This window comes from Lichenostomus cassidix, chromosome 5, assembly GCF_008360975.1.
Source record: "Lichenostomus cassidix isolate B80296 chromosome 5, HeHo_3.0, whole genome shotgun sequence".
Classification (NCBI taxonomy): domain Eukaryota; kingdom Metazoa; phylum Chordata; class Aves; order Passeriformes; family Meliphagidae; genus Lichenostomus; species Lichenostomus cassidix.
In genome coordinates this window covers 3578605-3706201 of record NC_139486.1, presented here as the reverse complement: position 1 = coordinate 3706201, position 127597 = coordinate 3578605, and the positions used below count along the sequence as shown (strand labels likewise).

Sequence of the window (127597 nt, the reverse complement as noted above, 5' to 3'; positions counted from 1 at the left end):
GGGTGGCACAAGATGCTGGGGAAGGGAAAGTCTGAGGGTGTGAGCGCACGGAATATTAAAAGCAGCGATTCCCGCTGCGGGAAGTAGTTAAGGAAGGCAAATAGCATCCCGAGACCTATCGATAGAGGAGTGAAACACATCCGTGGAAATCATTATGGGATTGTACGAGAGAGCGGCGAGGCCATACCTGGAGAATTGAGACAGATTAAAGAGAGGCTTTTGAATACAAATGGAAAAGGTGTAGAAGAGGGTAACAAGGATAATAAACAGCCTTGTGGATTAGATCTAAGTGGAGACGTTAGGAAATTAGGTTTGCATTTATTAAGGGAAGAAAGAACAGGATTAAGGGTTGACACAAGGAAACACACATGGTGTTCTGGAGAAGCTGCTGCCGAAGGGCTCTTGTGAAACAGCAGCACAAAACCCCTGCAAGATCAAACCGAGGAAGGCATTCAGGGAATTCTGGAGTCCCCAGCACAGGGGGGACACCGACCTGTTGGAGTGAGTCCAGAGGAGGTCACGGAAATGATTTGAGGGATGGAGAACCTCTGCTGTGGTGAGAGGCTTTGGGGTGACCTCATGGTGGCCTTGCAGGGCCTGGAGGGGACTCATTGCCAGAGCATGGAGTGACAGGACAAGGGGGAATGGCTTCAGACTAAAAGAGAGTAGGTTTAGATGGGATATTAGGAAGGAATTCTTGACTGTGAGGATGGTGAGGCCCTGGCACAGGGTGCCCAGAGAAGCTGTGGCTGCCCCTGGATCCCTGGAAGTGTCCAAGGCCAACCTGGACAACCTTGGAGCAGCCTGGGATAGTGGAAGGTGTCCCTGCACATGGCAGGGGTGGAACAAGATGGTCTTTAAGGTCCCATCCAACCCACACCATCTATAATCCCATGAATTTCGGGAAGCTCTGTGCACTCAGCCAGGCTGTACAGAAAAGCCAAAGTTCTGACCCCCTCAGAAGTCCCCAGGGCTGCCTGGAGGACCTGATGTTGGAGGTTGAGAATGGCTGTGCCTCCCATCCAAAGGGAACCTCCCAGCTCCGTGGTGACCAAGAACTTCCACACACCCAACTCCTTGGCAGGTTTCTGCCGTTGTTGGCTGAGGTTCATCGGGGAGAGGAAAAAGACATGTTCCAATCCTCCACCAGCCATTGTCACTATGGAAATGAGCGGGGTCATTGTTCCTGCACCCGTTGGGGCTCCTAAAATGTAATTTTAGCAGCAAAGTGCGCAGCCTGTGTGTGAAAGCAGGCTGGTGGCGAGGCTCTTTATCCGGAGTGTGGCTTTTTTCTTTGCCGTATTTTTCCTTCTTTGTGTTCCCCTTGGAAAAGGCATCCAAAGACAAATGTTAACCGTGGCTGATTACAATTATATTGATGGGGGAGGTAGCAATTTACAGGCAAATATCGAAACGTGGAAGAATGGCTGGTAATAATAGGGTGAGGACAAACTGTTCTTTAATTGTCCTGCAAGTTGTTTCATATCTTTGTCATGCAGAAACTGGAACTTTTAGGGTGCCAGTGACAAAGTACTTTGCTGTAATGTGGTAGAGCAGGCTCACAGCAGCCTTTATCTTACTGAATAACTACCACCATTTCAAAGGCTGGGATTACAGGCACACTCTATGTTGAAAAGGGGAATTTACATGTTTCTTCTGTAAGCAGAAATCTATTAATTCGTGAGATTTTTCTCCCCCTTTCTTCATCAGCCATGACCCAGGGGTCTGACCAAGTCAGGAAAGACATGCCAAGCTCCTTTTTTTTGTTTTTTTAGGGACAGGTAAGATATTTTTTTGCTGTTTTCACCCATGCTCTCGAAGCTGGGAGCTGTCCAAACCCAAGTTAGATTCATCTCAACACAGAGCAACCCTTCAGGCTTTCTCAAAGCTTTGACTTTGTGCTCAACGGCATTTAATAAAATAATAAAAAGAATTTAATAAAAAAATAAAAAGAATTACTTAGGAAAAAAAACCTCAACACTGGGGCAAGTGGAAAGCATTTGAAAGATGGCCTCGTGCTACATCGAGTGATTTATTTTTAAAAAATCCCTGGAACTTGTAGCACGAGAGCATACTCTAGTGGCAACCGAGCAAAGAAAGTGCTGTGGTTCGTGCAGAGTCTTGATGATGAAACACCTCCCACCTTTCCTCGGGAGGCTTTTTCCTCTCCTATCTCCTCCAGCTCCACGCTCAGTGCTCAGCCTGACAGGAAATACCCAAGGCAGGCAGAGAAAATAAACAGGAACTGCTAAAAGTAATTTTAAAAACACAGCTTGGGAACATATCTCCCCAAAATGACTGTGTACTTAGAGAGTTGTCTTTTTACCAGGCTCTGTTGCAGATTTTCTCCTGAGAGACACAGTTTAGAGGAGGCAGGAGATAGGAAAAGGGAGAATAATACTTAAAGCAAATTCTATTCACCCATGGCAGTGTCATTACAAACTTGAATGAGCACAGTTATTGCAAATAAATAAAAACAATAGACCAGAACCAGTTTTACATAAGAAAATACTGAAATACTGTTCAATTAGTCCTAAGCTTTAGTTAAACCTTTTCTTTTGCCCATCAGGTGATAAGGTTAATACAGAAAGCACTCAACTGCTGTACTTGTGTAACAACAGTCAGCACCCATTTAATGAACTTACACGTACACACGTTTAGCAAAGCTTCAATATTGTCAGCTCTGGGCTGGCACAGAATTTTAATGGCAAAGTAGCCAGCCTGGGCTTCATTCTGAACAATATCCATGTGCAAGGAGAGCAGGTCCTCATTGGGACCACCAACAATGCAAATAAGCACAGCTCCTGTATTTAAACAAGAAGTTTGGCAGAATTTCCACTGATTTTATATATATATATATATATATATATATATATATATATATATAGTGTATCTGTGTCTCTCTGTGTGTGTGTGTGTGTGTGTGTGTGTGTGTATGGCCATCTGCAAAGCACAAAAATGAGGTTATGCTGCTTTTATTTGCTCTTAAATTGCTTGAATAAGCTGCTTTTTATGACTTTCTTGTTGAGGCGGGCAAGACCAGTCTCCCATATCCCAGTTACAGCAACGTGGCTGCAGTAGGCAGAGGGAATTTCCAAGGGGAATAAAGTGAAATAAAAGCATACCTGGTTCTGGGAGCATCCAGCTGTCCCTGACACATCCAAAATGACATGTTGAGATTCCATCCAGGACACACTTGGGTGTGGCTGGTGCCCCAAAGTTCGTGGGGACCTCAGTGCTGGCTCCTTGTGTTCTCCCTGGCCATCCAAGGGACCCAGGTTCATGCACTCCACATCCTCCAGGACACTCCCAGTGCCTTGTGAACCCCTCAAAATTAAATAAAAAATGTAAAAGTCTCCCAGATGGGAAGGGGGCAGAGATCTGGGAGAGTACAGGGGCTCAGTTCTGTGGGAAAGCAGTCTTGGTTCCACTGCTGTGAGGACAACTTGTTCTTTATTTCAAAGCTCAGCTTCATTCTATTCCCCAAATAGGAAAATGGACTGAACTAATTTCCCCATGCAGACATTTCTCACAAGTTTGCACATTTACCAGACAGGCTTTATTGACTTGCAGAAGACTCCAGTCGCTTCCTCCACCAGTCTCAGTGGCCTCCCAGCTGATTTCCTGACACACTGAGCAGTCACAGATCCTATTCATCTCAGCTGGTTTTCCCAGAATTCTGACAATCACCTCTATGTTTTCACACCTGATCTCCTTAAACTAATATTATTTATTTATCCTCATGCCTTATTGGCAGATCAGGTCTGGTGTCTGATCTGCACAGTGACTCCACCACCATCCCACAGACCATCTTCTCTGGCTTGCTGCACCACCTGAGGGCTTTGTTCCCTTCATCCCTGGGCTGCTCCATTACTCCCTGATAAGTGTTTGCAAAAAGGGAACACTTTTTACTAATTTACACATTTTCATCCTTTTAATTACAGGTATAAGACATCAATTTCCAGCTCATACCTTGGTGGCCAAACTCACAGCCTGGCCCAAGAAATGCCCAAACACAGCACATGGCTGAAGAGCTGCACCAGCAGTTCAGGGGTTTCCAGGGTTTCAAACTCTCATTTCTTCACCTGTGTTCACAGCTCCAGCAAAACTCATCAAGGAACTCATTTAGGTAAGAATTTTTCACATTCCATCAGTCCTCTCTGTTTCATTCCCGGTTTTTTTACTTCAATCAGAACTGCAGATCTCAATTAAAATCTCAATCAAAACTCAGGCTGGGATGGTGAGCTTCATAAAACAAGACTTTGCCAAGCCTCATGCACATTTTCTTGGAATGCTAGTGGCTGACAGGAGTGTGTCCCAGCTCAGCAGCATCCCCAGAGCTCAGATGGAGTTTTACCCTCCACACATCCAGACAAATCTTCTGCAATGCTCCATCCCCTTGCTTCAAGGTCTGCACAGGTCCTGCAGGTGCTCTTCTTAGAGGTCAGGAAGCACAAAAACAGAATCAGGATGCTTTGGCTCTGTCTCCATTTCCTGTAGAAGGATGGGCTAGGAAACAGATTAAATGGATTATGTTAAATCCAGATTAAATCCTGGCGTATTCCCAGACCTGGCTTGCCTGTTCACATCACCAGTTGCTCAGCACCCATGAGGTCCATGCCCAAAGCAACTGCCTTGTGGGAGATGTTGTAGGAAGGACCTCAAAATCATCATGGAATGGTTTGGGTTGGAAGAGACCTTAAAGACCTTCCCATTCCACCCCCTGCCATGGTCAGGGACAACTTCCACTATGCCATGTTGCTCCAAGCTCCATCCCATTAAGACAGAAATCTTTCAATCTGGTGCTGCCCAACCATAGATTTGAGGTAGAATGAGCTTCCCCTGAGCATCTCTTTAACACCAAATGTTGACAATCACGAGAAAACAACATTTAACATAAAGCAAGAGGGTGAGGGCTTTGCAGTGTAATGATTTCACCAAGAATTATTATTTTAAACATAGATAAAAAGAAGCAATATGTACCTAAGGGAATTCTTGAGACCTTCCATGTTACATTAATTAGCAGCTTCTACAGGACAGTGCCTGAAGTTGCCACAGCTTCTAATTTAGGAGCCTCAGACTTCTCCCCCTCTGCTTTCTGTCACCTGACATTTGCAGGCTCCTCTCAAGCCACAATGAGAAAAATGCATCTCATTTCAAAAAGGCCAGAACTGCTGGTGCAGAAAATAGCAAAGTGCAAGGGGCTGAGCTCTGCTTCTGCCTTCCCTGGGATAAACCCAGCTTCCCTCACTGCCTTCAGCTGATTTACTCCCCTTTTGGTGTAACCCAAAGCAGAATTTGCCTCTTGATGTTTTTCCATGGCATTAAGGCCTTTAAGGAAAATCCTACAAAAAGATTTAGGCGCAAACAAAATCTCCTGCTTTCCACAAATCTGCCTGAACTTACACTGCAAAAGGAAGCGCAGGGGAACTGAAGCCTCTTGCAGGGGACGAGGGACTCTCCAGCAGGGTCAGCTGTGCATATATTTACACATGATATTAGCAGGGAAAAAAAAGGCAAAATGGGTGCGTGGTGACCCAAGGCAATCCAAAAGTTCTGTGCTATCATTCCTGCTGGGGTCAAAGGACTTGTGGGTTGGTGGCTTGATAAGCCTGGTGAGCTAATGAGCGACAGCTTAATCAGCACAGATAATTCTTCTGCAATATAGGAGGCAATTGCAGCCTTTTTTCCTGTTTTTCAGGAGCATTGTGGGTTTTTTCACTCATAAATATGAGATAATGCCGTACAACTTGACCTTCCCAACAAAGCTTTTGCAGAATAATGTCCATTGCTATTCATGAATATCAGTGTAACTGGGCTGATTCTTTTGTCCACTGTAGCTGACCAATTGGAAAGAACACCAGGAGCACTAAGAAAAACCTTTAAAATTAATTTAATTTTTGTACACATGGATAAAATCCATTGGCTGCTTATTTCAAGGAGTCACTCAGGTTATTTTCTGGGAGACACCAAGGATGGAGACATCTGTGGGGTCTCATCTCTTAGCCACCCAGAAATGACCCAGCTCTGCAGCACTTTTGGGGAAGGAAGTTTTCATCCACACACCACGAGCTTTGCATAATCCATCCTTTCACCTGGGGAAGGAAGTTTTCATCCAAACACCACGAGCTTTGCATAATCCATCCTTTCACCTGGGGAAGGAAGTTTTCATCCAAACACCACGAGCTTTGCATAATCCATCCTTTCACCTGGCACTTTCTTCCCCTGTGCTGATCAGAACTACACCTGCAAGAGGCTGCCAGGAAAGTCCCCTGAAGCAGCTGCTGTGTCTGGAAGCTCAGGGACAAAGAGGCTCTGCTCAGACACCCCCTCAGTGTCAGAAAAGGCCGTGGCAGAGCAGGGGGAAGGCAGGACAGTCTGCAGACCCCAGGGTGGCCTCCTCGCTCGCCCTGCACTCCAGACAAGATGTGTCACCAGTCCAGATTGGAGGGTGGGGGATATCCTGTCTCCCACCTCCTTTGGCTCACTCGAATTTCTCCTGAATTGAAATCAAGAGTCAGGACGGTGAGCTGCCAGATTCCCTCGGTGGTGGTCAAACAGGAGCTGCTGCCCATCCCCGCCCCTCGCTCGTTTGTTTGTGCCTCTAATCACTGCATTTCCCAGCTGGTGCCCCAGCCCAGGACCTGCTTAACTCCAGTGAGCAAACACGAGTAGGGGAATTCGGTCCAAGCAGGCAGGTGCAGTGGCTGGATAGCTTGTGGATTTCCCTTCTGCCACCAAACAACAGTTACTGCACATATGTTGCGAAGATAAAGCCTTGTTTGCCGTGGGAGGGGGAAAAACTCACTGCAATTCGGGAGTCCTGCTGTCCAAGGGATGCAAGGGAGAAAGGTGTGTGTGTCTGAAAATAAGGGAGGATGCTCTCCCAGCAGCTGAGGCATGGAAGTTCAAGCGTTTTGATCTCAAATTCTTGCCAAGAGGAAACAGCAGTTGTGGAGTTACATCTGTGCCCAGCGCTTTCTGGAGTGTTAGACTGAGTTAGGCTTCCCAAGGAGTCTTAAAACCTAGAGGTCTCAAATTTGCTGTGGGCACCAGTAGGGGTGCAAAAACCCCCTCTGTAATTCCATTTAGCAATCTGCAGCTTAGCAGAAAGGAGGGTGGGCAGCAATAGGGCCGTGGGCTGTGAGTGCCCCATGAGGAGAATATTTCTGACCCTGCAAGGATAATTAATTGGGCAGACGAAGCCAAAGTGAGCCTGAAGTGCTAAAAGCTGCAATTAGACAAACTACACCTAGAAGTAAGGTTGTGAGTGGAGGGAATTAACACTGGAGAAATGTGGCTGGGATGGCAGATCCTAGTCCACTCCTTTGCATGGTGATGGCCACACACATCATGTTCTTCTCTTGGTGTTCCCTGTTGCTTTCCAGCTCCCTTTTGTCCTTCCCAGGGGATGCAGGGGACACCCCGGGCTTGAGATGACTTAAATGTCCCTCCAACCATGAGTGAAGACAGAGAAAAGAGATCCAGCCTAGTAGGGTTCAGTGTTTACCCACCAAGATATCCCAATTCCCAGACCAGCTGGGAACACTTGGCTTTCCCCTAAAGAATTTAGTTTAGAGATAAAGACTCCAGATTTCTCCCCCTGTCCCATGCAATGTTTCCAAGGAATTAGGACAGGCAGAGAAGTCCAGCCCCATGCACAGATGAGCTGTGCATAAAACCAGTTGCCACCAGTGCCTCTGGCCTCATTCCACCCCTCAAAGCAGGAGCCACTCCTGAAGTCCATGGAGCTCCAGGAGGCCAAGGCTGGGAGGAGAGTAAGACCTCCTGCTCCTAACAGCCTCTAATCCCTGCCCTCCATAATCAGTTTTAAAATGGCCATCAAATCTTCCCTCTGCCTCTAATTGAAAAAGTGATGTCAGCAGTAATCTGCTGCCCCAATTTATCCCCATATATTTGGGGAGGTTTTGGGCTAATGCATTGTTTCATAAACATATGTTTTAGGCCAGCCATGAATGCACACACACAAAGAGAAAGCTCTGAACACACTGCACCAGTTATGGATCCTAATGCCTTAAATATTACTTTTAATACTAATGTCAGATTATTAAAAACATAATCCATTCTCCTGATTGGACCTAATGTAAGCAGGAGGATAAGAGGACTTCTATCCATGCATTAACACATTTCATGGAGTGTAAAGCCACTTTCTTCCTCTTAAAACATAAGGTCAGGAACTAATAGAATCTGTACTTGAAGTGGGTTTTTAAAACATATTACATAGAAAGTTTAGTGAAAGTTAATCTGTTGATAAGTGTCGGCTGGAGCCGTGTGGGTAAACAAGAAATAAATGTAATTCACATGCAATTTTTCCCCTGTTAAAAACCTATCTGTGCACTTTAAAACATTTATGTTTAAATAGAGCAGAGACCAGCACTAAGAAGCACTCAGCCCAAAGCAGCTTTATATAAATGTATTGCAAGGGACTAAAATAAAGTAAGCTACCCAAATCTCCCAAAGATAAAGGGAGAAGGGCTCTGACCCCGTGTGAATTCTCCCCTCATCCCAACCCTGTGCCATTCCTGGGCTTCATTCCCTGTTCTTGTGCACCTCTTTGTGGCAGCATTCCCTGTCCTCCCACATCTGCTCTGTCCCTGACCAGTGCTGGGGCTCAGGGGCAGCTTGGCAGCAGTGGGACAGCATTCCTGTCACCCTGGTCCCCACCAGCAGATCTGCCACCTCTCCATGGTGCCCAGCCTCTGCCAGCTCCTCCTTGCCAACTGCAGCACCACCTCAGCGACACATTCCCACTGCTGATGGCTCAGTTCTTTCCCAGACCAGCTCCCTTTGCCCATTTCCTTTGCCCAACCTCTCGAGAGCAATTTGGAAAGCCCAAACCGGGCGCTGAAGCAAAGGCAGTATCAACAATGGGCTGATTTTTGCCCACAAATTTGGCAAAGGCAGCATTTTTAAGCAGCCTCAGCTCTCCAAGGCTGGTGGAGGCCAGGCAGCTGATCCTGCTGCAGCTCATTTAATTGTTTATTTGGGGTTTGGGGGCTGGCAGGGGGCTCGGGAAGCAGACTTTGGAGCACTGGTGGTGTCCTCCCAGGGGAAAGCACTCAGCCATCTGCCCAGCTCTGCCTCCTCCTCGCTCCAACAGCACATCTGGGCTGCTCCACCACCAGCTTTCCCATTTGGTTCCCCTAAAATGTATCCAAGAGTCGCTGCAGGGGGTGCTGGCTGCCAAGGGAGGAGACGAGAGGGCAGCAGGAGAAGCAGGAGGTGGAAGCTTGTGCTGGCAGCTACCAGGACTTGGCCCTCACTCTCCCAGCCACATGCCAGAGATTTAAGCTTCATGAGCAGCTCCAGCCACCAGAAAGAGATTGATGACATATGGATTTCGTACATTCAGCAAATGGGAGAAAAGCTCTCCACGGCTGCATGGGATTAGCAGAATTTCCACACTGTTCCTTATAGGCAGAGTCCTGGAGGAGGGATGTAGTGCTGAGGGGACAGAGAGTGGGGGATGTTCAGAGCTTTCCACCATCACTGCAAGTGTGTCCTGGTCATGTTCATCTCAGTGGCATTGGAGAGGGCTGGCACCATCCCAGAGCCAGGCAGGAGGTGTGGGGAGGGCAGCAGGAAAGCCATAGGGATGGGCACCTGGAAAGAACTCAGGTCCAGGTGGGTTCAGACCCTCCCTGTAGTAAAGACCAGCAATTCCCCTCCTTCCCTGTCTTTCCATGGCTAAATGTTGTGACAGGTCTTTCAGGCAGGTGCCCAAGGGTGACTGGTGTGTGGCACAGGGCTGTGCCTGTGTGGTGTGGCCAAGATGAAGGTGGTGCCTTGTGAGGAAAGGCAAAGTGGAATGAAGGAACCAAAGGGGATGAAGGCTCTAAAGGGGATGAAGGTTCCAAAGGGATAAAGGTCCACCCAGTCTAGCACAGCCTCCTTCATTCAGGGCTTAAATCTGCTCTGTAAAGCCATGGGAAGAAAGAGTGGATAGATCAGAATAAGCGCCAAAAATCTGGGGTTTGTGCACTTGCAGGGAAATGAGGAACAAAGTGATTGCCCCATCTCTGGCAGTGCTCAAGGTCAGGTTGGATGGGGCTAGGATAGTGGAAGGTGTCCCTGCCCATGGCAAGGGGATGGAACAAGGTCATCTTTCAGGTCCCTTCCAGCCCAAACCATTCTAGAATTCTCTGATTCTCTGATTTTGCATTTCCCACCCTGTCACACAGTTTGGGGAGCACTTCCTGGTATGGATATAAATTGTGATGCTGCTTTCAACACAGCAGCCTCAGGCTGCTGCAAGTCCTTTGGCCAGCTACTCCAGGGTCACAAAAATCAAACAGCAGTGCCTTTCACTCAAGAGGCTCAGTTTTCAGAAAGAAAAAACCCTTTTGCCTTTAAATATCTTCAGGACGTGATTGTTAACCCTGGCAAGCATCATTCACCAGTCCATGAGCAAAGTCACCAAAGAAGGAAGAGAAAAATGAATTAAAAGGAAAATCTAGGATGCTGTAGTGAGCCCCAGACACCATGGTGCCATGTTGTTTTGAGAGAACAGTGGGAAACACTTTGAAATGAATGAAAATGAGTTGGTGAGTCTGATAAGGAGGAGGGATCTGCTATCTAAACCCCTTACATGGCTTGTGTCCTTGCAGAAGCTGAGCATGCCTCAGGGGATCAAAAATCCCTACAAATGGGAATTCCTTGGCCACCTATAAGGCTCTGATTTTGTCATGGCAGCCACAGGAGCCATGCATTCACATTAACTCCATGAAATCCTGCAAATGGATGGAGAAATACCTCTAATTCAGCAGGTCCTTTCTTTCGCTTCCAAAAGATGGTTTTGGCCACTGACAGCAATTCAAATCAGAGGAGATATCACTCAGCAGGGAATTATCTCCTGTAGCTGTGCCTGTGTCCAAGACATGGAGCCGAGTGGGGATGTGGAAAGAGTGAGGGAAGGTCAGGATGAGATGTGGAAAATTTGATCAAGAGCTGGCCTTGGGCAGAGCAGCCTTGCAGATCCATGACGGTGCTGGCTCTGAGCACCAATTAAAGAGGGAGCAGAAATGAGAGCTAATGAAGGGGCAGCTGCTCTGGCACTGCCAGCTGGGCAGTGTCCCTGCTCACACCTCTGCCTGCTTTTCTCTATGGGAAAATTTACTGTGTTTGGTCAAATTCGGAGACTTCAGGGCAATTTTAATTATAGTAATATTATTATTATAATAATTATAGTAAATAGGACTTCAGACAATTTAAATTGCAAATTCCAATTAAATATTTGATACCCTTTAGAACCTTGGTGCCACTGAGCCATGGCATCCTCACTGTGGCCACTGCCCTCCAGGATGTTGGCCAGTGGCCATCAGAGCCCTGGTGATGCACTGGTGGGTGTGAACTCGTGAATGGCAGGTCCAGCTCAGGGTCACACCTCCACCAGCTCTCTGCAGAGTGAATTAGCACCTCCTCAGGCTGCTAGTGAAAGATGGAGCTGTCTGTGTGCATGAAAATGCCCCAGGCAGGTGTTCAGTACAGATATTTTACTGGTTAAAAGCACCTCTAAGCCAAGTTCCTAATTTGGTATCAGTCCAGGGAGCTTCCCCCCTCCTCTAGTCTTCATGATTCACTTAAAAATTATTACTCTGAACCCATCATCTGCTGGAGACTCCCTTCTTCTTCATATTTAAGTGTCCCTTCAGCAGTGTCAGCAGCATAGCAAACACCGTGGGCTGCATTTGTAGCTTTCCTCTCCTTTGTCACCAATGTCAGTGACAATGTTCCTCTGACCCTTCAGCAAAACCCTACCGTGGTGGAGTGAGAAGAAGAGAAGCAAAGACCTCCCCACGAGAGGAGTCACTTTTGGGAGGCTGTCAGGTGAGGCAGAAGGTGGACATTGCATGAAGGAGTGGTGTCTGTGACCATGAAACACCTAAAATTATGGCAACACCTTTGCCTGTGGCATAGGGAAAATGTCAGCTCGTTCATCCAGGTTGGGAGCAGCACGCTGGACAGCACAGGAAGAAGAGGCTAAAAATCACATGAAAACACAGCCAGCTGAAGTTCGAAACATTAACAAATTTGGCAATGTCTCCTGTTCAGCAGATCAGTGAGTATTGAAACAAAATGGGGCCAGGAGCTAATTATATGGAAATATTTCTATTTGCACATTTCACTGGAAGGCAAAGCGGAGAGTATAGCTAATGTATCTCCACCACTGTCAGGAATATTAAGTTTTCTGTCATTTTGCTACCACAACTACCTTTCTCAGCATGCATTCTGTCCTAGTTCCTAGTAAGGTGAGAGCAGAATCAAACTCATTAATTGTCTGCATTTTAGATATGATAAGAATTTAGTGGTTGGTGTTAATTAAACTACAAAACAACTCCTCTTGCTGCGGTGTGCATTCCAAGTTGGAGCAATTAATTCACTCACTTAAACTGATCAAGATTTAATTACCATCACTCTGTGCAATTACTCCATAATTAAAGTAATTTGGTTCATTCCACTCGCTGACAGTGTCATTGAACAGCCATTCATAGTACCAAAAGAAGTGATAATTAACTTAAAGAACAGCTCAAGGCAGTTTTACACAGACTTTTTGTTATTCCTAAATATACCTATATGGGAGGAAGAAGCCTATCACATACTACAGGTGCTTCCCTTGTAAAGGGGTTCAGATCTTTTGTGTTCAATTTTTTTCAGCAAATGCGCTGTAACAAACCCAATTTTGGGCAAGGCTCTGTAGCTGTCACTAGATAACAGCGTTTCATACAGGCAAGCACAATAAAACCTGGATCCTTCCAGCAGTGCAGGCTTTCCCTGCCTGTTCCTGGAGACTCCTCATTAGGAAAGAAGAAAAATCCTCAATAAAAGCTTCTCTCCATCCAGATAATGCCGACGGATATTAGATCTTATTAAGTGTCTTGTGACAGAGCAAGTCCCCAGTTGATGGGACCAAGGGAAGGCAGAGAAACCTCAGGGTTTTTAATGATCAGTTTTCTCAGCCCCCAGGTTGTTGACAATCATTGAATCATAGAATTCAATGGGAAGGACCTTAAAGCTCATCTCATTCCAACCCCCTGCCATGGGCAGGGACACCTTCCACTATCCCAGGTTTTTCCCAAGCCCCATGCAACCTGGCTTGGAACACTGCCAAGGATCTATAAATAAATATCTGGCCTTGGTGTTCATGACACGCCTATTCGGATCTCAACTTTATGCTTATTTTATTCCAAAAAATTATTTTGCCAGTAGAATTATTCCTCAAGGATTGGAAGTGAATATTGCTGCCTGTTTTCAGAAAGGCTGTTTGTGCTCACAAGTAAAAGCTGATACTGGAAACCTCTGTGCTGAGGCCTTTTCTAAGAGGTCAAACTTACTAGACCAGTCTAACCTTTCTCCTGTAACCTTGTAAAATGCCCATGCCAAGCTCTCTGCAGGATGGGCAAAGAAAGAGACACATACATCCCTCTGTCCTTACTTCTGCAGGATGGAGTGGCAGTGAGGACCTTCAACACACTGTCCACCCATTTCAGAGTTAAGCCTTCTCAGCCCATGCAGAGAAATTCAACACATGACCTCTCACGACCATTTGGACAGGAAGTATGCAATATTTGTACTGATTTTATTTCCCCCACCATAAAAGCAATGTGAATCTAGAGAATCATGTCAAGCTAGGAGAAGCACACTTGCTATCCAGGAAGCTGTGCATGAGTTTCAAATCAGTGGCTGCATCCATCTGGATGATCCTGATCAGAGAAAACAAGGAAGTTTAAGATGAAGGTTATGGGTTTAAACTGAGAAATGGGAAATTTAGGTTAGATATACAGAAGAAATTCTTCCCTGTGAGGGTGGGGAGGCCCTGGCACAGAGAAGCTGTGGCTGCCTCATCCCTGGAAGTGTCCAAGGCCAAGTTGGACAGGGCTTGGAGCAACCTGGGACAGTGGAAGGTGTCCATGCCCATGGCAGGGGGTGGAACTGGATGGACTTTAATGTTCCTTCCAACCCAAACCATTCTGGGATTCTGTTATTCTAAGATGAACACAAAGTGGTTTAAGCAGCAGGTGAACAGCTCAAAAAGGGGACTGTGGTCCCTGGCTCCATGTGGCAGCAGATCCTGTGTGCCCCTGCACTCCTGGGACCCACTGTGGAGGTGGCAGGTTCCCGGCAGCTCCTCTCTTGGTGATCTTCCATCAGCCATTAAATCCACAATTCTCAGCCATGCCAGACCTGCCCGGAAAGCTGAGCTGTGCCATGAATTATTCCTACACCTGCAGCATCATAAATCAGAGCCTTTTGGTTGGGCTCCCAAATGCTTGTTAGCCTTCCGTGACTCAGCAGTGGCTAAGTTAATGTCAGCTCTGCCCAGGGGAAAATCTTCAATATTTCTTTTTACTTAAAAAGAAAGAGAGGGGAAAAAAAAAATCTCAAACATTATTTTTAAGCTCCTAAAAGAGCATTACAAAAGAATGAAGGGGAAGAAAAAAAAGAGGCTGTGTAAAGATTGCTTACCAGAGTCCTTTTACAATAGTCAGCCACACAACAGAAATAGGTGGACATTAATTCATGCTAACCTTGCACACCTAAATACCATTAATTCATCAAAACTAATAACATTAATTCCTTCAAAAATGAGATTAAACACAGGCACCCCTTGCAGTCATAATCTGTGGCTGATGACACTAAAATGAAACCTCCAGTATACAAAGCTACCAGCAGAGCTTGCAGAATCTCATAAATTGCAGCTGGCAACACATAAATCCTCGGGACAATGTACATTATTTTCTGGGGAGCAGGCGTTTGCACACCAATCACCAGGCAAAGAGCAAAGCAAAGCTGTAAAACTTCTCCCCCCAACCCAGGAGTTGTTGCCAGCAGTGGCAGCTGATGTCAGATGATGCTGCTCAGACCAATGCTCACCTAAATCCATCAGGATTCGGGGCACACATCCTGGAAAACAGTTTTGCTTTAAATTTGCAAGCCCAGGGAGCAGGAACAGAGTGTAACTCCGAGCTGGAGGTGCCCAGATCCTCTGGGAAGGTTTGCAAGGCTTTGGGTGCACGATCTACCCTTGCTGGGGGATATTGGAAGAGCTGGGAAAGGTCTTTGGCAGGACCTGCTGATGCCTCTGATGGGTGCTGAGATGGCTTTAGGGTGGATAAGGGCTCAGATGAGCATAGGCAGCTATAGGGAAGTTAAAAACCTTCCTTTTGCTTTCACTGGGTTTTGGCTGTGGGAATGGCAGGAAGTTGTGTCAGGGGAGGTTTAGGTTGGGTTTTAGGAAAAGGTTCTTCACTCAGAGGGTGGTTGAACACTGAACAGGCTCCCCAGGGAATGGTCACAGCACCAAGGCTGACAGAGCTCAAGGAGTTTTTGGATGACTCTCTCAGGGACAGGGTGGGATTGTTGGGGTGTCTGTGCAGGGCCAGGAGTTGGACTCTGATCCTTGTGGATCCCTTCCAGCTCAGGATATTTTATAATGGACTTTGGTGGTGGGAGAGCCTCTCATCTGCTCCTGAAACAACCTCCTGCTGCTTTTGCTCATGTTGGAAGTGCAAGAGTCTGATCCCAGAGCTGGGCTGAGCCCCACCAGGGTCCCACTGCACTTGGGCTGCCAGCATGACCCTGAGGTGTCACATATCCTTCCCATCCTCCCTGCTCCACCCATTGCATTTTCCTTTTCTTCCAGGTTCAGGTGAATCGTTTCACCTGCCTCCAGCAGGATGGGCAACCAAATGCACTGTAACAAAGCCAGTTTTGGGGAAGAAACGGCTGTGTGTCACCCACAACAGCACCTGCACTGCTTTAGGAGTTCCACTTGATGCCTAAAACAGAGTTTACCTGAGACAGAGGCCAAGACAAAGTTAAGAGAATAAAAAGCAGGTCAATTTATTAAAGGCCTTTAGGTACAATTAGGGCAGACAGAGCCTACTCGAGAGGCTAAAGCCAAAATGGACAGAGAGTCACAAGTTCTTCACATTTTATAAGTTCTGTCTAATTAACATATAGGGCCTCAATTCTCTAATTACACCTTCAGGTGATGATGTCAGTCACCCCAAGCTTGCTCCCCCCAGTTCACTGTTTTTTACATATTTTGGGGCTCTGAGGCAGTAAAGTGTCCTTGGATTTTCCACTGAGAGCAATTGTTTTGTCTAAAACACTGAGAACAGAGGTTTTTAGCACTTTATATGCAGCCTGGAGCTACACACCAAAACTACAGATACATAAAAGATAGAAGCTAAAAATCCTGAAGGCATCACACTGGCTCACACAGGGCAGGCCTGTGAGGGAGTTCACCAACCTACAAATTCACAAATTTCTGTCTTGCACTCGGTTTACAGAGGGTGGTCAGAATGAGGGCATGGTCAGCACTGCTGCTGGTGGCTACAGAGACCCAGAGATCATTTTGGGAGGCAGCAGGATGCTGCTGTCCCAGCCAGCTTGGCTGGCAGCACTGCCCAGGGCTTGTGAAGGACGGCTGCTGGTGCCGCCAGCCCTCTGCCGATACATCCAGAACACCGGAGGTATTATTTCAGATTAAGCCCAGATTAAGCCCATTTAATTTTAACTCAGATTAAGCCCCTATTTAGATCCTGGCCCTGTTTCCGATGCAGCTGGGCTGACCCCCCCCAGGGGGCTGTGAATCACCCTGGAGGGGTGTTGGTACCACCCAGCCTCTCCCCCATTCTCCTGACACAGAGCAGCTGAAACTCTGAGTTGCTAAAATAAGGCTTTGCTTGTGAACACTCATGTAAGAGCAGCATTTTGGGATGGGGTTTCACATTTTGTGGCTGCAGGAGGGACCCCAGTGCCTGCAGCCCACAGGGGTGTTGGGCAGACGTGAGCACTGAGGAGCTGAACTGGTTTAATCTCTAAATAACGATGGAAATGCAAGTGTGTGAATTACTCCAAATGAATGTATCACCCACACACGCTACGCTCGCTGCATATCTAATTACACAGCACTCACTCCTGCCCTGCTTTTGAAGAAACACTCCACAAGCCGTCAGTGCCTTTCAAACAAGTGATTACAATGAAATTTTGGGAAAGAAGAATTTTGGGCCCTTTCAGACCAGCTGAAAAAACAGCAGTGGGGAGAACACAATCAGTCTCACTGATTTTTTATTCCTAGTTGTGTGCACGAGCCACCCCAAAGGTTCAAATCTGAGAGGAGATACCCCCAAGACAAGCAGAAATCTCTGTTTTTCAAGATTTCTTGAGAACCAGGCACCACAGCAAAGACAGTTTTGGCAGCACTTATTTTTTTTTATTTGATAGATTTCTGGAGTAGCTGTTATACTGACTTTACCAACACATCCTTCATCCTCACCCTGTGCTGGGCTGCGATATTAGGTGACTGTGTGGTGTGTTTTCACTTCCTATTGACTGGTTGTGTACTTCCCTCCAGCTAATCCCTTGTTAATGGACACTTTCTTTGAGCCAGCTGAGATCTGAGTTATGTTGTCTTTGTGCTTCTCGCAGACTTTATTACTTGGATATCTTTGTTTTCATTATTTCGAGATTTGGGGATTTTGTCTCTTCCCTTCAGATGGATTCACGCAGTTAGGGACAGGCTGGCCTCCCACTGCTCCTGTTTGCATTTGATCCAGGAGTGGTGGGAGAGCAGCTCCTGCAATGGGAACAGCACAGTCCTGCACTTCAGCAGCCAAATCCAGGAGAAAACACACTTTTGGTGCTGGAAAAGCACCTCTTGCTTCTAAAGGTAAAAACAAAGCAATTCTGCCTCTTGATCACTGAACTGGGGGGCACTGGTTTTAACTGGGCTCTGCTGGAGGGTGACACCCAGCGAGATACAAACCATCCCCAGCAGCAGGGAGGTGGCAGGTGGAGCAGGAAAGGGGGGGACAGCCCTTCAAATCTGGTCCTGGGATGCCAAGGGACTTCTAAAAATGTGGAGTCTGAGGCTGACAGAGCATGGCTAAGTGCTGGCTATCATGGAGTCATGGAATCACAGAATGGCTTGGGTTGGAAGGGACCTTCAGAGGTCATCCAGTCCAGCCCTTCTGTCATGGGCAGGGACATCTTTCACTCATCAGGTTCTCATGGAGTGGGGAAGCCAGCAGTGCCATCCCTGGACACGTTGCCCATGGCAGGGAGGTGCACAGGAGGGTCAAGGACACCACTCTGGCCTTCAGAGGAGGGGAAAATCACAGTCCATGGTGCAGCAAGGATGGATGGAGAGCCCAGACAGAGTCCCCTGGCTGCAGGGTACCTCCTCCAGGAGGGACATGAGACCCACTGGGCAAATCCAGGGCTGCAGGGCAGGCTTGGTGGGAAAGCAGAGAGGTGGAGATCCTGCAAAGCCACCGTCAGAAGGGAGAAACAGACTTAAAGACATTCCTCCCGATCAACTTTTCTCCTTCTGCCACAGCTCAGGCAAGGAGCAGAGCTATGCAACCTTTTTATTTTTCTTTTTTCTATGTATTTTAGCCCCATCATCCTTATGATGGGCACTAAGCCAATCCAAAGAGGAAAGGCAGAGCAGTCAGTGCTGGATAAACCTGAGGAGTCCCTGAAGAGCCAAGGGTGCACACAGGGACCAGACAGGACACCAAGGGCAGGTGGGAACTGGAGTGATGCTGAATTGGGTTTTCCAGACCTGCAGGAAGATGTTTCCTTTCCAGAAATCAGAAGCTACCCCACGGTTTCAGGAAATCAGAGAAAAATAAAACCCCCCAGAGTTCACCCAAAGGAATATGGGTTGAGGGTGAGTTTCTCAGCTGGGACACAGAGCCTGGTGCTGGTCATGGCAGAGCTTTGGCCACGATGTCCCTGGAGCTGAGAGCCTGCTGTTTGCAGACCAGGGGCTGCTTCCAGCCAAATGCCACAACCCAGAAAAGTCCTGGCACGTTCAACATCCCCACTTTGTCTTCTTAGTGCCCTCTACTCAAAAAATCAAAACTAAATCTGATATTTTGACGCTTCCTGATAAAAGTTACCTCTGTCAAAATGACCTTTTGGTTAAACAGCACTAGCTGGCATTAATCCTATTATTTCATCACGATTATTACTTTTTTTTATCAATCCAACACAGCTGCCATTTCATCTGGCACTAAGTGAATTGAAGTTCTCAGCTGGGGCACACTGTGCTCTCAGATGTGTGAAACACTGATAGTCACGAAATGAATCAGCCACCCCTTCCCCTCCTGCCACCCCATGCTTGACTCCAGGTCTACATCGAGATGGCCAGAAAAGTCAGCTCAGCATCAAGAAAAATAATTCCTTTTCAATTTGTGGAGGCATCAGATGAAATTCACAGCTGTCTCTCATGGTGCCCTCAGCTCCTCTCAGCTGGGTGATGCCACAGCATCCCTTCACTTCTCCAAAAAGGAGGAAACGTGATGGAATTGTCGATGTCTCAAAAGGAATAACAAACACAAGACAGGCCTATTCCAAGATTGATTTTAAGGCAGATAAAGACGAGGGCTAAAGCATTTCAAATCCAATCCAACAAAGTCCTTAAGCGCCTGCTTTAAGGCAAGCAGAGGAATAATGCCATCGACTCAAAGGGGGTGTTTATCTGGTTATATTTGCGAGGGCGCTTAAGGGCTTTGCTGGATCAGGGTGTCAGGTGTGAGAGGAGAAACGCCCTGCTCGCCTGCCCGCCCTGACCTCGGCACACCCAGCCTTGGCTGCACACAGCTTCCCGGGAAATTGCATCCAACAGAGTCCACTGGAAGGGCAGCAAAGCCTGGATGGGTGCCCAGGGGGTGTGGTGAGGTCTCGTGAGCTAGTTGGAGAAACATCTCTCTAGTTTGGAAGTTGCTGATCTCACCTGAGAGCCAGGCATGGGTTTGGTGGCCTTTAAAGGTCCCTGTTTGTGTGTGAGGGAAGGGTTGGGATCCCAGGAGGGGTTAGGGTCAGCCTGACCATGGAGAGACCCATGAATATAACCATGGGTGCAGACATAAACATGGAGAGTGACTTTTTACGTGAACAGATAACAAGAGGAAAAAGGGAAAGAGTTTTAAATTGGCAGAAGGCAGGTTTAGGTTAGTAATTATGGAATTCTTGATGGGGAAAGACATTGGGAATGTTCAGCCTGGAAAAGAGAAGGCTTTGGAGTGACCTAATTGTGGCCTTCCAGTACCTGAAGGAAACCTTCAAGGGAGATAGAGAGGGAATTTTTACAAGAGCATGGAGTGACAGAATGAGGGAGGATGGCTTCAAACTAAAAGAGAGTAGCTTTAGATGAGCTATTAGGAAGAAATTGTTCCCTGTGTGGGTGGGGAGGCTCTGGCACAGGTTGTCCAGAGAAGCTGTGGCTGCCCCATCCCTGGAAGTGAATTCCAGGCCATGTTGGATGGGGCTTGGAGCAACCTGGGATAGTGGAAGGTGTCCCTGCACGTGGAAGTGGTTGGAATTAGGTGATCTTTAAGGTCCCTTCCAACCCAAACCATTCCATGATTCTGTGATGGATGTGCAATGAAATTAGGTCTGAATACCATAAGGACCCTCTGAGACCCACCTGAGAGCAGATTCCTGCTGGCAGTGGGAGCCTGGGAGTGAAGAAGGGACAATTCTTTACCAGAGCAGTTCCTTTCCTCAGGGCTTCCCAAGGACCTCATCTCCAATGAGTTCAGCTAACGCAGCAAATCCCTTCTCTTTCAGCCCTCCAGATGAGCCAAGGCTCAACCCTTCTCCCAGGATCACGTCAACAATCCCAGAAGAGAAGAAACCCTAGAAGATCCCTCTATTTTTAAGAGACAGTGTGGGACGGTGGCTGCTTCTTCTGCAACTCTTCATTTGTCCTTTACAAGGTTCTGTGATTTAAGAATGTGTGTTAAATCTTCTGCAACAATCAATTCAAATATACAAGTTTGGCTATTCAAATTACTTTTCCAAAAGTACTTTAAAATGCATTAAGTTATTAATTGCCTGCTGGCACTTTAATCAAACGGGAAAATTGACATAGCCAGAGGCATGTATTTTTGTGGAAAGGAAATTTATTTAAGAAGAAACAGCGGCTCTTACTGCTTAATTTAAACTGAGAAAACTGTGGAAAATCAACTGCTATGGAAAATTAATAAAACATTTCCAGCTGCAAACAGTGACTAATTGTACAAGATGAAGACTGCCTGGAATTAATAACTTGCAATCTTCTGTGTGAAGAACCCCCTACCAGTTCAATTTACTGGGAGATTAAATTACTTCTAAGTTTGCCATATTAAAACAGAACATGAATAAAATGTTAGTGAAAGCACATCTATTATTTACTGTCTGTGATATGGATATAATTATTTCCAAACAACCACAATGTGACGTGACTGGCAATATTTAAATTATTTGCTAGCGAATGTAGTTTTACGACCTCGCTTTCTATAAAAACAGCCCAAATGGGTTTTTACAGATGGCATATTCCTGCCAGGGGGAATTATCCCCTCATCCTCTGCCCCGTGGTGCCCAGCATCCCCACCTTACTGCTCTTTTAGCACCACCTCTCATCTTCCCCCACTGCCCCATGTCCTATGAACTCCACGCCTCCTTCGCTTTGCTCGATTTTTCTATTTTTTCCCCCTTTTTCAAGCTGACTGCACTGAGTACCCGGTGCCAACAACAGCTTTGGTGGTGGTAGAGCATAATCAGGCGAATGTTTTCCCCGTGTGTGAGGGCTCCTTGCTGATCCCAGCGCAGAAAGCTCACCTGTGGAGACGGAAAACTCACGCTTATCTTTTTCAGAGCGTGCCAAGCTCGTGAGGCGTGCGAGCCCCTTCCAAGGGAGCAGAAAATAAGGAGGAGAACAAGAAAACCCAGGCAAGAGGGTGTTTGCAAAAACCCAAACAAAACCCAGTGGGATTTCCAAGAATCCCGCAAAGGAGCAGGAGGAGGGAGAGCCGTGGAGGATGGAGGAGTTGGCAGCCCTCAGGGGCTCCTGCTGGGATGTGGTGTGGTGGCCCCGTGGGTGCTGAGATGATGTGAAGAAAGAGGTTGTGTGATGGTGTGACTTGGGAGGAAGGGGGTTTTCAAAGCCCCAAACAAGCTGGGATTGAAGAGAGACCACCTGGAACATGTTTGGGGCTGATGTGGTTGACCACATGCCCACGGCCCTGCCATGAGATGCAAAACTGGAAAGGAAGGACTGTGAGGAGGAGCTGAGGGAGCTGGGGGGACTCAGCCTGGAGAAAAGGAGGCTCAGGTGTGACTTTATCCCTCTTTACACCCCCCTGAAAGGAGGTTGGAGCCAGGCGGGGCTCAGGCTCTGCTCCCAGCAAACCAGCAGCAGAATGAGAGGAAATGGCCCCAAGCTGTACCAGGGAAGGTTCAGGTTGGACATCAGGAAGAATCTCTCCATGGAAAGGGTTGTCAAGCATTGGAATGGGCTGGCCAGAAGTCACCATCCCTGGAAGTGTTGCAGGAAAGACTGGGCATGGCACTCAGTGCTCTGGTCTGGTTGACAAGTTTGGACTTGATGATATTAGAGGCCTTTTCTAACATAAATGATTCTGTGATTTAGTGTGAAAGACTTCCAGGACCTCAATATAAAATTGAGACCCGTAAGAAGACCCCAAAATATAAAATGTTGCAGAGAGACAGCATGGGAGGAGATCCACAGCTCTATCATTTGTCCTCACCTCAGCAGGATCCATTTACACTTGTGTTTAAAAGGATTTGGTCGTGCTCTGTGGAAGTAACAGTGCTGCAGGAAAGGGAAAGGGGTTCTGTGGTAACTGTGAACACCTTTATTTGCTGTTTATCATATCTGTCCTCAAGTGTCCTTCCCAGCTAGAGGTGATCCCTGTCCCTCACAGACTCTGCTGGGAAGGTCTCCTGGGAAGGTGCTGAGCCCAGGCAGAAGGACCTGAGGAGATGAGTCAGCCCACCCGCAGCTTCTCAGCTTGACACTTTGGGAGAAGGAGCTCATGTTCACAGAATCCCAGAACAGTTTGGGTTGGGCCTTAAGCCCAACCTCCTGCCATGGGGAGGGACACCTTCCACTATTCCAGGTTGCTCCAAGGCCTATCCTTGGACAATTCCAGGCAAGGGGCAGCCACAGATTCTCTGGACAACGTGTGCCAGGGCCTCACCACCCTCACAGGGAAGAATTTCCTCCCGCTATCCAGTCTAGCCCTGCCCTGTGTCAGTCATTCTCCCTTGCCCTGTCACTCCAGGTCCTCGTTAAACCCTTCTCTGTCCACAAAGCAGTGAGTTGCAGCTCAGATCTGCTGGTTGTCACAGAGAATGTGGGTGGAGATGGAGTTTCCCGCAGACGCTTTCTCATGTCAATAATTGAGTGTGGCACATTTAATTGCCATAGTCCTGTTGCTGTGCAAACCTGGGGACCTCTCCTCTTGATGTCAGCTTAGACCCGATTGCCTAATTGCATTACCTGGGTAATTAGATAGAAATGGAGCAGCCCTGTGCTGCACCAGATCCACTTCCTAACAGAATTAACCTGGCTTTAGGATGGAAAACTTGTACACACACACAGGCACACAGACACATTCAACTTATCCTGGCTGTGATCACACAGATCAGACCGTGGGGCTTGCTCCCTTCAAGAAAGAGCTCAAAATGACACAGGTTTGTTTCCAAAGAGGCTGTAGTTTGAATTCCAGCATGTTCCCACCGTCCAGCACCTTTGCAGGATCACCCAGTCCTGCCCAGCTCCAGATTTGGGTGCGCTGGACACCAAGGAGCATTTTAGGCTTTGTGGAAGCACCATGCTAAGAAAGGCTTTGAGTGTTACAGGCTTCCTTGCTGAGTCCTGCAGATGTTGGGTGTCACAGCGTGTCCCCTGTGGCGGTGGCAGGACCTGGAGAAGATGGAGGGAACATTATTGCAGGCAGAAAGACTCCCTGCAGCCATGACTGGTTGCCACCATGCCCTGCTGTCACCATGCCTACTGCCACCGTGCCTTTTTCCAGCCAGGAAGGAGAATTAGCTTCACCCTGGAGTGGCTTCAAGAACGAGAAAGAAAAGAATAATCCCCCCACAGCAGGGTGCAAGTCCTGTAAAAACAAGTGGCTGTAATGCTCACCTGGAGACCTGGTGAGATTTGTTGGCCTGGTGAGGTTTGTTGGCCTGAAGGACCTGTCGCATTCCCTTGTGGTCCATGCAGATCTGGGGATGTGCCCACAGCTGCATTTCCAGTGGCCAGGGACAATCCACACCAACCTTGGCCATGGTGGGACCAGTGAAGAGTAGGAGGGAAAAGGCATCTTTGTGCAGAGGGTGGTTGGTATTTAAAGCAGGGCCAGCCCCTTTTCCACCCCTGTCTGGGACAACCTGGTCTTTCTTAGCTTTGAAACTCCCATTTCCCATCCCACCTCATCCCTGCCCACACTTGTCCCACCTGTCCCCACCACCCTCAGCCATCACATCTCCCTGACATGCCACCAACCCTCCCTTTCTCCCTCCTTTTGTCGTTTCCCCCCCGCCCCACCCTTCCTTTCTTTCTTTCTTCTTCTTTTTTTTTTTTTCCCTAAAGAGTGAACAAAACAAAACAAGAAAAAGCGATGCCAAGCCGATCCTCTTAACCCAGCGTTCTTACCCCGGGGAGGGCCCCGGCAGCGTCGAGGCGCACGGCGAAAACCCCCACGCATTTTGTCCTGTTCCTTCAGAGCAACTCGAGCAAATTGAAAGCCGCGGAGGGGTGTGTGCCCCCAGGCACTTGGTAAATCCACTTCCTTTGTCATAACAAGAACAAATCCCACCTTTGAAGTTTTTCCTTCTTGTTACAAGGGGAATGTCTTTTGTTTAATCCATTTTAGCCTTTAATGCCTGACCTGGATCAATCCTGTTGGGTAGATTACACACTACTCACGCCGACTTTAAACTACCCTACAGGGATTTTTATTCTTCCCCCCTTCTCCCCACCGCATTTGTGTGAGAATCTCGGCAATAATCGGCATTACGACTTTAGACCATCACTCACTTTGAAGGAGGAGACTGTCCTTTAACAAAGGGGAGGGAGGGGGAGGAAACCCGCAAATATCAAACAGATTTAATCAGCTTTGAGGCCTTTCAATCTCATATTCATACCGGATCTTTATTAGTTATGAAAATCAGTGCAGAACTTGGCTGGGCTCTGTGTCTCCATGTTCTCCTCCCCTCTTCCATGCTCTTTCAGGCCCTATTCAGGACTAAAATTGCTCTTGCAGCCTTCCTAGTGCTGGTCCCAAGAAAATCCAGAGAAATATCCACCCAGGACTGCAGCAAACAACCTACCAGGGTGTCCATCACCCACACCTCATCTGAACTGGGTGTTCTCCTCCATCTCATTGCTCACTCCAGTGGAAGAGGCTGGAAACTGCTGCCAGGAGGACCCAGGTGACCTCAGTGATGACCATGACATCCGTGGTGGATGGACATCAGCACAGAGGATAAATCTATACACAAACCCAGAACCTCCAGCTCATTAAACCTTTATATCAGGACTTGCTGTAGGAAGTGGTGACCCTCAGTTCTTGTCGTCTCCTTATTTTGCAAGACAACCTTTAGCAAGGGCTTCCTGTGCTCCCTGAGAGCTACTTAGAGCAGGAATGTGCTGTCCCAAAGTCTTCTCCTGCTAGCAGCTTCTCCCTTCTCCTGCAGCGCTGTGCCCCTGGGTGTGCTGGGGGTCTCCTTGGCAGATTAACATTGGCTTCACTGCTTTTCTCATGGTTTAAGGCAAATCACCAGCCTTGTGCAAAGCCACAGGGCTCAGGGACATGCAGAGCTGTAGGAGAGCTCCAGAGGGGATTGCAAGCAGCATTTCCCAGTCCTCTCTGGCACCCGGACAGAGCTAATGACATTCCCATCAGCCTTGCTTTGCTCCTGGTGGCTACCAAGTCCTTCCCCAGAAGCTTCCTGTCCTGGAAAGCTCCAACACAGAGGCTGCACATGGTTCCCTCATCACATCATTGCTCTTCCAGCTCAAACCCGTTTTTCCTTGAGTGTAGCTTTGACCTTTCCCCAAGGAACAGAAGGGCCAAATCCTGCTCCAGGAGGCTCATAGCCCATCTGGTCTCACCAGCTATGGCCCAGGATCACTTCTTCCCCTTGGACTCCCTACAAGTTGCTCACAATGTTTTGAAGCCCTGAGCTGGATGCAAGGTTTCCCCTCATGCCTGGTAGTTCCACACAAGGCAGGACCACTCCCTGCCAGGACTCACATATTACTGTCTTTATAATAAATCTCCCAAAACCATTTTTCTTTACTGTCCCATCAGTCCTAGGCTTTGATTTGTTCTGCCTTCACAACCCAGCCCCCAGTGCTGCTTTCCCATGTCTTCTCCATTTCATGTGTGTGTGCCTAATTTTGCTCCCCTTAATATACCCAGAAGCCCTGGGCTTTGGGAGCTTGTAACTGCTCATTTCTGATCTTAGTTCATCAGGTCTGTTTTGGATTCCTGCACAAAAGCTCTGGTGTGTTTCCATCTCCAAGTGTCACAGGTGCATCAGCTCGATGTTTCGTCCATCCAAGCATGGGAAGGCAAATGAAAGGGATTAAATTACCCAAATATGCCAGCAGCATATTGTAGTGCAGCCCTTAAATCCCCCATGCTTTTGAATGGCTGTTTCTGATGGGTTTCTGCTCCTGCCTCATGGGTAGATGCCCTGTTGGCATCTGGAAGCTGGGAAGACTGGGAATGTGAGGACATAGAGGAGGCAGATGAATGCCAAGACAAGATTTCATCAAGGCTGGGTGACTCAGACACATCTCCCATCCCTGCCCTTCAAGCAGCTCCTAGCCAGAAGCCAGCCAAGGTCACCCCAAGCACTCATTCCACAAAATGTGGGAGCCATCTGCTCCTGCCACCACCAGTGGCCACATTTGGGGCCAGGAAACACCCACCAGGACCCTGCTGCCTCACCCTGGGGGATAAAGCAGACAGTGAGATTGTTTTACAGCAAAAATACTCCCCTGGGTTCGAGTGGCTGTGGGTTAGAGTATCAGGATTAGGGTATCCTTTCCTGACAGCATCAGCCTGGGGGATAAAGTGGCTTTTCCTTGACTTCCATAGGCCAAGCCTTAGCAGTGGATACAACAGAGCATTTTGGCACTGTGGACAGCTCAGGAAGGGGCCAGGGAGCCCCCAGACATCCCTCAGGACAGCCGAGTGAGGAACCATCTCCTTTCACTTTTTATGAGATTGATATGCTTTGAAATTAGTAACCCTCCATTAGCTCTCCAAATAGCTCCGAATCATTAGGGTCAGTACGTCTGCACTCCTCGAAATGAGCTTTTACCTGAATTAGCATCTCAAAGAGGCAGGGCTCCCTTCCCCGGTTCGAATTCCAGCGTCGCGCCGCACATCAGGATGGTTTTGGCGGCCAATCCAAGCCCCGCATCCCAAATACATTCAGGGGAACCTGCTGGCTTGTTTAAAATGTTCTTTTTCCTTCCCATTCTTTACTAAATGCCTATTATATTAATGTTTAAAATCCATTTAAGTTCATCATGGGTGGCTTTGTGAAAGGACAGCGGCTCCATCACTGTAATTAGATGATTTATTGCCCTCTCGTGGTGACACGCGCTAACTAGAGAAGCTGTGATTTAAATTGGATGATCCTTCCAAGAGTGTTTGAGTGAGAAATAAAGGGAGAATTATTAATACTATTAGAGAGCAGCGGCGTGTTCGTGCAAGGGATATACTGTGCTAGGAGAGGGATTAGCCAAAACTTGCTGGTTTTGCAGCTGAGCGTGGCTTTCCCCTGGTGTGGGACCAACATTTCCCTCAGCCAGAGCTGAGAGCAGGGCAAGGTGCTGGCACAGCGATGGGAACAGAGTTAAAAACCAAGTGTTAGCCAAAATCACCGGGTTTAGAATTGGGAACTGTGGGGAAACCACACCCCCAACAGGAATTGCTGCTCCATCCCAGCCAGTTGTCCTGTCTGCCATATGAATGGGGACATCTCTGTCCTCCCTCCTTTTCTGAGGCTGATGGCTTCACACAGGAAGAAGTGAAGTGGGTTGATTTTTTTTTTTTTTTTAATTGAAATTTTGGTTCCTTTCTTCTCCCTGCTGCTTAAAACACTTTAAACACTACCTGGGTTGCCAGACCTTCTTCCCTCCAAGCATGCAGCCCTCCTCATTCCCCCTTTTGGGAGAGCTGGATCACACCCAGAGCTATCCCACTGCAAGACAATTCGCCATCAGTGTTAAGTGAATCCACATGAACATGTCTCACTGATTCAATTAAAACACCAGGCAGGCCTGAGCTGCAATAATTTGGTATAGAAACCAAGTATAGACCTAGCCTGGAGCTGTTATTTAAAAGCCTGGGTTAATACAGTGTAAACCCATGAGCACATCCTCTTACGATGGGGCTTAAATCTTTTAAGAGTGGCTTATATCAATCTAGTTTAAGTCAATTCCTCACCGAGTTAAGCTAAATTGAAAGAAGCACTCAGACCCCAAACACAGAGCTGGTGTTACCTAATCCCTCTGCACACAGCCTTGGCTTTGGCCAGTGCCTGCTGGGAGGGGACAAGAGACCAGGGAGCCTTGGCCAGGGCCTGGGGAGCACCAGTGTCACAATCTGATCCCCACAGCTCCCTGCAAACACGGCTGCCCACTCTCCAAGATCCCTTTTGCTGGAGAACCATGGTGTGAATGTGTTCTCACAAAGGACGGGGGTCTCCAGGTCATCATTCCTTCACAATGAGCTTCATCCAAAGAATAGGAACATTTACTTGTCAAGTTTAGGATAAAACCTCTTTTTATGTCGGGCTCATCCAAAAGCAAAGGTAAGGATAAAAATGGTTTCCTGGCAGGAGGTACGAAAGAAGTTTCAGGAACAGTGGGAGGATGTCCTGTGACCACCAAAGGTGTAAGTGCAGATGAGGGGTTTAGAGTGGTGAAGGAAAAATAAAGGAAAAAGCTTTTCTCCTGCATGGGACTAAGCCGGAAGGTCACAAACTACTTTGATGCCCAACTGCATGATTTTTGTGTGATTTTTGCTGGCACAAGGCCCAGGAGCTACCACCAGGAGCACTGTGACCTGCACAGAGGTAAAATTCTTTGTGGCAGCTAAAGGAGTTCAAGTATTGGATTTGGGCAATGTCGTTAGGAAGTTCCTTGGTTGGGTCCCATGTCACATCAGCCCCAGAAGTGTCAACATCCTTCATCCCTGCCCTCCTCATCTCCCAGGTGAGCTGCACCTCCGCAGAAGAGAGAGGCCACCTCAAATGTTGTGACTGCCAAACTCTGCATTTTGTGTCCAGCCACACAGACCTCATGCCCTCTGCATCCTTCATGGAGATGTGAAATCACCAAAATCCCTTGGAATGTCCTCAGGAGATTGGACCCCACTCTGAGGTTCTCTTTGGGAAGGAAGAGAGCAGTTTTTTAGTCGATTTCATATCCATCCATGTTCATTTTGGGGAGTGATGATTGTGAATATAAAAAAAATATGGGGAAAAAAATAACCCCACGCAGAAGTGGCACGATCGAAGGAGCCTGCCCTGAGCACTTCAGTGAGTAATAAATAAATAAAACGTTATAACAGGCAGCAACACTGCTCAGATACAAAGATTAATGAGGAAACTCCCTTCTCCATACTCAGATCTCCCATACAGCCCATCATGCCAGCCACCATCTAGGGCAAGGATGCCCATGGCAGGGTGTTGAAATGAGGTGGTCCTTAAGGTCCTTCCCACCAAATCATTCTAGGATTTTGTGACGATTTTATCCAAGAGATCAACCCTCCCTCCCTGACAGAAAAAGGCTGGGGGGGAGCAGCTGGAGGGTGTTTTTCCTGCAATTTTTAGGTGCGCTCAGCCGAAAGCACCATGTAGGCTTCTCTGCATCCCTGCTCTGATGCTCCCACGGCTCCCAGTTATCCCTAATGTTGGTACTCGGGAAAGGACCATCATTCACCCTCACAAACAGCACTCCTCAAGGAAAGGGAGCCATTCTTTTTGCCTCTTTTTGCCCAAATTCGCCGTTCTTTTTTGCGGCGGCTGCAGGCCTTGGCCGGCGTTAGGTGGCAGCAGCGCCCAGCCATGGAGGAGCTCCGGCAGCCGCTGAGGGCCGGAATGGCTCTGGGTCATCTGCAGGGCACAGGGAGCAGTGTTAAACACACCATCCCGAGATGGGATGGCGAAGAGAGTTTAGTTCAAAATTCCAGGGGTTTTAGGCTGTTAGTTTGTTATGAGTTTGCATACTTGTGAGGCACAACTAATGCGCTTGAGCAGCCACCATAGAGCACGATAGGAGCATCAGGTGTAACCAACCACAGCCCCATGGTGTGAGCACTTACTAGTTCTAATAATTGTTTTACAATTATGGAACTTGTTTTTTCACCCCTAGTTTAGCCGAGTCCTTCCCAGAATGCTTTTCTAGTTAGCCAAAGTACCAGAAGTGAGGAAAGATTTTACGAGGGCAGCAAGGGCCTCACTTTGCAAGGCCTTTCTGCTCCACAACAAGGGGCTGCTCTGGCTGGGCTGTACAGGGAAGGCTTTGGACAAGGAGAGGAAAGGGTTTTGGAAAGAGCTGTGGGGTGGCTGTGTCATCCTGGATGAGTTATCCCAAATGTGCTGCTGACCATGGCCTCTGGGGAAGGTTTTGTATCAGGAACAGTGTGGCAGCAGGACCAGGGTAGGGATTGTCCCCTGTGCTGGACATTGCTTGGGCTCCTCCAGGCTTGGGGTCAGTTTGGGGTTCCTCACTATAAGAGAGAAATTGAGGGGCTGGAACGTGTCTGGGGAAGGGAACAGAGCTGGGAAGGGTCTGGAGCACCAGGAGCGGCTGAGGGAGTTGGAAAAGGAGCTCAGCCTGGAGAAAAGGAGGTTCAGGGGGACTTTGTGGCTCTGCACAGCTGCTGACAGGAGGGGACAGCCAGGTATGGGGTCAGGCTGTGCTCCAGGCAACAGGGAGAGGAGGAGAGGAAATGGCCTAAAGTTGAACCAGGAGAGGCTTAAGTTGAATATTAGGGAAAAATTCTTCATTGGAAAGCTGGCCAAGCATTGTAACAGGGTGTCTAGGACAGTGGTGGAGTAAAAGAGGTAATTCCATGAGCCAACCAGCCAAAGAGGGATGCGCTGAGAAGTCCCAGCCCAAGTTAAGAAATCCCCTCAGCTTTTCAGCTTCAGTTCAGGAGATGCTGAAGGTCCTTTCCCCAGGCCCAGGTGTGCAGTGCATGGCAGGAGGATGTGACCCCCAGCTCAGGGTGGCAGCAGGATGTGCAGCCACTGCTCCATGGGATCGCTGGAGCACATTCCCAGTGCCAGGAGCTGGGATGCAGTGCAGTCCCAGCCAAGGAATGTCCTCAGCCCCACACCCAACCCCCTGGGCAGGAGCCAGAGAGCAGCTCTTGGATGGGTATTTTCACAAACAACCACGTTTTCACCCCCAGCACTCTGGTTTTGTTCCCATCAGGAACAGATCATTACTCTGTAAAAAAATTGGAGAAGGGAAAAAGGCATCTTGGCTGTTGCTGCAGCAAACTCATGGATGCGGGAGGAGACTTGCAGAGAACAATATTTATTTTTTTTTGTCTGACATATCCACTCTCTCAGCCTCACATCATCTTATCTGCCATCCTGATAAGGGCCCCAGAGAAAAAACCAGCAGAGAAATTAGCAATCATGGGCCATTTCATCAAGTCTGTGTGACAAACACAGGGACAGGGAGCAGTGTGTCCTTTGGCCCCTGGAAGATAGGGGTGCCTGGAAACCACATGGCTGTTTCCAAAACAGGTCAGAGAGATGACGTGACTCTCAGTTTTATTTTTCCTGGTACCACCTCTGCAAACAGCCTGCACACCCAGACTCCTGCAGGGAGCAGCAGGTCCCAGCCCTGGATGCCAGAGGGTGCTTGGCCATGAAGTGAATCTAGAAAGTCTTTGTTTCAGAGAAAAAAAAATAGAAGAAGAAGAAAAAAAATTACTTTTTTTTTTGAGCTGGTTTTGCTCCAGAGCCCAAGGAAAGATGAAGATGCTGATCCTCAGTGTCTGCTGTATTACCAGCAGAGAATCCCAGAATGTTTGGGTTGGAAGGGACCTTAAAGACCATCGAGTTCGAACCCCTGTCATGAGCAGAGACACCTTCCAAACCTCTTCTCTGCAAATGCAGAGCCCTTGTGGCAAAAAAAAACAAACCAAAAACCACAACAAACTGGAGATATGGCAGAGAAAACCCCAGATGAGCTGACCCAGCCACCAAACCTGGGAAGGAAGCAGCCCTTTCCCTTTCCCAGGCCAGGCTGGGGTCTGGCATCAGTACCCCCACCCAACACTGCACTTTGCAGAGGGAAAAGCCAGCAGGCTGCAGAGGAGTCAGCCAGATCAATACTAACCAAATTTATATTAATATTAAAAAAAATAGAGAGAGAAGTGTGCTTATAACCTTGGGCTGTGCCCTTTCTCTGTCTGGCTGATGAGATTCTGCAGCCAAGGAGGAGTGGCAGGATGTGCCAAGCTCCATCCAGCCCCGTGCCCTCCCAGCTCGGGGGGATTTCTTGCCTTATCACATCTGCACTGCAGCCATTCCCACCGTCAGCACGGGGAGCAGGAGGTCACAGCCACAAATGTTGGGGAAAAAAATCCTTAATTGCTCCCCCAAGGGCTGTTTCAGAGCTGCTGCCGGGCCAAAAGCGAGATTGAAAAGGTTCATTAAGGAAGTTGGCAGGCAGATGTGCCCGAATCATGGAGTCACAATATGGTCCCTGACCTTAAAACAGGGAACCTGAGCACCATGGAATGAAAGAGGGAGGTGGAAGGGCTTTAAACCAGCCCTTCTCAAGCAGGGAGGGAGCTGTAGCCAGCAAGATGCTGTCAAAAAACGTGGAATTTTTTTTCCAGTTGGGGATTTTGCTCAGTGCAACATTCAACAATGCCAAGAGAGGGCAGCCCAAGCCACCGCATCAGTGCCTGGCTTGTCCGAAGGCTGTGCAGTGAGGTGTTAGGATGCTGGGGGCAAACAGATTTAAAAAAAAAAAAAGGACTGGGGGGAAAAGGCAGAAAAGGATTTTTAAACAGGCAAGAAAAAAGAAAGTGGGGGGGGGCGGGGACGAGGGGGGAAAAAGGCAGTCAGAATAGCCAAAGAGAAAATGCAGAGGGGAAGCCAAAAGGAGACCCCAATTTTGGAGGGATGGAGAGGCTGACGCTGTAAAATTGCAAAATTGCCTTTGGGCAAGAAAATTGTAAAAGGTGTGAGATTAATCCATACTCCAATCCTCAGGACATGTGACAGGGAACCTGGGATGCTGGGGGTATTTCAGGGTTGCAGCATCTGCCTTTCACCCCCTGTGAGAGAAGGTGAGCCCGAGGTGCCCGAATGCTTTGTTTTCAAGATATTGAAAGGAAAAAAGAAGCTGGAGAAGTTTCCTACCCAGGCCATAAGTGTGCTCACAGGAGCAGTCTTGGCTACCTCAGAGAGAGACAAGAGTTATCCCTGCAGGTCATTGGGGTTTGGGTTTCCCCCAAGCCCTTCCTTGCAGGAAGAGGCAGATTTGCACATTTACAGAATTTTTAATAACGAGCACCCAGCTGTGGCACTGGATGTTTTCCTTTCTGAAAGGGAATAAAACCAAAAGTTCATTTGTTTTCCCTTCTCGCAGTTCCCAACACAATCTGGACACGGAGGATATTGAAGAAAGGCTGGAACTGGATTTTCTTTTAGATCAACCATTCCAACCCAAACCATTCCAAGATTCTACATCCAAGCAAGGGTTTGGAGCTGGCATTGGTGAAAATCCAGGGCACTGAGGTGAGGATCTACCCTGAACAAATCTGAATTTTACACGGACAAAGTAAATTAACCAGGAAGAAAAAGAATTTCCCGGCAAATTCCCTCACCGTGTCATGGCAATTTGAAGCGGTGTTAATGTTGATTTATTGATTAGGAAAGGTACTTACATTTATAAAACAGCAAGGGCTTGTCTGTAGTGCCAATAATGTAACACACACCTGATGGCTCCAGGCTGGCAAGTCCCTTATCAGCACCAAAAATTCATCATGAGGGAAGGATGCAAAAGGGAAAAAACATAGGAAACTTTATTTTTCCTGCAAAAAATATTGAGGCTAAACCTTCCAGCAAAGGCTGGGATGCTGTGTCATGAGCCAAGCATCCTGCAAAGAACCAAGGAGTTAACCAGGCTGGGAATCAAAGTGAGGATCAGATGGAGCAGCGAGGTCTCTGGCACATCTGAGGCTCAGGGATCAGCAGCAACACCATAAATCCCTCAAATATCCCCAGAAGCAAAGACAGTTCCCCCAGGGATCCAGCTGGAAGCAGTATTTCCCAGCAGGAAAGGTGGGAGCAAGGAGCAAATCGTGGGGGCAAGGGATGATTTTTTAGGGCTGCTGAGTAAAAGCACAGAAGATCTGTGAATAAACTTGGAATGACCTTCCCCAGATCCAGTGGGTTTATGGATGTGTTTAATGTAAAATTTGGTTTAGGTCAGAGTTGCTCAGTGAAAAAATGCTTTTCAGGGAGAAGAAGCAGGGTTTGCTTTGTGCAGCTCAAAATGTGAATCCAAGAGAAAAAAAGGGTCAGGAACAAAATGTTGAGAGGTGCCAAAAGCCCGGTACAGACATCCCATGGGACAGGGCCTGCCATAGCTTTTTCCCAGGTCACTGCAATTCCCTCTGCTTTGTGGCTTACCCAAGAGAGATTCATCCCTGGATCAGAGCAGGAGGAAAATCCCCTTACATGGCAAAGGCAAACCAATAACCTGCTCAAGGCTCGCTGTTAGGAGAGGTGTGGGAATAAAGATTTTTTTTGGAATAAAATGCAGAAAATAAATAATTTCTCATTAATCCAGCACAGCCCAGGTCAAATAGGCAGTGTAGAAAGGACATGCCTGTCCGAAGAAATCCATATAATCTCCCCACAGTTTGATCAAACTTCTCACCAGATTTTCAGAGTAAGGAGGAAATTCAGTGCACAAAATCCACCCCTGGGATTATTCCAGGCTGGACCAGCCCGGAGAGGAGACAAAAGCAAGAAGTCAGTTTTCTCAGCCTGGACCTCTGCCCTCTTCATCCTGTGGAGCTCCTGGATGGAGCCCTGGATGGAATCCCCATGTGCTCTCATCCCCAAATCCATCCCTGGAGGATGAGGTACCCTGTCTGCCCTGGAGACAAGGGATGTTATTGTGTCAGCAGACAAATCACCCACAGGTTGTACAAGCCACGGAGGTTGTTTCAGTTACTAAATGACTAAAACATTTGATCTCTGGAACGATGAGGATGAATATGGTTTGAAAAAGGGGATATGTGGGGAGGGGGAGAAGGCTCTTCCAGCATCTCTCTGGGGGTTGGGCCACAGGAGCCCTCCAGAGGAGCCCCAGATAAGTAAGACATCATTAATAAATCAATGACAGGGAAATGAAAATGGAAGTAGATGAATCAGCGAGCTGATGGGGTCACAGATGAAAAATAGCGCATCTGCTGCCGCTTTCAGTACATTAACAAATAAGGCCAGTGGCTCAGACACGCTAATGCTCGGAATAATGAAGCTTCAAGACCGATTAGAGCATAAATCACTTTTTTTAAAGCGTGGCCAGGCCCTCCCCAGCCATCGGGAGACAACATTCGCTGTATCCCGCGAGCTTCCCGGCAGTGCCACTGCTCCCGGTGGCTTTGGGGCTGCCTGCCACCAGCTGAATGCACGGAGCCACCCTAAATCCATGTGTTCCATCCACACCAGGGAATGTCTGTGTGCTTCACACTGATCCCATCGCCGACTGGAAGAGACCCAACACCTGCCTCTCTTCCTTCCCTGTTTGCACCCCTTTGGGGGTATATTTGGACCACAGAGGGCAGCAAAATAATCTGCTGTGTGTTACCAGCTTGGGTTTTGGGAAGGAAAACAAAGCAGCTTTTCCCTGGTGCTTGAAAACGCTGAGAGCTTGGAGCAGCTTGGTCCTTGGGGACCTTGGGGCTGGGTGCAGGGACACTGGGGTGGGACACAGCTGGATCCACAGCCCTCATCACACGTGGCAGGCTGGCACTGAGCAGCCACAGCTCGCAAATTCCTGCATTTGTTCTCCCTGTCCCCGTGTCCCCATCTCCCTGCCATCGATCACCGTGACGCAGCCCAGCGCGGCGCCCGCTCGGCTCCCGCTCATCCATCAGCTCCTAAACAAGCCAAAAACCACCCTCGGATGCTGTTTGGGGGACAAAAACCTGGGGTCACCGGCACCATCCAGTCACCCCACACACTACAACCCGTGGATGTGCTCGGGGCTGTCCCCTCTTGCCTTGTCCCCAGTTTCTCCTGCACATTCCCACCTCCTCCATCCCCTTCCCTGGACGCCGCGGTCATTCTCACACAAACGAGGAGATCCATAAGCTAATCAAGCTCCTTCCCCTCCGGGCTGTATAGAGAGACAGATCGTTATTGGCGTTGCTATTTTTAAATGCCTGAGAAGTGCCTGGATATTCCAGCACAAGGGTCATGTGCATCCCCCGCTTCCCTGAGCTGTGACCCTCGGGATGCACAGCCGGGGGGTAGAGAGAGGCACAGCCTGTCCGTGGAAATTCAGCACCCAAAATATCCACGGGAAGAGCCACTTCTTCAGCCCCCTTGGAGAGCTCACCTGGAAGGAAAAAGAGGGGTAAAAGAGAAAAAGAGAAGCCCCAGGCTCCTGGGATGGGGATTAGGGTGGGGAACACTGAGCTGCATCACTGCCCATCCCACCTGGAAATACTCTGGAGCTGACCATGGGGCTCATCCCGACACTGAACTCCTCCACTCAGCCCCAAAACATTCCCCCAAATTATTGTTATTAAATTATGGCCACAGCCCCTGCCTGCAAAACCCAGAGCAATCAGAGCTGCCTGTTCCAGCCTCGTTAAATCACACTTAAATGAGGGCAGGCCCCAGCTCGGGGCTCCACAGCCACGCTCTGGGATTATTGTAGGACAAGATTACGGAGCCATCACCATCCCATTCCCTGCAGCTTAAGCACAAATGCTCTGAATTGCAGCCCCTGGTCCTACCAGCAAACACGATCCCACGGGCTGATCGCTGCCTGTGGAAAGCAAACAGGAATTCTCAGATGGCAGCGAAGGCTGGAAGGGCCTCTGTCACTGCCAGATGGCGACAGGAGGATGCTGGGCTGGGGGCTGGCAAGGGGATGGTGTCAGATGAGGCAGAGGCCAAGAGCTGCTGGGGAATATCAGGGAGCCTCTGATCCCGAAGGAAGAGCTCTGCTCTGTCTGTTACACTCTCTGTTTATTCCAGCAGCAGCTCCCAGTGTTTGTATTCCCATTAAAAGGCAGAGGACCAGCCAGCTACACTGGTTCATTAGGAAGAACATCATGGAAGAGCCTGCTCGGGCTGTGATTACCTGTTTGCAAGTGATATTAATCACTGAATCAAAAACTAATTATGTGGTTCACCAGTTTTCCCTTTTCCTTCGACAGCTCCACTGTGAAAGCCCCGGACTTGACAAGCAGGGAGCCACAATCTGCCACTGCTGTGACACAAAATGCCTCCTCCTTCCAAAAAGGGAAGGACTAAGGGATTTAGGATGAGCCTGGAGGAGTTGTGAGAGCATTCCAGGGTTTGTGTGTCAAACACAGACCTCTCTGTGATGACTGGGATGTGATGGGAAGTGTTTAAAAATGCATATTCTGACCTAAAAAGAGCTCCTGGGGTGTGCTTTCTGAAAAATGCCCATCCTTGGAGTCCAAAGGACCCTTCTGCTTTCCTGCTGTGCTCCTGAAGGTGCTCCTGAAGGAGTCAGGGACTGCTAAAGTGGAGCCCTGGCAAAGCAACAGAAAGGGAAAAATGGGAGAGAAAAATGAGAAAAGGAAAAGGGGAAAATAAGAAGGAGGAGGAGGAGGAGGAGTAAAGGAGAAAAGAAGGGGAAGGGAAAGAAGAAAGGGAAGGAGAAAAGGAAAAGGAAAATGGGAAAAAAGGAAGGTTCAAACATTTTGCAATCCTGGAAGTAAGGCAAAGGTGGGAGCAGCCACTGGGGCCCAGCAGGGTCTGTGCACCTCAAGTCACCTCTGAGCACTCACCGAGGATCAAGCCAAGAGCGGCGCTGATTAAGTGGGTTAATTCCCATCCCTAAATGATTATTTTATCACAGCAGCAGCAGCAGCATTCCATAGCAAGGCACAGGCCCTTCCTCCACCGGCTGCTCCCCAGCCCTCCGACAGCCTTCCCCCAAAGAGCTCCAATCTAGGTCAGAGCCACGCTTTGTACGTCTTTCAATATTAAACAAAACTGAGGCGCTGCGAATAACTCATCTGCAGGGGGGTGGGGGTGGCTCCTCTCCCATCCATCAGCTCAGTGGGAAAGGCAACCTGGAAAAAATATGGAGAAAAGGCTGTAGTGCTAGCAGGGTCTCAAACCTGGCGGAACCTGGAGCAGTAATGATCTGCCCCGTGAGTATTTGATATATTAGCATCATTAAGGTTGGAAAAGACCTCTGAAATCAAGTCCAACCATTCCCCGAGCTCTGCCAAGCCCACCCCTAACCCATGTCCCCAAGTGCCACATCCACGTGGCTTTTAAATCCCTCCAGGGATGGTGATTCGATTTTGCTCAACCTGATGCCACAGGATGGTGGGTTTGTGGCTGGAAAAACCCAAGAGTTCCTTTTCTGCTTGAGCTCCACGGGCTGCACGAGGGGCAGAACCAGCTCCCCAGGCAAAACTTTTCCCACTGGCACAAGAGTGGTGATTCCAACAGTGCCAAACCTCCAGGGATCACAGGCAGGATGGAGCCCTGGAGCACACAGGACTTTGGGGGGAAAGCAGCAGCTCCCTGTCTCCACAAGCAATGGCTCTGGAATTGCCATGGAAGGCTGCTGGTGAGCATGGTTGGGGTCCCCAAGGTCTGGCTTTGCCACTCCATGCCCGTTCCCTCCCATCCAGCACCTGTCCAAAGGGGTTCTGGACCTGATAAATCCAGCCTCAATTTAGTGCCTGTTCCACTCTGCAGGGAGGACTCCTGTCCAGGAAAATGCACTGGCTGGTTTTCATTCTTTTGATTTATGGAGCTCGTGGTTTAAGAGATGTTCCTCTCCTCTCCGAACGGAGCGGGCGCTGACAGCTCCATCCATCACCCGGCCTGTCAGGAGCCCAGTGCTTTAAATAAGCTATTAAAGTGAGATCTAGCTGGTTAACAGTCATAACAGAGCAGGAATCGGAGAGTTTACTTACGTCAGTGCCTGGTGAAATTAATTTCCTTTTAATGGCCAGGCACTGGAGGGAAGATCACTCCAGGCTGGAGATGCAGAGATATCCCTGACGCGGCGGTGACTGCAGCATGGGCTGTAAAACACCTTCCCCTGCTTGCTCTGCAGGGAGACTCTGTTTTCATGCTCTGGTAAAGGTTAATTAACAGTCTCAAACACCCTCAGTGCTGGGCTGGGGGAGGGAAGTGGTGACAATTTCCCTGTCATCCCCTGGGGACCCTCTGTGACCTAGGGGGAGGAGACACAGGTACACACTGAAATGGGACAAGTGCAACTCATCAACTTTAAATAACTTCTGTGATGGATCAGCCTCACCTATTTGTCTTTCTTCCCCCCCCTAAAATAGATGTTCATTGCTTATAAAATAGTTGTTGCCACCAATGTTGAAGATTATTTTTTTTTGCTTTATTAACCCTTGAACTTGCCTCTGTAAGCCTTGAAATTCCAGTGTTAAAACAATTAGTGCTGTTATCCAAAGTTATTATGTAGATACAACTAAAGAAAGAAACATGATCTACATGTAGTTATCTAAGCCAGACTGAAGGTTAAAATTTAATGTAGGAACTGTAATTATCCAAAAGGAAGTCTATTACTCTAGGATAAAACTGTCAAAACAATGATGGGAGCTCCTACAAATCATGCAGAAGATCAATAAAGCTAATTCTACGTCATAGCTTGAGAGTTTAGAAATCTTATTTTGACCTCAATTTATTATGCAACCATTCAAAGTATATTTTTAAAAATGGGTTATGGTGCTTCTTAATTAAAAATTAAACTATTCCTGCAGGGTTGGGACCACAGGAGGGCCAAGTCCTGCTGTGCTCTGCCTGGCAAAGGCCATCCCATCCCAAAATGCCCACCAAAACAACCTGTTTTCCCTTTCTGGCATTTTTTACCCCAAAGTCTCTGCTCACCAGTGGTTCCTAGCCATTAAAACACTGTTTTTCAGCAGCAGAGATTCTCTGCTCAGTGAATATTTAATTCTTTCAGAGCATTATTGTTATAATAATAACAATCATAATAACCATAACAACAACAATAATAGCAACAATATAAATAATAATAATAATAATAGTAATAATAATGAAGGACACATCTTTTGGGCAAGGAGATGGGGCCAAGTGAGAGGTCATGTGCACCATGAGGAGCAGGTTGGGCACAGAGGGAAGCTCAGGCAGACAGTGATGAATGGGCAGGGGGATGAGAAGATACAGCCATATTTATTACCACTGGTCATTTCTGACAGCAGAATGTTAATAAGAATACTAATAGTCAATATTTCTTCGGGAGAGGCTCCATCCATTTTTAGCAGCTTGCTGCTCCCAGCAGATGAGCTCCTCACGGGCTGTTTTCTCGTGGCTGCCGACACGATGTGATGAAATCTGAGCTCCTCGAGCTACGGCACAACTTTATTGGGCTTTCAAAAATCCAATTTTACTGTGTCCAATATTGTGAGTTGATTAAACCTGATTTGAATCGACAAACGTCCGGGAGGGTGGGTGGTAGCTGTGAAAGAAGGGAGAGGGTTTAATAAACAGGCTTGGGAGATAAAAATCTGCTTTTATTCCAATAAAACCCCCGTGTCAGAAAGCTGATGGTAGCGTGAAGGGTATGAGAGAGAGAGAATAGGAAAAAAGACGTCTCCAAGCCAGTGAAGTCTCAAAGATACTGAGAGTACAGGAGATTAAAATGGAAAATCAGGAAGGCAGGATCTGGGTGCAGGACTTGTGGGCAGAGTCTGGGGAAAACATGCAAAGCTGGGGCTGCTGCAGGGAATCCCCACCAGCACCAAAGGCAGCACACCAGGATTCCAGGGTGCTTCAGGTTAATCCTGGCAGAGAACAGCCTCTGTGGAGCTCAAGATAAGCTCAGCCTGTCTCCCCACTTGCAAAACCGCAGCTGGGCTCACAAATGGGCTGCTGCTTTGGTTAAGGGGATGGAGCAGCAACCAGAGCACTGCCAGGAAGAGCCTGGCGTGGCCAGAGGGAATTTCAGGTGCCCTCTGCTCCTGTCCTGCTCCTCCAGCCAGCCTCACCCAGGGTTGGGATGCAGCTCCTGGCATGCTGGGCATCAAATCCCATCCCCAAAACTCAGTTCATCTCTCCTCTACTTCCCAATGAAGCTGTCTGGCATCAGAAAATTGGGCTTTTCCCCTGGATGTGCCTCCCTGGCCTCAGGAGGGGAGGAGGTGTCCAGCCATCCCTCATGGCATTCCCTGTGCCCCAACATCAGCCCTGAAATCCTTCAGGCCTGCAGGTTAAACTGCTTGATCCGGGAAAATCCCCAGCTGGCTCCTGCCTTCCATTTGTACTCCCTCTGCCATAAATCCAGAAATCCTTCACCGCTCAGAGCGCTGCTGGAATATTCCCTGGCAGCAGTCAGAGGGCAATAAATTCCCTCATCCCTCTCTGGCAGAGCCACCTATAAACCCTTCCTCCATGATTTAGGTGGAGGTGGGAGGGATTGAACACAAACTGAGCACCCTGTGTGGATCCTCTTTCAACAGCTCCCCAAAAACTGCCAGATCCAGGCTGAGCATCACAGCCCTGTGAGGATGGGATGGGAGGATATGGGATGTGGGCTGAACCCATGGAAAACTCTACCTGGAGATGAGGAGGGAGCAGAGCAGAGCTCCAGCTCCTGCCAGAGCCTGGCACTGAGCAGGTTTTATTGCCCTGCAAAAATATATTGTCCTGTTCTCTGCAGCTGCTGGAGTCCTTATTATTCCGCCAGCATCCCAGTGCTGATGGCTCTCTCTCCCAGGCAGCTCGAGATCACAGCCAGGGCTGCTCCAGACATTGCTGTGCCTTTCTTCATGAGAAGCGTGTTGTCAAAACTTACAGGCTTGTTGCAAAATGTTTAAAGGAGTTTTACAGGCGGGGATTGAAGGTGTGATCTGCTGTTCCCAGTCATCCCAGAGAGATGATGGGCAGGCACTGGGTCAGGTTCTGAGGGGATGCTCGTGGCTGTTGGGACAAACTGCAGCCATGGGACACCAAACTCTTGGCTTTGCCCACATTTCCCTGCCTTGGCACCTGGTTTGAACAAAGAGGAGGCATTTGGCTGTGGCCTGCCACAGGTCACCCCCAGATGTCACAGAATCACAGGGTTGGAACCACTAAGGTTGGAAAAGACCTCCAAGATCATCGAGTCCAACATTTTACTGAACAAATCTCCTGGATGCAGTGGCCCTGTCCCCTCAGTGCCAGGCTGATGGGCACATCTGCCCCACCCAGTGATCCCAGTCCACCCCAGGCTGGCTGCCTGCAGTTCCACCTCTGCCCAAATTTTGAATGGGAACACTAAGGACTTTGCATCAACGACAAAAATTCATCCCTGTGAGGGTGGTCAGGCCCTGGCACAGGTTGCCCAGAGAAGCTGTGGCTGCCCCTGGATCCCTGAAAGTGTCCAAGGCCAGGCTGGATGGGGCTTGGAGCAACCTGGGCTAGTGGAAGGTGTCCCTGCCCATGGCAGGAGGTAGAACTGGATGAACTTTCAGGTCCCTTCCAAACCCAGACCCTAAACTCTGAGTTTGGAGAGATGCAATCAGCACAAGCACATTTTATTTCCCCCTCCCCACCTTTCCCCTCAGCTGGACAGAGTCCAGGCCAGAGCCAGATGGATGCATCCACACCTGGGGAAGGAGATTTGTCACAGACTCCCTCCCAGCCTCACACTTGTTTTATTGCCCTCACGGTTATCATAACCTAAATGTCCCTCCTTTTCCATCCTCCCCCACCCATTTCCCTCAACATCATATTTTCCCTCCAGCACTTCCAGCTCTCTGCCCTTCTGCCACAAAGCCAGGAGTGTTTCCAAAGCCCTCAGCCCAGGAGTTTGTCCTGCCTGGGTTTGATGTGCACAGGATCCAGATGGATCTCACTGCAACACATCCAACCCCGCCAGGTACAAATCCACCCACATTCCAGGCACCCAGCCTAAAGGAAAACAGGAGAAATTATCCCCAGAAGCTTAAACCCACAGCCCTGCAGGGTTAAATATCCCTGTGCTAACCCTCGATGTCCCCTTGGTGCTGGAGGTCTCTGAGTTACAGGAAAACAGGGATGGACCAAAGGAAAATCCCACTTTATGCTTCACTAAAGCCCTGGGGCACTGGATGAGGGAATCCATCCCCAAAACCCAGCCCAGGGTGTAACAGCTCCAGATCTCAGTGTGGTTTTGAAGCACTTTCAAAATAAAAACTGTTTGCTGCCCATCTCCAGGGCAAACAATTAGCAAAGGACATTTTCAACCCCCAAACTTTCCACAGCTGAGGAATGTAAATCTCAAAACTTCCCTCTGCTATTTTCTATAAGATGAGGCTTGAGCAAAACTTCTGATTTCTCAGGGATAAAGCTGTATGTTGGAATCATTTTGTTGCTTTAAGTGTTGCATTTTGGAGGGTCCATAATCAAATCCCTGGCAGGGAAGGGGAAAATTAAATTAATCCCCCCAGATTTTGAGCACAAATGCTCCAGGGCTCAGATTTTTCACCTCATCTGAGAGCCAGGCCCTCTCCAAACTCTTTAGGTTTTCCTGGGAAAGCTGCATTGTTACACTCCCCAGTGAGCCAACAGCCCCTGGTCCATCACAGCAATCCCAAATCCCTGCAGAAAACACAGATTTTTGGGGGGGGTTTTGTTTGTTTGTTTGTTTTTTGATTTTTTGTTTGGGTTTTTTTCTGTCTGGCAGGGAGGATAAAGAGAGAAGTGACAGAATTAGCAGCTCTTCTGATGAGAAGGAGCTGTGCTTTTTTAAGGAACCAAACAGCACCCCTGACTCCAGCACAGCACAGGACACTCTTTGCCTTCAGCCAAAATCCCTGCCCTGATAAGCAGCATCCCCTAGCTCCCCCACATCCCTTTCCCCCCCTCTTTGCTGAGTCCCATCTGCACAGAAGGTCATTGAGTTCATTTGTTTTTCGTTTTTTATTCCCTTATTCTATTTTCCTGTCCCCAAATCCCTCAGCATTTCTGAGCCCAATCAAAGCCCTGCTATAGGTCGGGTTATTTTTTTTAATTACTCATAATTAAGTGATTCTTGGCAGGGAGCATCATGGAAAGAGCGTTATCCCACAGACAGGAATTCAGCTAGGAATTTCCTCTTAGCCTCCTAACCCTAAATACATCTGGAAAAACGTATAATCACTTTATTACAGCAGCATTTCCCTGGGAATAGAGCCCTGGTGCAGCACCACAGGACCTTTATCACAAAACCAACAGCAACACCTCGAGCTGCACCTTTGCCTCATTATTTGCTCAGCTCCACCTTTTCTCCTGCTAAAGTCACCAGGAAAAACCCTCCAGATCCTTTTTGGGAGGGGGATTTGAGCAACCTGGTCTGGGGGGAGGGGGTTGGGAAGGAGATGAGCTGTAAGGTCCCTTCCAACCCAAACCATCCTGTGATTCCATGGTATTTTCCAGCGTGTTGGATGGTGCCAGACAGCGAGAGCATCACCTGTGCCCACACAGTGCTAAATACTGCAGGACTGAGCATCTGCTGAGAGCTCTGTGGTTTTGGCCATTGTTTCCATCAAGCTGATGCTCTCCTGTGAGTTACAGCCTGGCTGGGGCAAAACCCTGGCTGGAGAAGCAAAGTGGCTTTGGAGAGGAGAGAAAAACAGGAAATCACTGGTGGAAATAACTGGGGCATCCCAGGGGATCTGCAGAGCTGGGACCCCAAATGCTGGGGCTGAAATCCTGGGGAAGACAAGGGTGCAGGAGGCGAAACCAGCCCTGAGTCTCTTTTCCAAGCTCAGGACCATAATCCAAAATGCTCAGAGGAGCAGATTTCCCAGGCTGGGCTGCTCCCCAAAACCTCAGTGCCTCTGGGTGGTGAGGCCCTGGCACATGCTGCCCAGGGAAATTATGGAGTTCCCATCCTTGGAAGTGTCCAAGGCCAGGCTGGACAGAGCTTGGTGCAACCTGGGAAAGTGAAATTCAATGATTTTAAGGTCACTTCCAACCCAAAGCCTTCCATGATTCCAAGATTCAAACATCAGCCCCAAAACGAAAGGAACTGAGTTCACACAACTCTGACACACTGAGCTGCTCTGAGCTCATCACACATTGGAGTTTAGCACCACTTTCCCAAATAAGCTCAAGGAAAATCCTGTAGCCAGGACTGTCAGCTCTAAATGTTCATAAGTCATGAGACTGCCTTCAAAGTCGGCAGATTTTTTAAAAATCTCACTCATACATTGCTATTATTCAAGATTGTCTTAATTTTTTTTCCTAATGTTCTATATTTGGCTTTCTTTTGATGTGTGTTCTCTTTGGGGTTGTGTTTCCCCCTGCAACCCTGTGGGCTTTAAAAAATGAAAAATAAACGATAGCTGCAAATCTGATACATTCACACAGCTCTAGATATTAATCCTTGAAACAAAGCAGACAGGAGAGGGGAAAAAAAAATCAGGATGATGCCACAATAGCTGGTGGGGAGCTCCAGGAATCTGCCCTCATATCCAAAATCCTGCCTGGAATCCAGGGTGCTTTGGGGGTGCTGTGCTCAAGAGCAGGGACAGGGACAGGGACAGGGACAGGGACAGGGACAGGGACAGGGACAGGGACCAGGTGTACGTTTTTGTTCTGCCAGAGAGGAGAGGGAGAGGGAGAGGGAGAGGGAGAGGGAGAGAGAGAAGAGAGAAGAGAGAAGAGAGAGAAGAGAGAAGAGAGAAGAGAGAAGAGAGAAGAGAGAAGAGAGAAGAGAGAAGAGAGAAGAGAGAAGAGAGAAGGGAGAAGGGAGAAGGGAGAAGGGAGAAGGGAGAAGGGAGAAGGGAGAAGGGAGAAGGGAGAGGAGAGGAGAGGAGAGGAGAGGAGAGGAGAGGAGAGGAGAGGAGAGGAAAGGAAATGTTGGGTGCAGAGTGAGAAGCGTCCCAGAACCAGCACAGTGTTATTAATGACATCTAATTAATTGTGGATAATGAGGAGGCTCTGGAAAAGTAGCAAGGTGGTTTCATGTGGATCCAGGAGCAAATAAAGCAAAAGGAATAACCCAGGCTGCTTCCCTGGGTTATTCAGATGTGTGTCCCAGGTGGAAAACTGCAGGTATTTGTGAAGGATTCAGCTCAAAGGATAAAGAGATGTAAAAACAACTGGTTCCACTGGGAGGATGTGCAGGAAATAAGCACTAAATGTGAGTGTTCTCCTTCTTCATGAACTAATGCTCAGCTTTACCAACAGCCCAGCATGCTGCAGGGAATTGCAGAGAGGAATTCCAGGAGGATTTTGAATTGAAAAGCCTTGACAGTGCAAAGCAGAGCTGCAAATTTGTTAGGACTCAACGGTCTTGGAGGTGTTTTCCATCCTTAGGGATTCTGTGAGGGAATGGGGCTGATGGCAGGAGGGGGAATTTGGGGTGTGAGGAGATTTCTAACCCCAAGGGGTGGGGATCTGCAGCCAGGGGAGCCTCAGTCCCACCAGGTACAGCTGGACCATCAGGATCTCATCCTGCTAAAGCTTCTGGGGAAGAAGATTGACAGTGGCTTGGCTGTGTCTGTCTGTACACCTTAAAGGGGAGGAAAGGGTGAGAACTGAAGGGCTTGGGGCTGTTTTGGAGGAGGATGGTTGAAAGGCAGGGCCAGAGTTAAACATTCACAGTGAGGGTAACAGCGCAACAGTCACCCAGGGAGGTCAGAGATATTCCTCTCCAAATGGCTCAAAAATGAAAAGAGACCCAATTTTGGCAGGGATAGATGGGATATTGGGAAGGAATTAGTGGTTGTGAGGGTGGGGAGGCCCTGGTACAGGTTGTCCAGAGGAGCTGTGGCTGTCCCTGGATCCCTGGAAGTGTCCAAGGCCAGGCTGGACAGGGTTTGGAGCAACCTGGGATAGTGAAAGGTGTCTCTGCCCATGGCTGGGGTTTGGAATTAAATGGGCTTTAAGGTCTCTTCCAACCCAAACCATTCTGCAAACTTCTGATTCCTCGTTTCCCTTCACCTCCCAGCACTAATTAACACACTCATCTACCCAGGGTAGTTAATAACACACACCAGCAACACACTCCTCAGGAGGGAGAAGCAGGAGCAACTCAAACCTGTGCATAATCCTCCAGTGATTCTGTCAACAGGAACAAAAACACAGCAGAAACTGCTGATTCCAGTGGAAAAAAACCTCACAGTGACACCTCAGCCTCAGAGAAACACAGAGCTGCCCCTGTTACAGCTTCACAAGCAGGTGAGGATCTGAGAGCTCAGCCCTCATCCCATCCCTCCTGAAAGGAGAGTTTCAATAAGCCCCAGGGCTGGGAGCTGCTCTTTGGTGCTGCTGGATGCTCTGCAGGTCAGGATCCCAAAGGAACCCTGGGCTGCAGCATCCATCAGAGGCTTTGCTCTCCCACTGTGGATTTATTTCCTTCAAACTCAAGATATTTTGGGGTTGTTTTCAGAGAAATCCAGCAGTGTGAGAGTGTCAGCAGTTCAGAAGGGCAAGACCTGGCTGCTTTGATCCTTCCTTATGGAGCACAGGAGCTGCTAGCAGTGACATTGTTGGTGCTTTTCCCCCCCAGGCTAAACACAGCCATGCTTCACACAACTGCCAAACCCCCAGTTCCCAAAAATTTCCCTTAGAAAAGGCAGGACCAGAGCAGTGAAGAGCAGCTCCATCCCAAATCCTCCCTATCTGCAGTGTCTGGATTCTGCTCCCAGCCAGTCTGGCACCCTGAGTCACTTGAAAAGACTTTGGGCTTTCGAGGGAATTTCTGCTGTGTTTGCTTGTGATGTCTCCAGTAACCAGAACCACTGTGGAGGCATGGAACCCCTGAATTTTTCTGTAAATGTCACCTTAAGGATGTTTTGGGTATTTTAATTGATTTCTTTATTGTTGTTGTTTGAAATAAAGTTGAAAATGCTGTGATTTTGCTGCAGAACCAACCACTGCCAACACTTGTGTTTGGAACCTGGTGGAGGAGAAATGATGCTCAGTGTGGAATTCACTCACACCAAACTGGTGGAAGTTTTCTGAGTTGGGAAAAACGTATCTAGATCTGAAGTTTTTTCTGTGTAAAGCAATCTGCAGCATTTGGAACACTGCATTTTTGAGCAAAGACCAAAAAAATTACCTTCCCTGGGAGCTGGATGGGATCATTTTCAGGATGCAGACAAGTTGCTCCTTTGAGTACAACACCCTGGCACTGAGGGTGCAGATCCTGCCTTTGACTGAGGGGCTGTTAATCATTTAAATTTAAATAAGAATCTCCTTTTCCTCTGCCTGAAAATCCTATCCAGGTGAAGAAAAAAAAGAGGTTTGGGTATTTGTGTGCTTCCTTATGCTGGAAATCTCAGGCTTGCAATGAGTCTAGGTAGGACAGAAAGGACCTGAGCTGGATCCTGCAGGGACAGACCAAACCTGGAGGCTCTCAAGTTCAGGTTCTTCTTCTCCACAAGCATCCAAGTCCTTCCTGCACTCACTGCACATGGGAATATCCCTGCCTGAGGAATGTCACAGTGGGAAGGAGAGGAGTTTGCTGTCCACAAGCTCAGGATCCTGTGGATCTCCAGTGAGCACCAACATTTGGCCCAGATGTGTGCTGGGGAGGGAAGATTTCTCCTGGCACCCCAGGGACAGCCTGGAAAACTCGCTGCTCCCTGCACTGGAGGCTCCTGGCTGGGTTTCAGGCACTCCCATCCCCAAACACTCCTGATCTGGCTCGGTGACCCTGCTGGCTCTGCTCCCGAGGAGGGCTTGGCTCTCCCTGCCAGCACAGCTCTCCCCAGCCAAGGAAAAGGCAGGGGGATGTTGATACCGAGGGCTCAGCCAGAGAACTCCAGGACTGGGGTGGTGTATCCTGATGGGAAGGGAGAAAACAGATCCTGCCAGAGGGACAACACTCCTGGGAGCACCCAGAGGGGGGAGGAAGAAGAGATATCTGAAGGAAGAAACTGGATTTTGGGAACAATCCCATTTTTAAAAAGGGACATGTTTATTATCTGTTTGTAGGGAGGGGATAAAACCCTTTAGCCAAGATTTTTTTCTAGTAAAACCTTGAATTGTTTCAGTTCTTGAAGCAGGGCTGGGTAGCCCTGCAGTTGCTATACTCTGGATATGAAAAGGGAAATGAAAGACAGCTAATCCAAGGGCTGAGCAGGGAAATGCCAGAAGTCAAACCTATCCTCCTGTTAGCTCCTGCCTTCCTCTGGAAAATGGTCATTTCTTTGGTTTCAAGTGCCCAAGCAGCTCCCATGACATAGGAGCATCTCTTGGTGCCTTTCTGCCACTGAGAGCTGGAGAGGGATTTTGGATAAAGGATGGAGAGACAGGACACAGGGAATGGCTTCCCACTGCCAGAGGGCAGGGAGAGATGGGATATTGGGAAGGAATTCTCCTCTGTGAGGGTGGGCAGGCCCTGGCACAGGGTGCCCACAGAAGCTGTGGCTGCTCCTGGATCCCTGGCAGTGTCCAAGGCCAGGCTGGACAGGGCTTGGAGCAGCCTGGGATAGTGGAAGGTGTCCATGTCCATGGCAGGGATTGGAAAGAAGTGATCCTTGAGGTCCTTTCCAACCCAAACCCTTCCATGACTCCTCCTGGCTCACTCAGGTAAGGTTTGCTAAGCCACATCCAAAACCAAAACAGGCTCCCTTTGCACACACACAGCTTGGGCAAAGCTCAGCTTAATCCTCAGCTGGATTCTGCCATCAGGGGAATTACTCAGGCCCATCCTCCCTTCCTCCACCTCTTCCTGGCTCCTCACTTCCATTTAATCAGGGAGAAATAAAGAGGGGAGGGGATGCTCCACACCCCCAGATGTGCCAGATGTTGCTCCCTGCTCTCCCTGCCCAGCTGAGCTGCATTTGTGGCCTTTGCTCCACAGGCACCTTGGCCCAAATCCTGTCCCCCTTGGGGCTGAGGCCAAGCCCTGACTCCTGTCCTTGCTGACACATCTGGCTGTGTGACAACATCTGTGCAGAGGCACAGCTGGATCCCAGCAGCTCCCTCCTGGAAGAGGCACAGAGAGACCTTCCTAAGGAAACTCACCAGCATGGGCAGCAGCACATCCCATTTCTGCTCCCTGGGTCTTTTCTGGTCCTCCTCTGTTCCTGCAGAGGACAATTCCTACCAGAATTAGCAGATTTTTGGCTCAGTTCAAACACCAGGCCTTGCAGTCTCCTTTAAGGGGCTTTAAGGGGCCCTTTAAAGGGCTTTAATGCTCGATTTAAAAATACTCCAATGCTCCCCAAAATGTGTTTCTTTGCATCCATAATTATTTAATTATTTACAGGCACGTCTGTGATTTTAAGCCCTGATGTAATTGGGGATCTACTGAATTCCTTTCTGCTGTGAAGTGTTTTCTCATCTCAAGCCTCTCTTCAGACAGGAGTTTTCAGCGAGTTGAAAAGAAAAGAAAAGAACTATCAGGCTCAGACTCCTCTGTCAAACTTCTGTCTGCCTCAGTTTTACATGAAAGATTTCTTAAGTTCCTCCTAAAAATATGCATCCATGCAGCCATGCCTTGAAAGGCAAAGAAAAGCAGGAGTCACAGACACCCTGGAAACCTCTCACAAAGATGATTTCCCAGCAGCACAAGCTGCAGTTAAGTAGTGAAATTTTACAGCCAGGTAACAGAGAGACAGAAATCGATGCTCCCTTCAGAAGGGAGTGAAAAAAAGACCAGAGCATCTTTCATCAGGGAGCTGGAAGGATGAGGAGAAAAGCAGCAAGGGAATGGGATCATTAGGATGATGTGTGGTCCTGTTGTCTTGCATAAAATGAATGGAGAATAGGCTGGAAGCTGAAGGTTTCAATTAAAAAACACTTGTGACAGAATTGATACAAAATCCACACGATTTGCATGACAAACTCCCAGAAGGTCAATCCTGAGAGGTACTGAGGGTTGCTCTAGGATATGAGCTGAGATATTTCTGCTGCTCTGGAGTCAGGCTGGGAGAGCTGGGGGTGTTCACCTGGAGAAGGGAAGGATCCAGGGAGAGCTCAGAGCTCCTGCCAGTGCCTAAAGGGGCTCCAGGAGAGCTGCAGAGGGACTGGGGACAAGGGATGGAGGGACAGGACACAGGGAATGGCTTCCCACTGCCAGAGGACAGGGAGAGATGGGATATTGGGAAGGAATTTCTCCCTGTGAGGGTGCTGAGGCCCTGGCACAGGGTGCCCAGAGAAGCTGTGGCTGCCCCTGGATTCCTGGAATTTTTCCAGGCCAGGTTGGACAGGGCTTGGAGCAACCTGGGACAGTGGAAGATATCCCTGTCCATGGCAGGGGTGGGATGGGATGAGCTTTACCATCCCTTCCAACCCAACCCACTGATCCTCTCCAGGCCTTTGGGGTTCAGCACCAGCACCTCAGCTCTGAACTCTCCTTCTTCCTCCTCCTCAGCCTTCATTCCTGCCTCGAGCTCTTCCTCTCCTCTAAGGAGCAGCAGAAACCTCTCCCTCACCCATGTTCCCAACAGAACTACAACTCCAAGGCTGCCCTGGAATCCTGGGATGGTTTGGGTTGAAAAGGACCTTAAGGAATCTCATCTCACCCCCAACCAACAGCCTTCAACCATCCTAAACCAGCCTGTCCTTGCTCCCCTGTGCACTGCCTTCCTCCAAGCACAGAACTCCCCTCCAGGAATCCACCAGGATCACATCCATGCCATCAGGAGTGCATTTACATGTCTGGAATGAAGCTGATCCCTACAGCAATCCCACAGGAAAAAGGGGTTATTCTCCTGTTGGGAGGAGATCACAGTTACACACAAACATCCCAAAGCTTCCCATTTGCCTGGGAGCATCTCCCCTGGAAAGGATTTAGCACTCTTGACTTCCATGGAAGCACAAGAGCCAGCTGGCAGATGACTACACCTAGAAAACACTGCAGATTTCCTTATTTCCCTTCCCTGTGCTCACGCCAACATTTTTTTTTCCAAGTCCTAAAAAAGGCTGACAATTCATTTTAGCTCCTTTTTAAAAAACGAAGCTCCTGTACTCACAGGGGCTGCCTACAAAAAAAGGGATACAGAATACACAGATGGAAAACAAAACACTGAATTCCCATTATGGAAATTAATTTTAAGAGGCGCAATGCATATTATTCCTGGAAATTGCTTTTATTTAGCAATTACGTGAACACTGCAAGAAGGCAGCTGGCATTGAAAACAAACAGTTCAATTTCAAAATCAGGGAAGGGAATTAACTGAAATTCCAGGGCACTCACACCTGAATACGCTCCACTGCCTCCAATATTTAACAATCCTCAATCAAAGCCTTCGGGTTTTGTTTGCTGAGTAGAAAGTGGATTTTAAAAAGTAAAAGAATCTGTTTGTTTTTGAAGTTATTTATATGTTTTTTTTTCAAATCAAAGTCAAGCCCTGACAACCAACCAGCAGGGAAAATAAACCAAAGGAGTCAGCGACAATACTGAGATAATATTTTAATTTGTTTCATAATTTTTTTTTTCCTGTAAAATGGCTTGTACTTCCACAGGTACAACAGCAAAGAAATTATTCCAGTCCATTTCACACGGTGTATAAAAAGACCAATTTTACAAATATACCCAGAAGTTGAACAGCTGCTAACACTGTTTTAAGGTAAACATCACTCCTCCATCGCCCAGGGAGAGGCTTTTCCCATGTCTGTGTGGCAGAGAGGAGCTTTCCAAGGTATCTCCATCGTGGATCTCATCCCAGAGGAGAGCCATTCCCATCCCTAATCCCCAGGACACAGCAGGAGGGACTTCAGGTGACTTGGGCACTTGGCTTGCCCACCAGGAAAGTGTAAATATGCCCCCAGTGAGGGAATCTTGACAGACGTTGGTTTTTTCTGGAGTTTGGGTGTCCAAGCAGCTCCTGGTTTTGTTCTGCTGCCAATAAATGAAAACTGAGCAGCACAGAAAGCAAAGCTCCACATTTACTGCCTGTCCAGGGTGATTCCACTGCTCTTCCAGGATCCAAGTGCCTGCTGCAGTCAGGGGAACAGAGTTTGCAGAGCCACTGCAATTCCATCCTAGAAACTACCCCTCTCCACCCCTCATCCCCCCAAAAAACACAGCCTTACCTTCCACATTTGTCCTTTTAACCCACAACACCGAGTGTGCAGAGTGAGGAGTGCTGAGAAAACTCAGAGTAATGAGAAAAATCTGTAAAAAGACACTTGCATCCCCAGGTTGTTTTCCTTCCAAGCTGTATTTGTTTGTTTACCTGCAACTGCATGGATGGATAGGAAATGAAGAGCCAAGGACTCACAAGAGGGTGAAAACAGAAAATGAGGAGGAAGAGCCAGGTCAGTCTTCCTACCATGCAAAAAAATGGATTTAAATGCCTGTCAGTCCTCACCAGGGCCAGATCCCTACCAATGGTTCTCCAACCTCAGGAAAAGTGTCAAGACTGTGGGATGGAGGAACAAAACCAGGATGGTCTTGGAGAAGTTTCCTTCCACTTCCACAAGAATGAAAAAATGGTGAGGAAGTGAGCAGCTACTGCAAGAGCACTAAAGGGAGAGTGACCACAGCTGAACCAGATTTCCTTTGAGTGGTGTGAGCACTAAAATACAATTAAGGTCTGTTCAGGTCCATTGCAGGTTCTCACTATGACAAACTCAGCATCTCGCTCCTTGCTCAGGCTCTGAAGCCAAACCATCAACATTCAGGAAGTGCCATTAAAACACCAAGGAGTGTTTCTCTGGGAAGATCACAGGCTTTCCATGGCATCCCAGAACTTCCTAACAAACTGAGGAGAATCCTTCTCAGAGCCTGGATGAGGTCTGAAAGTAACAACAGCTCCAATCCCATTTTTGACTGGCATGCCTTTGCTTCAAGGTGCATTCCCTGCTGGAATCAGCCCAACCATGGCTTTCATCTCTTCTGCATCTGATTCCCACCCTCACAGTGAAAAAAAATAAAATTCTTCTTTAATTACTCAGCCTGTACAGTACAATTGTACCTTGATCCACAAAATGACCACATTTGAAAAAAATTAATGAGAACACAGTCTCGTGTGAACTCTCCTGTACAACTGGACAACAATTCCCAGTAAGAACAGTGTTTGCACTCATTTTATTTAGATTTCAGCACTCTTCCAAAAAGCTGCCAGGAAAAAGGGAAGTGTTCCAGCTCCAGTGTGCATGGATATGACAGATGTACTTAAAAAAAAATAAAAAAATCATACTAGCAAAACACTTTTAGCTCAAAGTTATGCAGTCAAAACTGGTTTTGAAGCATCCAAATAGAATCAACAGTAACAGGTGATAAAAAAAATCTGGAATACATTGCCAGCATTGGAAATGGTATGCAAGGAACATTGTAGCACTGAAATAATGAATAAACTTTTAAAACAAAGTCTGAGGGTGGTTCTCATGTTTACTGACTCCAGTTTTATTTCTCCACAAACTCCTTTTTCTTGTTGAGGTACCAGAGCAGAGGAGGTGTTTATGGAGCTGAGGGAAGGCAAGGGCTAAGAGCTGAATGCTCCATCATTTCACCAGAGCAGCAGGATTTGACAAAAATCATATTATAAACTCTTCTGCTTCCCCACTAAATCCAGCTCTGCAGGTCTCACCCTGGATTGAACAGCAAAGTCCCTGGATTCTCTGCAAGATTGATTCCCAGAAAAGAATTCTGCCCCTCTGCTCAGCCCTGCTGAGGCACATCCAGGGTGCTATGTCCAGCTCTGGGCTCCTCAGGACAGGATGGACATGGAGATCCCAGAGTGGAACAGCAGAGGGCAAATCCTCCCCAGAGCACCAAGGGAGTGGAGAAAAGGCTGGGGGAGCTGAGCTTGATCAGCCTTGGGAAGAGACACTTTGAGGGGATCTCATCCATGTGTGTAAATACCTAAAGAGGTGCCAAGAGGATGGAGCAGGCCCTGCTCCGTGGGGCAGCAACGGCACAAGAGGAAGGGGAAAGAACTGATGGCCACAAGTTCCACCTGGACGTGAGGAAGAACTTCTTTCCTGTGCAGTGAACAGACTGACCAGAGAGGGAGTGGAGTCTCCACCACTGGGGATATTCCAGAGCCATCTAGACACAGTCCCATGCCATGTGCTCCTTGTGCCCTTCTTGAGCAGGGAGGTGAGACCAGATGAGCCCCCATGGTTGCTTCCAGCCTTGCCCATTCCGGGATCCTGGGAGATTTCCTTCCTGCAGTATTCCTTGTGTTAGACAGAACTGCCGACAGCGAAAGGAAAAAAAAACCAAACCCTTGTTTAAACAGTTTCAAACAGACACTTTTCCCTTGGATACAAACCATTATCCAGTGTTCTGCTTCACTCAAGCCAAACACAGCAAGCCTGACGGTGTGCTGGTGTTTCCAGCGAGGATTCTTCCAACACTGTACATTCACTTTCCACAGGGAACAGCAAGGGATATGAAGCCCTGAAGCAGCAATTAAACTGCACCAGCGAAGGAGAAGAGTAAAGCAGCCAGGGAAGGGAGCTGGGGTGTTTCCAATCCACTGGGGCTCAGAGCAGACATCAACAACTGCTCACCCTGCCCAGCCCAGCCCCAGGGCTGGCAGGCAGAGCTGGGAATGCCCCACACGGAGCTCCAGGGCTGAATCCACCCAGAACAGCTTCTGCAGGAGTGTCCAGAGTGTCCTTGGGAGGCAGGAGTGAAGCATTTCGGAGTGAAGCATTTCGGAGTGAAGCGTTCCAGAGTCCGGCAGGGAGGAGGTGGAGCAAGGCTGCCTCTCCCAGATGAGGTATCTGCTGAACAGGAATTTCACTGCAGTGTGGGACCTGAGGAACCTGACAGGATGAGGAGCGAGGAAGAGGCACCTTCACGTCCAGGATGAGCCACGACAAGGAACTGAAGGCCAAAGGTGTTTCTTCCCCGTCTGGCTGGGCTGCAACTCTCCGAGGAGATGAACCACAAGGCTGCCTTGTGGGAATAAGGGCTCAGAATATGGAATCACAAGAGGAACTCTTTGAAAAGGCACTAGGAAGAAGCATATAGTTTTAGGTTAATTTTCCAATCGCCGAGTGGGACAAAAGCTGTACAGTTTGGGGGTTTTAGAAAAAAAATGCTGCAGTTGTGTGGTTTTTTTAAAACAGCAAAAGCATAAAAAGGAAAGTAAAGCTATTTTCAGATTATTAAGATGCTGAACATGTATACAGCAAAATTAGATTAAAAACAGCAGCAGACAAAGTTCATCCCATCACCATTGGCGAGGGACATGTAAAATGTTTATAAGGTTAACTATAAAACAATTTTACAACCAAAATATGAACAGGCCAATTCAAGTATATATATATACAGAATATATTAAAATCATATAAATTATATATTTATACAAAGGGCACAAATATAGCAAAAAGCTATAGCTGATTAAACAGAACTGAGCTTGAATGATCAATTTCATCTAGAGATGTTATAAGATTTATCCCAAATTCTTTTTTTTTTTAACCTGGATAGATTGATACCTCAGATACCAAGAGTACAGAAAGCATAAGAAAAAAAAAATCCCACAAATCAAAGAGTAATCATTCTGCATGAAATGAGTCTAACAGTGGGCAGGGTACATCTCATATGAAATTCTGATTTAATTATTTCCATAGTAAACATTTATCAGCTCTCTTAAAAAGTCACGAATTTCAAGTGATCCACTTCAGATGTACCACCCTGGTGCATATATTTGATTACATTTGAATGTTGTTTGATTTGCAAACATTTGGGGAAAAAAAAAAAGAGATACAAACACAACTCAATCTGCAAAAGAAAAGGTGACAGATGGCAGCAAGTTGAAAAGTGAACAAAAATGCTCAGCTGAACTGGAAATGATACTCTCCCTTCTAGTCAAAATGCTTTAAAGTGAGCTTAAAAAATAACTTATTTTAAACTGCTTTTTTATTTCAAAATATAACAGCAAATAACCACAATGCACCGAAGCTCTTGAGAATCTAAACATTCCCAGCCATGGGCTTACATTTAAACACACCTAAGTGCTTTCCTGGATTCAGCTCCATGTAAATAAATTCTGGATCAGCTGTACCTAAACCTCGTGTCACACTGTGGCATCACCTCCCCTTCATCCCTGCAGTAAACCTGGACCCATCTTGGCTCCATCAGGCTGTCCAGAGAAGCTGTGGCTGCCCCTGGATCCCTGGGAGTGTCCAAGGACAGGGTTTGGAGCAGCCTGGGATAGTGGAAGGTGTCCCTGCCCATGGCAGGAGGTGGAACTGATGAGCTTTAAGGTCCTTTCCAACCCAAACCATCCTGGGATTCTGTGCTCTGCTCACCCGAAGGGTAAGGAGCAGTGAGGGAGAGTGATGTGAAGCAGAAACAAAAAGGCCACACCACACACAGACAGAACATCAGCTCAAACCCCAGAGCTGAGCATGGAAAAGAGTAAAGTGGTTTCACCAGATGCAGGTTAAATGGAAAAGTAAAAAAAAAATAAGAAGAAAATAATCAGCCATCTTCCATACCTAATAGCCAGTGGATATCTATTACACTGAAAGGAAATCAATGCAAACAGGATTTCCTCAGTTTCAAGTAATCTTTGATGCCTTTTTGGCCAGCTGTGTTATACCATAATAGATATTTTAATAGCTTTTATCCTCTACACTTTAGGCAGCTAATTTTTCTCTTACATATCCAATTATCTCTAGTGAACATTCACCTATGGTTGTCCACACATTCTGTATTTGCTCCTTGAGAAACTATTCAAGTTAAATTATATTGCAAATTAAAGACAGTTACATTCTGTATGTTCCTTCTAGATTTGAAAAATAGGTTTTAAAGGCTTGTCAAAGTTTAGAAGAAAAAACCTTTCCATTAAAAAATCTTAGCTTAAAAAAATCATTTAAGACACCTTTTTTTTTTTTGATCCAGGGTACTAATAAAAAGATTACAAATATACTACAATTTGACCAAGAAGACTCCATGAATATGCTGCTTTTGAGCATGCAACACCACTGATATCTGTCAAATTCCAGGTATCAATGTATCCCAATTCCACCGCAGTCCCTCCATTTCCTCATCGCTCCCCCATCCCCACCCCTACCACCCCTATTAATAACATTATAAAAAAAGGGGTAAAATCTAGAGTTAGTGGCAAAAATCTTCACAGTAAATCGTCAAAGGGAACTTTTATTGTGGTCACTGCAAAGCGGTTCCTCAGTCGATGGGGCCCTGAAAGATGAGCTTGACGCAGTTGTGCTCCCCGGAGAGCTGCGTGGCGCAGAACGGGCAGGCGGCGTGGAACGCGTGAGTCCCGTGGGGCAGAGGGATCTGCGACCAGTACTTGGCGGATTTCTCGGAGCACACGTGTCCGCAGGGGGTGAAGGCGTGGGTGGGAGGCCCTGCATCCACGTAGAAACCAGCCTCGCAGCCCAGCCACAGGGGCACGTAGGGGCCAACGGTTCTGCACATGGGGCACTCGCGCTCGTTGGCCTCCGTGTCGCTGCGGTGGCCCCAGTTGTGGTAGCCGTGCACGTGGCCGCAGCTGAGGTACGCCCAGGGCTGCTTCTCCTCCACCACGTCCTTGCGGTTGATGCTGGGGAAGGCCAGGGTGTTCAAGCCCACGGGGCACTGCGGCCGCGCGGCGTTGATCTCCTGCCGCAGCGCCTCGATGTGTTTCTGGGTCGGCGTGTGCAGCAGTCCGTCCGCCGTCCTCCACAGCAGCGTGGCTCCGCACAGGTCGATCAGCGAGCCGTCCTGAAGGATGTTGGTCTCGTTTTCTACCTGGTGGAAGGACGACAAGGGGAGGTGGTTTAGCCTCAGAGCTTTTATACAGCCAGGTTAGTTCTGTAACCTCATGCTCAGCATCACCCTCCTTAGATGCTACTTAGTTTCATCTCATTGTTGTCCTCTGGTCCCCTCAGCTGCCTGAATCCACCTCACCTCTTAACCTATATTTAGGATTATAACGAGCATCAGTCTCTTATTCTGTGCTTGTACAGGAGGATTTGCATTTCCAGTCACAATACAAATCATTATACACAGTCTTCAGGCCTGCAATTCTTTGGGAAAGGTATTAAATTACTAATCACTCCTTACCCCTGAGCATGCACTTTTTGCTCCAATATTGATTCTCTGTGTGTCTTTGTCATAATTCAGTAAGTCCTGATAGACTGAAGAAAAGACATGCCGTTCCCTAAGGGCTGCATTAGCAGATTCTCTCCTGGAATTCTTTGCCCACATAGACTGACAGAAGCTGCTCACACCACACAGTAAAAAAAATCCTTTTTGGACTAAAAACTGCTACCCAGGACAGACCAGCTGTCCTGCCTCTCAGATACCATTTTTTCTGGGGTTGTGGCATTCTGCAGAAGCATGAACTCCCGGAGTGTGCCTCAGCAGCACAGATACCTGCATGGCTTATCACTGCAGCAGACTGAATTACCAGTTGAATTTCTCAGGTGACAAATCCTGCAACTGAAGCCACACAGGCTCAGCCTGTGAACAATTACCCACCCCACTCGTTAGGCTTTTTATTTAATGAGGTATTCCAAGCAAACACAGCCCCAGTGTGCACTGCCTAAAGGCTTCTCTCTGATTAAAAGCAGGTACTTAAAACATTTTCAAGGGATTATGCCAAACACACATTGTACTTGGCTGAAATATTCTTTATTTTAATGTCACAAACACATAAGCAACCTGTGCTGCTGCTATCAGTTCATTAATGATGAATTTATATTAAAAAGGCTCTTTATAAAATTAAAGAGAACAGACCTATTGCCTGGCTTTGTACACAGAAAGTATGCAGAAAATACCAGTAAAGCAGAACAAATGGCCAAATACAAACAAATACATTAAGTAGGTCACATGAAATCATCACATCTGCCTAAGAATACTATGAATGACAACCAATTTGGCATTTACATTTTAATCCAGTTTAAATTCACAGATTAACTGTGGATCATCCTTGCACAAAACACCTCAGTGGTACAACACAAACTAGAGATAAGAGGTCACCAGTGCAAAGTAATTCCAGCAGAAAAAATTAGTGGTTCAAGTAGAGATGAGAGAAGCCTTGATTTGATGCTCTTTTCAGATAATTCCTTCACAAACAGCCAAGCAAAAAGCTCCCTCATACACAACGTGTTCAATTCATTATACAGCCTGCATTTGGTTTTATGAACCCAATCAACGACTACTGATCACATCAATACCAGTGTGCCATGTAATTTTATTTAAATGAGAATTCGAGTAATTTTGGATGCAGGGAGGGGGATTCATTTGTTTTGCTGTGCCTCTCTTCAGCAGCACTAAAAAGGTGTTTTGCTAACCACGTACAAAGGCTGCAATTGCCACATCATCTGTCCAGGTCCCCAGGCGACGTTCGCCTGCCACCATCAGTGTGACAAAGCAATTTATGTCCTGCAGGGTGTCTGCTGAAAGCAGAACAGCCCAACTCCGTTCCCCTAATTCTTTCAGCAGGCAGTTTTCTGCAAAGCCAACAGCAGAGTTGGGAAGTCAGTTCATGGAACTTTTCTCCTGGTTCCATGTGTCACAGGTGTCTGGCAGCTGAAATCCTTCACTTCTGGGAAAGGCAAAGGCCATCCTGCCTCACAGGAGAAAATAGGAATACACTTTCAGGGCTTCTCTTACCTTCCTAGTGGCAGGTAAATCAAACAGTAGGTGCCTTACCCAAACTGCTTTTGCAGGCAAATGGACTGTTCAAGCAGGACTGCAAAAGACAGCTCCCCATGCAGCAACTTCCAAACATCCCCATGTCCCAGGAGAACATCTCAGAGATGGAGATTCCAGAGCAGAGCTTATTTAGCTTTTATACTCTCTGCTATCCTCAGTTGGAAAAGTGGCATTAGCAGCAAGTTTTAAGTGTTTTCCCATATGATCACTAACAGAACAGCAACATGTGCTGGAACACAGAGATTTGGATGCTTGCAGTGCCCACGACTCAGGCACAGTCACCTTATAACTGCCTCCACTCCATGCCAGGAAAACAAGTGTCCCTTGTTTGGTTTCAGTCCCTTGCCACTTACCAGTTTGCCCCTCTGCTGAGCAGACCTGGTCTCCCGGAGTGTGTACACATCTCCACACACAGAGATCTCCCTCCACACTCCAGGCTTGGACTCTTCTGTGAAGCCTCCTTTGGGATGCATGACCAGCACCCCATTGGTTGTCAATCCATCCATGTGGCCATCAGGGTTTTTCCACTTGGCTGCTTTTTCCTACGTGTGACAGTCACAGTGACTATCAGAAACACATCAAACCAACCTAAAGAAAACCCACTAACAGTTACTAAAGCAGAGCTTGATTGTTAAAGACAATTAGGACCACGAGTCTCTGCTGGTGATAATTCAGGCACATAAAACTGCAGTTTCTACTTAACACTGCAGCTGGTGCATTGGAGTAATAAAAGTCTAATGACAGTACAAGTTATCAACCAGTGCAAGGAAATTTGGGGGCTTGAAAATAACAGAATATAAACCAGAGCTTGCTCGTAACATCATTATTAGCAGTACTTACACCAAGAAATATATTTTTAGATGAGTCAAAGCCAGCTGCAAAGATCCTTGCTGTGTATGGTGGGTTCCTGTCACAAACAATCCTGCAGGCAAATCTGGAGATGGTGCTCTGGGTAATCTGGCTTTCATCATTATTTTGACTTCCAGAAATAGTATCTGTTACTACAAAGTCTATGGGACTTTCTGTCGACCTCCCAACCTGCAAAAAAATTAAGATAATGGTGTAACTAGAAATGCCCACAGAAATGTGAAGCATTGAGGACAGAGCTTTGCCAGGTTAATATTGATGACATCAGTAAACTACTGCCTACTGAATTTTTGGATGGCAAGATCCAACCAGTGACTAACCTGTATTTACAGAAATACATCACAAATGTGGAATGACAAATTTTCACTTACCACAACTGATGCTCCTGCTTGCTTGAAACAACTCAACCCAGCTATTTGTTTGATAAGAGTATTGTTAAGAGAAAAGTATTATCAACTTGCTATTTCCTCATCCAACCACAGCAAATTCCTTGCCACTACATTCTGTCAGTTAAGAAAACACTGGCTTGGATTCACAAGTTTTATTCACATTTCCAGTTCCAAATCAATTTGCCATGAAAATAAAGGACTTTTTTTAGACCCAGAACTATTTTGATATGTCATAACAAAAAGCTACCTACCTTCATGTTTTCAGGATTTGTAGTCCCAGAAAGAGGAGTTTTCAGGCAAAACCCACCACATGATTAAATTCATTCCTAATCATGCACATGTGCAACTAACAGAATTTTTAAAATTCTCTTCCACAGAAATGAAACAGACTTGATCAATAGACAGGAATATTTTTCTATCCTGCCATGTGTAAGTTTTAATTCTAAACCTGAAAACATCTGGAACAGAAAACTTCACGACTACATGGATGGAAAGATCTATCTGCCAGACAGATAGTGAGGTTTTATCAATATTTCTACAGGCAAATTAGTGTTACACCAACTTTGAACTTAACTGGGAAAGTGGAGCTAAGGAACAAGAAGTGGAACAGAATAATAATTTTATAGACACCTTGTGATCAAACAGAATTAGGAATGCTCTTCACATGAAACTACCTTCAGTATCAGGTATCTACACTGATATAAAATAATCTCCTCACTAAACATGATCTCATTGTCCCCCAAGAAGTTACATTCTGCTCAGATCTTGCTATGGGGAGCCATGCATGTTTCCATCATTAACAAACATCTCTGCAAACTGAATTTGCTGTAAAGGAACATTGTTCAAGAGTCAAGGAAATTAATATTATTAACACCTAACCCTTGTCACAACTGAATTGACAGGAATAGTACAGGGATGTCTCCTGTACTTCCCTCCTGCTGCAAGTTCTGCTTTGCAGGATGACACTCTAACACATGTCAAAATTCACGTCTTCAGTGACACATCCAGTTACTGTCTCCATATCACAGGTCTGAGCCCAAGTAGAAAATGGGATGAGCTCTCTGCAGAGGAGATACTCAACAAGGCCTAATCAAAAGTGTACATTTCAATTTCTCACAGAAAGTGTCTACTAGAACACCCAAGAGACTGAGTTTAGAAACTATTTAATATGGGATATTTCTGATTTATAGAACTTGACAACTTGAAGCTAAATCTTACAAAGCAATATTCTCCTTCCTTTTACAGTATTATTTCTAACAGGTTTCCATTCCCCATCCAAAGCAATTCCTGCTAAGAATCAGCACTGAGAAGCAGCAGGAGCCTCATGAATAACTTTTGTCTGTTCTCTCTCTGTATGTGGAGTCTCTTAAAGGACAATCAATAACAAATATGAAATTAATTTGTTCATAACAAGTTTCTGCCTCTTGCAGTCTCTGAAATAGATCATTCTCTCAAGGCTTTTACATGCAATTAGAGAAAAGCCTGCCTCATTTTTCTTGAAGGATGACAAAGCACACAAGTGTGTGCTCCCAGCCTTTCTTACATCACACTAATCATTCACCATGAAATCCAAATATGTCTGGATATAACCATTAAAATCTACAAACAATGCTTCTGTGTGGTTTTTAAGTCTCTAAAATGGTATGTAACATTTTATATAAATACAGCAATTACTTATCTCATTTGTCTCACACGTATGTCTACACAAAATCAAATATTTTAAATATTTGGTTTTCTTCCCTTTTCCTGGTGAGAAAGCCTTCCAGAGGATCAGTCTTATGTATTGTGCTACTTCTCAGCATTACAATTTATTTGAAGAAGTAGCCTTCAAAACCTAGCAATTTCCTCATGCTCTGTATCAAGTAAGGAATTTGGGTTTGACACCACCTGAAAAGCACGTCCCTAGGGAATAAATGAAAGACTTGATATTATCAACATCCACCCTCCAAAACTTTTAACTCATCTGATGCTGCAGTCAGACTAGAGTCACTACAGACCTAGCTCCATTATTCAGAGCTGCTTTTATACACTTCACTACTCATTTTTCTCTCGTTTTCCTCCACAGTACAGAAGACTTCCTTCTTTCTAGCAACTTCAGGCTGTATTTTGGTACCCTTCTCCTTAACTGTGTCAGATTATTTCCCTAAGTTGCTTCCAACAAGAAATGATAACTCTCCCAAGTGCTGCAGAAGGCAGTGAGTGTTGTCTCCTCTGCAGGTGATTGTTCAAGGCTGTGTGAGAGGCAGCAGTGCTCGTGTCTGCTGTCAGTCACAGCAGTGCTGCTCAAACACTGCTCCTGACACAAGGCAAAACCTGCCAGCACAGAATTAGCAGCTGCAGCTTCTTGGGCTTCAAGAGGATTTCACTCTGATCAGAGCAGAATTGGACTCTGCATCTTCTGAAGGGCTGTTCTTCAGAAAAAAAATCAATGCTTCTTATTGAATGTACCTGCTGCTTGTATAAATGTGTAGTTATTCAGGGTAGGAGCTACACATTTTGGCTCTTTGTAGTGGCATGAAGAGGTATAATCAATCCATTCTCACCCCATCAAACAATGAAGGAATAGATTCAACTTCAGCTAATGCATCACCAACTGAATGGTTAAACTCTGAAGGAAATCTTCATTTACAGCAGCTCATGGATGCTGGAGCGTGCAGAGTCTGGGAGATGCCAGAGGAACACACTTGTACTTTCTTTTTGTAATTAAATGAAGAAATCTGATCTGGATGTCACTAAGACAAATGTGCAAAGTGGCATTTGCACACAGATTTCATTATATAATTGCATTTTAAAAACCCAAAAAACAAACTACAAACAACACAGCAGAACCACAGCTCAGGAAGCACAGTGGGAATAAAGAAAAAAAGCCCAGTGATTTGCCCAGGATAATACATGTTAACAGCACTCAAAGTGGGGCGTCAAGGCTCAGGATAATCCTGTGGTGCAGGCATTATCCCTCCCTTTTCAAATTCCACATCCTACACAAGCCAAGAACACACATTGGAAAAGAAACCAGCAAACTCCAAGCATTGTCTATTCAAGTGATGCTTGACCAACAATGAAACTACTCTGTGGCTCAACAGACATGAAATTTGTCACCATGTACCACAGGGCTGCACTAAACATCCTCAAGTAACTTTTCTCCAACAGATTCATGAGAATAATTAAAATCTAATGGCTCTACACCTCCTGAGACTGAAACAGTCTCTCATCCCCCCCAATAAAAGCTGAACCCACCATTAGGACATTATGCAACAGCTGTTTATAAAATATGCCCAGAAAAGCAGCTGTTCTGTAATTCTTTATTCATTTTTTTACCGCACTCAAGAAGGGAGAAAAAAAATCCAGCCTTCAAAAATGGTTTTTCAAAATTTAAATCCAGGGAAAAAACTTCACTGGAGCTACTCAAGAGCTAAACAAGTATCACACAGTAACCCCAATGGATTGGTTACATTTTTCTTTCCCTAGTCAACACAGAAAAACCCATTTCAGTTCACCCTGGCTGCTCAATCCTTCATTCTGCAGCAAATGAACAAGACTGGGTTTTAATCAATTCCTATTTGGACCTGATAGTTTCAGTTACACTGGGAAAATTTAATATAGAGCAAAACACAGAAGTCAAGAGAAGCAAAGGCATCTCCAAAGAGCTATTTCCTCCTCTGTCAACAGCACTCAACTGCTGACCCTTCTAAATATGAAAGGCTGAATGTGGAGGGATAACAATTCATGGTGAGATGCTCTAATTACAGGTCACAGACAAGACAGATCTGATAAGTCTAAAATGAAAAAGGTTGTCCCTGTTTGGGTTCCCCAAGTCTGAAGTCTAAGTTTGCACAGGATTTCTGCTCCCTCTTATTATACATAAAAATAACCATGGCATGAGCAAATCACTCAGGTTACCAAAATGTTAAATGATGCAGAAAACCACAAATGCATACAGGGGGCAGTGAGCATGTTTTGGATAATAGATGGGAGCTCAGAGAGACTCAGCCCAGTGCCTACACCACCTGAGAGATGTGCACACCCCACAGAACAGCTCATCATCCTATCACTGGCTTGTCTCCCCCACTGCACAGCTCCCACATTCCCCTCCTGACCTTCCCTTTTACCTTCCTCCTTGCCCATCCCATGTCCTACTCCTTCCACTTCCCTTTCACTCCAGTGATTAACTGGAGGCTGGTGGGTGCAATTCTGTGCTCATTCATGAATCCAAACAGAGCACACTTTTCTCTCCAGTACTGTTTGTCTTTGGAGAAAAAGCAGAGTACAGTTAAAAGCACTAAGTCACTAAGAATATTAACAGATGCTGGTGTGGGTTTGCAAAGAGCAGAATAATGCAAAATTTCCAAGTGCTCCCATTATTAATGCAGCTGGGTTAGACCATGGAAATCCCACAGATCCCAGAGAATACCCAGAGGATAATGCAGAACTGGGATTTCCATATGTTGCTTTTAAAAAACAATCCAAGTATTTCAGAGCCTTACCTGAAACATGTCTGTATCTTTGTCATGAATATATTCTACTATAACTGTCTGGCTTCTGGATAATGTGAAAGAGATACTGTGATGACCTTTCGAGCTGATTGCCTGGTGAATAAAAAAAAGAAAAAAAAAAGAGGTCTATTACAGACAAAAATATTGTAATCAAATTCATTTTGCTACACCTTTGCTATGATCAGGAAAGCAGTGTATCGTAACATGTTATTACAAGGATGGGTAAACACACACAATAGGATTTTTTGGTTTGTTTTTAATGGAAAACCCCAAGCTGCACTTCTTTGTTTCTAGTTCAGAAGTACCCAATGCTTACCATTTTTAGACTCCAAACACCCTTTTTTCTCTGACATTTTATTCAGTTCCTAACCCTTGCAGCAACTTGTACCCTAGCAAAGACCTGGAGTTCAGGGAGTTTTGGCTTGTTTGTTTTTGAAGCAAGTGACCAATAGAACTGATTTCCAGTTAAAAGCCAGGATTTCAGGGATATCATTACTGTTCAATACATTTCTGGTTATATCAGAAAAAGCCCAGCAATTTTATATAAGTGGTGACAAAACCCAAACACTTTCCATGTGTTTTTGCTCATTAAAGGGTATTTCTCAGTACCTGTCAAAGTAAACTGGTGTCTATAGATATGGATTTAGCATCAAAGACTAATCAGTATTTCAGTATTTAAAACAAGACAAGAAGAGGACAGCTCCTGTTTTCTGCTTTGTCTTACCAACATTGAGGGAAATGAGCTGAGAAGCTGAATCTCTTGGCTAACAGGGAAATAGATGTAAATATAAAGGTCCATATAACCACACACAATTCTGGAAGGTAATGACTGTTACGGCTCAGGAAACACTTTGCAGACACTTAAGCAATGAATTAATAGGTTAATTAAAGCTTTCTCCAGTTTTCAGCTAAGGGGATGATTTTCTCCAAGAGGTTCTCTCACTTGCTCCATTCCTTCATATTGCTTTTCACCTACAGAATTCACAGATAAGGATGATTAAACTAAACAACTAAATATATTCTACTCATCTGCCTGCCATCTCTCACAAAAGCCTAAATTATGCCAAAGCTACATCAATTATTGAACAAATCATTAAAAATCCTTCTGAATGCTGGAGGTATTAAAAACATCTATGTGCATACTAAAAGCCTACTAAGGGTTAGCAAGAGTATTTGACATTAAGAGAGAGAGAATTATTGAAAACACATAATGGAAGAATTGTTTTTTGCAAACCTCATGCATTTACAGCAGCAGAGACTGCTTTTACAACATGCCTCTTGCTGGAGGCTCTAGCACCTGATCTAGTGGAAAGTGTCCTTGCCCATGGCAGAGGGGTGGAACTGGATAATTTTTAAATTCCCTTCCCACCAAACCATTCCAGGATCAGCCAAGAGGACCTTTCCCAATACTTTTTTTCTGCAATAAAGCTTTTAACAAAACTTGGAAGATAAAGTCTAGGAGTTGTAACAGCTGAAAAGTGATGTAAACACACTTGGTAATCAGCAATAGGCAGATTCTGAATTTCCCAGATTATTTAGAGTGTTTTGTAGTAACCACTACACTGGCACACAGTATGTTGCAAGAATAAATGGCTCCAAGATGCAATTTGGATGAAGTCATGAACACTGTGACCTGCCAGGACACTGAGCTGCGGTTTGGTCTGAAAAGTTTTTCCTCTGTGCCTATTTGACAGCTAAGAAAGGGACCTCAAGCCCTGGGCAGGTCTCAGGTGTTCCTAGAATATAAAAGAAATTAAGGATAATCAGGAGACCCCTAACATCCTAAGTTTCAAACTTAATATAGCAATAATCAGCTTATAACCATATTATTATCACCATTTCAAACATCAGAAAGCAATAGCTTTTACACACAAGATTTCACTCATTTCCACAAAACTGTTGCAGCTGGGATACAACAGAGGACAAGCTGTCAAGGTGACAATCCTGGCTGCAGCTCCAGCCACTCTGGGCAGCACTGACCACCAGCAAGCAGGCAAAATTCCCAGGCAGGGATGTGTGCCCCAAGCTCATGCTCCTGACAGAGAAACTGCTGGATCAAGTGGAAGCTTTGGTGAGAACCCAAGCTGAAAGTTTTAAGGTCTGACGGAAAAAACAAGGAGGGAAATAGGAGGACTTCCTGAATTACTGAGTAAGGTCGTGCCCTACGCCTACAGAGTGCTTAGATATATTAATAATACTGACCAGGGTCAGTGTGTCCTCTCAAATTCCAGGGTAGGACATAACCTTCTTCTTTTCTCTGTGTTCTCCTTTCCCCTCCCAACTTTTTTCCTCATCTGCTTACCCTCCCTCTTTGTTTTCCACTATTTATACCCAGTTATTTTCAGTGAAGAAACGCTACACTTAATTTCCTGGAATTGTGTAATCGTTTTTGGAAAAAGCCAAGAACATGATGAGAAATGTTTCAAATTGTGTGCTTTCACAGCCTGTTGCTCCAATTCAAAAACACTCTGCAGGCATTTTAAGTGCTGGTTGCAAAGCAATTGGCCACTTCCAAGAAAAAAAAAACAAACAAAACCAAAAGTAACAGTATTTTAGGAACTACACAAAACAGTGGAATTATCCTAATAAAACACTATTGTGAGTGGAATGCAGACACAGCTGAAATCAGAAAGGATTTTGACTGCTTGAGGAACTATAGAACCACATTTCCACAAAAAGAAGCCTGAAGATTGATTGCACCAAACCCCTTAAATCTGGTTTGTAGCAACCAAAATAGTGAGTTTGCCTTTTTCCTGCTTCTAGCATTCCAATTTCCAGCCTGTTTTTCCTGTCAGCAGGATTTCCCCCTCAAACTCCTTGATGCTGTCACATAACTGCCCTGGTGGAGCAACTGAAGTCGTGAGAAAAGCCCTGACTCCCACAAGAATTACAGCTGCTTCACAAGTTCTGGTAGATAAATTCAGAGTTTCAGGCTGGACAACACCATGTCCACCTTCCAGGCAGGAAACAGGACAAGGAAGAATAAGAATCTTACACTGAACTTTCCCTCTGTCTCTTCACCTCAACCCCAAGGCTGCCAAGATCCACCAGAGTAATAATGGGTATTTTCAAAGCTTTTTCTTAGAATCCACTAAGCTTTTGAGTGAGTGGAATTGTAGAATCATTTTGGTTCTAAACCACCTTTAAGATCATCAAATCCAACCATAAATCCGAGGATTGTGGTTTCACCTGAGTGGCCATGGAAGAGAAATCTCCCTTCAGGCACTTCCAGCATTTTGGGCTCCTTTACACTTCCCTGAGCTTCCTTTGAGCAGTTTGCTCTTATCTTTCAGGTTCTTAAAGGTTTAATTCTTAAAATTATCAATTGAATAGGAAGAAAAAACAACCGGAATTAGCTTCCAACAGATAGAAATGCTGGAAAACCTTCCTAACATCCACAGCCTGAGCCTACCAAAGCCAACCCAAACCATGTGGCTCCAGGCTGACCACAGCACATCCCACCTCCTGCCCAGCAGGAATGCTGGGGGGGAAGATAAAGGCTGGATGACTTCAGCTGCCAAGATCAAGTAACTCCTTTTGGAGGAAACAGAGAGCAAAGTGGAGATGAACTGAGGAAAAATCCTGGAGAGGAACAGGGGGAGCAACTAACAGAAGCAAGAGGTTTTTCCAGAATAATTCCACTGTGAGTTTGGACATCCACAGTGGGGCTGAGGGATTTTAAAGAACACAAACACCAGACAAAAGCAATAAGGGAATCCTGATGTGCCAAATTCTACGTGGTATGAAGGGACAGATTTCCCCAGCACCTTTCCAAGACAGAGCTTGTGTTTGCACAGCAATCCACCCATCTCCATGGGGTTTTCCAGGTGGAGGCTCCAAGCCTCACTGTGTGTTGAGCCAATTAAGCTGAGCAGGAAGACTCCTCCCCATTGCTCAAGGCAAACCCCACAGCTCCCCCCATTATCTCAAGATTTGTGTTCCAGTGATTTTGGGTTAAAACTGCCCTATTTAATCAGAGAGTGAACATGACCTCACTCCCACAATAACACAGCCTAAGCAAATACTCTTTTTTTTTTTTATTTTTCAACTTTGCTAGAAGCTCAGATTTCCAGTTATATCCTTCCTGCTGGCTGGAATTACACTTGGCCTTGGTTTCTCCCCTGCCTCCTTACACACACTTTTTCATTCCTGCTCCTTTTCTCTCCGTTTTGAGAACAAAACGTCGTTCCAGCACTTTGCCCTCACAATCAAAGCAGCAGCTAAAGGCTACGACTTACAAATCTGTCAGGTCTCAGAGGAGCCAAGATCAAATAGAGATCAAACAGAGTCTGCTTTCCCAGCAGCAACATTGCAACTCTGCCAGCCCCTGAATATCTCAGTCCATCTGAATTCTTTGCTCTCCACTCACTCCCCTGGAAAGGTGGATGCTATCAGCTCTATAATCATTTCAAGAAATGAGAAAATAGAATTCCTTCACCCCACATAAAATCACCTCATAGATAAAGGGAATAAGAATATCTAAGGGTTACATTTAAAACCAGCGTTTCTTAGTGCAATGATACAGAAAAAGGAGGGAACAAAACTAAAACTTAACAGATCTTCAACAGATTATCCCCGAAAGCAGAGACAGCTCTTTAGTCAGATTTTCCACCTCTGTCTCCTACACTGAATTTGTCTTTCCTCAGCCAGATGTTCCTTATCTAGGATCATATCCTGGTGTGGCACAGCAAAGCCCTGCACACTGACAGGGCTGCTCATTCCCCTCAGTCACCTCCAGCCCCACAGTTCAAGAACAGGTCAGGAGCTCACGGCATGATTACATCAACTTAACACTATTAAGTCAAACCTTCCGTGTCAGGAGCGTGTCAATGAACTACAGAAGCAGATCCCAAAATTCTCAGAGCCTTTAGGCTGCTGCTTGCAAAGCTTGCGGGGAACAAGTCTAATCCACTTCTAGAAATACAGACTTTATTGCTTCCTCCTGGCTTGCAAACCATGTTTCCAAGGAATGAAACAAAAAAATCTCTGCATTTGGAAATTTAAAATTAGCCATTCCCTTGTGCCAGGTGAGCTCCCCAAAGATGGCAAGAGGGACTTAACGTTATTACGGTCACCAACTCTTGGGCACTACAGCAGAAATAAAAGCTCAAATCCATTAAGAAAGAGGCAGATGTCTCACAGGAAGGGCTGCTTCATCAGAACAGGAGTTTTAGTTTAGTTAATTAGGTTGGATTAGGACAATAAAATGATTTATGGGAACACTTTAGTTTTCTTTGTTGGTAGTCAGGCTGACCGACACCACAGTGACGTGTTTAAAATTAATGACAGCAGAGCCTTCATGAGTTAAATGCTTTCGGACTTGGCTGCAGGCCTTCCATTGCTTTTATAAAAAGAGAACACAAGAAACACTCAGGGATGTCAGACAAAAGATCTTGCAACTTAAAAGGAAGCTTCAGCCAGCAAGGAAGGAAGCCTTCAAAAGCGAAGAACACATCCCATTTCCAGTGGATTTTTGGACAGACTGACTGCCAGAGCCAGCAGACTCTGAGTTATCGTAAGAAAACATAACAAAAGCTCATCAGCATGAGCCACTGATATTTCACCCACATCAGAAAAGTGTGTCCACTTGGAAAGTTTCCCAGCAAATGAAGACAAATGCCAATTCATATAACATTAGCTAAAGACTGTTTGCAGTTTTACCCTGTCTCAACTTAAGCCTATCAGTAATTGCCCAGAATTACTGCTTCTCTAACACGACATTTCAATACATTTACACTGACCTCTGCCTACTGATACAGCTATTATATACATACTGTAATTTTCCTACAGCCTTCTGCAAAGACACATTATTATGGAAACCTTATGGGTTTCATGTAGGAGAGGCTGAAATATCTGTACCAACCAGAACCACTGCCCAGCTCTTTAACTCTGCATCTGCCTCCTGCACAGCTCCATACAAGCAAATTCTTCCATGTTTTTCCCTTTCCTTATAAACAATTGTCTACATTACAACTGCAACAACATCTATGCAGTCATTTCTGAAATACCAATCTTAACACCTTGTCTGTCTCTAATACTTCAGCTGTCAATATTCTCTTGACAGCTAAATGAGTGTTAGGAAATGGCCAAAAAAAGACTGAGAGCCAGGAACTGCATGCAGGGAAGGAAATGTGCCACCATAAAGAAATTAAATTTTGTCACTTTGAAATGACCTACATGTGGCAATGTCTGCAATCCCTGGCACAATGAAGGAGTTGACACATGCAAATGACAGGTCACCCACCCCATTTCAACTTACTGAATACAGATCACCCCCCAACCTCAAGGCTCAGTGACTACACAGAAACAAGTCAGCAGAGTGTGGTTTATTTACACTTCAAGATTTTATGGATTTTGAAGGACTCACAGGTTTGTTCTGTGCACCCTTTCCTGCTGAGGCTGGAGGTGGGAGGTGGCAGAAGGGACAGCACATTTGTCTCCAGCACACATCAAAGCCATCTGCTCCAAGTGCACATGTGGGGTTGTGTGCTGCCACTCGAGCAACTCCCCATTTATCAACTCAACAGGCAGATGTTAAACCATTTTCTCCATTTGCTGAATCTGTGTTGTTTCAGACAACCAGCCAATACCACACACAGCCTCCAGAGAGGCAGCTTCAAAACATGCTATTCCCTAATTCTCTGGTTGGGTATTGCAACAAGGAAGGAGGCAGAAATGAAAAAGTTTTCCTAGATAAGCTACTGTAAAGCTATGTCAGGCCTGATAAGACACTTGGCTGTACTCTGCTTTTCCAGAGAAGAATGTAGAGTAAGCTGCTCCTCAAACAAAAGCAACTACTCAAAACATCTTCAAAATGCACAGTGGTGTTGGTGAAATTGCACAGATTGAAGTTAGGGGTCCAAACCATCATTTTTGCAGATGCTGACTAGATCAGAGTCCTACCTCCTACCTAGAACTCCTGACCAGCTCTGGCAAAGCAATCCAAGTTGTTTCCCATAAGTAAAAGCAGCTCGAAGTAGACACCAGTTTATACCAACAGGCACCAACTTTATGATGCAGTAGCTCAGGACTTGCTTTGTAAATCACCAACTTTGGTGCTTGTGAACAAACACTTTACAGAATCAACCTATGAATCATCTTCCTTCCAATCTCACCTTTTCACTTCTCTAACCTTAAAATCTTTCTTCTCTCCTTCCATTTTCTTCTGTCCATAGTCAGTAACATTATATCACAACTGATCTCTCATCCATCTTTGAAATCATCTGTATTTTTCCTCCTTTAGTCAAATTTCCTCCCCCAAGCAGACCAGAGCTAGAGGCAGATCAGAGGCATCACATGAAGATGCAGCAGTGTCAGACACATCAACTACCCAAAGCATAAACCATCCTTCCCAAAATCCAGAATGCTCCTCTGGACACATTAGTGCCTGCACATTGCTGTGACACTTTCTATCACAGCTGCTCTGCAGTTCTCTGCTGGGAATCTGTGTTGAGGACTCATTTCACCCGCTTTGGAGACTCAGAAGACATTTCTGGTTTTCATTGTCCTGTGCAGAGTTTCATCTGTTTGATAGGAGACCTTAAGTGTTGTTGTATCAGACTGTCACGTGCATATTTCTGGATGTTTTGCATTTTTTAATTGGCAGTCAACAATAACTTATCCATACTAAAAAAAGTCCCACTACTTCTCATTTACTCCAGCAGGGATTCTCTTTTCATTGTCTCAACTGATCACTACAGATGATATGGAGATCCCCCACTGTATTATAGGTTAGATTTCCATATACCTGTCAATATAGATTACAACCAAATTATTAAAATAATCTTCTGGACACCAGTGAGACCTTCCCTGATGTGTGTGACTTTCTGGAAAGCAAAACTTCTGACCCCAAAACTCCTGGCATTAATTCCCTAAGGGTAGGATTTCTCTGGGAAAGCTACAAGCCTATAGATTTCAACATGAAGGCATAAACATGATTTTGTCACTGCAGCTGGATCACATCCCCAAAACTCTTGACACACCCACAAAAATATCAGTAATTAGAGAAGGACGCAACAGTGTTTGTAACTGAACATTCTGGTGCCAAGAGTCTACAATTCATTTATACACATCAGGAACAAAAGCAGCAGATGCCTGGCTACACTCATGTATTTGGGTATGCCAAGCACACAAAATAGCCACAAATTAGAATCCTTAACTAAAAGCCAGACAAAAAAAATATATAGTGATAAAGTCCCCTCAAGGGCTTCTATCAATACACAGACTGAAAGATTTGTACACTTGGCTCATCAGCAGTGAATGCTTCTGTGAATCAAAGCACCCCTGAGCACCAAGCTGTGCCTGCCTGCCAAAGGAGAGCACATAATAACACCAGGAGAAGCTGCAGATCATTCCACAGCTCCCTGAAACTATAAACTGCATCTGACACGAGTCAGTTTTACATTAAGGCAGCCAAAGACTCTCCAGACAGTTACCTTAACAGACCTGTTAAGCAGCTGCACAAAACTCTCTCAAGAGGGGGGGAAAAAAAAAGCAAATTCCTCTTGCCAAAAAGCCATTCAGTGCTTCTAGAAAGCAGTTACATTTTATAGAGCCCATCAAGGGACAGAAGCTGCTTTCTAGAAATCACACTATGGAATTTTGTCCTGAGAGAAGGCACTCTTTGACAGAACAAACCCAAAAGCAATCAGGGTCTTTTTACTGGTCTGGGATTCCTAGAGGAACTGCAACAAGTCATTGCAAAATGGACTTTGTAGCAATTTCCTCTGTGGAGACTTTCAACAACAACAACAAAAAAATATTCTGTAGAGTAGTTCAGCTGGTGCTTGAACCAAGTTAACCTATTCTTGACAGAAGCTCTTGGGAAAAGTATGTTAAGCCCACCTTTCAAACAGAGCATCCTTACTGCAAGAAAGTTTTGAGGGCAAAACGCACAAGACAGGTAAATCTGTAGGATTTGTCTCCTACAGGGATGAAAGGGATGATCTGACCTCTCAGCTCACTATCACAAGTAAATAGCCCAAATCTTGCATGTGGAAAAATATCACTTTGGGTTTCTCTAGCCCTACAACACACAGTGAACACAGTATTCCTAACCTTTCCAATTCTCATTTATACACAGTGCCAAGCATCTTCCTGTGCAAAGTTCAAGACCTTACTCACAATCCTTATACACAACTTAGTGTATTTGAACACACACACACACTCTGAACTGTGTTTAACTGAGCTACTTAAGTGATTTAAGTCAACAAGATAATACACTAAACAGCAGTCAGAATTAAATCCTGATTTACGTGCTGCACGGGAGTCGAAAAATCAACTTGCTAACAAGTGGGAAGCAAGGAGCTTTGCTCACCAGATGTGCAGTTGCCAAGCTCATTTCAAAATGTAAGTGACTGTAAACCCCTCTGGTGCTGTCTCTGAAGCTGTGCAGAACTGAAAACAAGGCTGGTTCCCAAACCTTTTAAAATTATCCAAGGGAGAAAAAAAAAAAAGACAATCTCTGCAGCCAGGAGATGTCACAGCTCTGGGAGCATGAGGGACCTGGCAGTGCCTCTCCACCTTGCAAATTGAGGAAGACAGTAAGAAAGCAACAATTTACAAATTCCATTCTAAGTCACTCACCAGAACTACAACAAAGTGCTTACAACCAAATTTAGGATTCATTTACCACAGAATGTTTTGTCCCTGAGTGTTACTCCAAGAATGTTACTGTCCAAGCTACCAGGAGGTTCACAAAACACAATCAACATCAGTACAGGGAGGTTCAGCTGAAAGCCACACATTTAAACTTCAGCATCTTTGTGTATTTACTAAACTTCAGTGTGAAATAATGGATTGGGGGAAATTTCAGTATCAACAGCACACTGCTGAGCAAAGCAAGCACAAAAGAACTGTCTGAGAGCACTTGAGCCAAAATACAGGTCATGTCTACCACTAAAAAGCTTTGATATCAGTGTGGAGCCAAAAAGAACTTTTACAGGAGAGTCCAACACAAACAGTCCCTGTTGTAAATGTGCCACATCCTCAGCCCCTGTGCCCAGAGCAGAGAGCTCTACCTCATGGTTTATAAAATCACGGAATTGTTTAGTTACATTTCAAACCCCAGGGTGTGAAAAGGTGAGCACAGGGCAATTAACAGCCGGGAAAATTCAAGTCTGCAGACAGGCGTTTGACAGAGCAGCCACATCTGCTTCCCTCCTATCAGATAAAGACCACCACAGCCCATTACTATTCTGAGTTGGTAGCAAAATTCCTCCCTTTATAGCTTCGGAATGGAATAAATTTAGCTTACTTTAGATTGTACTGAAGGATATTCTGCAGCCCAATTCCCAGTGTTCAGAGAAAGTAATTAGAGGATTAGTCGCCTCTACTGGTCTCCATTCCTGTTATTTTCATTGTGTTCTCAAATTCGAATCTTCTGCCGTTTTTCAGGAAGATTGATACAGACAGAGGAGAGGAAGGGAAATTTATTTCCCTAAAATTTAAATCTATCACGCTAGCTTAAAAATTCAAGCCGCAAAGATTCGTTTTAAAATTTATGATCCTGGAATTTGGGTTTTAGCAGGCTGTGCTAGATGCATCCACATCAGGAAATTACCACTTATCTTTTCTGCAGTTTATTAAAATTTAAAGCAAGCTTTACAGGCAACTTGCTTTCTATTCATATGTAATGTCAGATAAGAGAACAGCTCATCAGAAGCTCTGCACTTCACACGACATGATTTTACCACTGATATGACCTGCTTTGCCCCTCTCCAGAACAGGCTGTCTCAGACTGAAGCACAGCAGAACTCCATCCCATATTAACACATTTTTTTCCCCAATGTACCTTTAGTAGTAAGACCCAAATTATCTGAACACACACACAGTCAAAAAAGATTCTTTTAAAAATAAAAAAGGTAGAGCACAAGATTAGAGTTGCAGGAGCAAAATTACAGGATATGTCACTATTTCTATGAAAAATACAGAACCCAGTGGTGGATGGGATTTGGGGCTTTATATTGAATGAAACAGACACTGAGAAACAATATTAAATAATGACACAATGCACTTAGCAGGCCCACAGTTTAAATAAGGCACAGTTTTAATTAGGGTTATAGAATATCCAGTGCTTCCTAGGATAAAGCAGCCCACATTTATGTGGAGAACAGGCTTATGAAATTACATACAGGAAAAAGCACTTCAAGGACCTTTTTTTCCCCCCACAGCATGCCTGGGTAGGAGTTCTTTACATAAAAATTAATTGTGTTTCCCAGTATTAACTGATTTAAACCATGTTTTTGATTTGGTGTCTTAAACTACTTGATTTCTTCAATCAGTTCTTGGAGCCAGGTTTTAACAAGCAGGAAAATCTTTGCTGTGTTTGATTCTTCTCGTGGCAGAGCTTTGAATCCCAGTCTCATGACAGTTCAGGGTATTTAGCAAACAGCACTACCAGGCTGCCCACAATAAAGATGATAAATGCATTCAATATTATTGCTTAATTCAAGGAAAATCCATACATTTACATGGATGCTCCTGAGAGCTTTAATAGCAGTATTTGACATCTGTCAAACCACTTCACTCCCCACAATTTTACAGGTTTACTGAGAGCAGGACTTGGAACAGCATTGCACATTTCTCACACAGCTCAAGAGATCATTGCTTACTCACCCATCATTTTTATGATCGAGATAAGAAGAAAAAAAGTTTCCCTTCTGCAACTCTCTGACAAAACCCCCATTTTGACTTTGCAGAGAGCTGCCCCATAAATCCCAGAATCATCTAAATCATTCCACTGTCCCTTTCCTCTGCACTCACCCTCATCTCCAAACTCACCTGCCCTTTACACTCTCTTGACCAAATAGCTAATTACAGTTGTTACACGATTTGGAAAACATGTATTACATATATAAAATTAGAAACATTGAAATCACAAGGCTTTGGGTGGAATGTAAGCCAAATTCCTGTGCACTTCTGGAATACCTGGATGGTATCCAGAGGTATCCCCAAGACATTGTGCAAATGGCACTGAAGTCAGCTGTGGGTGAGTGAATTAAAAAGCAGCTCCAGTGACTCCTTGGAGCAAATATTGTCTACAAATAAATTATCAAATCATCTAATGCAGGCAGTAGAAAAATCATGAGTCGTCTTTTTTTTAAAATAAACAGCAGTGGCTGTGAAGATCAAATTGCAAGAACTCTGTCACCACTCTGCTGAGCTAGGAAAGTAATTTAAGAATAGTAAACGTGGGAATCTACACAGAAATCAATTGATTCTTTCACAAGGTATGAACTGTAAAGCTACAAAACCCAGCAGGAAGCCTAATTAAAGACAACAGATGAAAATGGCAATCCAGATCAAATGTCAGATTAAAAAACCATAATTAAGAGCTTACATATTTTTAGAGCAAATATAATAAATGGAAATCCAAAAAGATAATCTCTTCAAAGTCAATATAAATGAAGAGTATATTCAAATTCACATTTAATATAATTATAACCGAAAAAACTTACCCATTTTTCTAACAACCACCCAACAAGCTGGTACAGATTCACTGATCCTTAAAAACAAGAACTTAATAGCACAGCCATGCTGAAGAAATGCAGACCACAGAGTGCAGTGCCAACACAAAAATTCTTTTTGCATACAAATTGTACACAAATAGTTGGCTTTACTTAAAGAATTCCTTTCAGAAAACTGCAGCAGAACTTCTCAAGCTCTATGAACATAGAAGGAAGGGTTTGAGTGTCTCAATCACTGAATGTACTCCCCACCTGCAGCATGACTTGCTCAGTATATCTTGTCCTATCAAAACATTCATTTTTGCATTGACCTTCCAACATTTTATTAAATCTCTGGGATAATGACATGTATTCTTTAACAAGCAAGGTAATATGTAGAAAATGTTTCACAACTAAAAGGTGTTTTATTCAGCTACATTAACCTATCCTGCTCTCTCAACCTCTACTATTATTATTAATACAGCTATTACATGTAATAGGTAATTCAGAACACCTTTTATCACAGTATCTCATTTTGACCTTTTCATTTCTGTACGTGGCAACTGATGTAAAATTATTTCCACTCAAGAGATTTGCCCTCTGACTGTTAAGTCAGGTCAGGGAGAGTGGATAACAGGGATTTTAAATGATGGCACAGAAGCTGTAAACCAAAACTTGTGGTTGATTATAAACTACATTTTATACTCCATACAGCATCATTCCAAATTTACAATTCCCCAGACGAAATATAAACTCGAGTTTGAGGCTTTTTGGTATTGGATTTTGTTGTTGAGCCTCTGTAAGAGCAGCAAATAATCCCTTAAATCTCACATCTGCTTTGCCTAATGAAGCAGCAGGAACAAAAGGAGCTGAGAGGGTTTTCCCTGCATCCATGAAGGCACAGAGCTCTCAGCCCCTTCCCTGCAGACAGAGCTGAGCTACAAATCACATATGGGCTCTAAAGATGGTATCTTCCTTTAATCTTCCCAGACTAACACTTCTCAGGTTTGTTTGTTTTTTTTTCCCCCACATTATGTACACAGAGACTGTCCTCTCACTAGAAGTACCATCATTTTCTACACCTTAAAAAAATTAAAAAAAAAGGCTCCATTTTGGCATTTACTCACAAACAGCCCTAATTTGTTTTTACAACAGCCATTACCCTCCCATTTCACACACTGCACACAGTGACTGCTACAGCACACAGGAATATTTTCCACCATTCTCATAACCCTGCAGTTACTGGGATACAAACTCACCTCACCCTCCACCCAGACCCTAAAGACAACACTGAATACCTGCTTCAGAATAACCAAATATTTTTGCAGACTTCATATTTTCTCCAAAAGAGCACTTACAGAAATGGCAACTTATATTTTTCTAAAATTCTGAATTATTTAATCAAGTAAAATTTCCCCCATGGCAGCTCTTTTCCAAAGTCATCCCATTGTCCCCCATATTGGTTTAAGTGGCTAAGATATTTCAATCTCCTTCATGCAAATTTGATTTTGTCAACAAATTACGTGTAAACACATTAAATTAAAAGCAAACCAGACTTCTTCAAAGAGCTTCAGCTTTCATTGAGCAAGTGAAAATATCTAAGCAGTTTCTGGAGTTCAGAAACAAATTTATGAGGCACTTTCTGCCACAGTTTCTTGGGTAGCTGTGGGGAGTTAACTCGTGGAATAGCTCATTTGAGCTGCCAGTTTTCATTTGCTGCTATACCAGGCAGAGTCTCTCCATTCCCTTCTTCAAATCAGTTTTGCTACTCCTGTTTGAATCCCCTCCAGTATTTCAGAATCCTCCTGAACACTTGACAGCAGAGCTGCACAAGATTGGTTAATGCAACCTCCTCAACGCAGACTGTTCAATTCCACAGTTCCCTGCTCATCCCAGTCCAGAAATCCATTATTTTTACCAACTGGAGATAACTGGTTTCCAAGGCACAGTTCCTGCTGCAATAGCTACAGGCCCCAATAAAACTCCCCAAATATTTCACTTTGCTAGTACTTCGGTTATTGTTAATTATAACTATTGTGGTTTTTTTTAAAAAAATATCATCAAGCCATCCAGACAACTCCATGCAGCTGTTTTATTTTATTTACCTTCTGACACTTGAACTGCGACCAGCTTTCTCAAATGAAGTTTGTAGGGTTTGTTATTTGGAGTTTCCTCTGTTGTTTTTTAAAGTTTTCTTTCATGTGATGCATTTAATGCTGGAAAATTGCTTACAACTACAGAATCCCATCAGTAACCAGCTCAGGAATTTAAATTTCACAAACAATTTACCGGGATTTAAATTAATTAATGGCCAGCTGATAACAGTAAAGATAGCATCACCTAAAGCTCCTTTCCATTTCCCTATTTTTGCCTTTCCACAGCAGTGCTCAGCAGCACGGAATTCCCACCCTGCACACGGATCTGGTCCCTCATTATCCCATTTACCCTCCCAGCTCTCAGAGCCCCATTAAAGCTCTTCAGGAATTCCCCACTGCTCTCACTCCAGCAATCAATTACAGAGCCAGCGGGTGCTCTCGCCCTCTCTCTTTAGCCACTTAGGATCTTTGGGAACACTCTCATTTAGAAAATGGTTCTTCCAGGAAGGCCTCAATTTACCAGGACTCACCTTATAACCCTTCAGTGAGCAGGCACCTGCTGTTCTGCTGTTTGCCCCAAGTAGAGGCGACAAATGTGTGCAGAGGGATGAAAAGGCACTGGGAGGTGCTGGGCAAGCTTGGCCATGCCCACATCTTTGGGAAAGGCACAGCCAGGCTCCCTCCTGCTCCCAGCAAGCTGAGAATGCATCATTACAGGAAAGGGATCCAATCTATCCCAAATGGATGAGGAACTGATCATGGCATTTAGGACTCCTCTCTCCTGAACAGGAGGGTAAATAGTTGAGAATTCCCCACTCCTCCTTACTGCTTCCTCACACACTTGCTCAAAGCATCTTTTATTACACCAACATCTTATTTACACTCAGCAAGTCACAGAAATGTCAGATTCCTTACATTATCATGCAGGCAAGCAAGGAATTCTTAGGACTAGAAGCTGCTAGATAGGTTTCTCCCACTTGCTGCTTACCGCACTCACCGCAGACTTTTCTCGTGGGTGCTCTACCTTCTCTTCAACCTCAGGGGCAAATCCCACTTGCAGGATGTTGGGGTCATCCTTCATAAAATCCGGCTTCCACTGAAATGCAACAGAAAAATGCACAACACCAGAGCATTTAATTCTCACTGGTCTTGGTACATTTTTTTTTTCCCCTTCTCCTTGCTGAGAAAGCCAGGATTTGCATCCTGCCAGATCTATATATTGACATTCTCTCTTTTAAGTAAAATATTTTGAATAGACCTCTCCACATCACCGCTATTTCTAAAAATAAATATTGAACAATAGCGAACGCTCACTCTCCAGGCACAGAGCACTGTGAATTGCAGGTAGCTACTTAAGTACATTCTTTTCAAAATACTATAGACATTCCCTTAACAAGGAGTTATAAATGCATGAATAAACTATTCAGTTCCCCTGACTTGCAAGGGAAAGATATCACTGTAGAAAAAGAACTGTGTCCTACTAAAACACATAAGCAAGAAAAAGAGCATTTATCTGTTAAAAAATTATTTAAAGCATCTTGAAATATCAGGTGTGCAACTGAGACAATTTTCTGCAGTGGAAAAGTACAAATGTAAGACAGTTTTTGTGTCCATAACAAAATATATCTTCACTACAGTCTTGTGCTGCCACTCAAGCCTCAGCTCTGATAGCTAAAACTGTCAAATTAAAGGAGGTTTAAGTGCTATGAAAAGACAAAGCACTACCTGAAGAAGGAAATGCTACTATGAAGTGTAACTAACAGTCTGGAGGGTCTGAAGTATTAAGTACTTGCCCTCAGGGTTGGATCAGCCAAACTAAAACTTCAGGAAAGCCTGCTTAAAGCCACCCTAGTCCATCATGAAATTGTTGTTAAGAGCGTGAGGCTTTAAGAGTCAGAGCATTACGTGCCTGTCAAATTACATTAAGCAATATTAGAAACAGAGCAGTTTAAAGCTGTTTTGGGGCTGGAAGTGTCCCTGTCTGTGGCTGATAGCAGTGGAGGAGCTGATGCAGCAGAACTGTCGATACTTTCACCACATCACTATCAAACGAGTTGGTTTCAATACTACAAGGTCTGTCTGAACTTGCACAGATTCTCCTGTAACTACAACAGCAGCAAAAAAAAAAAAAAAAAAAAAGGGCAGTTAAATGTTCCATCAGCAGGGATGAAATATTACACAGACAGAAAATAATAATTTGTTGTGTCTGTTGAATGCTGAACTTCACCTTGCCGGGACACGGCAGCAGGGAGAGAGGAGCTGCAGTAATGAAGCCCCACGGGAGTACAAAGATAGAGATAATTGCAGCTTTGTCTCACTGCACATCAACCTGACTAACTTCTGTTAGGAAGTTCAAACACCGTTTCACAAATTAATTCAAGATTTTTATTTTTAGCAGAAAAACAAACAAAAAACCCACACGGCGCTTGTGGGGAAGGCATTCAGGAAAGAACAATGCGCTGGAGTTGTAAGAACAAAAGGCAGACATTCCTCCTGCAGGAAAAAAGCTGAGTTGTTACTATGAGGCTTCTCCAGTGCAAACACTCCAAGAAAAATGAGATGAGATTCTGTCCTGACCAGGAAAGATTCATTTTATTGGTGACACCAGGAGATGACACATCAGTGCTGTGCTGCCAGACACACCGATCAGTGACTGACACTTTCTGTTCAGACTGGCTTCCAAGGAAAATAATAATAGTTTTGAGGAATTCATAGCTATGAAAGAACAGCATGTATCCTACATTTTTCCCTTCAGTGGCAAAAGGCCTCAGTACCAAGGAAAACATCAAGAGAGCGGAAGAGTTTGAAGTGTAACATGTAATTTGGAGTGCTTGTCTCTGTGCATCTCACTTAGCAAAGCAGGAAAAGTACTGATTTTCAGTAAAGCTGAAAGAGGTGATCTAGTGTAACTAATATTCTAATTACAGAATCATGCCTCTTAGGCCAGGATTCCCCTTCACAGAAACATGAACAAACAGCAATGCAACAAAACCCTACCATTTCCTGCTTTACAAAGTTGTGTTTATTCATAAAGATTCAAAACTAGGAGTCCGTGAAGATTTTAGGATTTAAGCCAGAACCATTAGGGCTTTGAACTACTTCCATGAATACAGGCATTCAAAACAAATGATTAAGAGATGAATTTGTAATTCTACATTTTAGATTATTAAAAATCTTAAAAATATTATTAAAATATGGAATATTCTGTCAATACATCCCCTCCATTCTGTCACTGCACTGCCACAATGTGCATTCAGAGACCAGCAAAGAAACTCACTATGGCAAAAACAAGGTTCTCATTTTGCCAGCTCAAGAGAGAAGAAATAAAAATCAAATGTTACCAACACGGAGCGACAGATCAACACAGCGCAAGTGTGATTGTTACGAATGAAAACTGGGACACATCAAATCTCACAATTCCTGAGCACACTGCACTATTTTTACTTTATGTGTATTCCAGCAGGAGCAAGGCTCTACACCAGTACTGAGTGCTAAGCACACTGCATACATGTTTTATATATTAAATGCAAAATGAGAAGGAAAATTCTCTTTTAAAGCCCCGCGAGTACAGTTTTAACATTTTTCTTTCCAAAAAGAAAATGTTCAGCAATGTTTTCCTAAAAAGCTCAAAGGCATCTAACTGATAGGCTAACCAGAAAAGAAAAAAACATAGTCTAGACTCCTGGTGTCCCTCACTTCCCAGGGACAAAAGAGCAAAGGAGAGGAGCAGCACAAGTCAGTAGCAGGAGATGGGAGGTGTGATGGGAAGGAAAGTAACAGCAGGATTTTAACCCAGCCTTTCAAAACAGTTCAATAAATCAAACACCCACTTCTTTACACTCTATTATGGCTGCATTTATAAGATGCACAGGAGGTGATGCATAAGGGGAAAGAAGACAAAGCACAAGCTTCTGGATCAGTTTATATCCACATTAAATGTCACCCTCTCATAGAAAGTTCATATTAATACATTCTTCCACACCTATATCACAGCCTGATCCAATACATCAATTACTTAGGAGTTCAATCCAAGCCCTTCAGCCCCATTTTTTGATGCTTTAAAATCTTGGCAAAACTGTAACTAGAGTCCCAACCCAACAACTTTGCAGCAACTCATCCATTACACCACATCAGAGAGCAAGTCTCTCTGTTCACACAGACAACCAACCCATCTGCCACTTGACAGGCAGAGGCAACCTGCCTCACACAGGTATCAATCTCAGTTTCTGCCAAAAGCACTTTAATGTAACCACAATCCCTATTTTCAAGGCAAGGTGTTTTCCCCCAATGTGAAGCAAAACATACTCTACCTATAAGAAATCATTAACAGAGAACAAGTACTGCAAGGCACAATCATGAATTAGATTAATACAGAAGTGCTGATGCCAAAACATTTAGCACATTTTTGGCCTTTCCACTTTGCATGCAATTTCTTGCTGTTCAAAGTTATCTCAGTGAATTCCAAAGGTGAATCTTATTCCACTTCAAGTCTTCCATAAGCCTGCATGAAAAAGCATTCAATCATCATTATACTGGCAAAAGTTAGCAGGCACTAAATAAATGGATTTAAAAGCAGTGAATGCTTCATGAGAAATGGTTGTAACTGTAAATTTCATGCCCACCCAATAGTTTGTACGTCTTCTGTAACACTTGTCATCTATTTCAGCAACAAGAGGAACATGGTGTCCAGATCAATGCATAAACAAACAAAAAAAGAAAACCTAAAGAAAGCACAGAAGCAGCAAACCATCATGGTAAATTAATGTGCAGGCTTTGGCCAGTCTGATAAGACTGTGAGGACATGATATTTGAATGAAGAGGATTTCTGTTATAAAGAAAGTCTACTTTTTATCTTCCCTGTTCTTCAAACACACATTGATACAGAACAGGAAAAAAGTTATACAAGTGATAAAGAAGAGACATTATGTACCTCTAACAAGTGTCCTAAGTGCTCTCCCCTTCCTGTTAATCAAGCCTGAGAAACACAAGACTGAGATAATCTTGGAACACTGGACAGGCTGAGTAGATATAATCTGTGTATCTGTGATTTATGAACTTTTACTGCTGCTAACAACACATTTCACAAGTAGGCAAGTGAAAGCTGGGAAAGTACTGCTAAAAGACAGCCTGTGCACAGTTTATACACAATTAACAAATGATTCTGGGTATGACATTTCCTTGAAGACAACTTCCTTGACTTCAAAACAAAGAGTATCCGAATCTTGGCAGGAGTACAAAAAATGACTCCGCAGACACTCGAGGTTTTGGCAGAAAAATGACTGAAGGACAACAGATTACATGAGGCTCCCAAGATGTCAAACATCCCATGCACACAAACCGGCTTGAGTTCCTTCTGGAGTGACCTTCAGAGCCAGGGCTGTATCAGCAACTAAGATACCAAAACTGGTATGACCTTCTGGACACATCTGGGAAGTGGAGCCTTGACAAATCTGTTTGCCCTAAATCAGCATGTGCTGCTCAGCTGAGGCACCCCTGAGACTCCTGTGACCCTGCAGAGCCCAAACCTGCACAGCCAGGCCTTCAGCATCTTCCCAAATGATCCAGATAATGGAGGCTCCAGTCTCAGCCTCCATTACCCTGACACTCCTTTCTCCACATGCAAGTGCTGCTGGCACAGCTGGATTGCCAAAGGGAAGGATTGTCTCCACTGCATCTACCTTGAGCACTGCAGTGGGTTTTACCTGGTGCAAAGTGCCCTATTCAGAACAAATCCAGTCAGGACTGTTACCCCTGAGCTGGGAAAAAGACTCTTTGGGAATCAGAGATCATCCAACTCACATTCTTTTCCCACCACCAATGCTGCAGCCAAGCATTACCTGGGAAACACTGGAACAGGATGGATTCGTGCTCCATGGAAGATTTAACATCCACTTGTTGAGGCAACTATGACCTCTCAGCATTTGCACAGCCCCCAGTCCATCCTGGGGCAGAAGTACTGCATGTTACATTTCAAAATCTCCTTTTCACAGATTTGTTTGAAGCCATCAAAGCCTTGGACTGAGGAGGGTGCCTCCATGCTCCTGTTTCAAAGTGGTTTAGTGTTTTTAAGGCTACATGAGGTAACTCACTGCCACCAAGTAATAATCAATTACTACTCCAGGCTGGAAGAACCTCAGTGCATTCATACTGCCACACTGTATGAAGGTGTTCCCTCTTGTCACGCTGTATTTGGTATGAACATCAAGATTTTTATTTACCATTATGGCTAAAGTTTAATCAGAGGATTTTCTACACAAAATTTCTCAGCAGTCAGAGAAAAATCAGAGCTCTACCTCTACATTTAGCAAGTACATCTTCATCTGGAGATTAAAAAAAGGTTCCTCAGTAAGAGATCTGTTTTTATAGTGATACTGTTTTTACAGTGATACTCTCAACCCCAGCAGTATTTGCTACTACAGTGCAACGATACCAAGAGACAACATTAAATAAGCAAGATATTTTTAACCAAGGAAACCAGAGTTAGAGAGTTAGTTCCCAGCAATAGGCAAGATCATAACACGGGGATATTTTAAGACATTTTAGCATGGGCTGTCTCTCGCACAAAATTGCAAACATTTTGTTTTGACTTACGCAGTTTATTTATTACACTCAAGTAGCAACAGAGTCAATTTTTGTGACAAAACAGCAAACAGAAAGATTTGAGAAAGCTTTGAGGGGGAGGGATGAGTGAGGGAGAACACTTTGTGTGCTTTTACAAGTTTTGCAATCCAGCTTTCCAAGGCCAGCTCTTCTCTGGGAACAAACTGGGAGCAGCTGCCCATGCTGCAGCAAGGTCAGCTTTGCTCCTGCCTGCCTCCCACCTGGACCACCAAGGCACTGCCTCACTGCTGACCTCCAGCAGCAGAAGATTCTTTGGTGAGCTGAAAATGGGAGACAGGCATGGGGAAAACCAAATGCTAATGCAGAGGTAACAGGGAGAAGGGAAAATTTCTGCATCTTTTACACACTAGCCTATTGTCTGAAGTTTATAGTGGTAAATGTCATTATAGGAAGGCTACAAGTCAAAGGTAAACCACAAAGCCTCCCCAAAGTTCCTTTCAGACCCCCTTCCAGCTTTTGTGCATTTGCAGTCACTGTCCTATTCAAAACTTCCTCCAAACCTTTGTAGAAAATTCAATATTAGTAAGGTCTGTATATATAAAGTACAGTGCCTCAAAGGTGCAAACTACAGAAATCAACCCATAACCAGTAAAGGGTTTTTTGATCATTTACACCTCTTTTTCTGCATTTATGCAGTACAGAAAAAGTTTTGCTTTAATAACACTCACAAAAGTGTTAAACTCTAAAACCTCAAGCACCAAAAAGCACCTCTCCCTCATCTTCTCTCAACCATATGATCTTTTTAATTATCTCTTCTGGAATTCTGGACTCAGGAGGAGGCTGTATGTTAAACAGATGCACAGCCAAAATAACTGTGAAGGCAAGAGCTTCAAAGAGAGAGGTTGGTTGGTATCTGTGTGATCAGCTTAGGTCAACCCAACCAGCCAGGGACTTTTTTAGGTGGCTGAACTACACAGCTGGGAGAAGTTCACCAAACCTTTGGGGAGCTGCTAGTCCTACAAATTTAGTTGTATCAATATGAGAAGACAACCCAATTCATTCAAGAATGAACAAACCTTATAAAGGGAGAGAAAAGGTGGAATAACCTCATTCAGCTGAAATAAAGCTTCAGCAACAGCACTGCTTAGGAAGAGAACTGTCTGGGGAAGGGAGCAGAAGCTCTAATCCTCAGAGGCTGTAACCCTCTACCCAAAAAACAACTTCCACAGAATTTTCCAAAGAGCTGGAGAACAAGCTAGCTTCTACAGGTTCAGAAACTCCCTCATCATTCAGGGTGTAAATGTGCATGCTCTGGTCCCACAAAGTCCTGATTCTCAGAAGTCATCTGATACAACAGAACTTCTCTGGGATTTGAGGTTAGCAATAAAACCCAGAAATCTGCCTTGCTGTAGAGCAAGTATAAAACATGGTTTATCTCACCAGGAAAGTTCCATATTCTTTTCAGATTACCCTGCTCAAAAACACCCCTAACCAACACTGATCAGAACTGTTCTAGACACAAGAGTTACCCAAGCTGCAAACTGGGAGTGCTTTGTCATCTAAGCCTTCAATCAGCTGTGAAATCTGGGATGAGAAACAGACTTGTGCAGCTACAGGCCCTGGAGCCAGAGTTTCTTTGGCCACATGAGATTCATGAAAGAAAACTAAACACACAGAAATCAAACCTGTACTTGCTTCCCCTTTTCTTACCCTGGGTTAGGGCAAAAGAGAAAGGACAGTGTCTCTCAGTATCTTAAACTTACAAAACAGGAGAGGTTCCCAGGAAAATCTGTGGGACCACAAAAGTGGTAGTTGTTGCCAACATCCAACTGGAGCTAAGAATGCAACACTTCAGCATGACCCCAGTCTGAGACAGACCCCTGTTCAGACACTGGCCTTGTTCTCAGGGAAATGCCAGGCCACAGACCCCAAAGTGAGAGATCCTGGAGAATGTGCAATCCTGAGCTCAGTGCACCAAGTGCAGAGTTTTCCAGGTGGACAGGGAGTGATACCCCTCCATGGTGGCTGGTACCAAAAAGCAGAGAAGAAAGCATCCATCATTCCCTTGCTGTGGTGAACTCAGTATAGGAGAGATCCCTCAGAGCTGGGGGAAGACAGAGTACTGAATGTTATAAATGAAACAACCCAGCAAGCTGGCAGTGCTGGGCCTTTGATGAGCTTCCTCAAGTCAAAGCGATAGGCATCTGCTGCTACTGAAATTAGAAGGCCAAAGCATAGATTACCACAAGCATTATCTCACAGCAGGCATCTGCAGAGTCCAGAACTTCCTGAAGTACTGGCAGAATCACTGTGGACAAGAGACATGCAGAATTTCAATGCAAGTCTGTACAGAACACATGCAGTCTTACACAGAGGTCACCTGAGTACAAGCTCTGATGTAGGTCCAGTGGCTGGGCTCGTTTGTTTTCATGGAAGGACACCTCATGGATGATCAAAAAAAGAAAAAAAAAAGATAATGATCTTGTAGAAGCAAAACCACAGCACTAAAGAATTCTGGATTGCTTTGAGTGCCAGAGAATTTCTGCACACAGAGCTGAGAGCTTGGAGCATGCAGCAAATGAAGGATCACCACAAGCACTTTGCTGGGGATACATCCCTTCAAAAGAGATTATCAGGATAAAGTATTCCCTGCTTTCTCCTAAAATATTTGTGAGGTCTTTGGTGTTTGAATAGGAGCAAACCAGCAGGATCCCAAAACAAAGTAAATCTACATCTAAAAGAAAGCATAAACATGGCTCAGACAAGAGACCCACACAGTGGGAAGAGGAATCTTCGAATGTCACAAGAGAGTCACCCCTCTTAGTACTTCTCTTGGCAAACAGTTAACATTACTCATTTTACAGATGGAGTCATAAGAGACTCCCAAAAAGAGAAATATTTAGATTTTGTTCTTTCCATCAACGAAATCTCCAAGCACTCTGGAAAATAAGTATTTTCTAATTTGTAAAACAGGACTAGCAGCTGTTTGTTTCTTTGAAAGGTTGCTGTTGGCCCATGATGCTTCCAATTGCTCTCTGTGTTTTCAAAATAATTGCCCCTCTCAACAAAGCCTTGGAGCAGAGAAGTCTCATCTCCTCTTTGATGCAGTTCCAACTCCCCTGTTCCAGGAGAGCAATTCCATACTGCTCTGACTGAGAACACACTACCTGACTTTTCCAAAACACAATGTTCCATTCATTTAAGACAATTTCATTTGGACAGTAGTTTGAGATAACAGGAAAAGTGCATCCATCATCAGCTGCGTGTTCCCCTTGTCATGGCATTTTCCTTTGAGCATGAAACAACCTAAATACAGAAGAGGAATTGCTGTATCACAGATGCTGACAGTCCCAGACTCTAATAGTTGTATATAAGCCCCTGCAGTCAGGCTGTTCCCAACTGTACCCCAGCACAGCCCACCCAAACTCCTGGAACATCCCAGCAGGTCCTCATCACTTTTTAATACTCCAAAGAGAATCTCTCTCAGTAATGCCAACTTGCAGGGTGAGTTATCCCCAACAGCAAGTCCAAAAGGCAGTACCACCATGCAGAAAGAAACAGCATGCTCAGTCCATTTGGCTTCATTTGAACCAAAACCACCTTGGGAAGTTTTCCTGACTTTTAGGAAGCTAAGAGCAGCCCAGCTCTCAGGAGACATGCACTTCTAAGACCAGATCCATTCCAGCCAATTCAGAGTCCAAACAGAATAAATATGAAACAGGGCAGAGCTTCACCACTACAGCTGGTGGTCCAAAATTTCCACTCTGAATTCTGGGGAACGACGCAGGAACCAGTCAAACTGGAACAAGACAGTTTTAAACAAGTCATGCTACATTAAGCTCAAGCTGTGAAATTTTTATCTTCCAGTGAAACAAGTGGCTCAGCCATCTCCAGTACAAATCCTAGTTGTTGCTTTTCCCATGGCACAAACAGTCGAGGACATTCTGTGATGGGAAGCAAGATTTGCAGTGTCTGACCTCACACTACAGCATTTAAACCTCAGCTGAGATCCAGCCTCTCCTTCCCCTAGTTCTGCATTATCACAAACCCAAACCCCCCCCAGGTTATTTCTGACATGGTCAAGGAAGCTGCAAAGTGACAGATCCTGCATAGCAGTGGTTCCACAGCCTGGCTCCCTGCGGGAAGCCAAGGGGAAGCGTATGGGGAAATGAAATGTTCCCGAGTTTCTTGACACCAGCCCTGGTGATCATTGCATCTTCCTCTGCTTTCAAAGGGCACCCACATTCAAGTAGAATCTGCTCTAAAATATTGATTTAGAGCAGATGTAGTTTAAAGAGAGTTTACAAGGAAAGTGGTTTTTGATCTTTTTTTTATCCTCTGAAGGGAGAGCATGAAAACAAAAAGCAACGTTAAGTCATAAAAAAATAATTGTTGTAGACCTCAGCAATTTTTAATTCCCTTTCCCTTCACTAAACATCTGGGTTTTGTTAGAAAACGCTGCAAAATTATTTTCCAAAACCTTTGACATGCATTCTGCTCAATAGGACCCAAAAGCTCAGAAAGGAAGGTTTCAAACCAAGTAAGAGTTGCTATTTATTAAGCCCTACCAGTGAAATTGGTGTAACCATTTTCTCCTGCCTAACCATTCCCTGCTATTTGCAAGGGCACAGGGATAGGGAGTTAGCATGTTAAGATGATGCTCATCTAATAGAAGAAAAGGACATTACACCAAGGAAACTATTATTCAAGCAAACTCAGTCTGATGAGCCAAGAAAAAGCTGCCTCTGCATAACCCAGGGCTCTCGAGACACCTATGTGATTAAGTTACTTCAGAACAAATTAGTGCTCCATGAACTGATTAGACCATAAATAAGCCCAATAGGAAAGAGAGAAGCCACTGACAGACACAGCATCCTCCCGATAGCAGCTGAGCTCTACAGCTCTCATTCAGAATGAGCACCAAAAAGCTGTCAGTGCCAAAAGGATTTGTGGCCTTTTTCCTCCCAATTCAAAGGACGTCAAAGCAGATGCAGTATCTACAGTAGATAACTAATCACAAGAATCCTATACTTTCATTTTCTCTTGTCACTCAAAGCACAAATTGCAGCTCTCTCCCCGACCTAATAATTATTCGTATGGCTGCGTTTTGTTCTTCTCCAGCAGCAGCAGGAAACTTGATTGGAGCTGCAGGAACCCAGCCAGTGACTATCCAAGCTGCTGTTGTGATAGCACAAAGCAGAAGCCAACTCGGCAGGTAATTGGACTTGGAAGTCAGAGAGATCTTCTGCAGTCGGCTTGAAATAGTAATTTCATAGGGGAGAAAATAGGTTGTCTTTATCTACCACAGGTTACCAAAGGAAAACTTTGATCCCAAGAAAGACAGGCATAATAAATACCGAGACACACCATCATAAAAAGGTATTAAAGGAGGGGTTTTTCAAGTCTGCAGCAATTTAAAAGGCATTTGGAATCTTTTCTGGAGTCCCTGTTACACATGCAATCACTTAGGAAAGCACAACATTCCTTTGTTAGAAAGGAGTGCTTCCAGTGCTCAGCAGTTGTATTCTCTTGCCCACTGACTTAATACTTTGGAAGATCTCAATTATCCACACTAACATGGGAATTCAGTCATGCTTCCAGAGTATTCCTAGGGAATCCTGGAGTGCTACTGTCAACAATTCCTGCTTCATAATGCCATATTCAAGTAATTCAAATGTACATGAAGCCCTTTCTTCATTTCTCTAAACTTCACCCCCATGGAAGCAATTCTAAAGCATCATAAACATACAGAGAAATCTAAATGCTTGCAGAGACAAAGTCATGGGGGATTCTGTGATCAGAGTGTTATGAAAGCCTCCCATATCCCTCCCAAAACTCAGTAAACTCCAATTCAGCATCCCATCATTCCCAGGTGATTATTCTGAAAAAACCTTTTATCTCACTCTCACTTGAAGTTCAGCTCTTATTGGAAAATTTCTGCTCAAGTAAAGCCTGAAATCATTTCAGACACATTTCAGACTGGAGTTTCACAGCATTAAATATTGTGCATGAAAACAACAGTTAACACTATTCAACCAAATGAAATACACATTACAACTGACTTCTGACTTTGTTAAACCCCTCCAACTGTTTAAAAATGAAATTCACCAACCCTAACTACGTTATGATGAGCTAACAGCAATCTTACATCTCTATGAGTTTGGTAGTTACAGGAAGGTTTTCCCAAATTCTGTGATCATGACTGACAAACCTTCCACTTCACCATGAGACCTAAGTCAATGCAAGGAACAGCCTCTCCTGAGACGTGATGGTTTTGAAAGAAACTCTCTAATTCAGCAAAGGGGATTATTAAAATCTTGAGAAAGATCCATACTCAGTTAATGAAGACTCACAGTCCCCCATTCACCAAACCTTACCTCAGATATCCACACAGACAAACTCAGGACAGAGTTTTAAGTTCTTCCTTCCAGTAAAAACAATTTTGACAATGCTTGAACAATTCTGTCTCAAATGGTCTGATTTTTGTAAAATAGGGGACACTAGAAAATTTCCTGAATGGTGCCTAAGCACAGAGTTAATAAAATAGGTTTTGAAGTCAAGTGCATAATTTTAAAGAGATGCCTCTGTATTTTAACAATGACAACAACTCTGGAAAAACTTGAGACTTGTTACCCTATGGAGTGCTCTCCCCCCAAATACCGCCATATACCCTCAGAAGGCCAAACATTTCTGATTTTCCTTCAGCACCTCAGAAGGCAGAGTAGCAAAAAACAAGTGCTCAGTGGAAAAAACAAAAGGCAGTGATTCATATGCAATTAGCTCAGCTAAATTTACTACTGAAGCCATTGCTACTCCAGCTGTCCTTGACACCTGCACAGCAGGGACAATGGAACATGACAAGCATCCTCTTACCAGCTACTGCAGCTTTCAGGCTGACACACTAACTTCAAACTGGTGACAGCTACAGTTCTTGAGCTGCTGCATTAATGCAATCAGCACAAACCCAGCCTTGCACCTTAGTCAAGCCCCTGTTTGTCAAGAGACAAAACCAATGAAGGGTTTCTCCCACCTCTGCTAAATCCACCATCCAAAAAGCATCAGTAGTCTAAACACTGCATATGCCATTTTACTCACAGATTCATTTTACAGTGACAGACAAGCAGAACAAAACAGAAAATTGGTATCTGGAAAGTTAAAATGAAGGATGTAAAGGGAGGAAAATTGTTAATATCCTGTGCAGCACTAGTTTCTGCTGTTTCATCTTCCTTAAATACAAGTCAGACTGAAAGACTGAAAACAAAACTAAACTTTTGAGGTCAAGTTGCACATTATTTTCTAAGAACTAAGCAGCCCGCTCTTTATTAGCCTATATTTCTTCAATCAATTACACAAGAAACAATTCCTAGTAAAACAATTCAGGCTGTGGTGCCTAAGATGTGAGAAAAGCTGATGACAGCATCTTAAAAATGTAAGTGTCCTTTCAGTGCATGGGAAGAGCACTCGCTGAGAGCCACTGCACCACTGTTCTGGCACACATCCACCAGCCCTGCCCCAGACAGCAGCAAAAATACACAAAAGCTCCTTTCTAAGGGTTCAGAGAAAGTGCAAAATACATTCAACTTGACACATCTACCTGAATCCAAATCCTCACAGGGCAGGCTTGAATGTCCCAGGCCCTCTGCTATCTTTATAAGGGCACTAATTTGTACAGCACACATATTTTATCTGCGCTACAATAACACCACAGATGAACACTAACCAGATTCCTTGTGGTGTCTGCCAGGTGTTTAAACATTTTGCAACTCAAATGCTGAAATACTATCTGCAGTCTAAAAGCTTAAGATTATCCAGTGAGAAGATGTGTAGATTTCGATCCCCTATGTAGAACACTTTTTTTTTCCTGTTTGTTGCATTTTCAGCAACAGACTAGAATTACCAATATATACTGTAGGTCTGTTCTGAAGGTTGATTTCATCAGGAAGATTTAAAATCACAAAAGCTTTCATTTTGATAATAGAAACACTGAAAAATATTTACTGTAACTTTTAATCCAAAAGACTCCACATTTCTCTGCAGCAGACAAGCCCTACACAATGCTCAAAGAGAACAAGCTCTGGTACTGTGTATTTTGATACGTTTAGGCATATACTGTGTATGGTGTGTATTGGAAAAGAAAACATAATCCCATACTATGTATTAAACAACATTCTTCTCTTGGTCCAAGGCAGACAACACATTTCTGAGAATGCTGTAGGTTCTCTCCCATGGGATATTTCAGTGAGGTACATCTTGTACAAACCATCCTCTTGTGAGTGCCACCACAGAGCTCCCCCTCCAGTTTGGCCCAAACTTTACTCACTTCTTGCTTATAAGTGAAAAGCTTTGAGAGGAGAGATAGGAAGACCTAACCTAAAAATATCACTAAAAATACTTTTTGTGTTTTTATCACCTGACCACTGTCTGGCTCAGATAAAACAGTCAGCACTGACAGCCAGCTTTCTGAACAGGGGCAGGAAGGTTGGATTATCTCACACCTGAGCTTACAGAGTATTTTAAACAGGTAACTGGATTAAAGTTATATACACCAGAAAGAAAATCCACGGTAGCCTCTTCATTAAACAAGTATATCCTACTACAACAGAATAAATCAGCAGTAATACCTGAGGTGTTCTCCACTCAGGATCATCAGCAAACAGGATGTGCTCAGAGTCACATACCTTCGATGCTTGAGGCGTAGAGATGACATGAACAGTGCTGGGTTTAACTCCACTTGCCTTAGGTCGTTTATAAAGGGCAAATCTGCTTTTCCTGCGCCCTCTGTCACCGTTAGGGAGGGATCCATTGTACCTGGAATTAAAGGGAAAAAGTTTGGAATACAGGGAAGGAGAGAGCGGTAATTCAGCCACAATATTCTAGTATCATCAAATGCATGGGAAAAACAAAATAAGTTAATTTTGCTTCCTGAATTATGAGCATTCAAGCATTCTTTACCTACCAATGGTTGAAATGTTATTCTCATTAAAAAGATAATTAACTACAAATGAAATACTGAGTTGTTCAGCCACAGAAATGCTTCTTCACCTCTAGAATCAAAGGGATTTGGAAGAACAAACTCTGCATCTTCACCGTAATTTCAGAACATGAGGAGTTTTACAGTTTTTTTACCCTATCACCCCTCTCCCCACATCTCACGCAGGAATGGAGGAACAACAGGGGCAACTTGGAAAACCAAAGTAATTTAGGGGCAAAAACTATACGCAAAGGAATTTTACTCACACAGAAAGCTTTTCTAGTTGTTCCCCCCCACACCTTTTTTAACTTTTAATCCTAAAGGCTTTACCTATTATTAAGGAAAGAGGATGCAAGTGTTTTTAATTTATGTGACTATCTGAAGCCTCACTAATGACTTTCTTTATCAGGTGTAACACAGGAGCCCTCGAGAGTTCTTTCATCTCTCCCTGAGGACACAGACCCAATGGATTAATTATTCAGAGAAGTCTGAAGCCTCAAGGGGTCAGAGTTCCTTCCCCAGGGAAGGGATCAACTGGAAATTTCTTTGCAATGCACAAGCACGGAATTCACCACCACCTCACCCCCAAGATTTAGGTCAGGGAGAGGCTTCTCACCACAGCAGTGTCACCTCTGCCATTCCTGCTTTATTTCCTCTTCCATTCCTAATCTGCAGATTTCAGACTTTTCCCCAAGAAACTACAGATGTTATTCCACTGATAAATCCCTTCTGTCTTACTGGTGAGGTCCATTCCACACTGATCTCATACATCACTCTCCTACAGCCTTTATGATTATTGCAGTCAGAAAGAGAATACCAAAAGGAGAAGCAAGAGGTGGCAATGCAGTAACCCAGAATAATTTTTTTCTTCTCATTGCATCCTGTGTGTGTAACTATTTGTGTAGCTATTTGGAGAGTCTTCTCTCATTCTGCCAACTAGTGGGAAATGGGCAGGGGATGAAAGCAAGTGGCCTCATTGCTGAGACTCTGGAGAAAGCTCACTGCTCACTCCAGGCAAGGATCACCTGCTGTCCCGCAGGGAAACAGCTCCCAACTGCACAGCCACCACGTCTAAACAGCAGGAATCCCAAATGCAGGACTGATGAATGACTGAGCACAAGCAAGAATAGATTTAAGATCCAAAAAATCTCCAGTTTCAGTACTCTAGGACTTAAAACCCAGATATTTAAAAAATGCGTATTTAATACCTGATACTAAAGCCATATAAGAATTTGGGAGACTTTCAGCTGAACTTGTCCTCTCACTCCCATTTTCATAGGGAATACTACTCTTTCTGGAATATTTAAGGAGATTCCCTATGACAGAACAAAAACAACAGGAGTAAATCACTACTATCTCATGCCAGACCTACTTGTACCCTGAACCTTGTTATTAACCCTACTCCAGAGCAAAGCAGCACAGTGGATGCTCATCACAGGAGACCAATCCCTAGAATGATACATCAATATGTTCCACAGGCAGCTTAAACACCAGCACTTAAAATAGGAGTTATTTGATTCTCCACTTGAATCTCCCTGGATAAATGCACATGCTTTCTTTTCAAAGACACTAGTATCAGGAATATGCCAGCAAGTTTTAACTTGCCTGAAGACAACATTCTTTCTGCAAGTATTTTTATCTGAAAAACTAAAAAAGTAACAATTCCCCGAGAAATAATATGGAACTACTATATATCACCATTGCTAGCTTTATATCCTGTAATCATTAATTTTTCTTATACTTGTGTAACTGTTAAGCAAAATTAAAGTAGTTCCACTGGAAAATAAAAACAGGCAAGTGGGGGGTTTATTGTTTGGGATTTTTTTCCTCATGTTCACGAAACAATTTTAACTGGGGAACTCCAGTTTCCATTTCAGGAGCTCCATTTCAGGTTTCTGTGGGATTTAATTACTTTTAAAAGAGAAAGAAATAAAGCTCAAGGTTAAAAGACATCTTGAAAACTTCAAACAGGAAGAAAATACAAGCAAAGTGAAAGTTGAATTCATTCATCCTGATTAGCACTGACAAATTTTCATGAAGTTTTTCCTTGAGCCCATTTCTGAACTTCCTTTCCATATGAGGGCAAGAGGAATTGAGTGGTGGTTTTATGATTTGTTATGCTTTAATTATAGACCTGTAAGTTTTATTTTGATCCCAGAATGAGCTGAGACAATTCCTAGGCTTTGGAATGTGGTTTTGGGGGGGAGAAGGGTGTGAGAAGTTGTGACTTTCCACAGCCAGCAGACACCTTCATTTTTCCTAAGCCAGGCCTCCCAACTTGTTCCCCCACAAACCAATGCTCCCCATGGCACTGCAGCCACACCTTTCCTTCCCTTCCCACCACCTGAACGAGCTCCATGCCCAGTGACCCGGCAGTAATGCCCTAATTGCTCCCTCCCACCCTCTCTCCCTGCTCCTGAGGCAGCAGCCCTGCAGCTTTAACCCATCCCTGCCTTTCCAACAGGAGCTGTCCCACAGGACACAGCAGGATTCAGCATCCAGGAGGAGGGATGGCTGCCCACACCTTGCTGAGTCAGCTTTTCTAGGCACAAGGAACTGCAACAAAACCTGCCCTCTCCTCCCCATTGCTCCCAGCTCGTCCACTGAGCAGTAACAGGATGGAATCACACATGGAGAAGGGACAAGGATTGAGGCCACAAATTCCCCATCAGCAAACAGTTCCTCTCACAAAGCCTCTCAACCATCATGAGCCATTTCCCTTCTTTCTCACTGCACTCTTGCTCCAGGATCAGCTCATGGATCAGCACATTAGGACCCAACTTTCTGCTTCACAGGAAGGCCAGGACTACCAAAAGAACCTGCAGCTGAAGTTCTCCTTCACCCCACCAAAAAGGCTGGAACAAATGTTGTTTCCAACTAACAAAACAAACTAGGGAAAAAAAATCAATTTCATGGCGATGGAACAATCATTTCTGAGAGCATCCTGGCTATATGTGGATCTATGGAGCACTTTGGAAGTTCTCCAGATGTTCATCAGACCAACATGTGGAAGGGACAGTCCTACACTTTTTCCAAATGCTTCTCAGTGACAGCAGCCCTGGGACAAGCTGCATTATGAAACCTCCTGGGGTAATTATCTCAGTTGATAGCACTATTCCTTGCAAATAAGGGAGTGGTGCTGGCAGAGGCTATGGGCACCATAATTATCAAAGCCAGTTTCCTACAGATTTACATCAAACACTTGAAGAGTTTGGTATACAATGAACTGCAAACTCCAATTAAGCTTTTCCCATGGTTGGATATGTAATGAAAGCCTCTCCTCCGCCTGGATTCAGGGCTGTCTGGAGAGCAAGACCACACATGCTCTCTCCCACAGTCCACTGTGGCAAGTTCCTACTTTCTACAAGTCTTGTACTACTTGTACTACTACTACAAGTACTTGTCTACTTCTGAGATCAGCAACAAGCTTTGAACTGTTTGTCAGACGGCTTGTTACACAAGCTTTTTTGGTTTATGTTTATTTTGGTTTTGTTTTTTTTTTAAAAACCCAGCCTAGACAGTGGCAAAGAATAAATGACACCTCTGTTACTTGGCACTAGAGCTCTAAATCTTGACCTACACCTTGGAAAGTTTGACTTCAATTCAAGGAAGCCATCCTTAAAATTAAGGTCTCTACTAGCTGACATAGAAAATGCTGCATGTAGCTGATTTTTTTTTTTTTACAGTGCTATCAAAATACAAGCCATCGAAAAATGTAAATACTCCATATCTATTGCAAACCACCTCCCAAAAGACTACAAACTGAACAACTCCTAATTTTCAGCAGTAATATTTCCCCTGGACAAAAAGGAGCAATTTTACTTTGCTTTCCTTGTCTATTACTAACAGATGTACGGCACACCTCATCATTCTTGGATGAAAACCATCCCAAATGACAGACTTGGCTATAAACAGATGAGATGCTGCAGTTCAGTTGTTTCCAAAGCTCTAGTGAGTCAAACATCTTTGCTCACTAAACAATAAAGCTGCAGAAGTGGAGTCAGACTTGAGTAAATCTTCCCTTGTAAGTACATTTTGATCCCATATTTGGTATAATTCTGTAGTACATATTCCACACATACCAAAACTCAGTTTGTGCTTACACTGGATTTTTACCATCCCTCAACCAGTGTGGACCCACAGTGCTGCCAAAAGCAGCAGTCTCACCTTTTGTTTGTTCATTTGTTCGCACTGCTTCTCTCCTTGGTTCACATGGAGAGGAAGCAAAACTAGATTTATGCTCTAAATTCAGTTTTAAAACCACACTCCTCACTCTCCAGCCCACCGCAAAGCCACAGAAGACCAGCAACGTGGAAAACAGCACAGAGAGCAGGAGAGAATCCCTTGGAAGTACTGTGAGCCTAACAGCTATCATGACATCCACAACATATGAAGGCTAAAGATACATTATTCACCTTTGCAATGCCCAGTCCCAGAGCTTTTCACGGCTCCACACAAGTCCTGACTAGCCTGAAAACCCTCTGCTGCTGAAGCATCCAACACTCGCTCTCTTGAACACACATTAAAAGAGAAAAAGTCACATGTTTATAGTTTACAGAGAAACACAAACAGAAAGCTTCAACATAGGCAACACTGACAACAAAATAAGTGTATTTGTGTCTCCTGTTATATAATATCACTGCCAGTACTTCAGAGTCTTTACACCCTCTCCCCTTGTATCAACCTCAACAATTCATTTCGTATCTAGAAATATTTCAGCAAAAGAATGGCTAAGGATTTCCTTTTTTAGAAAAGGTAAGAATTATTTCAAATACATTTTTCTGCATCAGAGCTTCAGAAAACAAGCAGTTGCTGTCTGCCAGTTATCTGAGAATTTCAGTGAAACAGAACAGTGAAGTTATTCTCTGACTTAATCTCATGAGGAAGAGTTGCCAAATAGCAAAAGCAAAGCTAAGGAGCACTTCTGTACCGACAGGATACTCCTGGTTCATTTCCTGCTTTGAACTGTGTTCTCTGTGCTGGATCAGTGTCACAGATATTAACTCAATATGAATTGAGGTCTAAGCTTGTCTCTAGCTGATTACATGCATCAATGTCTGTCCCAGAAGCAGCCTCCACCAGCAGAGGTACTGCTAATCCCATTCCTGTCGGGGAGTTTTGGCACTGAGCTCAGGACTGCTCCTTCAACAGTGGAGTGCTGCACAGATGACTACAGCAGATTGCAACAAACACCTCCAATGCTGAAGTTTCTTGGAGGCTGGAAGGAGGACACTGTTTCATCCTTGTTGTCCTCATCCCCAGGAACTCAACAAGCTTTGACTGACCAGAAGGTTCTCTTCTGTCTTCCCAAGGCTTCTTTCCCCACTGCTTCACATGGACCTCTGACAAAATGTACCTCTGGCTGCTTCCAGACCACAGAGTGACAGAAAATAGAGATGGCAGAGTAACATGCTCCATCCCCAACTTGGTACAGTTGATCCATGACCAGTTCCAGCTGGTCTGGAAGATCCAGGCCTCCCCAGTGTGTTTCAACATCTTTCGAGTTCAAACTTTCCCCATGCACACAGCACGGGAGATCCAGGTCAAGCAAGTCCCTTGCACTTCCTGCCAAATCCACCAAAGAGTTTAAACAACCTGTTCTCTCCTCATTTTCACAGCAGGCTCACGTGCTAGAAGATTAATTCCCATCAGGTTTTTCTTTATTTCTGGAGGAAAATGTTTTAAGTCGTTACAACAGCAAAACTAAAGTAGTATGAAGTAGAAAGACTACAGCAATAAGCGACTCATGGGTAACTAAAAGACTTCCATCCTTTGATTAACAAAAAGCCACTGATCCAAGACCTTTAGTTTATGCAACCTGGGAGGAATTCCTGAATGAAAGACAGTCCCACCTCAGACTCTGCTGGCTAAGACATCTCCATAGGCATAAATGCTTCCTAATCACTACCAGTCGTACAGCTTAACCAAGCCAGTCTTCCCGCAGAGCAAGAAAATCCAAACCAACAAGTTCCAAAGTCCCAAATAATCTCATCTCTTTACCCAATTAAGAGCAATGTTTTTGCATCTGTGAACTTGATTATCCCTGAGAAAGGTATGTTGGAGTTATTAATTGTGGCTATAATCAGTTTGGGGTTTGTTTTTTTTTTTTTGCTTCTGAGACAAGTGTTTGTTCTTACAACCTGCATTTGTGAAGTCATTTTACTATCATAAAACACTTTAGGAAGCATTCCCTTCTCCAGCACATTTGGAATACTTGTTAGTGATTAGCCACAAGCCTTCTCTTCCCCAGCACCAAATTTTAGTACTCCTCACTTAGTTTACTGCTACCTGCACTGTTCTCGAGCCTTCAAGGAGGCTGCAGTGATTCTGTGAAATGCAGCCTGACCTGTGCCATGATCCCAGATTTTTCAGAGAAAAGGCTGATTTGCATCACTGGCTCATGATTAGGGGTTATTTTTAATTACTTGTCTTAGCTACCTTTCCAAAGTTGCTTCTACCATCAGGAGTGAGCTGTGAGCTGGCCCAAAAGCCTCGTGCTACACTCACAGAGCTTTTCTGTTCACATCCAGCCAGCCCCTCTCTGATCAGAATCACAAGTATGGATTAGCTGAGCACACGGGAAAAGGTTATGTAGACCATGAAAAAAACAACAAACAAAGCTTTCAGAGGCACCTCCAGCAGATCAGATAAGCTAGAACCTACTTTCCTCCTTCACAGGGTATACAAATTAAGTAGAACCTTATCTACTGGAAACACCACAAGAAGTCACATGTGCAGTAGCTGAGGTTCTCCAGGGTGACCTTAATTTCTCCCTGTCTGGAACAGAACTGGTCACTCCTGTGGTTTGGGGTGGAAGAGGCTATTCCTGGCTGCTGTGGCTTCTCCTGTTCTCCCCACCTCCACCCACCCAGTGATGGAAGAATCTGGTACTCTACAGATCAGGTTAACTCACAGGCTGCCTTTTGAGCTATTCCACTGCACACATTCCCTCCACCACCTGCTATTAGAACAATGGAAACATAAGAGTAATAAAAAATCAAGTTTGTTTCAGGGAGAATATTTACAGAAAATACAGCTGACTAATCCTCACGCATGTTTAGCTTACGTAATCCATGCACTTCAAGAAACACACCTGATCTGTATTAACTGCACACTACACAAAAAGTTAAAGGATCCTCTTGGCTTGCAAATACCAAATGGATTGTGTAAGAACTGCTTTTAATCAGCTTTATTTACACCACACATCCAGCTTCCTTCGAAATTCCCAAAACTCTTTGTGATTTTGATACTCTTTCCCTCGCTGAAGGGCAGAGGAAGAAATTCTGGAGTAAGAAAATACAGAAGTAGCAGAAGCAACCAATCCCCAAGTGAGGGGCACAGGAGTCAGGGCTTTATTACTCCAGCTACTCATCACATAAGACCACTGAGATCCAGTCAGGAATATAGAAGAGCTGCTGTTTCTTCTGGGCTGGGAGGAGCTTTCTGCAGGAACTTCTTATTACCCTCCTGAGTCTCACAACATAAAATACAGAAGTCATCCACGGCCATGGTATTAGCAGGGAAAAAGAAAGGTAGCAGCTGTAATAGAAAAAACCCCCACATTCCAGATATTACACCAATTCCAACAGAAGTAATATGCCAGCAGAGCATTAGAATGCAAGAGGTTTTCCTTTTAGAAAACAAAGGGTAAGAGGGAAGGAAGCCTCTTCTCTCACATAATGATTTCCTTAACAATCCTTACTTCCAACATTTTACTGCTCCCCCCAGCATTCATTTAACAAGGAGGCAATTTTATTCAGTGCTTTAAGCCCATCTCCAAAGCTGTCAGCTAAAACCATTCACCGCTGCATAAAACCAGCATAGTGCACTGCAGAACACAGGCTATAAACTAATCAGGTTCATTTCAAAGCATGCTTTTTATTCCAGTTAAAAGAGCACAAGAGGTGGGCAAAGCACCATGTTTAGAGAATCCTTTTTCCAGCCCTAAACCTCTCATAGCACGGAGGAAATGCTACTCATCTGAGAAGAATCTATAATCTAGCCAAATGCCACTGGACTTGTTTGAGATGGCATTTGGTTAAATACACACAGATACAGGAGAAAGAGAGATCTGACTTTCACTGCATTCAAAACAAGTCAGAAAAACACAAAATCCCATTCAATGCAAAGTACTGGGCACACCTGGGTTTCGATGCACAGGAGGAAAGAAGAGAAGGAGAAAGACTCTTGATCCACAAGACCAGAGGCTTAGGAACCACACAGCTCTGTTTGGAAATAATTTACAATCTGCTCAAACATCAGATCAAGAAGAGGCTGCAAGTTTCAAAATCGAGACAAATTAGACTTCACAGCATGCAAGTGGATGAGAGACCTCAAAACCCACCTGCCCTGACATTCTGAACATTCTCCCAACCTATCTGTGTTTCACACGTGCTCAAAGGTGCAAAACCAAACTGTTCAAATTTCAGCCTGAGGAATGAACAGTAATAACACCATGTTACAGCTGAAATTGTGCTACATTAAACATTATGGAGAAACTACATTTCACTCAAAGGACCGTTTGGGCCATTGAAAATAAAAGCACAGTCCCAACAAGTCATTTCCTAAGAAATCAAGTGCTTTCCCTAAAACCCTATCAAGGACTGTCTGATAGTTCACATTTTCATAAGAAAAGGTGATAGCTTTTTTATAACTGCAGTCCTTCTCCAAATACAAGCAGTTGCAATGTCATTTTTGTGATTCCACAGACAAGAAGGTTCAGGACGTCTGTTACAGCTCTTTCAAACACTCAAGCATGACAAGAATCTTCTTGGGTTGGTTTCAGTACCATTTAGCACAGAGGAAGAGAGAAAATTTGCATCCATTTTGTGAATATAGGTGATCTCACCGGCAGTGCACTGAATAGAAAGTGAGGCACTCAACTGCTGCATCCTGAGCTGCAACATCCAAGTCTAATTCTATCAATTTTAACATTCCTTTTAGTTTCCCAGGCAAAAAGACACCCTTATTAAATGCACAGCTCCCAGTTCAACCCCAACTGCTTAACAGAATCCCAAATATTTGCCTCAGAAACAGAAAATAAAGAATTAGGTTTCCTTCTTTGTAGCCCTAGCAAGAATTGCTGCCTCTCTGAACACAGCAGTTCCTTAATATCACTGCATTATATCAACTGCTCCATGGCACAAGCTGTCAGAGGGAAGATAATCTACTGCACTGCCTGTTCCCAGCACATTTAGAGTGGGTAAGTAAAGAGAAAAAGCAAAGAATTACCTTTCTGCCTGTGCTTGGTTATCAAGTGTGTTATGTGCCCTAAAATCCACACAGGATAAGTTATTCTTCATGCCCAGTTTGAAAGAACTACCCAAAACCTACTGGATCAGTGTGTGGACTGTAAGTACAGAGGCATCACAGCACTGCTGAAGCTGTGGGGTTTTTTAAAAAAGTGTTAATCAACCAGAAATTAACAGTGCAGCAGTGCAGAGAACAAGACTTCAATGTATCTTCTTCAGACTTAAAACACGCTGACAGCTTACTAATTCACAGCAACCTTGGGTGTTTGCTTTTATCATAATCTATAACAAAGTTAATCAGACATCTCTAGCCTGGAAAAAATTTCTGCAAAGCCATTAAGTGTTTACTGCTGATCAGCAAAACGAATTCTGATCTATGCAGCTTCATGACAGTAAGGTCTTTCAGTTTCACTCTTTCACCTACAGAATTTTGAGATTTTTCTTCCCTTAAGAGGGCTTCCCAAAAATTACATCAAATAAACACTGACCTTTCACAGGCCTCAGAAAACACCACTTACTAAGAATGAATCAAAAGCAACGGAAGTGATGAATTCTTAATGTTTTTTCACTTCCAAATGCTCAGAGATGCTGATCCCTAGAAGGATTTCACTACAGAGCTTCTTGAAGCACTGCTTGGACGGGAGATTCTGCACTGCTGCTGTCTGCAGATGGGAAGAAACCTCCTTCTCATTGAAGCAGCAACAGAGTTTTATGCAAGACAACCACACAAGGCTGTGTTTATACACAGATGGAAGCTCTGAAACTCTGAAGCCACACTGAAAGCTCTACAGCAGCAAAGTTTCCTAGAGCAAAATTGTTGCTTAGCTCATTTTGCAGGGCTATTCCAGCCTGCCTACTTCTGGTTACACTCTGCAAACTGAAGTTTCATTCCAACAGATATTAAGTAATGTGCACAAGTGGCACAATGGTTTGTAGAACAGAAAACAAGTTTAAAACCACAGACAGTTCACCCTCACATTTTTTCCTTTGGAAATCTAGCTCTTTTCCTTTGCCAACACCCACAAAGACCGACAGCATACTATTACTATTTTTGTTCACCAACTTTCAAGAAAACAAGCCACCCCATATGTTTCCCTCTATTTCTCTAGATTCCTTTGATTTTAAAGGCAAGGATGCCCTGTGGGGCAAACCAGACCAAGAAAACACCGGATCTCTTTAAAGCCATGTTTCCCAAAGTACAGGCTGTAATATCAAACAGCATTACAGGACTTAGAAGTAGCTTTTGCAGGCCAAATGGAAATTCAGCTGTGGAAATAAAGCTCATGAGCCCAAGACTGAAATTGGAAGTGCACTGCCCAGCAAAGCATGACTGCAGGAGCTAGTTCAGAGACACAGAAATCAAGTAATTGATTGCAGCTGCCTGGTTCCAGAGATTCCCTGTTGCCCTCAAGTTTTTATACCTGACATCACTCTCCATAAGGGCACCTTGGCCATGCCGCACTGTGCTCAGCTGAAGAGGGGAGTGGTACAATGTTAAAGAGCTTTGCATCCACTGCAGTGCGAGAGGATGTGTGAGACTCAGATTATGTCTGTGCTATCTCCTTTTTATATTGGTTTGCAGATCTCCAAATTCTTTCCTGTCCTCCCTCGCCCAGCTAAAGGTGCTGCATGTGCATTTCAGAATATAAAGCACGCTACAAACCTTGCTACTCTGTCAATGCTTTGACATTATACCCACAGGAACATCTCTAAGGATAACCCAAAACTATCTTCCTTTTCTCCTACAGCCCTATCAAAAGCAGAGGAAAGAGAATTTGTAGAAATCTCCTGGGCTGTACCACCTTGAGGGGGAGCAGAAGATAAAAATGACATCCAGAAATACTCACACCCCATCAGTCTGTTTCAGTATCTTTGTAAAACCCAGAAGCAAAGCTCCTGGAACTGCCCATTATAAAGGAACAAACCTGAAATCTGCTGGAGAGGCTTTCATGTCTGGACAAATACCAATTTTTTCCTTTGAGAGTTTTAGCCAAGGACAAAAACCACTAGGAAAAGGAGATTTTCGGCATCCAGAAAATTTAAATGTTTGAGTAACACAGAATACTATTCTTAGCTCTGAACTGAGCTCATACATGAGGCAAAATATGAGGCTGCTGAACTACATGGAACACTGTTTACAATTCTCAAAGCTGTTTTAGGCTGTGTTCAAAATTACTCCAAAAAGCTGGTTTTCCAAGAAAAGATGACATTCAGATTTATTCTCTTCTACACCCAAACCTATATCCACCCCTGAGTTACCTGGGCTAGTAGAACATTTGTGTCCATTCCCATTCACCCCAAGTCGACATCCCAACACTGTTATTACTACTGCAGGCAGCAGAGGTGAAGCAACAGTAGTGACAAGGAGAACAATGCAAAAACAAGGAGTTTCATAAGCCAGGGAACCAGCAAAGCATGATTTCCTCTGGGTCCATGCCTTGCAGTTGGATTCCTTCTTTGTCTACTGAGGTGACAGCTCCAATTGAAGCTTTTTCTCAGAGGTGAGAATCAGTCACATGGATTCCCTGATGTCTAACAAGGAGGGGGGTGGGAATCTCATTCATCTCACAGCCTCTCCTCACCAGAGCTCAAACAGCATCGGGAGGCTGTGGAGTGAAATCAGTTCAGTGACATCCTTCATTTCCAGTTACAGACTACAACCTCACCTGTCACTACACCTCTCAGTAAATCTCGGTGTTATTCATCAGAGGCAGATGGAAAATGACTGGAATAGGGAGCCAGTGGTGCCAGCAGAGCTGAGGATTCACTGTCCTCCTGCAAGACACTGCCTGGACAGCCAGGAGAGTGAGTGCTTCACTCCAGCTGTGGTGTCACCATCCCAAAACTGACCACCTTGTTCTGTCCCAGCAGCAGATCCTTAAACAGCTTAGCCCACACCACAAACACCAGCAATTCTAGAGGCTACAAGCAATTAAGACCATCAGTGTGAAACAGGCATCTGTTCAGAGCTTCTCCAGATTTTAGCTTCTCCAGGATTCATTTATGCCAAGACAAACTGCCCATCTGAACAGTCAATACCTGAACTTTTGTTCTTCTCAAACAAACAACAAATAACAGGAAACTGAAAGGTCTTGTCAAATTCTGCTTGCTATACCACATTTTTTAAATTTTGACAATAGCTGTCGCACTGCCTGAGTCTGTACATCAAATAAAATCCATTTTTCTCCAAAAACAGAATAAAGCCTAGGAACAGAACAAGGAAGAAAATGAAATGTATGTTATCCTTAACCAGACCAGCCTTCGGATTTAATAATGACTAAGTAAACCAAAAACTGCTCACAATCACACAGACTCCACTTAGCTCATGCACAGGAATGGTGGCAGGAGGTGGGAGAACATCCCTTTCTGCTCCTGGTTACAAAGAATGAGTTGTTTTTACAAATGAATACACTTATTTTCTGGATATTAAAGAGCATCATACATTCTTATCTCTTTTAGTTTAACTCAGCTAAGTGTTTTGATCTCTTGACTTAGGCATGACAAACTGATCTTTAATGCATTTCTCAATCTCTGCACAGCACAAAGCATCCCACTTTTACCACCTGACATATTCATAACTAATTTCATCCACTCACAAAAGTCAGACAGCTGGTTTTTCTCAACTGTCATCTCTGCCCAAAACTTCCAAATCAGCCCATACTCCTTCTGGCTTGGGTCTGAATAGAGTCTGCAACTGGACCCCAGCCAACCCTAAATCCAGTTCCTTCCTTCCCTGCCTGGACTGACTAAAGAATACCCAGAGGTGAAAGAGCAAATCACTTTTGCCTCAAAAATCTGCTTACCCTTTAACAAAGTATCATTTTACCATTGTTCTCTCTACACCAAGAGATTTCCAGTAGGTAAAGCCATAATATAAACCAGTCTCCTCCACGGAGATGAAGGTACAAACCAGCAATTCACTATCAGAGGCAAATTCCTGAGTTGAATTTAAAGTCAAATTGCACATAATAAACTAAGAGGGTTCATGGAGGTGGACTTAGACCCTGCTAATCACTTAAACCCTGGCTTTGCTTGCAGAGGGAACTGTACTTTCTGTAGTCCTCCTGCAACCTTTACATGGAAAACTATTTGCTGGAGTACACCAGTCTCTGCATGCTGGAAACTCTAAACTTGTAATAAAACTGGATATATGGCACTCCAGTTTTGCAGCTGGAAGTGGGATTGCACAACCAGAGTGATAAGGCACGGCAGAGCAAGCAAAGGAACTCCAGCATTTGTGCTCAAACATGGAAAGTAAGGCACCAAACCCAAGTCAGAAGTTAAAGCTCTTTTGCTCTGACAGCAAGCAGACTGTCAAAATAGTGGAAAAATAAAACCAGCTTATTTATCTTTCATAAGCAAAAGAAGGATCATATCTAGAGTTTTTGGGAAGGCTCCATCAAAGTCTTTAAATGGGTGCAGGGACTCATTACCAAAAAGGGTAGAAAAGAACATATGGGTATTAAGAAAATATTTGTGAAAGTTATGGGAAAAAAAATTGCAGTGGACATCCCTAAAACCAAACAAGCAGCTTGCAGTCTCTACCCTGGCACCTTCAGCAAGGCATCTCACCTAGGGAACACATCTCAGCATGGTCAGTAAGACTAAAGCACTGAAGGTTCCACTGCCCACAGAGCCACGTTCCTGCCAGTGCCACCCCAAGGGCAGCTGCAGCATCAGTGGTGTTTTGAGGCATTTCTCATGTTTCAGAGTTTTCATTCTTCCAGGGAAGCCCAGCTAAAAACAAAAGTGGAGTAAAAAACCATGCAAGGCTTATCTATTTGGCTGTTACCAAACTTCCTTCTCCAGTTTTCGCCCTGATGGAAGAAGTTACTCAGCTGCTCGTATGAACCAACACTTGCCTCCTTACAGATCTGCCCCAGTACCAAATCCATTTGCTTAATTTGCTGGTAGATTTTTGGCAAAAGCCACCAAGGTACTGACAGCCCATTTAATTAAATCTTCTGGCAGAGTCAGATAAGAGAACACTTAGGAAGAATTCTTCTGTCTGCACTGCAGTCCTGCCAGAGGAGGTGCAGACCTGCAGCAGGGCACTGCCACCTCTCTGGTCACACACATGGCTCTGGAATGGGACTTCTGCCTCCTCATGAATCAAAACTCACTCCCTGATGCACTGAGAAACTACTCCAGCAAATGTTAATATTCAGAATGCAATTCAAGGTAAGTATTGCACATATGTTAGCAGAAAGGTTAGGGCAAGCACAAGGTAATGAATCCTATCAAGTCTGAAAGATTCTTCTTCAACACTGAAATGATTTTGAATCCAAGTATTGAGCTGCAAAGCTATTTGCTCAGAGGTCAAACACACACTAGTAGGAAGGCAAGTTGAAAGTACAGCAACATTTTGCTTTATTAGTCAACGTTCCATTAAAAAACACAGTCAATCTGTGAGGTACTGAACCCTGCCACAGGATGTGCTGGGAAGCAGGAACCACGCAGCCCTCGCTATCTTTCACCAGCTCAGTGTCTCCTGTGAAAGGAGGACACACACACACTACTCCTGTTTCAAAGGCCGTGGCTCCACCAGCACTAAATCAGACACCAACAATCAAACTGAATTCACGCTGGTGCACATGACAAAATACAGCTGTGCTTATATCAAAGATTCAGCCCATTAACTTCTGTGTCCAGACTAAACAGTTCTTTCACTCTTCCTAAGGGCACGTGCTCGAGGGTTTGCACATTTGGGCTCCAGTTTATTTGCAATACCCAAGCAGAGATTTAAGCTTTCATTCACTTCAATTTGTTTACTCTCATACAGTGACTAATTGTCTCCACAGTCCCACTCTGTCCTCACCCGTGACATTTCCATGCCTCAAGAGGATACACCTCAGAAGTTTGAAGCCTACCTGTTTGTTGAGGCATTACTAAAGCCAGCCAGTTTGAAGAATAAAATTGTTTCATGACAGCTTATTAACTTACTGGATTCTAAATTGAAGACAGCACAGATATTTCTGGGTGAAGAGTAATTTGAAAGCCCACTAAGCACATCATTACAGTTCAGTAAGTGTTTCAAAAAGTTAAAAAAACGTTCCTCAGAGAGAAAGACAGACAACACTATTTTGTCCTCAATTCCTTGAATGTAAAGAGAAAAAAAAAGAGAATTTTGCAACAGCAGGGATCAGTTAACGTTACAGCACTCAAGGAGATGACCACAATGCTTCTTGGCCTTCTCCTTTTAACTTACTATGTGCTAGCTGTCTCATAACTTTTCTTGCCTGTCCCCATTTCTTTTGGGAGGCAGCACAGCAAACAGACATTTCACCCAGTATTTGTCTCACTGTGCAGCTGCCTGCCTGCACCTCTGGTAAACACAATTAGTTCCTACATGGCAGTGTAGCTGTATCAGAGTTAATATAAGCAATAAATATGACAGCAGAACATGAGGTCTTTATTGACAAACACTTAATGAGGGCACAGGTGGCCTTTGTACCAATTCCCTGAACAGGAAGCCTTCTGCTGCCCAGATTAGGTACAGCCCACACCTATTCCATCCTTCTTGAAACACATGTGTTCAATCTACAGTGAGGTCAGCATGCAATATTAAAAATTATACAGTTAAATGACCAAAGGTAAATTACTTCCAGGAGCACAAGACAGAGCTTGCTTGCTTTCCCTCCCTCCAGGAGAAACAAACTTCTGTTGAAAGCAGGATCCCTAATAGGTCCTTCAGCTATCAGCAGCTTCATATCACTGCTCATCAAACAAAGCTCATCTCCAAACCACTTTGCTTTTAATACAACAAACTCTTCAGCTTTGTAGACCTCGTCTGTATCCATTTTCACAACTGCTGGTTATAATGTGTTTCATCCAGATGACATTTCTGTTGTGAAACAGAGGAAAGCTTTCAGCTGAATTACTCTTTCTTCTCCATGAGCCAATAACTGTTGTACTACCCAGCTGCAGTGCTTCCCAGTGACCTCACACGAGGACTTCCAAGGCTGGAATACGAAAAACTGAGTGAAATTTCATTGCAAAACAGCTGATACTTGCAATTTCTAGGGGCAGAGGTTATACTAATCAGAAGAAATAATTGTAGAAGCATTGTCTAGGTGTAGACAATGCAAGTCCAGTGTCACCTTGTTCACACATCACTCATAACCCCATCACACTAAAATGCTGTGTCCTCCTGCCACACAGCCTCTCGGTGACAAGTCTTCAAGGACCAAATGTTTAAAACTGCTGAGGCTTCACTGTACAGGGATTTCCTACAAGGATTGCCTTCCTGGATCCTAAGCCTTTAGACAACAAGTGTTGTTTGTGGGAAGGGCAGGAGAGACGTTTATTCCTAGGCAAACCCAAACACAGTCACTCTTAGTGCTGAATTGTCAGCACCAAGATGCCTACTCAGACTTTTAGAAAACCCTGAAACAGTTTGCTGCCTACCGTCCTTCCCTGATCTTTGTTTGGTTTTCAATCATTACTCAGTCACCAAGAGTGCAGAGGTCCAGCCAGAGAGTATTTGCACAGGAGGTCACATCCAAGGTCAAACAGGAGTCAGCACAGAAAGGGCACAGCTGGTGGCACAGAGGGTGCTCAGTGCTGCAGCACAGCTGAGGAGCTGGGACAGCACTGGGACAGCTCTGGGACAGCTCTGGGACAGCTCTGCCCTCAGAGCTCACTAATCTCTGCTTTGGAACCCCCACTGCTCCTGACTGTATTTTTTGCTTAACAGGAGCACCATGACTATTCCAGGCTACCGAGTAATAGGATTAAACCAATCTAATCCCAGATGTTACTTACAGTTTGTCAGACAAGTCACAAATTGGTCCCCCAAAGTAGGGGAATGTCACTATGAACTCAAGACCCAGGACTAACTCACATAAAGCTACACCAGGAGATGCCTAAAAAAAAAATATGATGCAAAGATAAGGGAGGCATGAAATTCTGAACTGCATCTTGTCAAGAGGGAAACAAGCCCTCTAAAGGAAAAGCTGGAGCCCTTCAACATATTAGTCTATGCAAGTGACAGAAGTGAAAAATGCAAGGGCACCATTTAGTGCTGTCTTTATAAAACAAACAAAATGAGCAGCTTTGCCTCAGAAGTCTCAGGAAGCAGGCACACTCCCTATGCCAGCATCCTCATTCCTGTCCCTCAAGGTTTAAACTCGTGACAAGTCACATGCAAGCTTTTTCAGTGGTGACCTTGGGACAGAGTGAGAATAAACATAAGGATTTCTGTTGATAAAAGGAAAAGCATCCTCAACACAAATGAGATTTAGGGTATCAAACAGTAGAAGCAAAAAAGGATTTGATAGCACAAAGTACACTGGAAACCAGCTCGAGATCCTGCTTCAAGCTGGGAGCTTAGACCAAATCCTCCTCTACTTCACTTGCCTTGCTGACCACAGGACAAATGAGCCATGAGTATGACAGTGCAGAATAACCAGACACAACTGAGGTGACGCCACAAGAAGCACTTGTACTAAACACAAAGTAAGACTGTAGCTTAGGTGGTAGAGGAGTCACCTTTGGAAGGTTTCACAGCCACACCAGTGACAACTTCTCAGGGCAAACTGAGAACCAAAGCCTGTGCAGACAATACCAACAGGAAACACAAGTTTACCTGAACAGCTGATGCTTCCAGGAACATCTGTAGGACTTTGCAAACTGTTGTAAAACTTCTCTGCTGGCACCCTGAACTAAGAAACCACACCTCCAGCAAGGCACAGGCTCAGTGACATCCCATGCTCACACACCTCATCAGGGTACAGAAGGAGGAGGTTGTTGAAAGTGTCAAGTTGATTCTTTCTATCACTACAAGTTAGGGAGCAGCATTAGTTCTGTAAGTATAAACCAGCCATCATTTCAGTTTGAACTGGATAATAAAAAGTTCCTGACTTAGGAAATATCTGTTCTCAAGCAACCTTGTAACCACAGCTAAAGAACAGCCTGCTGTTAAGAAGCATGAAATAGCTTAAGATACTGCTTTCAGCAACAAAAAACAAACCTTAACAGCCTAGAAAGTAATCTCTCGGTTTATATGCATATATTAAAGTAGAACCAAGTGGACTGTTACAGTATTTACCCATTTATAAATTTCAGCTGAAAATGGCAAACCATTCATCTCTGATTCTGCCAGGATCGAAGCAGAGCAGAGTCTTGGTTCTACACAAAAAGTGCATCAAAGGCAAAGTCCTACATTTCCCAGGCTTGTTTATTCAGAGTAAACTGTCTGTTTTCCATATTTTAAGAAACAAACCCTGAGCCTTCCACTCCCACATGTGTGACCTCCTGCATGTACACAGCAAGGGGATTAGTTTAACTTCCAGAGCGCACTCAGTTTCCTTTTCATAACAAACATTTAACATGCAGACGTTAGATGCTGTGATTTGCTTCAATAAACACAGATCTTAGAGCCTGACGTTTCTGCTCTCTGATTTTACATTGGTACCGAGATGTTGTGAATAAAGCCTACAGCTGGATACAAATCTGCACTCTGAGAAAGTCAAAAGTACTCCAAGGAATAGGATAGCTGCAGAAAACCAACTCAAGTATGTTTTCTTTCTTAGCTTAAATGGAGCAAAACCTTTGCTCTACCCAACCACACACAAGCTTTCAAAAAGAAAATCCACAGACCTTTCCTCGGATATAATCCTTTCCACTGTTTTCCTACACTGCAGTTAATGTTCTATTCAGACACAATTCTTCTGGTGTTTGATTAATCTACTTGCAAGTTCTGAACTGACCCTGATCACACATTCACAATATGCACATATAAGGTTCACCATAAACTCAGCACAAGACATAAAGGCCTCCAAGAAGCCACTGTCAATATCAAATAAAAAAAATAATAAAGTCTGTTTCTCCAGAACAGCAGCCTTCCAGCTATGACTGCTGGAGCCAATGATTCTCAGAGAATCATGACCTCAAACATATTTAACTGGTGGCTCCTGTTATATGCTACACTCATTCCTTTAAATGAAACCTAAAGTACCTTTTAAAATAAGGCTTAAAAGCAGAACTCGAGTCACCCAAGCAGTCTCACCAATATATCTACACCAGTTAGTGCAGAAAATCACCAAGTCATTAAACAAAGCCTCAGTGTGGTATCAGACAGCAAATCCATCTCTGTGCTAACTAAGTCCCCAGTTTAATTCCACAGCCAGGATGACTCTCCCTCCTCCTTCAGTGCATACACAGAAGCAAACAGAAATCAAGGACAAGCAGGGATACCACATCTGCATTTGTCAACACCACTGGAAATCTGCATTGGCTTCTTCCTGAACTGCACAGCAAGAGATGAACAAGAGTTATGTGAAAAGCCAAACAGGCAGGTTTAAAAAATGGAAATGCGTTTATAAGCAGAAGACACGTCAAAATCTTTATTTGCCCTGCAAGGAGGTAGTGGTAGTGCCAACTTTGATCTGTCAGAAAATGTCAGTATGAAAAATAGGAATTTAAAAATGTATGTCTACATTTTTAGATGTAGACTAACATCTAGACTAACAAAAAAAAGACTGTTTCAGATCTAAAGTTGCTTCAATCATAAAGTGGTCCATCAGTGAAGACTGCTTCCCAAAAATTACCACAAAAAGTATCACTATAAACACAGATGAGAATTTTCACAGAATCCCAGAATGGTTTGGGTTGGAAGAGACTTTAAAGACCATCCATTCCCAACTCTCTGCTACAGGCAGAGACACCTTCCACTAGATCAGGTTGCTCCAGGACCCATCCTTTTATTCTCTTTTCTCAAATGGTTAAATTTAAGCAGAACTGCAGACTGTTTGTACAAGAATGTCCAACAGCCCACATTAAACAATGCTCACATAACAATTCACAGTGGCTTCTTTCAGCACTGAAGCCTCCAAATTAACCCAATTCATTTATTTTAATGGTAGACAGTGGAAAATTCACATGTAAAATGTTGACAGGGACTTCGATATATGCATAACACTGAGCCCTTAGAGTTTTGCCTGGTTAAATTTAAAAAATTCACTAGATATTGCAAAACCCATTAAGTCTTTAAGACAAAGTCTTCCTTGGCTGAGGATGTACCAAGCTGCACCTCCTTGCTAAGGAGCAGCAAAGACCAAAGAAGCCTTTGGTTAGTCAGGAATATTCCATTTCCATGCACACAGCTACCAGAAACCTCATCCAAAACTGCCATACAACAAAGCATTCAATGTCAGGTATGAATCTTTCATCGCCACAGAGCTCAGCCACTGACTACAGCTCATGCCTCTTTGCTGTTCCTCCTTCAATTTACATCATTTTAATCGAGTGACTTTCCTAAGAGGTCACAGCTGCCCATCCCCATCACGAAGTCCCAAAGGAGGAGAGATTTAATGGCAACAGGCCAGTGACACCTGCCTTCAGTGGCAGTCACCCCCGGAGCCAGGGACCAGCTCCTGTACACATTAGGCAAAGCCATGCAGGCTGCAATGACACTGTGCTGGAATAAAGTCTTCAGAGCACCATTCAAAGTTGGGGGACAAATGGGCACTGGGAGGAAGGGGCCAGAATCTCCAAACATTAACAAGATACCAGACAAGTCAAACAAAAGCTGCTGACAAACACACTAACACTATTCAGGTACTTGTTATTGCATTCAGCATCTCCTTCTCAACTCCCTCCAGCTCCACGTTCCAAGAAATATATAATGAGCCATTACTTTGACAGGACTTCAAACAAAGCTGCTTTTTTTTCTTCAAAAAGAATTAGAATATGAATGTTTCTGCTTCCCCAAGAAATCCAGAGCCTTTTGTGAGCAGATGATGCTACAAGCAGATGTACACAAGCAGATTCACAATCAAGCAGATGATCTCTTCTTTACCAGCCATCTTGACCTGTCTGGCTCGATTTACATAAACTGTTTCTATTCACTACAACATTGATTATGTAAACCTCGACAAAATCTTAACCAAACACACGCTGCCACATCACTGACAGCACAGACGTGGCACAGTGCTGAGAGAAGGTTATTAGAAACGTGTTTGCTGCACCGACCGACACAAAACGCCTTGGGCTCTACTGGGGCTCACATTAAGGCGCAGACTGAGCAATCACAACTACTGCGAGACAATAAGGAACGTGCCCTGCTGGGAGAGCCACCTCCTGCCAAAAAAATGCCTTCCCCTCCATTTGAAGGTCAAGGTAGAGCAACCCCACTTTAATGCTGCGAAGGCAGAGCGAGAGCAAAAGATAAAGGGAAAGTTTTGTCATCTTAAAAACAGGAGCTCAGCAGTTTGCCAGGTATGCCAATTCCTTTGTTCATCATCCTTTTCACCACCTAATTTAAAAGTCTCACAGTTCGAGACACAAGTTATTCATCAACATCACAATCAAGGCTTTTTTTTTTAAAAAACAACAACCCACACAGTGTCTCAAAACAGCTTTTTCTTTTTGTTTTTTAAATCTAGCTGCAAGGCTGCGCTATCAATTTTAATTAGGCAGTTGTAACAGGAGCTGCAACACTATGCTTCTGCTGGTCCCCAGGTCTCAGTTTCACTACAGGGAGGAGAGCAGATTTACATTGTCTTATTTAAACGAAACTCCAGATTACAAGATTTTAATACAAAACAGGTATTAAGAGGTTTTTTAGCATACTGAACAGCTTAAGCTGTTCCAAGAGTTCCTAGTCACAAATGTTGAGTCACCAAAGAAAGAGAGATGTTTGCATTATTTATGGCACTATAAACAACATTTAAGACATCTCTGATAGGACACGCAGTAATCAACTCCTGAAGTGGCAAATGGAGCTCCAAACACCCATCCTCGGTCCAAAAATTAAAAATACTGAAGTAATGAGATTTCCTGGACTGCTTCCACCAACGTCTACCTACCCCTAGATCCCAGCTGGCAGGCACATTGTGTAAGCAGTGACAGCCAATGCCCCATTGTTTCAGCAGAGACACCGTGACCACAGACACTCAGCTCCCGTGCACAGACTTCTTGTTCCTGGCTGCACTGCAAGGACAAGAGGCTCTTGTCTGCTTTTTCAGCGCATGTTACACCTACAAGATGCAACCCCAGGAGTTTTGAGTTTCCGCTGCTCTCTAAAACAGGACCTAGACTCAGCCATGTACATTTTATTTAGATTTTATTGGCATGTTTCAACGCACGCAGGGAAGATCAAGACCCCAGCAGAACCGATAAGCCGAGATCAATGCGTCCCCCATATGAAAGGCAAAGCACACCAGACTCTGCCAGGTTAAGATCAGAGCCAAAACATCTCATACTTCTGTACTTTCAACTGCTGCTAAAAATAGTAAAGCAACAGAAAGGAAAATGCTTCCAGCTGTGCACAAAGAGCCTCTGCAGCACAACATCAATTTATGCACTCTAATTTAATTAAAGATTCTGCATTATACTATGACTTTATTGTCAGAGACAGTGTTGCACAGCTGAGCTCACCCTCCATTTCCACAACTGAAACAGCAAGAACGTTTCTTTATTGAATTTAGTGTGATATGGGTATTTCTCACGAATCAAGGGACTTAAATTCAAGGATTTCAAGTACCAGCTACATCACATTCATGGTAGCAGCTGTGTTTTATTCCACGGTAACTGCATCTTGACCCAGTCTCGTGACAGGAAACATTTAGCATCCCTTAAGAAAAAAAGGTGCACTCTTGGATACGAGTACCCAGTCTAGACTGCTGCTTGAAAAAATTCACCTATTCTGCAAAGGTGAACACGGCTCTTTACGAAAGGACCAAAACAAAATAAAAACCCCTAAGGAACCAGAACAGGATTTTCCACGACCTTGCAGCAAATCTGTACCACATTCTGGGGGAGGCTGAGTAACACAGCGAGGCTGTGACTGCTCTGCTTCACGGCTGGCTCCAAACCTTTCCGTCGTGTTTAGGACTGAAAAATTACTCCATTAACCAAATGTAACCAGGTATTAAACTACCAAAATTAAGCATGTCTTCCAAGGTTCACGAGGGCTCTCAGCAAGCACGGCTCAGACGCTTCTCCCTCCTCTCGGCTCAGCAGAGCGGCTGCGAGCTTTACCAGCAGGGCAACAGCGTAATGCCAAGCGGATTACCTTCAGATCCACAGCAAGCCGAGAAAATAAACATTTCCACGACGGATCTGAATATAAGTGCTTCACCCTCCTCCTCCTCCCGTCTCTCCCCCCCGCCTGCCGCTGCTCTGCTCCTCATTCCAAAGTCATCTCCTTGCCATCTGCAGCACGATGCGATCTCCCGGAGCCGGCGGCGGAGGGCCGGGGCGGGCAGAGGGGGGGTTTGTGTGTCCGAACCCCGCACCCCCGGCCCGGCTCCGCACCAAGTTTCTCCCCCAGCCCCGCCGCGACCTCCCCGACAGCCTGGCCGGACCCTGCTCCGTCCGTCCGTCCGGCACCGGGATCCCGCAACAGCCCGGCAGGCAGCGGGATCACCCCATCCACCCGCGCTCCGCTCCGCACCGGGACCCGCAACGGCCGCACCGCGCGCCCCGCCACGCTCCGGGACCTGCCCCGCTCCGCTCCGCTCCTCCAGCCCTCCCCGCTCTCCCTCCAGCACCGGCGCTTCCCCCCGTGCATCCCCCGGCACCGGGATCGCCCCCCGGGCACCGGGATCGCCCCCCGGGCACCGGGATCGCCCCCCGGGCACCGGGATCGCCCCCGCTCCAGCGGCCGCGCCGCGCACTCGGCCGGCGGGAAGGCGGGAAGCGCCACGCGCCCCTCGCCCCCCCCTCCAGCTCCGAGCGCTGCCCACGGCGCGGAGACGCGGCCAGAGCTGAGGCGGAGGGTGGCGGGCAGAGCCCCGGCCGCTCCCCCCGCCCCGGGACCGCCGCGTTTCCCCCCCCCCCCCCGCGCCCCGGAGCCGCTGCCCGGCGCTCACCCTAGCACCACCAGCTCCCCGTACTTGACGGGCTCCTTGTTCAGCGCGCAGAGCTCCTCCTGACTGGGGGAAAACATGGGGCCGCCGCTGTTGGGTGTTAGCACCGGCCGCCCCCGTCCCAGCCGCCGCCGCGGGGCCGCGTCCCGAGCGGGCTCCGCTCCGCTCTGCGCCGCCGGCCAGCGGCAACCGCCACTACACCGCGGGGGGGGCACGGGGCGGGGCCACCGGGAGGACGGACCAACCCGCCGCGGCGGGGGGGCGGGAGGAGCGAAACGGCGCCGACCCCCCCCGCGGGGCTGAGAGTGGCCCCGCCCTCCCCGCGCTCATTAACTGCTGGCGGACGGGGCGGGGCTCGGCGCGGGTGCGCTCCGCCCCCTCCCGCGCGGCTCCCCCCCCGGCACGGGCGGCAGTGGTACGGCCCGGCCGTGTTATGTAAACATAGAGTAAAGGGGACCCGGCCGCTCTTAAAGGGGCCGCGCACTGCTCGGGGGATCGGGGTCACCGAGGGGGTCAGAGCGGGGCGGGAGGCTCTAGGTCACCCAACCCTGGGTTCCGCATCCCCTGTGGGATTCTGGATCACCTCCTCCGTGTCCAGATCCATGGGGTGTCTCTAGAGCCACCTTGCCCCAGGTTTGGGTCACTGCGTCGCCTCCTGTGCGGGTTCTGAATGACCTCCCTGCGGCTTTAGAGATCTGTGCAGAGCTCCTGGGTCACCTCCTGCCCCAGAGAGGGGGCTCAGCATCACCCACCCCCTGCACCTTCCGTGGGGTCTCAGCAGTGGGGTCACCATCAGCCCTTCTGGCTGCTCTCCCATCCCATCTCTGTCTCCCATCCCTGTCCCCACATTCCAGCCTCTTCTGTCCACTGTCTTCCTATGAGGGGACAGAAATTCCCTCACCCCCTTTGTTCTTTAAGGGTGCTTCAGGTCTTTCCCAACCCAGCCCATTCTATAACTTCCAAGGGTTTTTTCCCCACTGCTGCCTCAGTGTCTCCCCCACCACCACCCCCTCCTCTCCTCCTTCATCCTCTGCGCCTGAAAAAATCCCAAAACCATCAGAGATCGGTTTGATGTTAATCCCTGTTGAGGACAGCAATTCTCATTAGCTGATATTTAAGGTCTCCAGCCCATTTATCAAAGACAAAAGCAATGGGAAAATCCACCTTTGCTGAAGAGCATCCTCCAGCCTGGCACAGTCAGACTCAGGATTGTCTCCTGTTCCTCCTGCCTAATGCTTTCCCTCTGCCAGAAATTGTATTTAGCTATTAATTTTCCCGGTAATGCTATTTTTCTGTCGTTCTGGTGAAGAGGAGAAATGGAAAAACACAACCAATCTCGAAGGGCTGCAAAACGGAGATCTTCCCAGGGGCTGCGTGAGGAAGACAAGATTTTATTAAAGCCAGGGAGCTGAATTATTACAGATTTATCTTCTTTATTGCTCTAACAAAATAGAAAAGAAAGCCGGGCTGTAAGTCACTGTCAAAGGAAACAAATACATCTCCAAAAAACTGTGGAAAACAAACCTCCCGGCTGCATCCTCTTCAACTTCTGCATTTCTGCCCTGAAAGCAAGAAGCTTGGCTTTCACACGACATCAACAAACTCCAATACTCTTCCCAAAAATGCTCCTGAGCAGCTCAGCTCAGATAGACTTCCATAAGTCAGTCACTCAGAGCATCTTCTGCTGCTCCCACTCGGGGATGGAGGGATGAGGAAGGACCTTGGAGGTCTCATTTTGCCCCTTTTTTTCTATTTCCTCATTTTCTAACATTGCTCTTTCTGGAAAATGGGGAAGTTGGGCAGTTCTGCACCCTTTTACCCCACCTGCACCTTTTTTTTTTCCTAGCACAGAAATCAGTGCATTTGCTGTCATTTAACACAGAAGTGACTCCCACTCCATGACTACAGAAAATGCACTGGTTTGCACTGCTGAAAAAAAATCATTAAGTACAGAAAATGCTCTTCTTGGCATTGCTGAAAAATGAATGTGCAGGGGAAAGATCCCAGTGAGATTCACAGGGGAATATTGACATCTGTGGTTTTTGTAGGAGGTGGATGAGGAGGCATTCACCTGCCATGTACCTGTGGTGGGAGATTGTGACATAAACCCTGAGCTTGGGCTGATCCATTATTATTTTTCCTTGGAAATCTGCTTCATTTTTCCATGTCCAACCTCTTCATTCTGCCCACAGGGTGTTTTGGACTAAAGGAAGATCAGCCCCACAAGGTGTTCTGAGAGCTGCTGAGTCTTTTCTTCCCAAATTTTAGGTTTTTCCATTTCAATTCCCAAAGACCAATAGCTGCCAGCGCTGGAAACCTGCTTAGAATTGTTGAACTTTTTAAATTTTTACATTTAACGAAGCAGAGCCAGGAGGAGGGAGCAGCTCTGCCACATGTTCCACAGTTCCCTGTCCCACACAGATCCTGACCCCAAATCCCAGCTCCTCTATTTCCCCAGCCAAATCCCACACAGATCCTGACCCCAAATCCCAGCCCCTCTATTTCCCCCAGCTCCAAAAATTCCTTTTGCAACTGGTACAAGCAACACTTGGCTGGCATTTTTCCCCAAGCCCATTGAAATCATTGAGAAATATACCCACAGCTGCAATCTGCTACTTTTGAGCTCAAAATATCCTTCCTTTTCAGATTTGGGATGGCTCAGGGTGGCTTTCCAGGGCAGTGAAGGGAGGTTTGGTTGTTTCCCACTAAAAGTGGGAATCACAGAACTTGGAGCAACTTCTAGGCTGCATCAACTCTGAGAAAGGGAGTTTTCTCCCAGCTTTAGCATGAGCAGCTGCTTGGCTGGATGGAGGAATATCCAGCCAAGCCAGGCGAGCATTAAAATCAATGTTTGGGACAAAAAAATCCCAAACATGAAGAAATAGTACATGCCCATTTATTTTTAAAATGTAATAAAAAGTTATTTTAAATGCAGGAAGATTAATAAGGCTCTAATTCAGCCAAGTACTTCCAGATGTGCTGGACTCTGAGTTTACTTCAGTGCTTTTATGAATCAGAGCTTGGGGAATGGGCTTAAAAAGTAGTGAAAGAGGTTTTTAAAGTTAAAAATGGGAGGTTGAGATTGGATGTTGGGAAGAAATTCTTCTCTGTGAGGGTGGGGAGGCTCTGGCACAGATTCCCAGAGAAGCTGTGGCTGCCCCTGGATCCCTGGAAGTGTCCAAGGCCAGGCTGGACAGGGCTTGGAGCAATCTGGGATAGTGGAAGGTGTCCCTGCCATGGCAGGAGGTTGGAATTAGATGAGTTTTAAGGTCTTTTCCAACCCAAACCATCCTGGGATTCTGTGACTCTAAAAGCCCCTCAATCACACCTGCAGCTTACCCTGAAAATGAAACTCATGGCACATGGGATCAGAACATAAATAGGGATAAAGGTTTCCATTCCCAGTCCTGTATTATCACTGCTCATAGAAAGAATTCCAGGATGGAATTATGTTCAGCTTTATGTTCAGCCATCAGTGTGGATGGTTTGGGCTGGGAAAATTAAACTCTGGGGTCACAACAGCCTGGATTTGGTGCTCCAGGGAGGGGAATAAACCCCAGGAAAGGAGAAAAGCCTCTCTCAGCTCTTAGGTTAGGATCAAGAAGGTATCAGCTGGGTGTGTGCAAACCTTCAGGCTGGAAAGTCTCCAGCTGGCAGGTGAGTGAAGCTCTCAAGCAGCCACCAAGTAGAAACAGCAGAAGAAGGAGCAGCAGGTGTTTTAAAAGTAGATTTGATAAATAAACTGCAGGAAAAATAAGATGTGATTGCTCATAATGATGCAATTCCAAGCTGAGCATATTTGGGGAAGCCTCTCAGTCCTGTGTTTCAGGGGTTTAGTGCCTAACTTAGGTCAGGCTAAAATAGATTTGCTTTTCTTTACACCATTTGGGAACCTTTCCTGTTGTCTTAATTTTCCACCACAGCATGTAATGGTCTTGATTCATAGTACCACCTAAAATTTAGAGAGGAGAATTACATTAAAAAATAAGTGGAAGAGCAAAAAGGATAAAATACTTTCAAATACCCTGGTAGCAGCTTAAAGATATGGTACAGGCTCTGGCTTAATATGTAACACTCCTTAATAAAGACCCTAAAGGATTTTTTAAAAGCAAAGAAGTTAAGTAGCAGAGTGGGGAAGGCTATTAGGAACAAAAAATATAGCTGTCAGAAATGGGGGAAATAGAATATAGCACAAACACTGGCAAATATAAAACCACAGTAAGGCGAGTGGAGAAGATATTTCAAAGCAGTTTACCAGAGGCATAAAAATGCACATAAAAACACAGCAGAGACAGAAAGTCAACCAGGGAGTTGCTGGGACCAGCAGGCAGTGAAAGTGAGAAGTTTTGGGTGAAATAAAAAACGCTGGTGGGTCGAGTAAATGAGCTCCCCATGTGTCTGGGCTTGAGACTCCCACAGAAAAAAACTCCTTTTGTGCAATGGGTCTGATGGGCTTCTTAAATACAAATTGCATTAAGAGAGATTTTGGAATAAAAAGGTAAATTGAGAGAGGGGCAGATTTCCAGAGTGAGACATCTCTGGCCCAAGATTTGGAAAGAGACTCAAATACAATTACATGAAAAATTGTATAATTATATTCTATGAAACATTGTATAAATATATTATTATCTATTTGTATAAGCATAATTATGTGAAGGATTGCATTTGTCTGCAGGATCAGAAATTCCAAACTTCCCACTGAAGAAGCAAGTTTAGGAACATAAAGAGTTTAAGTCTGACCTGCTCTACACAATTGAAAATCCAATCAAAATAAATATGGATACCTGGGATGCACTGGGAAGATCTGACACATCAGGGAAAGGGCAATAGGAAGCTTATTCAGAAAGAAATCAAAGTTTGTGATGCATTCACACCCTTAAAGCAGTCAGTGAATATGTTGGAGGAGGTGATTGCATGTGTATCACATACCTGGGGTTCAGCAAAGCTTTGGCACCACGAGAGCTGTCAGAGAGATAAAAGTTGCATGAGATAAAGAAAGAGCTTCATGGATTAGCAGCTGAGACAAGAGAAACCGAAGGCTGGAAATCACTTTTCATTTGCACAGTGGGGAGAGGTGATTGCTGGGATTTTGTGGTATCGTGGGGCCCTGGCCAGGCTGCTGACTCCTAATGGGAAAGTTTGCTGACGAGCCAAAAAAATTTTAAGCTGACTGCAAGGAGTTCTAGAAAGACCCGGGAAGCAAATGTCCAAGTGAAGAACATACAAGATGACCTTAGCCATATCTGTCTAATGGCTGTCTCTAATTGAGCTATTGTCATTCCCAAAAGGCATCCTGAGGTGTTTCAGACACCACAGGTCCTTCTCTTGAAAGATCAGCTCAGGGAAAAACCTAAATCTAAAACAAAATGTTTAGGATATTTCTGTGCATCTTTTCTAGCGATGTGGGTTATTCCAGAGGGATGGTTGTGTCCCTTTCCCTGGAACACCAGCACTGTGCACTCCCTTTGCTGCTCCATTCCTGAAGGACTTGGGTTAGCTCAGGGGGAATGAAAATAAGCACCTTTTGTGTGTGTGTCTGCCAAAAGCAGAACTCTGGCATCCCAAATCTCGGCGTTGCCTTTAATTGCACTTTTCCCAGGAGGATTCAGGTCCAACCACAGCTCCAGCTCCTCCTGAGGACCTGCAGCGCAGAGCCCAGTCCCCTGTCAAATCACCACATCCCTCTATCCTGTTCCAGTTGCTCTTCTGGGAATGGACCTTTGCTCTCCAAGATATCACCCCTTTTTCCCTTTAAATTTTGGCTCCATTTGGAAGTTAACACAAACACGGCAGTGTGATGCAGAGGATGGGCACAGTTTCCCTATCATTTACTTATACCTAATTTAGGGGAAATTCTGCTACTCTGACCATTTTCCCGGCAGACAAAGCAGGTGATTCTGGTTCCCTGGGCTTGGACCACATCCTCCTACTGTAGGAGCCATCCCTGGCAATGATGGTCCCCATTCCCCAGGGGAGCAGCTTCCAGAGCAGATGGCTGAGTCCCCATCCACAAAGAGATATTCAGCCATCCCATAAATCAACCAGATTTCCCCCAGTCAAACATAACGAGAACACCCAAATCATTGCAGGATACGAGGCAGGAGAGGAGCTCTGCTTTCCAAGCACTGGAGCTCTGGCAAAGCCCAGATCTGTGGTCTCAGCCTGGCTCTGGTGGGAAACCCTTGGTGAGGGTTTGTCACCCGATTGCACTGATCACTGCATGTGCTGAAAGCTTCCTCTCGCTGCTGGTATCACACAACCAATTCTTCTTAGCCAAGGAATCCACTTTTCAGGGGATGCTCAAGCAGTTTCAGGATGATGGGAGCCATCCCTGTCAGCACTGTGAAGCTCAGACCCCAAGCTTCCCCAGTTTGCAGGTGCCAAAATATTTCACCCACCAGCAATGCATGAACACCCACGAAGGCACTTAAAATCAAATGTGACTTTCACATATTTCTGCTGGGGAGAATGAAATGAGTTTCAGAAATTACTGCATATTAGAAACCAGAGTCATTCCCCCAGCTCCCATTCAGCCAGCAGATAATCAGCAGGTTACAAAAACCTCCTCCACATCTCCTGTGCTCTTTCCAAGCAGGATTCAGCTCCAAAGCCAAAAGCATCACCTTGCCTTCCCAAATTCCTCATCACTGCCTTTGGCAATCTTTGTGGCACAGATACACATGATTTTGGGAGAGAAGGAAAACAGTTTTGCTAATGACTACGGGATCTTGGTGGGACCTCGTGTTCTTTAAGGAAGTTTTTTATGATGGAGCACTGAACAGGTTGACCAGAGAGGTGATGGGTGACCCATTCCTGAAAACATTCATGGCAGAGGTTGGACAGAGCTCTGAGCAAGTTGATCTAATCAAAGATGTCCCTCCTCAATGCAGGGGGCTTAGAGAAGATGACCTTTCAGGGTCTCTTCCAGTCCAAACTGCTCTCTGAGTCCATTCTGTGGTTAACAACAACTTGGGAGTTCTGTCTTCGTGGGCAGCAAGACCTGGCAATTCATCATTTCCTCCTCTACATCTTGTTAGGCTAAAGAGGTGCCAGGTCATACCTGAGCATGTTAAAAGCAGCATTTGGCCTCCCAAGTATATACACCAGGAAAGCCT

At 45.1% G+C, this 127597-nt stretch overlaps 1 protein-coding gene and 1 long non-coding RNA gene across 7 annotated transcripts; one reads left to right on the top strand and one right to left on the bottom strand.

Moving 5' to 3' along the window:
• Positions 1–3956: 3956 nt before the first annotated feature.
• LOC146435797 (uncharacterized) lies at positions 3957–21205 on the top strand. The gene is made up of 3 exons (XR_014852851.1): positions 3957–4129; positions 15662–15855; positions 20613–21205. It is a non-coding gene; the product is annotated as an uncharacterized LOC146435797 (long non-coding RNA).
• A 31213-nt stretch (positions 21206–52418) lies between these two features.
• Positions 52419–120699, bottom strand: PELI2 (pellino E3 ubiquitin protein ligase family member 2). 6 transcript variants are annotated; one of them, XM_085061016.1, is made up of 7 exons: positions 120486–120699; positions 96069–96255; positions 81875–81982; positions 66336–66437; positions 61436–61633; positions 60949–61137; positions 52419–58684 (listed from the first exon to the last, which is right to left on the bottom strand). In XM_085061016.1, exons 1-7 carry the CDS (start codon positions 120560–120562, stop codon positions 58118–58120), a joined length of 1428 nt encoding a protein of 475 aa, XP_084917142.1. In that variant the 5' UTR covers positions 120563–120699; the 3' UTR covers positions 52419–58117. The 6 variants fall into 6 exon arrangements, with proteins under 6 accessions (XP_084917142.1, XP_084917143.1, XP_084917144.1 ...); XM_085061017.1 differs by having other exon boundaries at positions 81884–81982; XM_085061018.1 differs by having other exon boundaries at positions 96126–96255; positions 120486–120698.
• Positions 120700–127597: the final 6898 nt, after the last annotated feature.

Excerpts from the sequence above, each read along its gene's own strand:
- PELI2 (XM_085061016.1), bottom strand. The coding sequence starts at position 120,562 with ATGTTTTCCCCCAGTCAGGAGGAGCTCTGCGCGCTGAACAAGGAGCCC. Across the intron at positions 61,634-66,335 it reads AAGATACAGACATGTTTCAG|GTTGGGAGGTCGACAGAAAG; the intron begins GTAAGGCTCTGA and ends ATTTTTTTGCAG. Across the intron at positions 61,138-61,435 it reads CTAAAAATATATTTCTTGGT|GAAAAAGCAGCCAAGTGGAA; the intron begins GTAAGTACTGCT and ends TGTCACACGTAG.